Genomic DNA, 121,896 nt, shown 5'->3' on the forward strand with positions numbered 1-121,896 from the left:
ACCCGAGACACGTGTAGGTTCCATTTCTAACTCTCGCTACCTAAAAACAGAGTATACTGTGAATGAAACAAAGACACGTCCTTCTTTATTAAATCTTCAACTGTAACTGACATAATTTTCATTAGTGTTGATTCATCCATTTCACAGTTATACCACCCTGCGCATTATTTGTGAAATGATCCTCGCATTTTTAAATGACGTTAGGGTATAATATGAATGCTGTTATATGTATGTTTTCTACTATCATTGAATTTAATATTACATTTCACCTCTGAATATAGTTGCTCGGTTGATATATGAATGCATTTGCATTTATTTGTTTGTATTCCGATTTCGTGTCACAAGCTAATATTTTTCTCATGAAAATTTTCATGAGTTGTATAAGCATAAAGTTATACATATTTTAACAAGGTTACAATGCATATTTTAGAATAACTAACTGTTTTAGACCTGATATCTAACTGCGATGTTTCACGAATCATGCATTATTTATGACTACATAGGGTGGTTCAATAATAGAGTGCAAAAATTAATCAGGAAATAGGGGATGTCCTACAGTTCTACACAACATTTTGAAATAGGGAACTTGATGTCTACGAAGTCACATTAAGGAGGTATGAGCTTAAATGTGTATATCGCTGTCGCTTACTATGTTTTCCATATTATCTACGTTCATTATTTACATTTATTATTTATCTACAATTATTTACATTTTAAATTATTTTCATATCAATTTCAAATATGAGTTTACAACTTAATGTACATGTTGTAATTAACTCTTCGAATGGTATGAAAGGGTCTGTTGTTGGCTCTTACCGTGTTTTGTAATGTGAGAATATAAATACAATAGGCAATGGACGATAATTCAACAAACAAAATGTGATAGATCGCCCACATGTAAATAATAAGTATGAAATAGTATACCGGTATTTAAATTTAAATATAAATAGTAAATTATATAATGAGTGTAAATACTAAATTCAGGTGGTCGTCATTTCGAGCACATTTGGTGACTTACATGAATAAAAGAAATAAAAGGAAAAATAAAGCGGAATGGATGTCTGGAGTAGGATAAGACAGAATTCTGAAGTATAAACCAATTTATGTCAACATTGAAAAGAAATAAAGCTTTATGAGTCGACTTGAACCGTTCTATGCCCCTTCATTGTCGATACACAAACTCCTTTAAAAAATGCTCCAGTTTTCATTGAATTTAATTTAAAAACTATAATAGTAAATCTGACTTTCTGTGTAGATGTGTTCAGTAAACTTTATAAAATTGTAATCATGATGCAACGATCTGACAGTGGCAAATGTGGCGTACACATTATAACAGCGTATATACCCATATTGTGAAACATTTGTATCAAACAGTAATAATAATAATGATAATAATAATAATAATAACAATAATAATAATAATAATAATAATAATAATAATTTATTTAATCTGGCAGAGCTAAGGTCAGTAGGCCTTCTCTTCCGCCCAGCCAGACTCTAATGTTATCACCAGAGCTAGGAACCTCGTACCGATCTCGTTATTCAGGGTGCGAGCAGCCAGGAATTGGGCATACAAAACGGGCGACTTATGCGACCAATGGGCGCCTTGGACTGCATCATATTCATGTTAAGATCCCTTACTGCATACAACAGGGTCAAATCGGCAGTATGGAAGACGTTTGAGTAACAACATATTGTTCTACTGCAAATGTGAGCGAGATTCATTCCCTCTTAGTAAACGTTTCAAATGAAATGTATTCTTTTATTATTAACTACTAGCCGTACCCTTGCGCTCCGCTGCACCCGTTAGAAATAAATATAAAGTAATTATATAATTAAAATAGGACATTTGTTCCAGGGAACATTCGTGTTCGATAGAAGGATAAATCGTTTAATATGTTACTTAATTTAAATTGCATCCAAATAATTAAAATGCAATCATTTTGGTCCAGAGACACTCATTTGGTGCAATGACAATTCCTTTAACATGTTTCTTAATTGTTATTACAACCATAGTTTAATGAAGATTGACATCATTTAGATTTAATGTGTATATTTTATTTTACTTGTTATAGGTTTCCATTGAATTATGGTAATAACTTAATTTTAACCCTTTTTTTCTACGTATTCAGTAAATGGCGCTTGGCCCACTATGGTTCTGAACCATTCAAATAACTTAAATTATATTATATTATATTATATTATATTATATTATATTATATTATATTATATTATATTATATTATATTATATTATATTATATTATATTATATTATATTATATTATATTATATTATATTATATTATATTATATTATATTATATTATATTATATTATATTATATTATATCAGAAGTTGCTGTAATAACAATATAGCATTATGTCCATCTAGAGGAACTACACTTTCAAATGGTGAAATAATAATTAATTATACAAATCGGTTAATTTAGCTTCCGATATTACTTCATACAAACAAAGAAACATTCTCTGTAGGCTATCTTTCATACCTTTCGATTGTTGCTGTCCAAGGCCCCTTATAGATGAAGTCATTTGTTTTTTAATTCATTACACGGCCTTAGATGGCAGTTATTTTAATTTTAAAACTCATTTATCTCATTAAATATCAGTCCTATCAAAATTTTTTAAGGAATAAAACTTATCGCAAATTATTTTAAAGAAACTTTTGTTATGTAACATGTTTCACAAAAATCAATAATAAGCGAGATATTTCGATTTATTTAATTCAGACCCCCTTATAACCCCCCCCCTTTAAATAATGTATTTTGAATGCCATATAGCCTAAAATCTAAGTTACAACGAACTTAATTTATATTCCAATTTTCATCGAAATCCGTTCATCCATTATCGCGTGAAAAGGTAACAAACATACAGACAGACAGACATACAAACAAAAATTTCAAAAAAGCGATTTTCGGTTTCAGGGTGGTTAATTATATATGTTAGGACCAATTATTTTTGGAAAATCGAAAATTACCAGAAAAATTTCGGTTACAGATTTATTATTAGTATAGATTATTAACCTATTGTTTTGCATCATTTCTGTAAATGTTACACCCTGTGTTAAATATGTAAAGATTTATGTAGTTGTACATAAATATAATTATGTAATTTAGCTGTGCATTTACCACTGTCCCATAGATCTTTCTTTTCCGGAACGGGGAATATTGCCTTGACGACGAGTTTGTTTTCCTTTCCACTGTACATTCCTATTTCTATGATCAGCTATAGCTGTGTTTTTATGACGTTGCACCTGGCTAGATTTACTCTGCATAGGTCGATAGCGATCGGTACGATGTTCCTAGCTCTCGTTATCACCATGCGAGCTTCGAATATATAGAATGACTGACCAGGTCTGCAATAAACTGAGTGATTACTAAAGAAGTTCGAAAATACAGAGAGCCTACTGGATAACAAGAAGTGCATCGTCGTAAGAAGAGGTCAGTTCGGACGCCTGTTACTAAAGTTTCGACACAGAGTCCCTACAAGTCGAAACGTGTATCTCAGTAACTCAACTTGTCAAAATCAGTAACATACAGGAAGATTCGAAAAGATATGCAGCTTTTTAAGTGCGTTATTTAAGGACGTTCTAATATCTACTACCCTATGTTTCTATTTAGCGTCGATGGAATTGGTGATAACGCAATGGTAGTTAGTGAGATGAGGTCGAGGATTTACCATGGAATTATTGAAATTCATTTTATAGTTGGGGGGGGGGGGGGAAAGCTCGAAAAGAATCAAAGCAGGTATCAGCCCAAGTGGGAATAAAACCCACGGCCGAGCACAGCTCCGGATTAGCAGACAAACACGCTTGGGAGCTCTTTCCATACACAATTAAAACGCAGCAGATAAAGCTAGGACAGCTGATTTCTGCAATTAAAATGTTTGTGAAAACTAATCCTGAAGTACTACAGAATATGTGGGTCAGTGATGATGAGGTTAATTTCCATTTGAATGGGCACAAGCAGATATGCGTGTTTGGGCCACTGAACACGCGCGTACCATAATGAAGATGCCGTTACACGCCCTAAAATGCTAAGTATGGTATGCAGAAACAGCATATTACGGTATTTTTGGACGAAATAGTTTACAGATGCAGTGAATACCGTCAAGTGAGATATACTGCGTGATAATAGGTGTAGGCCTACATATCAGCCAGAACCTCAGTCAGAGGATATTTCTATATTAATCACAAGTAAGAGAAAAAGTCCAAGCTGCACTTCTGAATAATTCACCACTGTTTCCTCTTTCACCCAGAACATCCCTATTGTTGCACCACTTATTATCACTGCTTAACAAATTTTAACTTTTCTTGCGCTGGGCATGTGATACATGTTTTCTGTATACTTTGAGCCTCCTGAATACAAATATGACAATAAAAAACAGTTGTTGGTTACGGGTTTTGAGACATTTTCGAATTTATATCTATTCAAAATACTGCTTTATATAATGACAATAAGGTTAAATATTCACTGTTCAGAAGATTACAGCTTTCTTTTTCTGCATTTTCTTTTATATTGAGCATCAGGTAAATCACGAAATAAAGTTCAACAATAGTCTTTTAGCATATTGGTATTCCACTGTCCTTAGTATCTTTCTTCCATAGTTGAAATTTCTTTATGAAAACGCTTACCATACTCATCACTGAAATCGCCTCAATTCTCGGGGAAAAAGTCGAGATGGGAGTGAAGGAAGTGAATTTTCAGGGATATCGATATGTTACAACCCATAGTTTCATACGCCAACAGTAAATTTTGCGCTAGTTCTTCATAGTTCTCACTTCTACGGTTACCCAGAAAATTTAATACTACCTCCTTGAATGCAATCCAAGCAGCTTTCTCTTTTCCTTCCAACAAAGATTCAAAGTCATTGTCCTTCATTATTTCTGTAATTTGTGTTCAATTTGAAAACTCCCTCTTTTATTTTTGAGTCACTAATAGCAGGAAATATTTCCTGGATATGTTTAAATGCTTCAGTTTTATGATTCATCCCTTTAACTAAATTCTTCATTAACACTAACTTAATGTGTAAAGAGGATAAAATTACTTTACTTTGAGGTACAAGGGGTTGATGTATAACATCTTTCTTCTCTGGCTCTAGTGATGGACGTTTTATTTTATAATTCTTATCTCGAGCGCTGCTGTCCCATTCGCACAGAAAGTAGCAACATTTTGTGTAGCCTAATTGCATTCCAAGAAGCAATGCTACAACCTTCAAATCCGCACATATAAACCATTCGTACTTCGAATATTATCATTAAAACACACTTTAAAGAAATACACGTCTTACACAAAATATTAACACCACGGAATCTCCTGGTAAACTGAAGCGGTTTCATATGGCAAACCTGTTTCTCTCCCTCCAAATGGAACCTAAAAGGGCACTAAAACAATTTCCGCTTCTAGAAGTGGTTTTGACAGAGTGGTCTATTGCAAAATGTAAACTACAGTAATGTAATTAAAGCTCACAGTGAAAGAAATACACATCTCAAGTAAAGTCACGTAAACTCAAGCGAATTCATACCGCGAACTTGTTTCACCCCCTCCAAATCGACTCGTAAAAGGTCAATAAAATAATTTCCGTTTCTACGAGTGCTTCTAACATGGTGCCCTACTTGTACTAATATTGTTTTCACATAATGGGTCGTCACATTTGTAAAACAAAATAGTTACACATAGTTAAATAAAATGCATAGAAAATGAATTATATTGTGCATCTCGAAAACCCGAACTGATGGAACATTTTAATTGTTATTTTTAATTCAGGAAGTCTAAATTAGTAAGAATATTTAGTTTTATGTCTGGCGCAAAATGACTGTTGACCAGTGTTATTCGACGATGTGACCATTTTATTTTGCATCAGGTGTTAACTTACGAAAGCCTACTTCATAATGAGCCTACGATATGCCAAAATTTCTTTGTTAATTAGATTTGTAGGAATCTTATCCTAACTATTTCGGCAGACAAGACTCAACCATTCTCTTATACGCAAAATTAAAACCTACTAAAAGGCTCTGAATGCTTAATATTAATCTTATTTCCTCATTTTTACTGGATATCTTGTTTGTGCCCTAAATATTTCTCTAAATGTTTACCTTGGACGAATTTTCTTTTTCAGTAAAATCCAAAAGCAAAATTACATACATAATTTCTACATAACGGAAATTAAACCGGAAATACGTCACTATATAATACAGCCGCTTGTTCTGTGAAGTTAGAGTAGTCCAGAAAGCTGGCATAATGTTGTGCGGATAACGCAGCAATACGGGAAACCCCGGCCACTTCGCAGAAAGCGTGATATAAAGTGGAATACAACTCGCTAGGAGGGTGAGACTGTATAACATGACGCTCTGTGAACACTGTTTTCCACTTCCGAGAGTTGAATTTATCATCAGTTAGCACTATGTCGCAGAACGCTAAAGCCTTTGGCTTATATGTTCGAGATGAGAACAATACTACAAATGCAGTCTAGTAGTCATCGTACTATCGTACTACGAACGAAGAAGTTCATTGCCATGGCTGTAGACCAGTGTTCCGCAACCTTTTCCTACTCACGGCACACCCTAGACAGGCCTAGACTCAACACGGCACACCAAAATGTTAATCTCCTCAAAAATATATGATGTGACACTCCTAATATAATTACGTAATGTAATCAAATTTATTATTATTATTATTATTATTATTATTATTATTATTATTATTATTATTATTATTATTATTATTATTATTATTAAACAAAAATCGACTTTTGCATTTATTAACAATTTATGAACTTTAATTCACTGTAGAAAATACACATTTCTGTTACTAATATTAAAGTTAATATCTCTACTCATACTTTCAATGTGATAGGCCTGCTTACCTGCACACAGGTGGCTGATCCACGGTAGAATCGTTGACAGTGCAAGCCTAATTTCTTCATCGATGAATTTGTCTCTCTCTCTCTTTAACGTTTTAATTTCAGTTAACGTCGAGACGCCCAGTTCACACATATATTATGTAGTTGAAAATGACAATAACTTATTAATTGTTATCTCAGAGATACCCGGATATTCATTCCTTATTGACAACCAAAATGTTTCCAAAGGCACTTCGAGAAGTTCTAATTTCATAATTTCAGTATTCTGATGTAGGAGGAGTGTAGTGTGCTCTCATCCCATTTACTGACACAAAACAGCAAAGCAGTATACTTGGGACCGCGAATTGATGAAGTTCACTACTTTTTCTACTTCGTCCATCACAATTTTCAGAGGAGATGGCAAAACAACGGCTTCACGGTGAATGAGATCATAGTCACTCGTTTGTTATGATATAGGCCTACTTCACGCCATGAATTCTTTCACTCGGCCTGTCATAGAAGCGGCTCCATCTCCAAAATACTAATGCAATCCTCCCATGTTAATTCATTATGGAGTCTACACCTGTGGAGTAACGGCTAGCTCGTCTGGCCGCGAAACCAGGTGGCCAGGGTTCGATTCCCGGTTGGGGCAAGTTACCTCGTTGAGGTTTTTTCCGGGGTTTTCCCTCAACCCAATATGAGCAAATGCTGGGTAACTTTCGGTGCTGGACCCCGGACTCATTATCACCTTCATCTCATTCAGAGCTAAATAACCTAAGATGTTGATAAAGCGTCGTAAAATAACCTACTAAAAATTCATTTCGGACCACATATTCATTAGTTGTACGAAACATTTCTTTACCGGTTGCTCGCTCGGGCAGTTTGCACACAAAATATTACAATTACATCCCCATCAATGTACCGAATGTAGGAAAGAAGTTGTGCATGACCGCTAATATCGGTGGACTCGTCGATCTGAAGTGAGAACCTCTGATCATAATGTCTTGGATGTCATTGATCATGTCACTGACTGGGCCGTTAATTGCGTCAGCAGAGAGAAGAATTTAATTTTTATTAATTTTATTAATTTCTTACAATAATAGGTAAAAGTTCGCGTCACATCTTTCATTTTGTGGAGGCACACCAGTGTGTCGCGGCACACTGGTTGCGGAACACTGCTTTAGACAGCTGAACATGGTAATCTTGCAAGCAAGCCTGTTTGGGGCTTTCATTTCAACTTCATTCCAGTAATATAGTATTTCTAGCCTTAACTGTCTTATGATGCCTAAGTATATGTTTATTATTATTATTATTATTATTATTATTATTATTATTATTATTATTATTATTATTATTACTATCCTGAAGGGTAAGGGCAAACCCCAGCGCTACATCGTCTGAGAGATCTTTTACGCTGACCCATTTCCAACCCACACTCTGACTACGCTAAGGTTTACTGAGTACCCGAGACTGAAACCAGGACCTCTTGTCTGACATGCTAAACGCCTCGATTACTCAGTCACCTCAGGGAATTGTTTTATGTTTTCTTCTTGTGTTTTGTGCATTGGCCTTGTATCATGCCAACAATTGACTGAAGAGCTCTTCTAGAGAATGCCTAGTATTGATCAATAATTCCGATATAAATAAGGTCGGAGCGGAATTAATTACTGAAATGTTTAAAGAATTTATTATTTTCATTGTTGTTATTATTATCGTCAAATTATTATTAACTTATTACTATTAACTTACTATTATTCACTTACTATTATTACTAGACTAATATTATCATCACCATTAAAATTATTTATTTTTGTTAAGTTTATCTATACACAGTTTGAGATGGGCAGGACATGTAGCACGTATGGGCGAATCCAGAAATGCATATAGAGTGTTAGTTGGGAGGCCAGAGGGAAAAAGACCTTTGGGGAGGCCGAGACGTAGGTGGGAAGATAATATTAAAATGGATTTGAGGGAGGTGGGATATGATGGTAGAGACTGGATTAATCTTGCTCAGGATAGGGACCAATGGCGGGCTTATGTGAGGGCGGCAATGAACCTCCGAGTTCCTTAAAAGCCAGTAAGTAAGTAAGTTATCTATACACAACATCTATGGTCATATCGCGTGTTTAGGATGTGTGTATACCGGTAGGCCGTTGTTACTGTTGTTGAGTTCCTGTTTCTAGGTATGTGTCGTCGATATATATTACAGGTTCTAATTATATTTCTTCCATTACAGCCTTATTACATTTATGATTCCATTTGGTAAGAAGGTGATGATTTGTGTAAATATTTCTTGCAAATTTCAAAAATCCCCTTGCGCATCAGGTTTCTAAGAATTTACATAGAAATTTTATCTCTCAGATTTAATTCGTTCATAGTGTTCTGCCCAAGGGCAGGTCTTGCATTGAAAACCCAGCATTCTCCAGTCTTTCCTATGTTCTGCCTTACTCTTTGTCTCCTCATATGACCCATATATCTTAATGTCGTCTATCATCTGATATCTTCTTCTGCCTCGAACTTTTCTCCCGCTCACCATTTCTTCCAGTGCATTCTTCAGAAGGCATTTTCTTCTCAACCAGTGAAGTTTATGAAACCTAAAAACTAAAAATATAGGAGATTTCGCATGCCCTTTGTAATGCCAATCATATTCAAACATATTCATATTCAAACTCGTAGGGTACACTCCTGAATTTCTTTGTTCATCCAAATTTCGCACGCAAGGCAAATGACACTATAAAATGCCTGCACATTAAATAAATGAATTTCCCATGCTCAAACTATTCCTTATAGCCCCTTGGGAAATTCGTTTAGGCTACACGCTTAACGAAACTGTAGGAGAAGTTGCCGCACAAGCAAGGCGCTCTCTACTTTCAGAATTCGTTCCAGAAATTAATGGGTTTTTCTCTTTCACTTTCTCATTACCGGTACACAAAGTATAAGGACAGAAAACTGGGATGCTGCAAGAAATCTATTCCAGATTTCTACTGAAATACATACTTCAGCTTGCCGAAAAAGTGGCTTTCGTCAGGCCATCCGTTCATTGCGATTTCTCTTAAAATTGTAGACGGACTCGAATCATATTTCGTATCAAAGACAACTCGAGAATTATACGCATGAAAAAATCCCATCAATATGAGGTATCGTGCGACTACGTTGATTTCCTGGCCGCTGAAGCCGGTTTGCTGGGCGTGAAACCTGATATGCAATTAAAACTGGTTTTAAACTTCTCCCTCAGCATCTAAATTAACAAGTTTTTTGTTTAATAATTAATTTCAATTTAAATTATATAGTTATTTAGCCTGGGAAGTTTTGAAATGAAAGTCCTGTATAAATACGCTGTCGATGGAATTGATGGTTGCGAGATGGTATCTGGTGAGATCAGGCCGAAGAGTCATCATAGATTACCTGACATCCTCCTTACGGTTAGAGGAAAACCTCGGGAAAAACGCAGCCAGGTAATGAGCCCAAGCGAGAATCGAACTAACGCCCGAGCGCAGCTCTCCTCTATGTTGAATATTCCGAGTTCTTAACTGTTAATTCTGTTTTTGTTTTGTTTGTATAAATTGCACTGAACCAAAATACAAAATACATGTTTACTTCTGCTTCGTAAAAATTTAAACATGTACGGAATGGGTAGCCTTGGATGCAGTAACGCTGAAAATTGCTTTTAGATGGCTATAGATACTGAAGTTTTGTACGTGATACAAGGCTTTGTAATGGCTGCTGCCACAGCTATTCCAGGTGTTCTTTATACCTGTATATAAAAGAAAGATATCGCTCTATGCAAATGAAACATTGTGTCGTTCTCACGACAATAAATCTAGTGTTCGGAACTTTCCACATAAACAATTGTTCTAAGAATAAGCAATAAAAGTTTTATTCATAGCTCACTGCATACATTGACCTATATGGATAGGGATAAGCGTTTTCTGCAATTCCGGTACTTCGTTTTTGAAAACTCGGAATGCTATACACTTTGGATCCGCATAAGAGGACCGCAGTATAATGGCATACTTGATTGACTGAAAGTAATTAGATTAGATTAGATTAGATTAGATTAGATTAGATTAGATTAGATTAGATTAGATTAGATTAGATTAGATTAAAGTCATGAGTATTATACAAATACTATGGACATAGTCATAGTAAAAAGAAAACAGAGCGAATAAGATTACATTAGAAACGTAAGTTATTAACAGAGGACTCAAAGTATTCACTTACTTACGTACTTACTTACTTACTTACTTACTTACTTACTTACTTACTTACTTACTTACTTACTTACTTACTTACTTACTTACTTACTTACTTACTTACTTACTTACTTACTTACTTACTTACTTACTTACTTACTTACTGGTTTTTAAGGAACCCGGAGGTTCATTGGCGCCCTCACATAAGCCCGCCATTGGTCGCTATCCTGAGCAAGATTAATCCAATCTCTACCATCATATTCCACCTCCCTCAAATCCATTTTTATATTATCTTCACATCTACGTATCGGCCTCCCCAAAGGTATTTTTCCCTCCGGCCTCCCAACTAACACTCTATATGCATTTCTGGATTCGCCCATACGCGTTACATGCCCTGTCCATCTCAAACGTCTGGATTTAATGTTCCTAATTATGTCAGGTGAAGAATACAATGCGTGCAGTTCTGTGTTGTGTAACTTTCTCCATTCTCCTGTAACTTCATCCTTCTTAGCCCCGAATATTTTCCTAAGAACCTTATTCTCAAACACCATTAAACTATGTTCCTCTCTCAAAGTGAGAGTCCAAGTTTCACAACCATAAAGAACAACCGGTAATATAACTGTTTTATAAATTCTAACTTTCAGATTTTTTGACAGCAGACTGGATGATAAAAGCTTCTCAACCGAATAATAACACGCATTTCCCATATTTATTGTGCGTTTAATTTCCTCCCGAGTGTCATTTATATTTGTTACTGTTGCTCCCAGATATTTGAACTTCTCCACCTCTTCAAAAGATAAATTTCCAATTTTTATATTTCCATCTCGTACAATATTCTCGTCACGAGACATAATCATATACTTGGTATTTTCGGGATTTACTTCCAAACCTATCGCTTTACTTGCTTCAAGTAACATTCCCCTGTTTTCCCTAACGTTTGTGGATTTTCTCCTAATATATTCACGTCATCCGCATAGACAAGCAGCTGATGTAACCCGTTCAATTCCAAACCCTCTCTGTTATCCTGTACTTTCCTAATGGCATAGTCTAGAGCAAAGTTAAAAAGTAAAGGTGATAGTGCATCTCCTTGCTTTAGCCCACAGTGAATTGGAAACGCATCTGATAGAAACTGACTTATTCGGACTCTGCTGCACGTTTCACCAAAGTATTCACTAATACTATAAAAGGGGTGATTAATCATCCAGCGTTTTAAAACATTCTTAACAGTATGTGCAGACTTATGTAATCTATTAAACATAGATATTGCAATGGACATATATTTTTGTTAGTTGTTTCCAGTCTAACATTAGATTCAGTCAAGTGAAAATTGTATTTTGTGTTGTAATTATGATGATCAGATCTGTGATAATAATTTGCTAAATTTTTCTTTACCTTCAGCAAAGAAGTGAAGATGCGAAGATTAATAACAGTCAGAATAGCCTCATTTATGAACAATGGCTTACAGTGCGCATCATAAACAGAACCAGTTAAAATACGTAAGGCTTTTTTGTATAAGGAGAACATTAGATACACTAGAACTATTTCCCCATACAGAAATACCATAGGTTGTTATAAGCACTCCTCACACATCTTACACTGGATGGGAATATACAACTTGCATCTATCAAAATTTGAACTAACCTTTCTCATCTATTATTTTCTCCATAATATTATATGGAGAAAATACAAAACATGGGCAAAATCGATTTTCAAAATTGAAGGGAAATGGACTACATGATTCCAGTCCTAACAACACGTTGTAATTTTATTATTTTCATATTTATGTCAACGTGTAGATGATTGGTGGTGGTGGTGGTGGTGGTGGTGGTGGTGGTGGTGGTGGTGGTGGTGGTGGTGGTGGTGGTAGAACTGACGATGAAAAAAAAATTAGACAACAATTTTTCCATGCACCGAAGGCTTCACCTTGTTCTTAAGTTCCATGAAGTATAGCTCGTGAGTTAAAACATATTTATCCACTTTGATTATGTAATGTGGACTTTACATCACTAATAAAAATGTTGTAAACACATTCATTACGAAACCAGTTAGGTAATGACACTTCTATTACGCAACTAGTTAGGTAATGGTACTTATATTACGCAACTAGTTAGGTAATGATACTGTTATTACCTAACTGCTTTTTCATGCAACTTTCTCACTAAAGTATGCCAGCATTACCTTCTCCGACACACTTTCTACATTTTTCTTGCAACACCAACCTACAAATTTTTTATATTCCACTTCATATCTTACGCAGGATTTCGATGGTACTGCAGAATCTTCAATATCCCAATCCTCGTTTGAATTTATTTTAATAATATTTGTTTATTTCTCCTAGTATTGCTGTTCTGTTATAAACAAAAACTTATCGTGTTAAAAACTAATAAAACAAACATGGGCCTAAACTAATCGCCTTTCGCAGAAAGAAACTAATAATAATACAACCGTCTTTCCACAAAAGGCATGTTCAAAAATAATAAAAATAATACAGTTACTGTACTTTTATTTAAAAAAATTAATTATTTATCAAAATGGATAAAGCGTTGTATGATATACTTATCGTAACTTCATATTACAATACTCGACTGGTTATCAAACGAACTTTCCAATTTCGTATTATAATATGAAACGTTACGACGCTCTACTTAGATAGTAGACTGTATTATGTTATATAATGGATATTAATATGTAATTTTTTTTTCAAATATTCGTATAATGAAAAAGTTCTTTAGACCTGTTTAACGTGCCAAGAAACAGACTCGTCTAACAGCTACACAGGCCTATTTCACCAAAGACCAATGCTTTTTTACAATGAAAAACAAAGCAATTATGTTCCCATACCTCACTTTAGCACTCAACCTCCGGTGGAAAATGTCTAAATGCAACAGTGACCTCGCTAAGTAAGGGAGCAACACTTTGAGCCGTAGCTTAATTTGTAATTAAAAGTTTACGGGCGTTATGAGGGGGTCAGGCCCGGTTTTCAACGCAGTCTGAGAAACATTTTCACTTCAAATGTAGTAACAAATTATCAGAATAATTGCTTATGCCTGGAGAAAGGTTTCGCAAATATTTAAATCAGTTTATACTGTATTGTTTCCTGAATTTATGCTCTTCATGTTGTTAGTGATTGTAATATTAGTTTGTATTAAAATATTTTAATATCATATACATGCATTTTTGATGACTAAAATTATATTTCAAGCCTGAAAAGATATTTTAGAACCAATTTTAACGTTTTTGTGGCCTATTTTAGGTATCTAAAATCACGTTTCTTACAGCCTAAAAATTCGAGATGTAACTATAACAGAAATTACAAAATATCATATCAAATATCTTGAAAGCTATTACAGACAGGAACTTCGCTCAAAATCAGGTATATTTCTAATCGGACAACGTAGAACAAAAGCGGGACAATTTAAAATTTAAAAAATCACGTTAACTTTAATAGTTTCTTGTCATATTAATGGAATACATATGTCTATGTGTATCTCTTTACATCAGTAACTCGTGTCTATTTGTCTGTATGCCTGTATATACAGTATTTATTGAATCAGATAAATGTGGCTTTTTTATTATTTTAGCCCATCACTGCACATTCAAAAGACAAAACTAAAATTCTTTCATTCATTTATCATCATAATACACTGATCTTTTAAGTTGACTAAACATATTGGGAATTAAATCAATGGCTTTCCCAAAACACCCTGTGAAATGTTTCGTATAAAACAATTTTTTATCCCGAAAAGAAAGCAAAATGAGCAAAATTGCATTAAACTTTTCGTTTGATATATCTCAAAGTGAACAGGAGAAGTGTTCGGGGAAGACGAAATCAGATGACATATGACATTAAGATATATGGATCATATGCGCAGACTGAGAGGAAGGCAGAAAATAGGAAAGATTGGAGAATGCTGGGTTTGCAGTGAAAGACTTGCCCTTGGGCAGGAAACTATAAATGAATAAATATCTCAAGGAATAACCCTCTTAAATTAAAGACATCACTTACGGTTCATAGTGTATAACAGCGAGTGCTTATATTTCTCATGTACTTAAGAACTCTAGCCGGCAAGTTGAAAGGGATTCTGAGAGAATTTTTTCAAGTACTGTACCAAAATCCTTATTCTTCTAGATTGCACTGTTTAAAAAAGAGAGAGTGTACAAGAAAAATAGTGTAGAAGAAGGCGACATATTCAACTGAGAATATCCTGAAGTTTTCAACACTTGATGTAGAATATTTTAAAATAAATCTGATATTTAATTTGTATTTTTATTGTAATAGAAATTGCTGTTAATCATAAGCGAATGTCCAAGAAATTATTTGAGGTTATGTTCCGGGCTGCATGATGGAAGCCGGACAATGAAAGTGCAATTTAGCGGTAAGAAAATAAGACAGGCACGTTATATATTATCGTAATGGTATTATTTTACAATTTTCCCATATTTCTAAGCTGGTACTCGTAGTGTGGCAGTCACAATATACAATCTGTATTTCTTAATCAAGGCTTTTGTTACACGGCTTACATGTCTCTGACATTTCTCTGTTTATCATATGATATGATATAATTTAGAAGGGGAATTTTTGACCTTTCTTTCTTCGAATGAAATATGTTGGTATAGATCATAGATGGGACTACTACTTCTTGACTCCAATTTCTCGTGATTTCATATTTTTAGGTCGTTGTACGTTGTTTTTCAGCTTCTGTTTTTGATAGGTTATTTGTGTTGGAAATTGCTGTGCCTGTGACATATTTTCTTCTTAGCCCCTCTCTTGCTAAGATATTGTCTGGTTTGTTGCAGTTTATCGTCTTTTCAGTGTGTGTTTGATCCAATATAAAATATTATGTTCACTTTCTAATACGAAAGTTGTTCAACTCTCCAGTACGGAAGGAACGACTAAATAAACTGATATTTATTATTATTATTATTATTATTATTATTATTGTTATTATTATTATTATATATTTATTGGTATTGTATATCATTTTGTTCTTATTAATTTTAATTTATGTCTTTGTTAGTATTGTATTTATTTAATTATTATCTTTGTCATTTTTTAAAATACAAATACAAATATTTACATACGGAATACTAAATAAATTTTACAAGAGAAAGAGTTCATCCAAAGGGCTGGACTCAGGAAGAGTACCCAAAACGTACATTGCATTTCCGCGTTGAATTGCAATACTTAAACGTTGACGCAAATAAGTAGTGCAACGACGATTACCAGTAATGGAGATCAAAATTTGGCCTATTTGAGATACCAGAACTTTAGCGTCATGACTCCAAGGACCGAAGGTCTCCACAGCAAAGGGGACAAAGATATAATTGTTTAATAGATGAGCATATTTATTGACTTTATTTTTCACGCCTAATTCAGCAGCAGATGCTGCGCGTCTGGAGGTATTCGGCAAGTGAGATGGAGCTAGAGTGTCAACGCAAGTGGAGTCCCAAATTAAAGAAAGAATATCATTTATATTCATTGTATTTTATATTAACTTAATATTTTCTACTTTTTGCATTCTTGTCTTTTGTATTGTCTTGTATTGTGCTGAACTTTAATTGGCCTCTGTCTGTTGTTCAGGACATAAATATTAATCATAAATTATTATTATTATTATTATTATTATTATTATTATTATTAGTAGTAGTAGTAGTAGTAGTAGTAGTAGTAGTAGTAGTAGTAGTAGTATTATTAAGCCTATTCCATTCCAAAGATTTGGATTTATACCGTTCCGAATTATTATTATTATTATTATTATTATTATTATTATTATTATTATTATTATTATTATTATTATTATTATTATTAAACCTTTTTCATTCCAAAGATTTGGTTTTATACCGTTCCGAATTATTATTAATATTATTATTATTATTATTATTATTATTATTATTATTATTATTATAAGTTTATTTATACACGCTTAAACATTAGTGGTCATATCGTGTGTTTAGGATCTTTTTGTACATCAGTAGGCCGCTTTTGCTATTGTTGAGTTCCTGTTTATATTTTGTGTTATAGATGGCTTGTATTTATGTAACTGATTTTAGATTTTGAATAATATTGAAGATATTGTTAATTGAGGTGCTGATAAATCATGGTATACATATATCCAATCAGCCTTTGTAGCTGAGGGAAATCATGAAAACCCGTCAGATTGGCCGGCCATGGGGTTTGAACTCGGGGCTTTCCGAATGCGAGTCTCAAACGTTACCATCTCAGCCAACACGCAGAGTTATTATCATTATTATTATTATTATTATTATTATTATTATTATTATTATTATTATTAAGAGAACAAACTCTCTGAATCTTGACTATTATCATCGTTATAATGTCATGACGTTGACGATGGCATTCAGTGACATCCTTCTTCGATTTGGCCCTGGTTTTTATTATATAAGACATTCTTTGTATGTCATATCTCTGAAGAAAACTTTGTTGTCAGAAAATTAAAGTTTCGCGTTCCTCTTTTCCGATATTTTTTGTAGTTCTTATGTTCCCACTGGGTTATAAAACTGCGAGCGATCAATTCAGCTGTTTCAAATGGTCTACGTTCTCTTTTTCTATAGCTGCCTTCGTTCATTTGTTTCTTTATAAGTCAAACCAATTGATTTCAGTAGCGTAAATGCTTTTTTGTTGATTTAATGTATCGTTGAATTTTCTTACACGGTCGTGTTTATCATCATGAAGTTCGTTGAAATACGGGAAACTACTAACTCACATATCAAATGCCGTAAGAGAGGCATTTTCTAGTCTTTCTTGGTGTAGAAAAGCTACTAAGTTTTAGGTGTAAAAGTTGGAAGAAGTTTTTACTAATCCATTTAAGAAATACAAGTATATAACTCTTTGTTCGTTGTTTGTAAGGTAACCTACATAAATTAATTTTGACTTCGCTTTAATTCAAGCATAAGAAGTGGCTTATCATTTTTTACTCAGGAACAAAAATACAGCTATTTTCATAAAATTGAAATTGTATATTTTAAATAAATTATTCTGGATTCTCTCACGTGTCAGGGATATAGATCTTAAGGGTACACTTATGTGATTTTAAAATTTATACAATTTTGATCCAAACTTTATTAATTTTAAACTACATAAACATGTCTACAATAATATCACCTTTACAAAATTTGGTGTCATTAAGGCTAATAGTCTTGAAATTATATTTTTTTTTTAATATATTTTACATTGACATCACTAAAAGGACAAAGTTTTCAAAATTTTTGGTTCATATTGGCTCAAAAGTTCTAAAACAGTCATGGGAATATAAATTAATTAGCTTTTTAAGCTTCATCTAAACAGAGTCACAATAAATTTTGAGTGGATTTTCTTAATTTTTCATCACTATTTCACCATAGTGTCCCCTTAACAAAAAATAAGAAATTATATCTAAAGTAATTTGAGACAATGACGTTAAGAATATTACTTCTATAAAATATTCTATTAACCAAGAGTGGAGGATTAAAATATTAAGAAATTTTGAATTAGAACAACTGGACGTATTGTCTAGAATTGAATTTATAAGTTAAATGTGTTGAACACATGATGAAAACACCAAGAGAAAGTAAAATCTTCTTATTGGAGGAAAAAAAAATATGTTAATGCTGAGAATCTCTCAAATTTCTAGACATATACGACTAACTGTAATATCTTCTTATAGAATAGTTTGGCGTAACTTGTTTTACTCAGTGCAGAAAAACTTCCATGGCTTGCAGGGCTAATAATAACAAATAATAAGCACTGAAAAATACTTAGCCTATATTATTTAGTCACATATGGTTTATGCACAGTGATTCCTAATCTGTGGTCCGTGAATCTCTGGGTTTCGCGAGTGATTTGAAGGTAGTCCAGTATTTTAATTACGCTTAACTTTATCATATTCTTTAATTTATATTAGCCTGTTGGAATATTTTTTGTTAATCTGAGACTTTTGAGACATAGAGTTTAACAGTACTTCTCTTAGCTTGTAAGTCTTGGGTACCTATCCTATTTTTGTAGTTTTTTAAATTCTGATTTTCAAGGTCCAACTTAAACTCTTTTCGTCATTCGGAATAAAACTGAAACAACGATTTTAAAAAGTTAAACTTGCGATCTCACTGAGTTATTAATCGAGAATTCGATTCATTTCCCACTCTTTATGACATTTTTCAACACATGATGATGAACTCTCCCCGATGTATTTAAAAGTATAAAATATACAGTCTGATCCGTTTGGGTATGGATAATATTAATTTATTATTATAAAGCTATTATGATAGTAGAAAAAAGTTCTTGCTGGTTATATTATGATTAAAAGATAGAAGTTTCCATAATCTGAAAGGACAAATGAAAATCGTAGATGATTAAAATGGCTACTACAAATCAATAGTGGGCACAATGTGTTCTTTGGTATGCTAAATTTGAGAGTGTTAAAAGAGTTCAAAGGAAATTTCGATGTGAGTATGGTGTGCGTAATGTACATAAATACGATTCCATAATGTTATGGTATCGAACATTTGTAGAAACAGGTTGTGTTAAAAAAGAAAACATGCAGGAGGTCGCAGCCGAAACCCAGTTCTCTCTGCAGCTACCTCTTGGGTTGGTCCCTAAACTCCCCAGATCTATCCCCTCCTGACTTCTTCGTGTGGGGTTTTGTTAAAGACATTGTCTATTCACAGAAACCCAGGAACATTGATGGTCTGAGAGTAAAAATTACTGTAGCTTTTCAACAAATCACCGCTCTTATGTTACAACGGACATGGGCTGAATTGCATCACTGTTATGAGTTGTGCAGGGTGCGCAATGGGGGTCATGTTGAGCTCTGAGGAATCTCCCATCTTTCAGTGTTGTATGCACAAAGTTTCAACAAATAAAGTCCACTAGTAAATGTTTTACGGTGTTACGGTTTTATCCATACCCAAACGGATCACTCTGTATATTTAATTATTAACATTAGAATTAATTGAATATTATATTTTCTGCAATGGAAAAGACAATTGTACGAAAAATCTATTTTTTCTAACAAATTATAGTTTTGCCGTCAAAAAAGAAGAGGCTGTTACAATTATTGGAAGTATTTTCTGATTCGAGCTTAAACATAGTGTATCCTACAATGTTCCTGTTGCAGTCTTGCATCACCCATATATCTCTGTTTCCTAATGTCGTTTGAATCAGCATGCATGTGTAACAGCACATCTTTTGATCAGGTTTTCTTGAATAACAAATACAGAAGTAGGCCTATACTTAATGTTGATGTAGACTCGCGATTTAGAGTGAGTCAGACTTCACAGAGGAACATCAATCATCCCACTGATAGCCTTGTGATAAGTCTAGGAACTTGTAGCATTTTTTACAGCAAAGACATGATATAACGTAAAATAACTTTGTATTTATGTATTTTCAGATTATATGCAAAAGATAAAATTGAAATTTAATATCGCTGTCATTTTATTAAGGATGATTAACTCGTATATTATGCAAATATATCACTGGTTCTCAGTCAATAAATTAGTATTAAATTGTAACAAAACTAACATAATTCAATTTAAATCTTGTCCACATTCAACCTCGCAAGTTTCAAACGCAATAATTAACAATAGATCCCTATTAGAAACAACAACAACCAAATTTCTTGGCTTAAATATCGATAATGTGTTAAATTGGAAGAATCATATTAAAGAAATTACCCCCAAACTAAATTCAGCATGTTTTGCTATTAGATCTATGCATAAGATAGTAAGTTAAATATCAATACCTTACAAGCAATATACTTTGCATACTTCGGCTCGGTAATGAGTTTTGGAATAATATTCCGGGGAAATTCCACAGATAGTAACAGTACATTCCTACTACAAAAAAGAGTAATTAGAATAATAGTAGGGAATCGTGTAGGACTGTTTTCAAAAAACTAGAAATAATACCCATGGCTTGTCAGTATATTTTTTCATTAATAATCTTCCTCGTATGTAATCGTGAAAACTTTGTAACTAATTCAACAGTTCATAACATAAATACGCGTCAAAAAATTACTTTCATACTCCATCGGCAAGTCTATCATGCTATCAAAAAGGAGTGCGTTATATGGCAGTAAAAATTTTCAATAGCCTCTCTATCGATATAAAAAATGAATGAGATTATTTAGGGCCAAATTAAAAAATCATCTAATTTCTCACGCCTTCTATTCCGTAGGTGAATTCATGGCATTCAACAACGCTTCATGAAATTGATACTAAAACTCTGTGTTGTACTAGTAGACTATATTGTAAACCTTGTCTGTATATATTTCATCTAGACTGTGACTATAAATTAAGACTTTATAGTAGTATTAAGTTTTTTGACTTGTTCCATATTCTAGCTGTGAAGTAATGTATGAATACCATGGAATATTAATAAATACAATACAATAAAATATGTAGAACATGATTACCAGAATAACTTTACAAAAAATGTCTGAGGCCCGCCTAAATGAAACATGAGCTTCAAGAGGTCCGTGGCACTAAAACAAGCAGTTGAGAACCCCTGGGTTATGGCATTTCTGAATTAATATCTGAAATATTTTACAATTTCACATGATCAATTAAAATAGTAAATTATCACTAGCCTATACTGTTTAATTTAAGTTATATATGTTGTCATATTGAGCATTCTTACATTTTCTACGTTTTTTCTTCTTCTGTATTCTTGTGCACTACAAAATAATTTTAGTTATTTTAACACAAATCAAATGGCACTTAGATAAACTTTCGAAAAAACTTAAAACATCGTATTCTCTTTTTTTCTTGTAACTTTAAATTTAGGGCCTATATTTTACGGATGCTTCGTTCATGTTGTATATTCAGTAACATCTAAATCACTGTTATTATTTGATGTTTCATTAAGAGATATTTTGCCAAATGTTACTGTCTAAAAAAAAACATTTCTTTCATTTCTAAAATACTATGCTCATTTACTACTTGGTAGAGATTATACGTTCTTACATCTTCTAAAAGTCCGCTTTGAAGTAGTGGTGCGAAACTAACGGACCCGGGATCGAATCCTGGTGGGAATGTTTCCTGGTTGAGAATTTTCTGGTGCTTTCCCCTCAACCCATTTAGAGAAAATACTGGGTAACTTTCGGAACCAGACCCTGGGCTCACTTCGCTGCCATTATCTCAATCTTCATCTGTCCTGCCTGCGTCCATACTCATGTCATCTTACCATACGGAGCGAACAGAATTCGACCTAATGGGTGTCCCAACTTCAGGGCAGGATTCTTCATCATAATCAAAAAATAGGCAGAGGCGCAAATGGCTAGACGTTGATATACGCGCCATTAGTAAGAAAAATATATCTTATAAAATAGTATTCTTCGGTGTTAGACCCTTTGATTGAGAGATTTATCGTCAAATAAATATTCAGTATCATAAGTATTGAAGAAATTGGGCCTGCATATTTTTATAATAACTTAATATTGAAATTCCCATTTGTTATTTGATTGAGAAGTACTATACCGAATGTTCACTATTGTTAAAATAAAGTTCTGATTTTAATAGAGGTATAGATTGTGAAGTATTATCTTTGAAAACATTTTACTAAACCTTTTCGCACGATCGTGTTTTTGTTGTATTCACAGCTATTGTTGTCAGGCCTTGAAAGTTAGAATAAATTCCCACTCAGAAACTTGTTGCTAGGGAAACCATTCTTCATAACATAAAACTATACTAAAATAGACCCATTACAGTGCACTTATTGTTACTTAGTTACTATTACAGTATAGTTTTGCGAAGGCTTTTGAATAATATTGCTCTAAATTTTCAATGCAAAATATATTGCATTTCAAACTTTAAAAATATGATCATGTAAAAATTTTTGTACAATACACGTTTGTGAAGTGCATTACAAAATCTCGGAAATTGAAAAACGAGCAGAGCGAGTTTTTCAAACTTTTCCTCGATTTTATATAAAGCACTTGTATCGTAATATACTATTGCAATTTGTAAAACAGAGTCTTCATTTCTCGTTCAATTGAGAGAAAGACTACAGAAAGTTTTATTAATATCCTTCAAGTAGACCTAATTAAATATAATTATAATTTCAAAAGGAAATTCTCATTGTTTGTTATTCGTTTCAGAGGTAAACCATTATCTCTGAAGAAATTAAATGGTTTCAAAATTTCTGAAATACATTTTTCAGTTCATAACTTGTTAAAACATAGATTACCAAACGTGTATTATTATTCTTCGTGAAGTTAAACATTTTTATCTCTCCTAAAATAGATTCTAATTTGTTATTTTATCGAGATTTATCTTGCCAAACGTCTACTGTTATCGTTGAAGTTCATATATTTCCATAATTTCTAAAATATTGCTACAATTCAATATTCCACGGAGTTATCGACTTCCACATTTGTACTATTATCTTTGAAGAATTTTATGTTATGTGATTTCTTATATTACGTTCTCTGCATACAGTTGGCATAACCCTTCAGGATTAAAATTTAATAATTTAATAATTTTGAAACATGTACTCACCTCTTGTCTTTTCTCTGCTGTTTCTTTTTCTTGAACGCCTTTTTGACTCTAAGAAGCAAAAACGCTGCTCTGTCGATAGTAAGGACCCCTTCATGCTTCTTTTCTTCGCTACTCATGACTTTATCTTGTTTATATATATTTCTAATATTATTCACAGCCTGTAGTTCTTCACAATATTGCACGATCAACCATGTTGCATAATCTAAACATTTTAATGATTTATCACAATTTATTCACTCGATAATTTTCACACTTATCTCTGCCTTTTTCAGTCGAGTCGATCTGTGTATAGATTTTTCACTCCATTGCACTCTAATGAAAGTTGTCGATTAGTTGACAGTGATGATGACGGCAGAGGGGAAATTTATCGATATTTTCCCTGCCACATAAAGCTGTATAGATTGAATGAATCCACAGACAAGTAATTTACTTTTGACATTCAATTAGTGGAATTGAATCTCTAAACGATGTGGAAACAACGAAAAGGACGGTGTATGTGCATATAGATGACACTAACTGTTTTATCTTCATCATAGTACACGACAATATGTTTATTTGCAGTTTATATTACAGCTGGCTCTTTTTTTTTCACTAAAACTATAACAAAGCTTCCTACACACGCTAAATAAAAGTTTATTAAGCATTTATGAATATCAGTTTAAGGGAGGGACATGTATAATTTGTTGCGACGGAAATTACGTTTCTATTATCAGTTCTGAAGTCGATTAGTTTTACCACTAACAGACGGAATCTCAGCAAACATATACACCCAACATAATTATTAAATCTCTTTAACACGTCATATATATTTGTTTTTATTTAAGATGTTCATTTTTGTGAGGTACGACATCTGGCAATGGCACACAAATTAAAAAAAAATGACAATCTGGTTTTCGCTAAAGGGGACAGCAATATCACGCGCGCGATACGGGCACGGGGAACACAGACGAGCCCCCTGGTGTCGACACTACGAAGCACCCGATTACACTAACGGGAAAGCTGGATGCACGGAGAATTCACAGCCCCTTGGATTCTGTGCGCCTGTCCATTGGCAGGAACAGAATCGATACGAATGTAAGTCACCAATCACAGGTGATATCTGCTCCACCCGCGCCCAATCAGCTCGCTTCTCAACACAAGAACTGTGTGTCTGTGACAACAATACATAGTGAGCCCATGGGTTCTCGGTCGATGTCCTTTTTTCGTTTTTCGTTAGAAATCGATTTATTCAGCCGTAAAAGCTGCTGATCACGTTAATTGACGTTTGTGATGAATTCTGAGTGAGTAAACATTAGTAAGTCGTTTTGCGCCCCAATAACCATACGGCAATTTAAGCCAGCGCAACGTCAGTCCACAGTACGCAATAGAAGGCGGAGAGATGAGACTAGAAGAAGAAACAGGAGAAATATGAGAAGAAGAAAAAATACAGGAATAGTGAGAGAAGATTCTGATAAAGAACAAGTTACTCCGATAGAAAAGAAGAGAATGATTAGGACGAAGATTAAAAGAGATTAATTAGATTCTAATTAAGAAGAAAATTGCTTTTATCGAGAAAAAGTGAATGAGAGAAATTAAGTTGAAAAAGAAAATAAAAAGAAGAAAACGATTTAAAGCAAATAACTGTCACTCAGTTTCGATAAGTAAAATATAATCAAGTTCCTGACATACTGAGCTGCAGCTCACGCGTATAAAATGATGGAAAGTTAAAAAAAAATGGCTTAGCTCAGGCGGAGCTGCGCTCGGATATGGATTCGATTTCCGCTCTTTTTCTATTGTAACAAAAAAAAAGTTTTTGAAACAAATTAAAAGTACTAAATTTCTTGGTCTTTAGGGAATACGGAATACCCTATCCCCGTAATGCTAAATTTGCCTCACTGTATGGCCCATTATCTTAGTATTTACTGTGTGGAAAAAGTCAGAAATATTATCAGATGTTCTAACAGTATATTTCTAATAGCATGTAACTTTATTTAAGTTATGTGAAATAGCTGTAAATTTAATTAAATGCTGCAAATTAATAAGAGAATTACTCAGTTTACATTTTTTAAGCCCCTGTGTTCAAATTGAAAATAATGAGTAAGACTTATATGATAAAAATTGCATTATTCTGTATTTAGTAGAAGCTGAGAAAATAAAGTATAATTTGACATTGAAGAGATAGTGGGTTTCCAACACCATTAAAATTGATAATAACTTGAACATATTGGAAGGAACATAATATCTTACCCACAAATTTTATTCAGTCTGTTACGCTGTTAGGTCAGTGTAATATCTTGCTGCCATTAAAACACTAAAGTTAAGGTATTTTACTTATGTTTTAAGTCACAAGCTGTTAATGATTCTCACGCATTACAGAAACAAAGACAAATAGAGCATTAGATTCATACTTCGGTCATTCAATAATAGTGGCAGCATTTGAATTAACAACAAAGAAAACATTTTTGGAACAGTCACATTGTTGCAGTGCTCAGAAGTAATCTCTTCCAACATGAAGAACCCGCCTCCACACCTCAGGGAGACGACGGATGCCATCCACAGCGTCTTGTTGTACTAATCTTCGAACAGACTGCTCTACTGCTGCTATAATTGCCTGTCTGGTTCTAAAGCGAAATCCTCTAAGTGATAATTTCATTTTCGCGAAAAGGTCCAAATCACATGGGCTCATATCTGGGGAGTATGGAGGATGCTCCAGAATTTCCCAGTTCCATCTGCGAAGTAAATTAACAACGGGGCAGCTATGTGAGAGCGAGCACCATCTTGAAGCACAATAGGATGAGAATTCAGGAGATTTGGACGTTTACGGCGCACAGCTGGTCGTAAATGGTGTTGCAGAAAGTAGGCCTACACCCTACAGTAACTGTAATGTGCACCATTCACATGATTTCCAACAGGAACTGAATGAATGACAAGGACACCATCAAAACCATAAGCAACAATGAACATGACTTTAAGTGGATTCTGTTCTTGCCGATGCTTTTTTTCGTCTAGGGGAATCATTTTGCCGCCACTCATTTGATTGTCTCTTCAATTTTGGTTGATAGCATCGAACGCAGGTTTCATATAAAGTTATGTATGATACGTCGAAGAAAACGCTCGTCTTCACCCCATAGCTTTCTAAGTGCAATCTCGCTGTTTCCATTCTCTGCCACATGTTTTCCTCTTTAAGATTCTGTGGAACCCACCGAGCTCAGATTTTCCTCATCTTTAACTTCTTCTTAATCCCTTACCGCATTCTGGGACAGATATGACACATACCGGTTTTATATTCATATAACTTATGATATAAGTTATAATATTTAAAACTGCATACTGGGACAGATATGGCACACTGTCAATAACTGGATTTGACCATATGTGATATCAGTTGAGAAAGATAGAGCTACTTAAATTATTTGAATATAAAATCGGTGTGTGCAAAACTGTCCTATGCGGTAAGGGGTTAAGTATATGAAGAATCGTACCAGGAGCTATTCCAACTTCGCTTGCTAGTTCAATACAAGTCCAACAACAGTGTACTTCCAGCAGTGCTCTTACAGCGTTCACATGCACATCATCACTTGCCGATTGCGGTCTGCCAGCTCCACGTTTTTTATGAACATCTTCCCTCCCGTTCCGAAATGCATGTGTCCACCAAGCCACGGTACGATATGATGAAGTCTCTCTATCAGAAACTTTCAGTAATGCTGTATGGCATTGTCGAGCATTCTTGCTAGGTTCGCCAATTGTTCGTAGCAATCCAATTGCATCGCTTGTACCTTTTCCTTTCCTGAAGCCAAATTGCTCTTCTTCCAACTGTTCTTCCATCTTAGAGTATAAACGTTGATTCAATATTCGCAGAAGAATTTTCGCCGAGTGCGATATCAGGCTGATAGCCCTGAACTCCTTACATTTCTTGACTTTATTTTTTTTTTTTCAGTATTGGCAGCAACATCGCCTCCGTAAAATCTTCAGGCCATTCGCCTTTCTCATATATTTCATTGCATAGTGATAGAATTTCGTTCTTGTCTACCCCCAAGCATTTTAATAACTCAATGGGGATTCAATCAACTCCTGTTGCTTTCCCATTCTTCATTTTCCTAAGCGCTAATTCAACTTCTTCTCTTAAAATCAGGGATGTAATGGCGATGGCACGCTCCGGCACTGTGTTCGAATGTGGAGCGGAGCTCCGGCACTGATTTGGAATTTTAAAATCTGTTTTGACATCACAATACTTTCCCAGCTAACGATATCTTAGTTAATGTCAGAATATTTAGTGATTATATTTTCTGTACTTCCTTTAGAAAACCGGAACAAGTTCGGAAGTAGAGGGTCGCGAGACCACTAGGATCGTAGACTGTGTGTGTGGTGAGAAATGGGGGAAGAATCAGTGACAGGACAACCACCAAATTAAACTTTAGTGCGCCTGCGCGAAATGATCACATTCCTAATTCACTTTCGGTTTTTATTGTATTTCGTTAGTTTTCGCGGCTTTGTACGATACAGGAGATTGTCTATGGTGTTACTTGCCGAAATGTGTTGTGTTTGTTTCCCAGTTATTTTACGAAGTGAATTTCAAACAGTTAATTTGCTGCCTATAACGTGACTAAAAAGACTGTTTGAAACTTTTGTTTTTGTCTATTGTCCTACAGTAAATATGGAACAAAATAAACATAGACAAAAAAACATTAACTTCTTTCTTTTTTCGTGCCATTGCTGTTACTAGTGGAGTTACAAAAGCTTCCTCTCCTGATATTGTTGAGATCTCAAACCTATCGCTTCTATTTGATGAACCTAGTAATTGAACTAGAGATGCTGTTATAAAAGATACAGTTCCAGTATGACTGCGAAGAATATTCAACGTCATAATGTTCAAAATAGTGAAAGCCAAAATGTCTGCCTGCAAAGTGAGTGGCGGAATGTATGGAATGAAGAAAATATGTGGTCAAGAAAAAAAAAAAAAAAAAAAGCTTATCCGTGGTTTGATTGTGAGCAATGTAAGCTAGGCTGTAAAGTGTGTCATGAAGTAACTACATTAGGTGCATTAAAAAAGGATGTATTTTTGTATCTAATGAATGACGCTCATATTCAGTAAATTACTACAGATCGAACAGTTCAGATCAGATCAGATCAGCTTAAATCACTATGAAAAAAATCGTTGAACACAAGAAATCCAATGCTCAAAATACAGCACAAAAAATTATTGATACGTCTGAAAAGCAATCAATTGAAAATGTTGGCGAATAAACGAGTGCAGCCCACCGTGAAGCAACAGAAGCGAAATTTATATCAGCTTATTACATTACGCAGAATGACCACTCTTATAGTGGCCATTTCGGTTTACTTGAGCTTCAGAAGCTAAATGGAGTAGGTATTGATTGGTGTTGTCTTGCATTCTCTTTACAGTCTTACTTTATGGCATTTCTTTCTTTATCTTTTTTTTTTTGCATCCAAACCTTCCCCCTTGCCCAAAGGTTAAAAAACATAAAGAGCTCCGGCACTGTAAAGTTTGGGACTGCAACCCTGCTTAAAATAGAAAATCCTTTTTCATCTTCTGATACGGTTCTTCGTCTTCTATGGCCAATTTATCTGGACAATTCCCTGTCTCACATAACTCTTCTACATATTTTGTCCATGTGTTCAGTATTTGTTATTTCATATCCTATTTCGTCTTCTATCAGCCACATGGATTTTCTGTTATGGTTGTGTTAATGATTGTCATAATTTTGATTCTGATTATTATAAAAACAAAATTCTGCACTGCAATATAACTTAATTCCATATTTCATAATTTGGGGAAAGTACAATTTAATTCTAAGCGACTCAATTTTTCTTCCTCTGACACATATCGTCAAGTAAGATGTACTGCCTGATAATAGGTATACTGTACATATCAGTCAGGACCTCAATCGGAGGTAATCTTTATGATTATGGTGTTAAATTAGTTATTATGTTGATAGTTAACGCATTCGTGGTTATGATTATGATTACAATTATTGCTATCAGGGTGAAGCTTATGGTCATGTTGGCGATTAAAACAGCGATCTCTTCCCTATCTCAGCATTCTGTGCAGCACAAAGCCCATGACTTGGGTCCTGTCACGCCATGGCTTACTTAGATTTCGCTTCTTATATTTTGTGTTTCAAGCACTGGATTCGTATTCAGTGGAAATAGGTTAGAACCATGATGGTACGTGTTAGTCAATACAATCACGTTGCACAGGAACTGCCGACTGCTGCAATATAGCCATCTCGCATGACGGAAAAATGTTCATTTTCGTCACGATGTTGTCAAATGTCTTCTTTTCTGAAGCGGGAAGCTCCCACAGGAACGTCACGTCCTTCTAGATTTCATGAAGCAATTATTACTTCCATAGAAATTTTGTGTAGTATTTGAATAAAACTGCTACTGATTTCTAAAGTACCTTTTAATTGTTTCTCTGTCCTTATTTACATTCTATAATCTCCATCATTTCACATAATAGTTATGGGAATATTGGATATATCGGTTACGTATATACATGAATAACAAATAGGCTTGTCCATCGTCAGTGGTGGGACATTTTTAGTCATGTTGGAGAAAATAATTGTTAAAATGAAGCTTTGTTTCGTACCACTTATTACACTGCAGTAATTATGCTGTATTATACTTAATTTTCATGTTCTGCACAATTATTAATTAATTCATTCATTCATTCATTCATAGTGTTTTGCCCAAAGGTAGGTCTTTCACTGCAAACCCAGTCTTTCCTATTTTCTGTCTTCCTATTAATCTCCGCATATGATCCATATATCTTAATGTCGTCTATCATTTGATATCTTCTTCTACACCGAACTCTTCTCCCGTTCACCATTCCTTCCAGTGCATCCTTCAGGAGGTAGTTTCTTCTCAACCAGTAACCCCAGCAAATTCCTTTTGCTCTTGCTGATCAGTTCCAGCATCATTCCTTCTTCACCCACGCTTTCCAACACATCTTCGTTTCTTATTCTGTCTGTCCACTTCATACGCTCCAACCTTCTCCATATCCACATTTCAAATGCTTCTAGTCGCTTCTCTTCACTTCGTCCTAATGTTCATGTTTCTGTCTCATACAATACCACACTCCACACAAAGCACTTCACTAGTATCTTCCTTAGTTCTTGCTTCAGAAGTTCGCGGAAGGTGCTCCTTTTTCTAGAAGCTCCCTTTGCCATTGCTATTCTCCTTTTGACTTTTTGGCAGCAGTTGATGTTACTGCTTATAGTACACCCAAGTATTTGAAGCTGTCTACTTGCTCTACTGCTTCATTTAGAATTCGCAAGTTTTCTTTCTTTACTTTTCTTCCTATGAACATTGTCTTCGTCTTAATTTCATTTATCTTCATTCCATACTGCTCACAGCTGTTATTTAGCTCCAGTAGCATGTCCCTTAGTATTGTCTCTTCTTCTGATAACAACGCCATATCATCAGTAAATCTTATACACTTTATTCTTCCTGCTACTATCACTCCTCCCATGTTCTGAAAATAGTTCTTCACTAAGTCTTCCAAATAGATGTTGAACAGGACAGGTAATGAAGAACATCCTTGTCGTACCCCTCTCCCTATTTCGCTTCTTTTGACATTTCTTTTCCTATCCTGACTTTGACTCGTTGTATCATATAAAGGTTACTATAGTGCATTAAATATGGCTTTATATACATGTCAGTGGTGTGACAAAATCTGGAACATTTAAATATAGAACATGCTTGTATTGTATTTCGTTCTTAAACTAAAGGATTATAGTAAACTACTTACTTACTGGCTTTTAAGGAACCCGGAGGTTCATTGCCGCCCTCACATAAGCCCGCCATTGGTCCCTATCCTGAGCAAGATTAATCCAGTCTCTATCATCATATTCCACCTCCCTCAAATCCATTTTAATATTATCTTCCCATCTACGTCTCGGCCTCCCCAACGGTCTATTTCCCTCCGGCCGCCCAACTAACACACTATATACATTTCTGGATTCGCCCATACGTGCTACATGCCCTGCCCATCTCAAACGTGTGGATTTAATGTTCCTAATTATGTCAGGTGAAGAATACAATGCGTGCAGTTCTGCGTTGTGTAACTTTCTCCATTCTCCTGTAACTTCATCCCTCTTAGCCCCAAATATTTTCCTAAGCACCTTATTATCAAACACCCTTAACCTATGTTCCTCTCTCAAAGTGAGAGTCCAAATGTAAAATGAAACATTATTACTGTACTTATTCTACCTCACTGAATAATTACTTTGTGAAAATATACAAAAATTCGAACAAGATTACATACCAAAGTGTCAGTGGTGTGACGTGAGTGGTGTGACTTGTCTTTTTTTTTTCACAATATGGTTACAAACGTTATAAATAAATAGAAAATTTATTTGCAGTTATTGAATATGTACCACCACAATTAATATGATCTTATACTCTTCACTTTAAATAAAGTTTGATTACAAAAGCATTCTTAGGTTATGTGCAGATACTTTGAACGCTTTCTCATGGATAAGCTACAAGTGTTAAAGAAAGTACATATTGTATTGTGTTACTTTAATTCGAGTAAAATACGCAATCATGGGTATTTCCTTAAATCCCCTGTTAATTTTTTTGCTTCGATCATATTCCTATTAAAATTATCTATATGTAGGCCTACGTTATCTGAGTTTAAATAAATAATTAATATTAATATGTACCGGTTATATAATTAATACCTGTTTTAAAGTAATATTACATTTTAAAATTTTAGAAAGAATGTATTCTACTACTTAAAGCGTTAAGTAAAGTGGTTTCTTACATTAGTACAATGAAAATTTAATTGTGTACTTCCTGCGATTCCATCTAATTACCTATAGAGTACAAACAAATCGCATTTTTCTACAGATTTTTCCAGTAGATAACACTTTTAAATTTTCAGAAGTTGCCCGCCATTGAAAAGTTTCATTTTGCTATAATTGATGGTAATAGAATAACACAGATTTTTATTTAAGTAAATAAATTGGTGGCTTAATTTCATTTCTACATTTACGCTAATTACAAAAACAAATTTTACGTTAACAAATATCACGAGAGAGCACTGGCGTAACTGATTTCATTCTTCGGTGGAAGCGTAATAAAAACAAGAGACTGGAAGACAAAATAAACCCGAGTGATTCCAAAAGCGGGAAGATCGGTCATTCCATAACCTTCAAAGAGCTCTCGTACCTTGAGGAGAAAAAAAAGTAATGTATTAGATTGAATCTAAGTAACATCTTCTGCGTTGGTCCACAATCGATACGAATCACGAGTCATTCTCAGAAGGCCTAGGACGCCTAAGTTATTGCCGTTCTTTTCTAGAATTAGATGTCCTTCTGGATTTCTTGGTCACATCAGTTTTAACCAGGTCGCGTCTATCTATTGCCTTTAGTACACGTAATAGTCTGAAATGGCTTTGAGACAAGATGGGTTAATGCATTTTTGTTGCATTTTACGTGCACTATTTTATGTGAAAGTCCATTGCTCAACATAACTTTGTTATGGATGTCATTTCTTCTATAAAAGAAAAAAAATACTCGGTTCTGTCTGTCGTATAACTTCTTCCAATAATGTCTATGTAATATTTCTTAGAATTTATGTGTTTATTAATTACAACAAGCTATATCCTTTTGGACAACCTTAAATTTAAAGGAGCTTCATTGTTATTATAATTGTTACTATTTCCTTTATTATTATTATTATTATTACTATTATTACTATTATTATTATTATTATTATTATTATTAGTGTATTATTAGTCTATTATTATTACTATTATATACTTTTACACAATTAACTTTAAGGTTCGTTAAATTGATCTCACTGAAGCAAATGAATAGTATATTATTAAGCAAAGCACTCCTTATATGCATAGTCTAATCATAAATTAAATCTCCGCCTATACTAAAATGACGGATGTTCCAAACATAAGTAAATGAAGACATTAAGTAAATAAATATCTTAGTGTCATTTTCAAACTTTCTATAAAAATGAGTCATAATTCATAATTAGACTTCGGATTTTAGGTAAAAACCTATTTTAATTCCTAAAAAATAATTCATAAAATTCTCCTCAAATATTAATTAAATATTAATTCATAAAAACTTGCAAGTACATGATTCATATAAAACTTTGCCTAAAATTCTTATTTTAATAGCACCTAAAAATGCCTATTTTGACGATAAAGCCTGTCTTGACCTATTAAATATGTTTTATCTCTAATAGGTAAAACACCCATTCTTATTTCTAATATTTGTATTTCAAATTCCAAATGTATTTCTCTGGTTCTGTTGGAAATAAAGTACGGGATAAACTGGAGCAATTTCTGCAGAGAAATGTAGGACTGAAGGACCTGCGTACTGCTTCAGATATCCTAGCAGCGAACAACACGGATTTACAATGTAACATTCCTGAGCAATTAGTGTCAAAATTGAATTACGCTCCTGTTACTTCAGTGGACGTGAATCGTTCATTTTCAGCATACAAATTTGTGTTCAGTGACAAACGACATGGCTTTTTAATTGCAAGTTTATATACTGAATTTATGTCTAAAACTTATTTTTCACTTTTAATTGTTTATTTTATGTATAACTAGTTACATATTTGTTGTTCTTGTACTTTTAGTAGTAGTGGTGGTAACGGTGTATAAGCATTTAAAATTATTAAATTCTAGAAGTGAATTCCTAATGATTTGGAATATGCTTTAAAGAAAACATTATTTTTTGTTAGAGCCTATTTTCAATTCTTTAGAGACTATTTTAGGCACCTAAAATTACATTTTAACGACCTAAAAATCCGTACCCTACTCATAATATACTCTACGTTGAAGCTATTGACATAAAATGACCCACAAACTATCAAAATCTATTAAATGGATAAAGGAATAAGTCTGGACTGTGATTCTTATTTCATGCCCTCGCATTGAACCAAAATGTAACACCAAAGCAGTTGTAAATCATAGCTCAAATTTTGGCTTAAGATTGTATAATAATTTTATTTCCATTTCTGTCTATAGTGATTGCACACAACGTGTTTTTGACTTAGTTCAAAATATATATTACAAAAATATTATATACCGAGTGTTTTAGACCACTCGTATCAGCCTTTTTTTCTCGAAAACTATAATATGATATTGGTTATTTGTAAAAAAAATTTGATCACCAAAACCTGTGTAAAGAATCGATTAGTGGTAGTACCATTTCCCGTAACAAACCGGGAGTATGGGTAACTGTGGTCAACTTTGAAATTTCAAATGATAACATGGGTCATTGAAGGTATCATTGGAAACTACTTTTAAAAAGAAACAACTTTTACTAAACTTTTTTCTAACTTTTATTGGTATCTTCTGAGAAATACTGTACATTGTTTATGTACGGACGCTCTTCATAGTACTGGCCACCCTACTCCATTATCTCCTGGCCTAGTTGCCTCATAAATGGTGTCTTCGTGGTATCACTTGTGAGGTTCAGACCTGTCTTCGGACAGTTGACTAAACAATGTGTTCAAAATGTCCGCCACCCTGTGCTAAACAACGTTCTGATCTCCTCCTAATATCCGTGATTGCACAAAGCACTTCAGTACATCTGAGAGACCCAAAGACTTCTCTGATTATTTGTTTCATGTCTTCTCTAGTTGTTGGACGCACCTGGTAGAACATGTCTTTAATTCTCCCCCACAAGAAGTTATTTGGAGCGAAGTCAGGAGATCGGACCAGCCAAGCTACTGGTCTTCCACGTCCAAGTCACCGTGGGGGAAATAACCGGTTAATAATTCGCTGAGCTCTACTTGAAAAGTGAGCCGGACAGCCGTCCTTCTGAAGCCACATCATTAATCGAAGTGCAAGGGGAATATCATGAAGCAACTAGTGCAAAATGTTTCGGAGGAAGCGTACAGAAATTATTGATGATTCTCATAGTTTTCTTCTGCAGTTTAAACACTTTGTTAATGTGAGTACTGTTCCCCCACTAAGATAGAGAGAGACCGCTCGGCACGGCAATTTTATTTAAGCAACTTCTGCGTCATCATTCCCATAGCGAGTGAAAGGGGGGAGAGGAACACTGCGACCAGCGAATAGGGATTATAAAGAATGGACACTGAGCGAATTTTCCTGTGTTTTGTTTCTCTGTGCGCCGGCGTTTAGTTCCACTTTAAAGCGCTAGAAGTTAGTGTAATCGAGCATACGCTAAGATAATAATTGAGTATAGAGTTGAGACGCAGGATCCAAACATCGCCTACCTTACTGGATAATCCAGTAACGCTTTGCTTCAAATAAATTCAAGTTAACAGCTTTTCCTTATTTCTCAGTGACAAACTAGTTGTAATAATAATTTTTTATATTTCAGATATAATAAATTATATTATAAAATAATATAATACATTATAAACTTATGTATCAAATTCGTTTAATATTTGTATATAATATAATATAAGTATATGGTTTTACTTCTCATAAGAGTTTTGTTTTTCCATTTTCAGCGCTATCAAATCATTGCATATTTTAATTGTTGTTGGGGTCAACGTCTCAACTCTCATTATAAAGGAACTCTAGAGTCTAGACATTACAGTTAATGATGGATTTATTATTTTATGGATCCAATTTATTTTATTTGAGTGCATAATGTACCTAGATGTATTAATTATATGTGTTATATTTCCGCTGTATCGACTGCTAGCTGGTGTGATGTCAGCGCCAACTCTAGGGAGAAAGCAGAATCTCACGCTCTAGCTGGCTTGAAGGTCATTGAAATCAGTCCGTCTACATCAAAGGTACCGACGCGAAGTGTCCATACTTAGTTACCTATACGCTGCTGCGACCTATTGCGCTAACCATCAGGCTAGGCGCATTCCCAAAAACCTACATCGGCTGACTGCACTAAGGCTCGCTGTGTACTCAGGTTTCGAACAGGCAACCCCACTCGTCCCTAGGCTAATCCCCTCTGTGTTTCGCCAGCCGGCTTTCGGGAAATGCTATGGAAGATGACGAAATGAAGAAATGTTGACGGAATGACATAGATACAAATTGTACTTAGTTTGGAGAAACGAGAGAACCCCGAGAAAAATCCCGATTGCGAGCTTGTCCGCAACAAGTGTTACTTTGGATTTTTCAATGAAAAGTCCCAGGTTTAACCAGGACTCGAACCCGGGCCACCTGCGTGACAGGCTGAAGGTCTAACCATTCAGCCACAGTAAGAGTAAATAATTATGTATTAAACTCCTGAGTAAAAAGATTTAATCCACATGGAAGTTAGTACACTCGGCATGCGTTTTATGTGCTGAAGATTACCGCTCGTGGATGAAATCCACTTTTACTCACTTGCGTAATACATATTATTTTGCGAACTTATTTAATTTTGTTTTAGTAATTCGTATTCTCGTCTTGTAAAACGCATTCACGAATCTCCTTGCTCTCTCTGAACCCAGTTCGAGAAGCACTGTCCTGAAGTCTGGTATTTCTAAGATCTTCGCATTATTGTACGTTGTAAAGCAATTATTTGACCCCAGAGCGTAGTACTGAAGTTGCTTCACAGTTCCCCATTGCTATGGGAACGTTAATTCTAATGTGCGGCTGTAGTGGTCCGCACTAAATTCCGGGTTTATTACCCGATTCACTTGTTTCCCTCTCGCGTACAGGGTTCAACGTTGTCAGGAATCCACGCAAACAATAATCAATCGTAAGAAATTCACAAACAAAGTATACGCAACAAGTACAGTATATTATATAAATATTTTTGTAGACATACTTAGGACTATCTTTATTTCTAAAAAAAAAAAAAAAAAAAAAAAAAACTTAAATTGAGTTCAAAGATAGGCTCACCTATGTAGGCCTGTTACATAAGTTTCATGCAGTGCATCATTTACTCATATTTATTTACTTGATAACTCTTATTTATTTATTTATTTATTTATTTATTTATTTATTTATTTATTTATTTATTTATTTATTTATTTATTTGTTGGTGTAGTACCGCTATATTCACTTTTGTTCGTCATTGTTTCATATTTTTTTTAAAAACCAAGATAACTTAATGTTTATTTCTAGAAAATCTCCCCTTTTTTCGTTTTTCTAGGGGTTTTCAAGTAGATTACGTACCAATACTTTTTTTTACTAAAAATAAAAATCCATACAGAAATAATTACTGCGATTAATTTCTTAACCATATTATTCCTGAAAGCTAAAATTGTCTTCAAATACTGTACAGTGTTTAATTGAACTTTAATATGGACAGATGTTTGTTCGTCGAATACAACGCCTTAAACTGAAGATCTTTTTTTTTTAGGATTTAGATAGACATAGACTACGTGTGGAATTAATTATTGAATTTCCTCTCGGCATACCACCACAGTCTAGTATATACAGTCGCGAAGTTCAATACGTAGTAAATATGCAAACATTAGATAGTTGCTCACCACTAGGATCGCTAATATCGCCTCATTACAGGCAATGCAAAATAGTACCGTCACAGTCTATTGTTTCTAGCACCCTCAAAACTCAAGCTTCGTGACTGTATATAGTAGACTGTGATACCACCAAGTTTTCTGGTGGCGTAAGTTCACGAGTCACGATACGCTGCCATCTATGGAGTAAGTTCTAAACTTTTCAAACATGTTATGCAAAGCGAAGTGTACAGAATTACTGCAACTTCCCAACCCTATCAGAAGGTCAGAAATGTTTAACGTACAAACGGTCTCATTCTATGATGCGTACTATGTACGTACAATTAACACTCGTGTAAGTGCTTAAACATTGTATTTAATTCTTAAATACTTCGTTAAGACATTCTTATGACCATTTAATATTATTCTTTTCACTGTTGTTGTTTAGTCAACTGTCCGAAGACAGGTTTCAACCTCATAAGTAACACCAATAAGGCATCACTCATGACGCAACTAGGCCAGGAGATAATGGAGTAGGGTGGGCAGTTCCTTTCCCCCTCCAATGCATATATCGCCGATTAGCTATATATTCCATTAATCAGACTTCAGATGCATACAAACAATTGCTTTTCCTCTGACACATATCGTCAAGTGAGATGTACTGCCTGATAATAGATATACATATCAGCCAGAACCTCATTCAGAGGTACTTTTCACGGTGTATTTCTTAAATATATTACCAGATATGTATCAGTTATACAGGGTGATTCAGAAGGAATAGTAAATATTTTTATGGTTGGTAACATGGACTGTTCTGAGTAGAAAAAAAAGTGAATATACAACTAGTGCAAGCCTAAAAAATTGTATGAAGGAATGATAAATGATTGCATGCAAAGGAATAATAATAATAATAATAATAATAATAATAATAATAATAATGTTTTATTTTCGCTGGCAGAGTTATGGCCATAAGGCCTTCTCTTCCACTCAACCAGCCTTAATCAATACAATACATAAATTTAAATTACAAATATTTACACTACACTTAAAAGGTTCTCCAGCAATATTCTTCACTACACATTTATTTAAATTTAGATAAATCTATAAGGTAAAGTAGTAACTTAATTTATGAGCTAATTTAATTCAATGAATTATAATTAATTTAATATTTGAGATAGCTAGTAAAATGATGAAAATTAATTTAATATAAGCTTACTAAGACTATGTTACAGCGAGAATATATATATTTCTATTTCTATAATGAGAATATTAATGTAATTGCCATTAGAGGTTTTGTAAATCTATTTAGAGAAATTAATGATAATAATAATAATAAGAATGGACAGATGTTAGTTTCATTATAAGTAACAAATATTAATCAGCAGGGAACGGATTTATATGGACTAAAAATATATGAAATATGTAAATATATATGTAGTTATTTTTACCAAAATATGGAATTAAATATGGATTTTTACCAAAATATGGAATTAAATATGGACTTAAAATTATAAAAAAATGACTATGTACGTTAAATATTGGTACATTTTAATCAAACTAAACAAAAAATATAATGGACGTACCTTATCTTCCAATGTAGTTTCAACAAAACACAATTTTTATTGTCTGTTACCATAACAATAGGTTACAAACATTTCTTTCAAGTGCTGAAAAGTGAATCTTCTTCTATTGTCTCTGAGGATAGATTTATACTGACTAAAAGAGCGTTCGACGTCACAAGAAGTAACTGGTACATAATTCAATTTCACAATGTCTGCTGGGGATAAGTCCAAGTTAATCTTCACTGTTGATTCACCACTCATCACAGCAACAACCTTTTGTAGTTCTTCATATCCAGGGTTTTTTGAAAGTACAGTGTCCACCTTAGCTCTTACTGCATCTGCAACTTTACCTCTACCACGATTCAGTTGTTCCACAGTACTATTTATAATTTCAAAACTTTCAGATAGTGAAAGGTGCCTATTTTGGAAACTTTTGAGCGTTTTTATGATGCATGAAAATGTATGCTGAATGTGAGCTAAGTCATTCTTCACACTTATGTCACAGATAACTGTTTTCGCAGTATCAATTGAGACTGCATCTTCAGAGTCCAATGCAAGGAGAACATTGTTAATAGAGTCTATATGTTCGGCATAATATTCAACTGCTTCTAGCCATGTACCCCATCTAGTTAAAATTGGCTTTGGTGGCAATGGAATTTCAGGGTACATTTCTTTCAACACGTTAACTCTACTGGGAGCTTTGAGAAATACTTTTTTCACTGATGAAATCAACAAATCTACTTTAGGGAAATTGTCTCTGACCACTTTTGCCACACGATGAAATGCATGCGCCACACAAGTAAAATGAGTCAATTTAGGATATACAACAGATAATGCTTGTCCAGCTTTGACCATATAAGGGGCAGCATCGCTAATAAAGAATAACACATTATCGTACATAATACCCTTTGGCCACAGGATACCCATAGCTTCGTTGAACAGTTTAACTATAGTTTTGTTATTGCACTTTTCTAGAACATCACAATGTAAAAGAATTCGTTCAGAATATTGTTCACTTAACAAACCGATAACTACATTACCAACAAGTCTACCTTCTTTGTCGGGAGTCTCATCAATGGAAACCCAAATTGAACTATCTTTAATTTCATCTCTTATCTTCTGTATTGTCTCATCGTAGATGGATGGAGCATACGTCTTCCTAAGTGTTGACTCATCCGGGATTGTATGTTGAGTATATTTTTCAAGGAATTCCCTGAAGACCTTATTCTTTAGTTTGTAGAGAGGAATATCAGCAGAGATGAGAGAACGGCACAGGTCGATGTTAAACTCAGATCTTACATTCGATGTTGTTGGTTGTGTTAAAAACAATTGTCTCTGCTTGGAATTTAGTTGTTTGTTGGCCTGATGTTTACTAGTTGTAATGTGTTGTTGCACCAGGAACTTTTGTGTAGATGATACTGCACACTGACACAAATTACAAAATAATATTTTATTGTCAGTTGATAAACCATCTTCTTTAAATTCTGAAATGTAACTTGTTAGTTTTGATTTTAAATTGACTGAATGACGTACTTTTGGCATATTTACCGTCTTTATAGTATGATTTACAAAACTGAACCTATGTGTACTCTGACTGGCATTTAACTGTTGAGCTGCACAACTGAAGTCTGTTAAAAATTTTAAATTAAATTAATACAGTTTTGTAACTTACTTTCCCATTGTTGATAGGACTGCTAATTTTCAAATAACTCTGATGTTAAAGGGATTACTGAACATGTGTTTAAATCTCTATTGTTGAAATGTATTTTTAAAAGTTAATGGAATTTTGTTTTGTTTTATTGTTAAACCTAATATAATATGGACTGTTTTATATGAAATATGGAAAATATATGGAAATTAACGAAAATATGTACTAAACTCTAAAATATGGAAAAATATGGAAAATAAAAGTAGGATTTTTCAACCCTACACATTGTGAAACATAAAGATAATGCAAAATATAAATTATATTAGCTTTATAAGTAAATATGTATTTACATATAAATCCTTTCCCTGTTAATCAGTAATTCATCTGTTAAGTAAGAATTTATGTAATTTTGACCTAAATGAAGTTATTGTCCAACAACCCCTTATATCACTCGGAATAGCATCTGTAATAGTAAATATTCAGGTTGGGGTGAAATCTTGGGGGTAGTACATGTTCCCGATGTTGATACAGGTGGGACTTAGCGCTCCAGGCCCCTGGGGCTTATCAGGCTACTTGTGTGTGGATGGGACCTGGCTCTTTCAGGGACTGAGGCAGGATGGCCCGCCAGTCAGCGTCGGCTGGCCAGGAAAAGCTTGGAGCTCGGAGCTCCTGCGGCTTATCAGGCTACTTGTCCGCGAATGAGACCTGGCTCTATCAGTGGCTAAAGCAGGATGGCCCACTTGTCAGCACCGGATTCACGAATGCCACTTAGGCCACCTGTTGGACTTAGATAATTATCGTTTATACAGTCCAGGGTGCACAATGGGCCAAAGCATTCCCAAGTGTATGAATGCATCCTGGGTTCATCCCTCAAAAAGCCAAACCAAGATGGAAATGCTGTAGCTGCTCATAGAGATTATCGTGGATGGTTTCCTGATCACAGACTACCCGAATCTATTACCAGGCAGTACATCTCACTTGATGATATGTCAGAGGAAGAACGATTTATTGCTTGTATACATCTGAATTCTGATTAATGTAATACCAGTATATGAGCCTATCAAATGCAAAACTCGCCTTATCCAGATAAAGTGATTTGTCAGAAAACAGGAAAAAAAGTTATGGATATGGACAGTTTTGCATTTGATAGTAGTTTTCTGAGCTCTATGGAAGAGGAATTAGACAAGATTTGCACAAACAGACTATATCAGTAGATAGAGGGCTGCAAGAAGTACAACATCCCATATGTAACTCATTTTTTTTTAATTTTGGATAAGACGAGTTTTGCAATTGATAGTCTCAATGTTACTATACTTCATTCCATAATGTCTGATAGGAGATGTAAACATTGCCGGCAGAGGAGAAAAGAAGTATAATTGCTATTCAACCAATGACAGAGATCTCATTCAATGCTTGGCTTGAAGTTGAGCGGAGGTAGAACGCTTCAGATCGCTCAACTTCAGCTCCACCTTATTTCGAATTTGCACATTTACCTTCCTTACTTTTCTTCCAATAACCATGGTCTTCGTATTGTTTGCATTTATCTTCATACATCCAGCTGTCATTTAGCTCCAGTAGCATATCCCTTAGTATCATCTCCTCGTCTGTTAACAACACCATATCATCAGCAAATTGTATGCACTTTACCAAATACACTCTAACAATAATACTGGAAACTTTTCCTGTTAGCATTGCAATCAGCTGCAAAAAGTGACTGTGCTGTCATCTAGCAGCTTGAAGTGCTAATACAATCCTTGTGGCGTGCTGGGTTATGTGAGGAAATGCGGAGACATGTGCATTTGATGTTAATAAGAAAATGCAAAGCAATAGTATAATTCGGAGTTGCTTTGTTCACAACATTTTTAATTAATAACAAGTTACAAAGTTATTAGAATAGAAATTAATTGGCACAATTCTCATATTTTCAAACGTATATGATTTAGTTGTAAATGACTTAGCAGCTTTCATACGTCACTTACCGGTGTTTCTTTTCCTAACTATATAGTTATCCATTTTATTTTTGAAGTAACAGTTTATTAGTACATTGAAATTATTTATCATTGTAAACGGAAATGTGAACAAGGGGCACTGCCATTTTAAATAGCTCTTTTTTACACCAGTTCTAGTTTTACAATGAACATTAAACGGAAATGTGAACAAGGGGCACTGCCATTTTAAATAGCTCTTTTTTTACACCACTTCTAGTTTTACAATGAACATTAAACAGAAATGTGAACAAGGGGCACTGCCATTTTAAATAACTCCTTTTTTACACCAGTTCTAGTTTTACAATGAACATTAAACGGAAATGTTAACAAGGGGCACTGCCATTTTAAATAGCTCTTTTTTTACACCAGTTCTAGTTTTACAATGAACATTACGGAAATGTGAACAAGGGGCACTGCCATTTTAAAGAGCTCTTTTTATACACCAGTTCTAGTTTTACAATGAACATTAAACGGAAATGTGAACAAGGAGCACTGCCATTTTAAATAGCTCTTTTTTTACACCAGTTCTAGTTTTACAATGAACATTAAACGGAAATGTGAACAAGGGGCACTGCCATTTTAAATAGCTCTTTTTTTACACCAGTTCTAGTTTTACAATGAACATTAAACGGAAATGTGAACAAGGGGCACTGCCATTTTAAATAGCTCTTTTTTTACACCACTTCTAGTTTTACAATGAACATTAAACGGAAATGTGAACAAGGGGCACTGCCATTTTAAATAGCTCTTTTTTTACACCAGTTCTAGTTTTACAATGAACATTAAACGGAAATGTGAACAAGGGGCACTGCCATTTTAAATAGCTCTTTTTTTACACCACTTCTAGTTTTACAATGAACATTAAACAGAAATGTGAACAAGGGGCACTGCCATTTTAAATAACTCCTTTTTTACACCAGTTCTAGTTTTACAATGAACATTAAACGGAAATGTTAACAAGGGGCACTGCCATTTTAAATAGCTCTTTTTTTACACCAGTTCTAGTTTTACAATGAACATTACGGAAATGTGAACAAGGGGCACTGCCATTTTAAAGAGCTCTTTTTATACACCAGTTCTAGTTTTACAATGAACATTAAACGGAAATGTGAACAAGGAGCACTGCCATTTTAAATAGCTCTTTTTTTACACCAGTTCTAGTTTTACAATGAACATTAAACGGAAATGTGAACAAGGGGCACTGCCATTTTAAATAGCTCTTTTTTACACCAGTTCTAGTTTTACAATGAACATTATTCGGAAATGTGAACAAGGGGCTCTGCCATTTTAAATAGCTTTTTTTTTTTACACCAGTTCTAGTTTTACAATGAACATTAAACGGAAATGTGAACAAGGGGCACTGCCATTTTAAATAGCTCCTTTTTTTTACATCACTTCTAGTTTTATAATGAACATTATTAATTAAATAAACATCAAAGCACAATTTTGTCTTAGGAGATAAATATTCTTAGCGAAAATCATTTTTGAATCTTTACAATTTTTTTTTTTTTTTTTTTTTTTGCGATGTATGTGTGTTACTTCATCATTTGGACTATATGAAGAAAAATTTCTTCGACAAATTTCGTGTTTCACTCAGCTATACACCCAACCTGCAGCATAAGTTCTGGCATTCTCTTGCAATAAGTTTCTTTCTTTATTTGTATGCTGTACATTTTTGCCATCATTAACAGTTTCATCCAAATAGGACTACAAAAATTCAGTTTAACTGCCTTTATATCTCCTTTCTTGAGTAAGAAATAACAAATGTCAACTTCACAGTCGTTTATTTCAGGAAAGCTTAGGAAATTATTCGTCCAATTCAAAGTTATTAATCCACCAATAACAATTTCTATATGAGCTACAGAAGAATAAGCAATTAAAGATTTTAAATTAGTCTGACGTATACAGATTAAATTAACAATTACACCACCAACTAATTTAATAGAAATTCAAATATAATTAAATACAGAAAAATTATAGTTGCCTAATTTTAGCTCTTTGAGCAGCCTGAAGTCACGTTGTTTCCATTTTTAGATTAAAAATTATGTTTTAGTGATGTATCTGATTTTGCAACTAAACTCCTCAGATGTATTAAAATGAAATACACCAGTAATATAAAATTAATAAAATAATATCCCAAGAAAAAATAAAGATGTAATCAAGCAATTATTCTGATTTTAAAATTCTCTACATTTTTTTTTCTTTTTAACTGCAAACGTTGTCACTTACTTACTTACAAATGACTTTTAACGAACCCGGAGGTTCATTGCCGCCCTCACATAAGCCCGCCATCAGTCCTTATCCTGTGCAAGATTAATCCAGTCTCTATCATCATATCCCACCTCCCTCAAATCCATTTTAATATTATCCTCCCATCTACGTCTCGGCCTCCTCAAAGGTCTTTTTCCCTCCAGCCTCCCAACTAACACTCTATATGCATTTCTGGATTCGCCCAGACGTGCTGCATGCCCTGTCCATCTCAAACGTCTGGATTTAATGTTTCTAATAATGTCAGGTGAAGAATACAATGCATGCAGTTCTGTGCTGTGTAACTTTCTCCATTCTCCTGTAACTTCATCCCTTTTAGCCCCAAATATTTTCCTAAGAACCTTATTCTCAAACACCCTTAATATCTGTTCCTCTCTCAAAGTGAGAGTCCAAGTTCCACAACCATATAGAACAACCGGTAATATAACTGTTTTATAAATTCTAACTTTCAGATTTTTGACAGCAGACTAGATGACAAAAGCTTCTCAACCGAATAATAACAGTCATTTCCCATATTTATTTGCAAACGTTGTCACTACAGTATATAATTATTTTATTTGACTCTTTTAAGACTTTTATGATTTTCTGACTCTCTGCTATTATTGTATTCTTTGGGGTGTTGCTCATGAGCATGAATCTTTAAGAAGGTTAATAAAATGTAAGAAAAAATTCAGGAAAATTTTATGGTATAGACGCACTTCATTCATATTTATTCATGACCAAAGCTATCTTTTATATGCAGTTAGAATAATCTTTTACCTTTTGGTGAAACTTTCTTAATTTCAAGCGACTAATATTCTAGCTGTTTAGAATATTTCTGTATAATACTGTAATTGTATGGATATCAGCAGATGTAAAACCAGTCACTTACACCAAATTTAGAAGTAGTACAAAGGCTATAACAATCTCATAGAAAGTTATATGACTTTACTTCCTCTCTGATGAAAACCACCTAAACGTCTATCACAAGAAGCTGATTTGAGTTTGCAATACTTGGATCAAGTGGAAAAAATGGTAACTACTAGACAACCATAGATTATACAGATAATTCCAGTAAATATTTAGTAAATGAAAATACTTTATTAGTCTTATCACACAATCCACTCATTCTGCACACAACTCGGGTTTGCATATTATAACGAATATAACAATACATACTTTCATTTGTATGAAGGAACCTTAACATCATTAAACAAGTGTACATAAATAGAATATAAAAATTATTACTTTTTTAGTCATTTCGTAATTTAAATTCTAGTTAACAAGAAATGGAAAGAAAAATATATTAGCAAGTTATGTATGTATAAAACTGTAATACAAGATTGTAAAGAAATAAAGGTGTTGCAAAACATGTGCAGATATAATATATTAAATCACATGATTGTGTAATGCTATGCAACACCTTTTAAAGCTATCTCCATTTTACACTGTCTTCTTTAAGAGAATACTGTTCATTGGCTAGTTTTATGCACGTAGTGATGTCTGTGAGACGCCAGCTGATGGACTAAGACCCCCTAAATATTTGCTGAATGCAGAATATAACACACCAGCACGCTCCACTTCATCAGCCCTGAAACAAAAATAACAGATTGTTATTCAAATCCTTAATTTCTGATAAACAAAGAAGCTGTTGGGACAGGCTTACGCTCGCTCCCATATTTTCTTATATCTTCCACCTTGTTCAGCAAAGGCCTTCAGATCTCATGATGCATGTCATGAAAAGACAAAGTAGAGAACTTAGTGGCAATAGGAACAACCAGCAACTGGTATCTTTTCAATTTGAGACAAAGATCTTTTATGCACTACAAATCTATGAGAAAAGACTCCTGGCTTAATTTACCTTTGAAAGTTAGTTATTCTTATGACTTTTATCGTATCATAAATCCTTTAAAAGAGTTTTAAGTCACAAACTTTGGATTCAATGATAAGCATAATTTTATTACTGAACCAAGAACAACTTGTTTTGCCAACATTTTTATCGCAAAACATTTAAGCGGAACCCTATACAGATAAAATTATTCCATTTTCTTTTAATACTATGACGTCATTTACTGTACATGGAAACTGAACTATAAGTTGTTTTCCACGCAGTCGTCTATCTATTTAATGTGTGATGTTTTACACACAAATCGTGCAGATATTGGGTTATGTATATTATCAAAGAAAATATACTACAGTACAATGTTAAAAAATTATATATTCATATCTGCCAACTTCAGAAATTGAAAATCTAGAGACATTTTTTCGTAGTGTGTATGGAGTCTGAATTATCTACACACTGAAACAATATATTACTAATTTCCAGGCGACGATGGAAAACAAAACATGCAAAAAAAAATTAATAAGGTATATAAACAATTGAATGCTCTTTCATATTTAAGTATAAAAATATGTTGCTGTTGTTTTCTAATACCAGGCATTTGACAATAAAGTAATTTGACCTCTTGCACTCCAATATTTTTCAAAGATATTATCATGGTCAGCCACTGAAGCACAGATTTTGAGGTGTTCCGAATCCATTGCTTGGTTTGAATTGCACAATGGGCAGTTAGGGAACTGATATATTCCAATTCTATGCAGGTATCTGGCCAAACAATCATGGCCTGTTGCCAATCTAAATGCAGCTACAGACGATTTGCGTGGTAAATCGGGAATTAACTGTGGATTTTGATGCAGGGAGTTCCATTTTTTTTCCTTGAGATTGTATTATCAAATTTTGTTTGTTGAAGTCTAAGTATGTAGATTTAATAAATCTTTTCACAGAGGAATACGTAGATTTAGTAACAGGTCTGTAAGTAGCAGTGCTGCCCTTCTTTGCTAAAGCATCCGCACTCTTGTTTCCCAGCATTCCACAATGGGATGGTATCCATTGGAATACAATTCTTTTATTGAGTGATATTAATTGAGAGAGCATTTTAGTTATTTCTGCTGTTTGAGATGAAGGTGTGTGTTTAGAGACTATTGATAGACTAGCTACTTTGGAGTCTGACAATATAACTGCATTTTTAAATTTATTGATGTGGCATAGAAGATTCCTAAGACTTTCACTTATTGCAATGATTTCTCCATCAAAACTTGTTGTTCCATATCCAAGAGATCTATAAAGTGAGAAGAGACAGCATGTAACACCTGCACCGGCACCTTGTTTTCTGGAGATCAAGGATCCGTCAGTGTATAAATGAAGCCAGTTTTGTGGAGATTACCTAATATTAATTATCTCTAAAGACAATTGTTTCATTATTTCAGTGTTTACTTCTGATTTCAGTATTTCTTCTGTTAAATTTAGATTATACTCTATATTTAATAGAGTTAAAGAGTTTGGTTTAATTTGTAAGTTTTCTTTTAAATTCGAGATATTGATTTTCTGTTTTAATTCTTGAACCATGGATATGAAACTTTTTTGAGTTTTTGATCTACAGAGAGGACTGTATGAATGCCAATTGTTTCCTGGTAATCTGATAAGTTTTTCCTATTGAATCATAAAAATATAGGGGTGTCATTTGAAATTTCAAAGTGAGGGAAGCTGGGGGTGGGGGTGAAATCTAAAATTCAATTAAGCCTGGTTTTAGACTTCCCCCTCAATATGTAAATTGATGTGTTTTTTTCTTTAAATTGAATTCAATTTAAATAAGTAGTTATTCATACTGGGAAGTTTTGAAATGAAAGACCTGTATATATAATTCCTAAGAAAACTTTGCTCAGTTGACCAAAAACCTTGCAGGATTTGTCCTGGATTGAACCCGGTCCTATTAAATAGTTGATAAGGCCTGTCCTCGCAACTTGCATAATACCTGACATTCTGTATCTCTCGTTCTCTCTGTGCTAGCAATGTCTGGAGTTTGTCGACCTCCCTGGTGTGCTCCTTCTCTCTGCTCGTCTGCACTGCTGTCAACTCAGTCACTGTCTTCTGAAGATCTTCCAGTTGCCTCTGCAGCTTCTCTGACTCCTGCTTCTTGGCTTCCAGTCGACTAGCACTCTCTGACAATTCAGCTCGAAGACGTTGTGCTGCCACCCGCTCTGTAGACAATTCCTGTAAGTATTGAATAATAATTATGCCTGTTATTATTCGGTTGAGACGCTTTTGTCATCTAGTCTGCTGTCAAAAAATCTGAAAGTTAGAATTTATAAAACAGTTATATTACCAGTTGTTCTGTATGGCTGTGAAACTTGGACTCTCACTTTGAGAGAGGAACAGAGATTGAGGGTTTTTGAGAATAAGGTTCTGAGGAAAATATTTGGGGCTAAAACGGATGAAGTTACAGGAGAATGGAGAAAGTTACACAACGCAGAGCTGCACGCATTATATCCTTCACCTGACATAATTAGGAAGATTAAATCCAGACGTTTGAGATGGGTAGGGCATGTAGCACGTATGGGCGAATCCAGAAATGCATATAGAGTGTTAGTTGGGACGCCAGAGGGGAAAAGACCTTTGGGGAGGCCGAGACGTAGATGGGAAGATAATACAAAAATGGATTTGAGGGAGGTGGGATATGATGATAGAGACTGGATTAATCTTGCTCAGGATAGGGACCAATGGCGGGCTTATGTAAGGGCGGCAATGAACCTCCGGGTTCCTTAAAAGCCAGTAAGTAAGTATCCAACAATAATTCTTATTATTAGCATTTGTGGTTTCTAGCATTTATAATTTTAAAATTTAGCATTTTGTAGCATTTATGATATTCAAATTTAATATATGATAGGATATTGATAGGAAATGCTAAATCAACAATAAGAAGTTATGAAATAATAAATTAAACGAATTTTGAGATAAAATCAAACTATAATTTACACTCATGATCAATTATTTCAAGGAAAAATTGTTCGGGGGCCAGTTATCGTTCCTGGGACCCTTCACTTAGCACACAAATGCTCTCCCAAACAATTTTCCCTTGAAATTATTCAAACCTGCTTTACAGGGAGCTGCTATCTAAAAGCCAGATTTGCATAATATATTCGTTACTGGAGGTACATTAACATCAAGCCACAATTTAAGTCACACAAAATTTGTGTGCACTCAAAGTTGGGTTCTCACATCTTGTCAGCCCATTTGAGTTGTGTGGATATAAAGGAAAAATTGTGACGATGTCGTGTATAGTTCCTGGGATAGCTCAGTCGGGAGAGCATTTGTGCGCTAAGCGAAGGGTCCCAGGATCGATACCCGGCCCCAGAACAATTTTTCCTTGAAATTATTCAAACCTGCTTTACAGGGAGCTACTACCTGAAAGCCAGATTTGCACTCATGATCAATGTTACATTCAGTTCAGGCATTGGAATTAACATTGTGTCTGTTTCGAATGTAACTTTTTTTCACACTAGATCTGTCACAATCACCTTACAATCTTTCAGCATCAACACTATTTGTTGAAGCCCATATACACTTCAAGACTGCAGAGATAAAGGAAAATAGCGTCAGTTTCAGTGTCATTAACATTTGAACACTGTCAATGTTTTTATCATTCCTGATGTTTGCATGTGGAAGGATTCAATTCTCTCTACAAATCCATCTGTTGTTACACTATAAAAAATGGCAACTTATATTTTTCATGCCTAGGAGTGACTTTCGATCAACCACGCTATTCTGCACTGCAATTTCTGGATTAAAGAGTTTGTCCATTTCCTGGAAGAAAATGTTTGTGTTGTTCATAACCATATGTGAATCAAGTTTTGCTGAACACTTTTGCATGACTTAAACCGTAACACAGTCTCATTTAGTCGGCATTTATCATTTATTTGTGATGTAAATCATCCACTGGCACACCTATCCAAATCCGCATGTAATACTGACAGGTAATCCCACAATTTATGTGCGTATGGATAAGATGATCCCTCTAGCATAGTAATCAATTTACAAATTTTTACTAAAATATTTGACACAAACTTGTTTTTAAGTTTGACCAAAGCAAACGTGTTCCTATCTCTACACATACTCAGCGCTGTTTGACAACTGCTATTCAGAGAATTCTCGCCAATGAAGAAATTGAAAGCCATTTTTCCGGCAGAAAATCACAAATTTATTAAAATGAACAATTTCTTTACAATTTATCATTTTATGTCGCAAAAACAAAACTACTCGTATATTGTATTTTCAACATTTTGCAGTTTGTTTCAAATTAAAAAGTACAAAATTGTCAATCTAGAACTTGTGAAATATGAAAATACTAAATGGCATATGTATTGCCCTCAAAAAAGAAATTTATGTAGACCAATTTACCGACAGAGTCATTGCCTACGGTACACCATAGGAGGCTGATCCACACTACACCTGCGATGTGCTGATTATGGAGATATGTTTGGATACCACAGGGGAACCGGAGCTCCCAGAGAAAACATAATCATTATTATTATTATTTCTTGTAGGTAATTTTTATGTTGTCATTTTTGTTAATTTATTATTATCATTATCAGTGCTGTCATTATTGTGATCAATGGATTTAATATGCCAAGCACTTGGAAACAAAGCCATTTTTGACTGGTTTTGATTTAATTAATAATCATTTTCAGTTTACGGTATGCACTTCGTATCCCTTATTACACTAAGAACACTATGAGCCTGTGTGATTTTTAAGTGACAGGTTCCCACTATGTATGAACTATGCATGGAACTTATTTTCCATTCAAAGTGTATCTTTTACTGGGGTGACAGTAGCAGTGGCAATATTTAATTTAATGATGTTTACAACTGTAATAGTTATTGAGTTTCAAAATTCAACAGGGTCAAGAAGTGATGGAAAATTTTGTCTGAAGTTCTTTATTGGGGACAGAGTTCTTTTAGATATTATAAATCTACGACATTAATCTATAGCTTTACTTCCTCAAGGCTGCCATATTAAGGATATTACCGCCCTTTAAAATCAATCATCCTAAGCCAGATTTCAATCCACAAACTTCAGATCCTATAGGTAACAATTAAGAATTCGTTATTTATTTCTCCTTCAAGAACATAAGAGCTATTCCATCTCAAATCGACCGAAATATAGAGAAAATTGACCTTACAATTTCTAAATACAATAAAACTTTTTTTGTACGTAGAGAACTGTGATACAATGCTTTGTGCAAAGTATGAGGCATCAGAACTTCATAGTATTTAAATTAAAAATATTTAAATTTATCGTATTTTCATAAAATTTGCAATTTTAAACTGTTGTAGCTCCGAAACCCTTTCACCCAATGATCAAAATCATGGTTTATTTTGATGCTGAGAAATTAAAGTTTATATTGACATATAAACAGATTTTCTTTTTTTTTATGGAAATGGAGAAATTTAGATTTTTCCTCATTAAGACGCCTTGCCAAGGAAAAAATATTTTAAAAATATATAGTTAGATTCCGCATTGAGAGTGCAAATAAACACATATTTTTTACTGATGGCACGTTGATAAGAAAGTATTGAAAATATCAAATAAAGAAAATAAATAGTATGCGCGTGAACTAACCAGCTGACTGTGAGGCGAGAGCTAGACGAAGTAAGCAAGGCCAGGAGACATAAACACGTGATATGTCGTCTAGCAGTCATGGCTGTGCTAGCTTTATCACAGGTTTTCATAAACACAGGAGTAAAATGACGCCCAATGCTCGCTTATCTTCAGCTCTCGGCCAGTGCGTGCGGTACTGCACTGTTCAAGTCTAGGCGTGTGAAAATAATTTATTTAATACCCTCGAAACTTATTGCTGTACCACTTAGCAAACAATGCCGAATCCCTCTTAATAATGCAAGGTTTTTCTCAATATTTTTTTACATTTTTACAAATTGGCAAAAAGCCTAAAAGTAAGTAAAATCAGATTATCTGTCTCTCTGTATACAATAAAAATAAGATTACTTCTTAACATAACCTACCAAATGTCAGCTTCAAAATGAGCTCTCGTTCAATGTTCTGCAGTAAATGGTTCCAGAGTTCTAAGCGCTGAAAGAGGCTTGTTTTTATAAAATACGCTAAATTTGTCGCTCAATAATACGAAAACCGTTTGACTTTCGATAGTATATTTTTTAAAATGCACTCTCCTCAGCACCTTGTATAAATAGGGAAAAAATTAGAGTATAAAAAAATGCGAGGTTTTTTACTGATCGATTTCATAATAGAATAGCCCATAAGCATATCACATACATTGTAGCGTCTAGGAAGAGCAGCCTACTCTATTAGTCTATTATGTTGGGCCAGTTGTTAGGGCTAAATATGTAAAGAAACCTGCCTCGTGGAGTTGGGAAAGCTTCCTCTGAGGTTCTCCCAGCTCAGCCACCAAAGAGCTGTTCTGCTGCTGCAGTTGGGTCATGGTGGAATGAGATAAAGCCAGTTGCTTCTCCAGGGATGTCTTCTCCTCTCGCAATGAGTTAATTTTCTCTTCATACTGAGCCATTCTTGCAATCTGTATAACACATGAATTACGACTAAGTAAATAATTTTACTAATTTATAAAAGTTAACAAGTGAGTGAGTGCACCAGTCAGTTAGTTAATCAGAGTCATATGACTTGGTTACGAGAGACGTTTTATATAATATTCTTATTGAATTTGATATTCCCAAGAAACTAGTTCGATTAATTAAATGTGTCTCAGTGAAATGTACAGCAGAGTCTGTACAGGCTGGTTTCTGTCAGATGCTTTTCCAATTCACTGTGGGCTAAAGCAAAGAGATGCACGATCACCTTTACTTTTTAACTTCGCTCTCGAATATGTCATTAGGAAAGTTCAGGATAACACAGAAAGTTTGGAATTGAACGGGTTACATCAGGTCTTTGTTTATGCGGATGACGTGAATATGTTAGGAGAAAATCCACAAACTATTAGGGAAAACACGGGAATTTTACTTGAAGCAAGTAACGAGACAGGTTTGGAAGTAAATCCCGAAAAGACACTATTAGGCTGTCACTCTAGCTTGCTAAACATTGGGTTCTTGTATTTCCCGGCCAGTGGGAAGCGATAGCTTATCAGCCAAGTGGGACCCCATCTCAGCTGCAGTGCCGATATATATGGATGACCCAGTACCTCTAATTGAGGTTCTGGCTGATATGTACATTTGAATGTATGTTTATATTGTTACTGTCTATTACACACCTCCCTGGATTTGGCTTGCTGTTGTGCGGATGCCAGGTCATCCTGCCACTGGATGCGCTCTCGGCTCAGCTGTGAACGCAGGTCAGCCATATTGCGCTCCATCTCCTCCTTACTCTGCTCCAATGTCCGCACTTGATTCTGATACTTGGCACGCACTAAGGTCAACTCTACCTCATGCTGACTCAGCTTCTCCTCACACTTCTTCTCAATCTGCACTAACAGCTCCTGGTTTATTTTCCGCTCCTCTTCTAGAGAATCTAGCAGATCAAAAGTTGCAAGACTTAAAATGGTGAAACAACTGAGGAGCAAACTTTCAAAACCAAACGAGTCCATTATCAGAAAATGCTACAAATATGTGTCTCTGTAATAAACAAAAACTTTTCTATGGTAGAATTTTATATGAATCTATAGTAAAACAACAATAATCTTTAACATTTCACCACATAAAATATTTTGTTCATTGCAGAGTTGTAGTTTTTAGGCATCTAAAGTGTATTTTCTGAAAGTGGACATTTCAAGTTTTGAAAGTTTGCTCCTCAGCTTTACTAATAAATATTTTTCCTTGATTGCAATTGTCTCTACTGCAACAGAATTTTATCTCCAACATTTACTCCCCCCTTTCCTCCACAGTGACAGGGCCATTAACTTTGCCAGTATTTGCCTCAACTTCGAAATATAACTCACAGATGTCTCTAGTGCCGAGAAGCATAGAACACTTAGTTCACAGAAACTATCCAGAGTGCACCACTGGAGTACTGTACCTGGAGAACCCTGTATTGCCTGGACCACAGCCTTGCCCAACACAAATTATAAATTTGACTTGGATTTGAACCTGGGACTCTAGCTTATAAGCCCAATGCGCTAGCTTGAACTGTCATGGTGGTTACCTTCAACAACATTACAGGCTCTTTTGGAATATAGTGCCTACGCAGAGTTGAGGAGATTATTATGGGAAAATAAGGGAATGAAGATAAAGAAAAAATTCGGGGAAGGACGAAGTGGGACTAATTGCTTGGTTTAACGGTAACAAACGTGACTCATGCTCCAAAGCTGTGGCAGAGCATAGGTTCGAGTTCCACTTGGACTGATAATCAGGTTGTCAGTGCTAGCATGCTGGACTTATGAGCCAGGGAGCCAGGTTTCAAACCTGGTCGATCCACCCTTAATAGAAGACCTAACATTCTAAATGTGCAAAGTGCCAATTTTTCAAATTTCATTTTATTCAATCTAGAGAGGAACATTCATATGAGAATATCATACTAAACTGTGATTGTCGTAACTCAACTGTAAGTGACTCATTCCTGCGCTAAAAGACGGTGTTGGAGGATTTCAACATGTATTTTTCAGTGTGTTTCTCATCAATATCTCAGAAATTTGTTTTGGCACTTAGCACATTTTAGAATATTAGGTCCTCAAGGAAGGAGAAAGAGCAATTGGCTCTGATTTCTTGTATACATACATTAACGACTGCAAGAAGTAAAGAAATGTAGAATTGAAAGTTTTAAATATGGTAAGTCTCTTTTTAAACCTTGATGTTTCTTGCGAACAGTTTTCAGCGTTTCATTTAGTTGTAAATTCTCAGCTGCCAGTCTTTTCATTTCTTCGAGTTGTGTTGAGACTTCAGTTTCCACTTGTTTTCTGCTGTTGATTTCTGCTGCAAGTTTGAATTCGTATTCCATTATCATTGATCGTATCTCTTCTTCCTTCTCTGCTAATTTCTATAAAAGAAGGGACTTTGTTATTATTATATCCAAAAAATGAAATTCAGACAACTGAAACAAATTTCAAGAAAAAATTGTTCCAGGCCACGTATCGAACCCTAGCGTGCCAACGCTCTACCAACCGAGTTATCCAGCAACTGTACCAGATTCCAGCTCAATTATTTCCCTTATATCCACATACCTCAAGTGGGATAACAGAACATCAGAGCCCAGCATTGAGTGCACACTTTTTGTGTGACTTAAATATGTGCGCTCAGCCAAAGGTCGCGGGTTCGATACCCGGCCTTGAAACAATTTGTCCTTGAAATTATTCAAGTCAGCTTTACAGGGAGCTAGCTATACCTGAAAGCGAGATTTGTATAACTGAAACAAATAGTCGTTGTTCCTGCAATAACTCCTATGTGCAAAATATAACATTTTTCAGTAGGAAGAAAAAACATATTTATTCATCCTATGGCAGCCGTACTTAGGAGACTGTAAATTCTTACATTTTCGAAACAAAGAAATATAATTACATATAGGAGATTTTATAATTTGCTGTATCACCATTTAAGTTATTTAATAGAGCAAAAATCTGAAAATCGATAAATATGTCACATAGGAGTTATTGCAGGAACGATGACGAAATGTTCAATAATAAATAAGGAAAGATTCCAGTAGAGGTTTTATAAACACACAGTATAGATAATATACACACAGATTGCCTTCTTTAAAATTAATTATACAGGGTGGAAAGGGACCAATGCACCAACACTTAAGAAGTGATTCTACATGTTAAATATAACAAAACTTTTATTATGCTTTTCCTTCGATGAAGCACCGTTAAGCAGGAAAAAAATAGTCTTTGCTCAATGTTTACAGTGCTCTATTGTGGTAATGGCCCAAGAGAAATGACTGATTGCTATACAAGCAGATAGGTAAAAACGATCTGAACATTAATGTCTTGAATCTTTTTTTGCAAATTACGCCGTTTAGCCATGAATTTAAATTGAATAATTTCGAAAATCGTTAAAATAAATCTTGCAACGCAGAGCACTGTGATGCGTCGCCAACTGAGTACAGCAGAGAGAGAGGGGAAGATAAGGAGTGCACGCTGCGCTTGCTAGAGTAGCCGTGCTGTTGCCAAATGCTTCATAGAAACATAACGATTTCCTCTAAAACAGTGAATGTTAGAGAAAAAACTTATTTACATTTTTAAAATCTCTCCACATAATCTATTACCAGCTTCATTTTGGTGAAGAGATGATCATCTTTCCTGTATATTTATTTTGTGTTGCCACAAATATCTTCTTCATTCTCTTTTAATGATTTCAGTTTACGTGGCTGATCATGTCTGGAGAATCTAATATGTGTTGAAAGCTTAGTATTCATTTGGAAATAGTGTCTGGGAAGACTGGATTATATAACATGCAACTGCTTATAAACTGCTGGGATACACTGTATTGCAATTTCTCATAACCCACAACGAAATACTGTTGTGTGTCCAAATCTGCCTGTCAGTTTTTCTTGGCACCACATTGAATGAAATAAATTGTGGCAGCAGTCTGTACATACAGAATGTAAACATACTGTACTTAGTGGAAGAAACTAATTTTTGCAGAAGTATCAATCATTGAAGCAGTACATTAAACATATTTAACATTATAGGCTCAATAGGGCTTCAGATATTTTATTAGAATGATTACTACTTATTTTGAAATATTATTTCATATCACTAGAGGGAGGGGGAGGGGAAAGGAATTAGGTTTACCAGTTACAGCAAGATGGAAGTACCGAACATTGCTGTTGGAATGGTTTCGTAAAAAAAGTGGCATGTATATTTCTGTTAAAAATCCATTATTACGGCAAATTGTTCCGGAAATAGCTTTAACGCTAAATAATTGACTTTTAAGGTACCTATACTGAAAGGTTGGATTGATAAATTCAGAAAATGTCATGGACTGAGTTATAATTTATAAAACCGTAAGTGCAAAGGCAAAAAGTGTTTATGTTCACTGATGATTCTATTATTCAGGGGCATCTCGTCCTTTGGGGCTTTCGGAGCCCATCCCCGCATGAAAATTTGCGTAATATATTATTTCAGATATTTACGAACAACTCTCAAATATAGAGGAAGTCTCGTTCTCTTTATAGTCAAGGTTTGGACTTCATCCACGCAGAGGAGATGCTATAGTCTTCTGTTGTAGAAGCGACAGATAAATTCTAGCCCGGAGATGCTAGATCCCCAACACAGACCTTATGAGGAGAGTATGACGTAGTTCCTGGTTTAGCGTGCATGGAGATGCTAGATCCTATAACACAGATGTTGCGAGTGAAAGCGCTGGGAGAGGGACGACTGTTGGGGTTCATTCAGTTCTGCCGCAGTCGTGTTCGTATCGCGGTAAAATAGTGTAATACAAGTGAAGGTAATGTAATTTTATGAGCAATAGTGAAATGACTTTTTAGTTTTAGTACCACTCATGACAAACTATAATCAAATAGCCCTGGATATATTGTAGGCTACGAGATGCCACTGCTATTATTGAATAGTTATCATTTCAGGCATTCCCAAATTATCAATACATACTTTACTCCATTTCCATTATGATTATGTTATAATTCCATTACAAGTTTTGGATTGTCCTTTTAAGATGATTTCCCTCACAAAAAGTTTATGTATTATGCTGGTTCCTTGGAAAAACGTCTTAAGTGGGAATCACTGTAATTCATCTAGTACAGACCGATTTAGTCCTGACAGCTCAGTGACGCGAAAGAGGGGAAGTAATAGGAGTAGTGGGGAGAGTTTGAGAGTAGAGATAAGGGCGAGCAGTCGGTAAAGGAATGCAGTACAGCTTAACTGTACTGGAAACACAAAGCTATACCACATGCGTGACATCCGATTGCTTTGACTGCAGGTGACAGACTAACCTCAACATCCCTTGGCATAACTTAATGGACTCACCTGACCCAGGTGCACATTGTTGGTGACTGTCAGGACTAAATAATCGTACTGTAAAACCATATTATCTCAGAATAGCATATGCAATAGTTGGAAGGGTCTCTATAATTAAAGAACGAGAAGCTACTTGTACCTTTTGGAACTCTTGCTTCTGTTTGTTTCCCTCCTCGACCAGCTGCTCATACATTTTGTCTTTGTCGTCGATTATGTTCTGGAGATTTTCCTTCTTCTCTTGCTGTTCCCTGAGGGTCTTATCCATGGTAGTTAGGCGGTCTTGTAACATGTTGATTGTTGAGGCCCGTTCTGATAACACACTTTCCAGTTGATTGACACGAGATTCACTGTCCCTAGAAATGTGACATACAGTTCAATTTATCATTATTAGCGATCCTATTCTGAGGCAAACAAAAATCTTAAATTCCCATATAAAAATTTGCTTAATTTTTGTATTATTTCACATTTAAAAAATACAACTGACTCTAATGCAAAATAGATTAGTATATATTCCTACAAAGACTAGGCCTAGAGGTCTGTATCAAGAAGGGAATCTTAAGCATCTTTGTATACTTTAACAATACTTATATTTTCTATCGGCACTTGCATGTTGTGTACAGAAATTTGTGTAACAGTCTCCCATCCTGTGTGTAAATAATATAAACTAAGGAGAACCACAAAATATTCAGGCTATTTCTACTTTATATTAAAAATTTATCATTAAACACTGATTTCAGCTTTCAATCTTACCCTTTCTGGATAGGAACTATTTATTGTTACTGAAGAAGGTACAGTTAGTACATAGGTACCGGTATTCCATTACTGATGCTATTGATATTGTGACAGCCGGGAATTGATCACCCGTTCCACAGAACGCAGGGCGCGCGAGAGAACACAGGTGGAACAGCGAAAGGGTAAGGAGGCCGCATCCGCGCAAGTCTGAAGGGGACGGACGTAAGGGGAACGTCTGCATGCCGAGAGGGGAAAGAAACTGACTGCAACGAACGTAAAGGAAGATTGGCCGGCGCAAAGCAAGAGGGGGAAGCTAGAAGTTTCGAAAAGTTACACGAGCTGATTGGTAACGAAACGTCTAGAAATCGAAAAGACGAGAACGTGTAATTTAGTAATAAATACAGGACGCGAAGAGAAGCCAGTTCAGTATTGGACAGCGAGTTCAGCTTGTGAATCAGCAGCGCCCAGGAGTCTAGGATTCAACACGCGAGTGAACTTGAGCAGCGTCCAGGCGGAAGCAACGAGTTGGAAATCTTGAGTTCGAGCGTAGTGGACCGCAGTTGGGGGACCTGAGTTCGAAGTTCAGTGGACTGTCTCTGAAGGTCTGGGGTTCGATATACTGTGAACTTGAGTGACTGAGCTGGAAGAACTAGCCAAGGCAAACGAACTGTGAACTGAGAACTGACAGTTTTGTGTTGTAAATAGTGCTTTGTGAACATTAGCTGAGATTAGGAGTACATTGTTGTTCTCAATAATCCACGTGAATTGTCATTGTCGTCTGTGGAGTGCAATAACGAATACTGTGTTGTTGTGTGGAGTGAAATACCCATTGTTGACGGAAGTGTTTTAAATTCAGTTATAGAAAGTCATTATTGTTGTGTGAATTAATAAAAGTAACATTATTGTGTTTGAATTAAAAGTCACAATATGTTAAATAAAATATGAAGGCTGTATAAATAACAGTGTGTTAGAAATTAATAAAACTTTATTAAATTATTAAACACTGATTTCAGCTTTCAATCTTGCCGTTTCCCCCTATTTACTATGCACTATCGTATGCTTATACATTCTCGTAGAAGATGTAGCAACACATTAATTGAATTTAATATTTGATTGTGTGTTTGAAATCAGTTCCATAATTTTTAATTAATTCTACCTTATAATCCAAAGTGACTGAATTTAATTAGTGTACCTTATAACTTCTCTAATCCTCATTTCGTTGCTTCTTGATAATTCTTGGACCTCACTTGTCCTTTCTTCTTCCAATCTTCTGAGATGTCTTTTCAAAAAATCTGTTTTCATTTCACAATCTTTCCGTAACCTTTCCTTCGAACTATTATGTTCAGCACACTGTTCTATATGGAAGGGCAATAAACAAAACAGTTAATTAACTCATATTTTAAATACAAGAGTACTTTTAAACTTCAAAGACTACCAGTAGATACCATTAAAGACAATTATATCAGACCTACAGTACAGAAGGAACAACAGAATGAGAAGTAATAGAGTAGCCTAAACTAAAATATTCATAGATGACCTGGATCACAACAGTCTTCTCTGTCACAAATCCCTGAAGAATTATCAGTATTCAACACAATTTCTCACGTTATTTGTCATGAAAGAAGGGAAAAAAGAAAGCATTTAGAAACTTTCACGTGATGTTTGGTACTTGCCAATTTATTATAAATTGACTGAAGAGATAGATAATTAATCACTTTCAGTCATCTGAAGATCCTCTTATATACTTACTTATGGCTTTTAAGGAACCCTGACGTTCATTGCCCCCTCAAATAAGTCCGCCATCGGTCCCTATCCTGAGCAAGATTAATCCAGACCATCATATCCCACCTCCCTCAAATCCATTTTTATATTATTCTCTCATCTATGTCTCGGGCTCCCCAAAGGTCTTATTTCCTCCGGCCTCCCAACTAACACTCTATATGCATTTCTGGATTCGCCCATACATGCTACATACCCTGCCCATCTCAAACGTCTGGATTTAATGTTCCTAATTATGTCAGGTGAAGAATACAATGCGTGCAGTTCTGTGTTGTGTAACTTTCTCCATTCTCCTGTAACTTCATCCCTCTTAGCCCCAAACATTTTCCTAAGAACCTTATTCTCAAACACCTTTAATCTCTGTTCCTCTCTCAAAGTGAGAGTCTTCTTATATATGAAATTCAATTAATGAAATAATATGTTGGCATCCTTTCACTTACAATCAGTAACAATCTATAATTTGGCCCAAAAACTCCTGAGTATGATCTTTACAAATAATTTTTAAACTAAATAACTGTTAATAAAATTCTGATAAACTATAGTTGTACACAATATTATGCAAATTGTTATCACTTATTTTTTTAATCCGCATACATTTTATTTTTTTAATCGTAATAACTGCTTACATGTCACACCAAGAGCAAAACTTTCGTTACAAGAACAGTGTGAGGGTCTGTTACTGAAATGAAAAAAATTTCCAGAGAACTTATTAACTCTTAATATTATGTCAGTCAGATCACGAAAAAAAAAGTGAGTATGATATTTTGGAAATTTTTATTTCTCTTCCTGTTGCCACAAGGACTAAATCGATAGTTTTACCACAGGATATATTAAGACTATTACGTTGGTAGACGTACTTACCAATTGACCTCACCAATTCGTCAGACATGCAGTTTCCAGTCAATTTGATTTTTGTTACAGTTTCATTAATCTGCATCGCTTCATGTAAAAAATTCCCACCCTTCCACTGCAGATTGTTCCACCTGAGATCTGAAATATAAAATTTCAAATATCATCTAACATATAGTTCCTCATGTATTCAGTTTGTCGACAATTAGGCCTCTTCAAGACTTGATACATTATTGTAGTGAATTAAAACAAAATTACAAATAAATGTACAGAATAAATGTTCGCACATATAATATTAATTTTCGGGTTAAAATGCGCACATAAACCGGATGACTGAAGACATGGATTAACTATATATATATATATATATATATATATATATATATATATATATATATATATATACAGGGTGTTTCAAAAATACGGGGCATAATTTCAGTTATGTATTTCCCACATGTAGACAATCAAAATAGCTCATTACAACATGTGTCCGGAAATGCTTCATTTCCGAGTTATGGCCTTCACAACATTGAAATTCACCAGAATGTTTTTCTTTCCGCAGGTCGTTGTCATTACAGAAGATGTTCAAAATGTCCACCTCCTGCTTGAATATAGACCTCACATCGATGTCTCATTGACCTGCAAACACGATCCCAAACTCCAGGAGTATTGCGTATGTCCTCAGAACATGCCACAATTCTATTCCGAAGGGATTCCAAATCAGGCACCGGAGACGAATAAACCAATGATTTTAAATGGCCCCACAAGTAGAAATCGAGAGGGTTCAGATCAGGTGAGCGTGGAGGCCAAGCAATTGGGCCACCTCTACCTATCCATCGATCAGCAAACCTTTGATCCAAGTACCGGCGAGCCGTACGACTGAAGTGTGCAGGAGCGCCATCATGCAAGAAGTGAATGTGTTGACGATTGATCAGTGGAGTGTCTTCTAAAACATGAGGTATGATGTTTTCCAGGAAGTTTGTGTACGCCTGCCCCGTAAGTCTGTTTACAAGTACATGGAGTCCAACTAATCGATCACCAATGATACCGGCCCACATGTTGAGGGAGAACCGCACCTGGTGATGAGATGGAACAGTTGCACGTGGGTTTTCATACGCCCATACATGCTGATTGTGGAAATTTGTTATGCCATCTCGTGTGAACTGTGCTTCATCTGTAAATAATACTAAGGCAGGAAAGTTCGGATTTACACCACACTGCTGCAAGAACCACTGACAGAACCTAACTCGTGCAGAGTAATCTGCTGGTGACAGGGCCTGTACACGTTGCAAATGATAAGGATACAATTGATACTCTTTCAACAGTCTCCACACAGTCGTATGAGGAACATTGACTTGCAATGCTACCCTTCGTGTGCTGATAGAAGGAGTCATGTTCACAGCCTCCAGAATCTTCTCCTGTACTTCTGGAGTTGTAGATCTTGGTCGTTCCCGTCCCAAACCAAGAGAGTTAAATTTTCCATACTCGCACAGACGGTAATGGAGACATACAGATGTCTTCCGATCTGGACATTGTCACTGTGGGTACCTCTCCTGGTACAAACGACGAGCCAGCGCAGCATTGCCGTCCGCCTTACCTACATGAAATGTATCTCTGGCAACTCTTGATTTGAATACATGTCGCACAGTCTAACACCTACACAACACTGAATGTAACCTTCACCTCGGAATAAATTGTCAGAGTACCCTCTTAATGTCTCCTTTGACAGCAACGACCTGCGGAAAGAAAAACGTTCCTGTGAATTTCAATGTTGTGAAGGCCATAACTCGGAAATAAAGCATTTCCGGAGACATGTTGTAATGAACTATTTTGATTGTCTACATGTGGGAAATACATACCTGAAATTATGCCCCGTATTTTTTAAACACCCTGTGTGTATATATATATATATATATATATATATATATATATATATATATATATATATATATATATATAATATTTTCATATAGGAACCCTAGTGTTTTTTTTTCTAGAGGAAAAAGTGGTGCAATTCTGTGTAGAATTTATTGGAGCAAACGGAGAGATAATTACTGCCCAGTGTATGGGGAATTCAAGGCCTAAACGGTGTTAAATAAAACTCATATTAAAATATAAGTAACCCTTATTTATTTTCTTATTTTAATACACCTTTCAGAAGGAATACAAATTATATCCATGTCAGTATAAATTGACTCAGCTTGGGTTAACAAATTAATAAATTGGTTTTCAACAAAGGCATTTACCAAACTACATACCGAACCCAGAGTATTAGAAAATTTTTCAAAGCTTAGTCATTTCTTCAGTATTTTTATTTTTCCTGTTATCCTCTTCCCTTGTGACGTCTATTGCAGCATGACTGCCTTTTAGCAACCAAGATTTAACACAATTGTTCGGGTTGAAGTTGATCAAAGGAAACCCAACAATTACAATAAGAAGCAGGTTCCTCATGGTGTTGAGTAGCAGGAATAATCTCAGTGGAGAATCAATGAAATTGAGTTGGGAAAAGCCTCACAATATATTGGCGGCGTGAAATTCGAACATTTCTCGGTTCTCTGATGGAAAATATAACAAGAAAATGTGGATAGACTGCATCGGCGAGACAGCTCCAAGTTTTATGTTAAGTACGTCACTGATAAAATTGATGTTAAGATAAACATCAGCAGTGATATCTCTTCTTTCCAGATGCTCTGAAAACTCGATATATCTTCGTTGTGCTGGGACTTCTGGGAGTAGCCATCTTGTTTGCAATAAGAGTAAACATGCTCTATCATTTGCTGCTCATTGCTTAGGGTGCGGCAGTGGGATATGACGGTTTTTATAGCCCTGTTGTGGGACACTCAGGACGAATTAAAAGAAAACACATAAACTGGAAGTAATCTAATACCAGTGGCGGCTCGTGAACTTGTGGATTGGAGACACTGCAGTAGATTTTGGTAGGCCTATATATAAATTTCACTTCAATCTTCTCCACAAGGGAAAGTTGAGAAAAATTAATATTCTGTAATTCACACACACTCATGCTTGCACATTTGCACTGGTTAAGTTACGGTACGGTACTAAGATGTCACACCAAAGCAACACTCGGATATACTGATGGTCAACAATTTTCTAAAACTGGAAAGAGGTCTCTTTCGTATTTTACATGCTATATCAAAAGGATTCTACTCGCGCAAACATTTTGAGTTAAGGAGGCTGGATATATAATAAGGCAAAAGAGGATATTAATTTCGTTATATTAACTCGATAAGATTCTACAACAATAAGTATGTGTGAAGAGAAAATAAAAATGTTGTCATTAAGTTTCAAGGGAATAGAGAATCCATTTGACGCAGCATTACAATAGCTGTGTGGGAGGGGAGGAAAGATCTTCCCTTGTAGCCTGGCTCTGCAAGCCACTGCAGTGAAATATGGGTTTTAAACAGCGGCAGTTTCCCTCTGCTTCCCTTCACCTCTCTACCCCCTGACCTAGCAAGACACACTCTCTATGAGCTGTCCCACCCTGCAGATCCCAGGACAACTTTGAATGCAGTGTCAATTCCAATACAGTCAATGCGCAAAAATATAATGCATCAGATAATAGTACATATTCCCGGCCAGATGAAATATAAAGCAATTTACTCAAGAAAAGCTATAAAAAATTATTCTACAAATTAAAATTAAAATTATTTTTATTTTCTTGACAAAGCAGGGAGTGCTGCAGCTCCGCAGCTCTTATGGGCGAGCCGCCCCTGTCTAGTACAATGCAATTTATTAATGTCTGATTACTTTTTAAAAACTACATTTTGTGAGTAGCCTCTACAGCAACGAATACATTCCTGCAATCTGCTATGAAAGTTCTGCATAACTTGCCCCAACAAAACAGGTTCAATCAATCAATCATTCAATCTTCTTAGTGTATCCAGCTGTTTGCTGACAACATAAAGTCCACTATAGTCCACTGTAGTCTAGTCAGTTGTTGTTTTACACGAGAAATGAGGGGTATTTTGATCCGTCTTCATTATAGATGCTTGTTGCTAGTAGCCAAAGTTGGAAGGTTCGATGGCACTAATTTCGTTCCTTATGTTTTGTTTCAGCTGGATTACGGTGCGAGGCTTGTTGCTTTACACCCTACTTTTGAGATAACCCCAGAGGAAATAATCAGCTGCAGTCAGGTCAGGAGATCTTGGCGGCCAGCCAATGTCTCCAGATCGTGAAATTGTTCGTTCTGAAAATATGTTTGCAGACAGTTCACTGAACCATTAGCAGTGTGTGCTGATTGCTTCCTATGAGATTATCTCTAAAGTATTTATTTATTTATTCTGGTAGAGTTAAGGCCATAAGGCCTTCTCTTCCACACTACCAGAAGTACAATACATAATAAAACAATGACAAAAATACGAAATCATACTTAAAAATAAAAATAATTTTCATGAACATTAACAAGCTTACATGGGCTATAATGAAATATTAACTAAACATGATACATAATTAAGTTATTTATAATTCATATCCTAATTATACTTTATAATAGGCCTAAATGACAATTTATATACACACAGAGTAATCTATAAAAAATCGGCTAACACAAATCAATTTCATGTAAAAGTATGTAGTTCTTAATTCTTAATTTTAATTAATTAACCGTTCAGCAATCCCTGACATGACGAGGAAAGGAGTTCCATAGGTGACAAACTGACACTGTGAAAGAGGATGAATAGAAAGAGGTACGATGATGGGGAATGGATAATAAGGCCTGATGTTGATTCTGTAACGTTGTAAGATATTTAAAGCGAGTTCTCAGATATTTTGGAGTAGAAGTGAATAATATTATAAACAGAAGAGATAAAGAATGTGCTATTCTATGTTCCTTTAGGCGGACCCAAGAAAGAACTTCAAAAGATGGCGATATGTGGTCAAATTTACGAGTATTGCAGATGAAGCGGACATACACATTATGAACATGTTGTAGTCTTTCAACTAAATTGATGGTTATATTTGTCAAGAGAGAATCGCAGTAATCAAAATGGGGCATCACTAGCGATTGAATAATGTAGCGTGTGTATTGAAAAGTAAAAATAACAAAAAGAAAAATCTGACTTCTCAGTAGAAATGGCTGCCCTTACTGGTAGTTTGCAATATAACTATTTCATATATGAGAAAAATAGTGACATTACAGATGGTCAAGCTACCAAAATAAAAGATAAAATAATAAACTTACCGAGAGTCCTGAGACAAGTATTACGTTTTAAAGCACTGGAAAGACATTGGCCAGCTTCAGGAGGAAGCTGATTGTTCTTCATGTCTAGAACTTCTAATGTACTATTTGTTGCTAAGCCTTCACACAACTGTGAAAATGCGTCAATGAAGACACCTGTGCTATTCCATTCCAGTGATAACCTAAAACATATAATTCATATTTTTGAAGATTTTAAATCTTTAAGTGGCGGTGGCGGTGGCAGTGGTGTCTGGGATAAAAAAAATATTATATAGAGCTTCTTTGGCACATTACTCATACAAGGAGACACTTGTGTGGAGATGATCAATTATGTATCTATCACTAGATCAAAAAAAATAAAATACACTATATCATTTAATTATTATATACATGGTAATTCGCGAGATATGACTCACACTTTAGGTATTAATTCTGTAGGTAATTTTAAGCAAAAATTAGCATATGAACATGGGTCCAATTATTAGCTTTTTATTTATTTGTAAAAATCGATATTCTTGTTTGTGTCTTAATGCAGTGAAATCTGCACTTCTCTCGTGCAATAGCAGCTAACCTCTGTACCAAACAACAATTACAAACAGAAGAACAATAAAATTACATACCCATATTGTGAACGTTGCTGCACTCATCAACTCTACTAAGCTATGAAATCCTATGCATGATTCACGTTCGTGTGACGAAGTGTGTTAACGTGAAAGAAGGATTTGAAAATCTGCTTTCAAACTGCTTTAATTCTGCTTGCAACAGCTTCTACTTCCTTAGAATTCGAACAGCTGTAATTAGTTCCTTTTAATATTGACCATCATTAGACCTATGTTCATATGACAATTTTTGCTCAAAATGAGCATTAGAACTGATTCTAAAGCACGGGGTCATACTTCGTGAATCAGCCTGTATATTTATAGTATTTATAAAAGGTTTTTATTGCATTTATTTTCAGTTTTCTTGTAGGTTTGATAGTATTTATTTGTTTATACGTTGACCTATGTACGGATGGCTGTTTTCTATAAAAATGTAATTTCTAAACTTATAATTCCTTTTCATCTAGGCTTTTATTATCCAGGCTTTGCTTCTGTCTGGTTATAGGCAGTGAGGGAAGTGAGATGGTATGCGCCGGTATGGTATACCGTCACTGGTTTCTATGACCAGAAAACATACCGTTAGTGAAAAATGACATACCATCGTTGAAAAAAAATGTTTCACAAAAATTTGTTTATACATTTCTTCACAGCAAAGAGTATCATCTATTTGCTTCGTAGGAGGTCTAAACCACAGCCTTCTGGAACTGTATTCAATGGAATGCTTACAACAGTAGTATTTCAAGTATAGAAAGCTGTGGTCTGCAGCTTGTGGTGGTCATTGTTGCCAATTTAGTGACTGTGTCATTTTTGTATTGCACTTTTTATGAATAATTAAGTAAGGCATTTTGAAGCTTTAACATAATTTTAAATGATGTCTCAATAGACATTGCAAAATAATGTAGTAAATAACTGAAGTAACTTAAAATTATTTTATTAAGAAATTTAATGTGTTGTCCAAGTTTCAAAGATTCGTGTTATTGACTGCACGAAACAATTTATTGTGTACATCATGTATGTGTATGTTGCCTTTTTTAAATCGAGGTATGCCAGGAGAAAATCTTGGGGTAGCATACCGCCTCTGGTTTTTTTCCCACTTCCCTCACTGGTTATAGGTACTTGAAGTGTTATTTTCGAATGTTTTTTGCATAGCTGGATTTTTAAATGTTATTTATTATCCTTGTTTGAAAAATTGGTTAATGTGGATTTCATAATTTTATTGTCGTCATCCTCGTCGTCGTCGTCATCAACATCTATTACAGTGCATAAATTAAGATCATGCAAAAAAATTTGGTAATTGCTCTATTAATCAATAAAGATATCTTTCGAAAATATTACATTTTTCATGCTATGTTTTGATGTCCTCTGGCATTACAATACAGATAAATGTAGTTATTTTCTATTAGCAGTCGTGGACAGCCAATAAGGGGTGGTTCTCCAGCTTTGGGGTTGGGCGAAGGGTTAACAACCCATCACTGTAAAAAACAGCTTGTTACGAAATCTTACAATAAGCCTTTGTAAGTAAGCAAAGAGTAAACCCACAACAACAATTACATAAGAACCAATTAATATAACCCAGTAAGAAATCTGTTATATTTTAGTACAGTATCTGACAAAACAAACAATATAGGCCTACTGAAATTATCGCTCATCTGCTGTCCATGTTTCCCCAGCAATCAAGTATTTATTTACAGTATTTTATATGATAGTTTCACATATTTATTGTATATTCAGTATTGGGGTTAGTGCTGTAATTATGGTTCTCACAACAAATGTGAAGGTGTTTATCATCAAGCATTATTTCCGGTCATATGGAGTGGGGTGTCAGAATGGACCGAGCTTGCACCATGTTAAAGAGCAGTAACAGGAGCAATTTAACAATGTGGTACCAAACAACACAAAGTGTGAGCTGTCATCAAGAAGTTCCGTCGTATGAGATCAGTCTTATGTTACCTTGCACGTTATAATGACTTATCTTGATTTTCAGAGTATGTTTATAATTTCAATATTGTTTGTTTTGCCACAAACTGTATAATATACAAAATTAGTGACAATGTAGGACCTTTTCAGAACACAGTTCTGTCTCAGCAAGGCACCCAGGTTTGCAACATTGTTTGCCTGCATGGCATTTCCCCTCAGATCTAGTGACTCGATGCTGCAGTCATGACTGAGCGATGCAAGTAGTGATGTCATGCCCCGTGGTGGAATTAAGCAGTCGCTCAATTTCAATGTCTTGATGTTCATAGAAGAACTGATTATTCTGGCCAATGTCTCCCACGTCCATGATGACAAAGTTTTCCTTGACAGGTCCAGTTCTCCAGTCTCGCTGAAAAAGTAACTTTTGGTGAAATAACTCAACTTTCTAGAGCTTCAGTAAGGATCACTGCACATCGACTAATCTTTTTTGATTTCACTTGACCTTTAATGGTTTGTCGAAACTTACTAGTAGGCCTACAAAAAATATATCAGATATGAATTTTTTATCCTGTGTAGTTTTAAATTTATTTATAAAAGTTCGGACACAAAAAAGTGTGTAAACATAAAAAGCCAGTTTTGTCATATTACTATGATTCTGTTATACTGCTCTGTCTTTGTGGCAGCCTGTTAATATAGGGAGCTGTTATCGTTTAGATAAATAAATAAATAGTACAAAAAAAAAACACTTCGTTCAGACTTTTATTTATTTATTCATTCACACGTTTATATATATTAATCCACTAACAATAAATACACTCAGTCTTAATAAAACAGTAATAAGTAGGCCTTACCTACAGGAAAATTCAAGGATATTATTAGCCAAATAAATAAAGTTTATAATAAGATGACCTATCATCATTTATATTAAAGAATTTCAAAGGGAGCTTTACCTGAGAGCCAGATTTGCATAATCTGTGGCCGGGAGGAAAAAGGTCTTTTGTGAAAATGAGATTTTTATATATTCTGAAAGCGGAAACAATTCTACAATCTGGTAAAACAGTTAAAGTCAAATAAGACTCCTAACTGGATTTAGAGCATTATCAAATGTCCTAAGTACTTTTTGAGTCGAGCACACACAGAATAAAGGACTTAAGAATATTTAATACGGTACTTTATTCCTTACAAACATCATATATTTACTTTCCATGTTTCCCTATTAAAAAGTCTAACGTGTTTTTTATTTTTACTATCTGACCTTTCAAGGCTTGCCTATAGACACAGAATAACACACAATTTACAATACTGGTTGTACATGAATGAGCACATGAAAAAAAATATATATAGATAAAAATTTAATATAAAAATACAGATTTTCAATCACAAATATATAATTAAACAATTATGTGGAGTGTTTACCATATAGGTGATTTTTTAAGATGGCAACTGAGTATTTAATTATGTTTTGGACAATTAATATCGTTGCCTAGTTTATATTTCCCTTTCCACGTCACAAAAAATTTAGGGACTGTTCCTCAGGACTCCAACAGCAGACCTGTCACTGTGATACTCTGGACGTTGTATTTGTTACGGAAGTAAGGTATTCTTGACTCGTATATTTGTATTTTAGCTATTTTATCACATACTGATGCCCTTTTCCTTTTAAAACTTTAAGCACTAGGTAAACAGTCCTATATTGTTTAAGACCTATTTTGCATTCCTAATAATTTACATTTCTCATTTATTTTGACATGAAAAAGGTCTTATGTTTAAATAGTCCCTTCTGCTCAGTTTGGGTTCTAGTCTTGAAAGGGCTTAAGTGCGGCTATTTTTGGAAATAATCAAGAAAGTTGTTAAATGAGCAACTTTACCTATTTTAGAAGAAATATAAACAAATAATATCCAGGAAAAACCTCTTAATTAAAAATACTCTATAATTGACACCAATTTCAATCTTTCTACTGTTCTCCTGAAAAGTATAAAATTTTTACTTAAGACCTTTTTCCTCCCGGCCACAGAATGTACGTCACTGAAGGTACGTTAACAGAAAACCACAATTCAAGTCACACAGAATTTGTGTGAACTCAAGTTGGGTTTCTGGCGCATTGTCAGCCCATTTGAGTTGTGTGGATATAAAAGGAAAAATTGGGACGTGTCGGGTGTAGTTCCTGGGTAGCTCAATTGGTAGAGCATTCATGCACTAAGCAAAGGGTCCCAGGATCGATACCTGCCCCAGAATAATTTTTCCCTTGAAATTATTCAAGTCTTCTTCACAAGGAGCTTTATCTGAAAGCCAGATTTGCATTTATATTAAATGTTTTATTGGTCCTACAGTTCTTTGTTGGTACAAGTATTGTTACCTTGGACAACAGATAACTATTTATAAAGCTATTTAATGAATTGTGTAGATATTTTATATCAATTTTATTCCCTCTATTTTATAAATTTTCAAAATAAGAGACGAAAGAGAAGAGTAAGAAATATTATTTTCATTACCGGTACTCCAAGAGGGATAGTAAACGAATGATGTAGAAAGAGATATCTAATAAATTTTGTTTTGAATACTTTCAGTTTTGTTAATAGGCCTAAATATTCAAGTTCTAATCTAATGAAAAAATATAATTTTTAAACTATCTTGGGAAGTAAATTTTGTGGTATTACAACCTTCTTAGCCTCTCTACAAAGGACAACACATTCAGCCAGTTACAATACTTCCCGCTGGTCTGCCATGGAAGATGAGGGGGATGGCATGTAGAAATTATGTGATAATGGTTACAGAACTGGGGAAGGAAAAAAGTCGTGGTCACATGCCTATTATCTCAACATTCGTCTGGAGAGATCACGAAAAACCCACTTAAGGAACCACTGCCCTTACGAATACAAGATAAGCATGGTAACCACTACACCACTGTGCTCGATTTGTTCAGAATTTTACAGACATTAACTTAATACGTACCATAGTTACAACATGATATTGTCCGAGGAAGGTAAATTTTAATAAGAAAAACTGAAAATATTTTACCAACAATTTCAAAAATAGAAAAAGAAAAGAAAGAAAATTAAAAAAAAAAACAAAGAAAAGAAAGAAAATATGGAAAATAAAAATGAACATACATATAGGATAGCTTAGAAATAAAAAATAAATAGGCCCTATTTGTTATTTCATTTTTTAAGAAAGTTCTTATAGAATTTCAACCTGTGATCTCAATGAGACCTGGTATTTGTACATTTGTTTGTTTATATAGGCCTAAGTTATAGCCTTCTTACTGGTACAATGTAAATTGTTTGCATTTATACAAATATAAAACAAAAATAAAAAGGAGACTTTTTCAATTGTTGCTTTCATAATATAATTGTGGAAGTGGCTTTATTTTCAAATTGACTTAATTTATTGTGTTATCGTATCTTGGAGATACCGGTACTACTATTTAAAAGTGCATGAAACAAGTTCAGTTTTGCAAACTTCAAGATGTTATATAATTTATTAGGCTAATATTAGGTATAGGCTATTTACTTAAATGTGAGAACATGTTAAGAAAAGGGCATAATTTCTATTTAGGCCTACCTATTTCCTTTGGTTTTCAGTGAATGTGAATAATTGAATTAATTAGGTCACATAATAATGGAAAAGATGTTTAATTCTTCAAACAACAAAAATAGGCCTACTGATGAAATAAAAGCTGCATTATTGATCGATAAAGAGAGAAATGAAGAGAAATAAGCACCACATAATTGAAGGTGTTGCTTAATGTTTGTTTCGAGAAAGCCTGAATGCTCTTCCAATCTTACTTACTTACAAATGGCTTTTAAGGAATCCAGAAGATCATTGCCACCCTCATAAGCCCACCATCGGTCCCTGTCCTCAGCAAGATTAATCCAGTCTATACCATAATATCTCACCTAACTCAAATCCATTTTTATATTATCCTCCCCAAAGGTCTTTTTCCCTCCGGCCTCCCAACTAACACTCTATATGCATTTTTGGATTCGTCCATACGTGCTACATGCCCTGTTCATCTCAAACTTCTGGATTTAATATTCTTAATTATGTCAGGTGAAGAATACAATGTGTGCAGTTCTACATTGTGTAACTTTCTCCATTCTCCTGTAACTTCATCCCTTTTAGCCCCAAATATTTCCCTAAGCACCTTATTCTCGAACACCTTCTGTTCCTCTCTCAAAGTGAGAGTCAAAGTTTCACAACCAAACAGAACAACCGGTACCATAATAGAACTGTTTTATAAATTCTAACTTTCAGATTTTTTGAGAGCAGACTGGATGATAAAAGCTTCTCAACCGAATAATAACGGGAATTTCCCATATTTATTCTGCGTTTAATTTTTTCTAGAGTGTCATTTATATTTGTTACTGTTGCTCCAAGATATTTGAACTTTTCCACTCTTTTTCCAGTCTTAAGTTTGAAAAAAATATTTCACCAAGTAAAATAAAACCACATATGAATACCGGTATTTGTATAAAATAGAAAAATATCCGAGTACCGAGACAGGTGCAGTAGAATGCTGACTGGGATTCTATCTTAACAGTTTACTTTCCGGATGGTGTTCAATTTGAGTTTATTTTGAAAAAGTTATGAACCTTAATCTTAAAAAAGAAATAATAAATTATTAAAATGCCCGAAAGTTGCAACAAGTTATATATGGCGAAGTTTAATTTTTGTCTCAATATAGAAACATAAATTGCTTTCCCTAATTAACTGTCATACTGATGACTGATTATTGTTATTGGTCAGTGAAAGCCAACAGTTAGTGAATGACATACCCTGCTAATTTTAATGCTGCCACTACATCTTCATTTGGTTGAATATTGTTCTTTTGGCAAAGTTTTAAATACTCTTGTACTTCATTCGACATCTGAAGCTTCTAGTTTTATAAATTTGTGTAATTATTTATACAAAGTAACTGTTAGGTTATGTACTTGTTTACAAGTTGCGATATGAGCTAATCAAGTACAAAACTATATTAACCAATTCGCAAAATATGTTAACTTATTTAATATCTATTTTAACTTTACATTCCCTTTAATTATTTAAATTGTTATTTTTATATAAAAATGTAGTTTTACTCATATATAAATAGATTTAATTAAGAAATGGCGTAAAGTAGTAAGTTATCGATTATCCAGAATCGTGCGAATATCGATTTCCTTATGAATCGATTTCTGTCGATATATTCGCCTTTCCGGTTGCCCGTTCAGTTCCGTGTGTGTGGATGGGGTGTGAAATATATTTCAATATCTCTATTTTATAAAATTATTGCAATGTCTGACGAAGTGTATGCTTCCGAGGAAATTCCTCATTTTAATCCACCTGTTATTCAAGATAACACCACCGGTTGGGGCCCATGTGACATGCCTGATCAGTTTAAAGATATGCCATACCAGCCCTTCTCCAAAGGAGACCGCTTAGGCAAGGTACGCAACACACGTGAAAACTAACACAGACAACATATGTTCAAAGTTTGCTGTAACTGCACTGTTATGTGTTTCTATTTTGTAACTGGGGAAAGTTAATTATTGCGAAATATTTGTTCTCTATAATAATAAGGCCGTCTCAATTTCAGATATCAGATTGGACAGGAGCTACATTTCAGGATAAGAAGTACACAAGTAAGTGAAGCCACCGGTAACGTGATGTATTTCATCTCGTACATTAGTGAGAATCTTGCTTTCAGGTACTGATGTTCAAAAAATATGGTTTAGGTACTACTCAAGTTGACATTTTGTAATCATTAACATTATTAATTAGCCAGTAACCTCTAATGAATCTTCCACCTACGCACAACATACAGTATGTCTTATTTTCGTTGTGTATGTTGGATTTTGTGAAATGTCATCGGTATTCATCTATAGCACATGACACTGAAGGTTTTTTTGACGAAAAAAGTGAAAAATGGTCTAATTTTCAGAGGGAAGGTAGCTTGGAATGTGAAGAATTCATATTGGACGTCAATTGATTCGAAAACATATTAGAAAACTTGCCACAGATTCGTATATGCAAAGCACTAAAAGCAGATAAATAACAAATTAAGAGGAATTTACTTGTAGGCCTACACTACACCTTCAAGTTCAACTTCAGAAACATGAAAATTCTTTCCTATATTTTGGCCCTACCTTTTGTAATTATGATTATTTTTGGCAAGTATAAGGAAGCTGTTAAATCGCATGTGTGTTTCCAGACAAGTACCAATCTCAGTTCGGAGGTGGGAGTCAGTATGCATATTACCACGATGAAGATGAGAGCACCTTTCATCTTGTGGATACCACACGAGTACAGAAACCACCATATCAGCGTGGACGTTTCCGTCAGAACCAACGTAATCTTCGTGGGCGTGGAGGACAACGTGGTGCCCACCAGAACCAACTGCAGCTACTGGGCAAGGGCCTTAAAATGAGAGACAGGTGACATATATTAGTCGAAGTTCAGAAGTGAAAGAGAAGACAGACTAGCAAAGAAAGGAACGGCCACGAATCTCTGCACTGTTCTTCCACTCATTTAAATTAACACTTTCATCTATTTAATCAGGAATTGAAATCTGTGAAATGTAAGCTACCAATTCCGACCTTAATATGAAATATTTCAAGTACTTAATGCTGTTTCAATACTTCATCTTATTTTTACTCTAGTCAGCAATAACCATTAGACATATACTTAGGGTGACCAGACGCCCTCTTATATCCGGACATGACCTCTTTTTTAGGCTTTTGTCCGAGGTCTGGGCGGATTTTAAAAAAATCAAGAAATGTCCTCCTTTTCGTAACTTGCATGCCTGATATTTTGAAACTATCTGATTTGACGACTTTTTTTCAAGTAATTTCCCAGTAAGTGGCAGTAGCATCGATGGAATATACTCTTTGCCATCGTCCTTAACTCTCTTTGCTCCTCCTTTTGATAATACCACAGTTTAGTATATAAAGTCACGAAGCTTGAGTTGTAAGGGTGCTAGGAACACCCGACTGCAGTACATGTTTCTGGTTCAGGACTGGTTCGGATTGTGTTGGAACGCTTTTTCTGTAATGTGCATCCTCACGATAGTTACGGACGATTCCTGACTGTTGTTGGAACGAACCTTATATACTAGATTGTGATAATACTGTAACAATTATAGTTCCCTTGGCTTTCATATGTAAAATCATTTTATACAATATAGGCTTAAGCCTAAATATAAATAGATAGACTATTTTCTGTCCTCTTTAATAATTATAGTTCCCTTGACTTTCGTATGTAGCTAACTGTAAAATCTTTATTATTATTTTTATCATAATTATTTTTTAATAAAATAGATATTAACATACCGTACTTTTAAGTATGATATAAGTCTAAACCTGTACTGTATATTGACGTAATTTAAAGTATAATATAGGTCTAAGCCTAAATCAAAGTACATATTTTCTGTCCTCTTTTTTTCAAACAATACCCTCCCTTTTTAAGCTTTGTTTCCTATTTTTTATCGATGTGAATCTGGTCACCCTACATATATATATATATATATCCGATTCTTACTCGAAAATAAAACTCTCCGAATTTTTAAAGTATTGTTTAAAAAATACTTTGTATGCGAATATTAGACCCATAAGAAAATACCAGTAATAGAATTTTATTCTAGTGCCATATTCCAAGTGAGACAGAAACTGTAAATTTTTCAGAAAATTGTTGTCAAGAGAATACAATAGATCCCAAAGTCAATAGAGAACTGTACGTAGAATACCGTTAGGTTCAGCCCAAGGACAGACTTCACCCTCTTTCAGTAACTTTTAGCTGAAACAATGAGATCGCAGGAGTGTTGAAGCTGGCCGTTCCGTTAACCTTTTCTATCACTACAGAATTCGTCTTTCAGTTTTACAGCTCATAAAATCAATAACTACCGGTAGTCTTTTGCTTGAATGGTATAGTGCTTTTATGCCTTTCGTAATCTACTTTGTTTGCTAACTATACTTCAGAGTAGTTGTTCACTTGTTAGCTTCTAGAGACCGTGTAATATTTTCTAAGAGAAATTGAAAGGTCAACACGTTGCAGGGATTAAAGACAACAAAGAAAGTGGCCGCAACGTCAAGGTATGCGCAACAATAAGAACCAGCCACCAATCAAGAGTCGAGATGCATCTGTAACTGTGAGACCTGATTGGACTACTATTGAGGAAATGGATTTCCCTCGACTCACCAAATTGTCATTACCTAATATTAAAGAAGGAGAAGACATGTAAGTTTCGTTATAGCAAGATGTTTCTTCCTTATATTAACATAGGTATATCAGACACATAGAAAGATTTAACAAATCTAATTTATAAGCTATAGTGATCCACGGTAGTCCTATAAATCAGTGAATAAAAGACTAGTGTTTTCGTAAAAGGAAAATTGTTATCCATGGACCAAAAATACAATACAAATGGAGTAAAAATTAGTATTTTACCGTAAACCAACTTTGTGTTAAAGCAGTTTAAGTACACATTACTGTAGTTCACTATAGCTATATACATAGTGGAATTGAAGTAAGAGTTTTCAGAGCGAATAGTTCATGTTGTGTAGGACAAAAAAGTAATACCATATTGGTGGAAAGTTCATAATTTTCTTAGAAAAAAATGTTTTTTTCTGTACATTTAACATCCTCTTATTCAGTAACTGTTGTGAGTAGGATTGTGATGTCCACACCTGTGGAGTAACAGGTAGCACGTCTGGCCATGAAACCAGGTGGCCCGAGTTCGAATCCCGGTCGGGGAAAGTTACCTGGTTGAGGTTTTTTCCAAGGTTTTCCCTTAACCCAATATGAGCTAATGCTGGGTAATACTGGTGACAGACTACAGTACTAATCGCGATTAGCACTTATCGCGATCAGGTCCGATTGAGATTACCGAAAATGTGGTGACACACTAGGTCCCGTCTGGTCAACAGCTGAATTACCATAGAGGAAACAATTTTCTCTATGTACATACGTACGTATATGTTTGTTTCCCTCCTGGACAACTTTTTTTTTTTTTTGATAAGGAAATTGTTAAAATTGTTATATGCTTTACAATGTAAATTGATACAATTTATATCATTACTATTTATATTATTTTGAAAAGAGATTTTATAACCTATAAAATTTGTATCATCATGCCAGAAATTTATATTATTTTGTAATAAAACATATTTTTAAAATCAACCCTAACCTCAACGATAGCGTCATAATGGCGACTGAAATTGCAAATCCGAAAAAGAAACCAATTCCAGATAATTTATTGAAATGAAACATCTTTCAACAGTCTTCTATTGCTTTCTCTCTGTGTATGTGTGTGTGTGCGTGCGTGCGTGCGTGCGTGCGCGCGCGCACGTGTGCATAATTCGTCATTTGTTAATATATTTCTTTTTACTTTTCTCACATCTGCATTAAATTTCTCTGCTATGTCTAATAGTAGCCAAATTCATTTGCTAGCCATTCATTTTCGTTTCTGTTTCATGTAATACAATGGAAGGGGTAACAAAATTCCACAGCAGAAGCTATCACGACGTCCTAAATAATATAAATTGAGGACGAGTGATTCGAAACCAAAGTTTACTAAAATGTTACTTTCGTCCACTGGGCCGTGCCTCAGCGCGATTATCTTGTTCTGGAAACAGGATTTAGCTCCTGATCGCGATCGGGACAGTGACACACTACAAACCCGATCGCGATTAGTGCCTGTAGTCTGTCATCAGTATAATTATTGGTGCTGGACCCTGGACTCAGTTCACTGGCATTATCACCTTCACTTCATTCAGGTGCTAAACAACCTGAGATGTTGCTACAGCATCGTAAAATAACCCACTAAAAAAAAAAAGAAGGACGTGATTTGTGTCCATATCGATAGGACATCTAATAAATAATCATTTATTCCTCTGGCATATTTCAGTAGTGTGGACGGTTTTCGTGTGAATTTAATTTAAAAGTCATAATTGAAGCCACTGACCGATGCAACCAGCTTGCAACATTGTGGCTAGAAAGGGAGATGAGGTAGTTCACTAAGGCAGACAGACCTGGGCTCTATGATCTCTTACATCTGTACTACGAGAAGAATGAGTAGTGTGTTAGCGGTGATGTTGCCAGATTGCTGAAACTTCCAACTAAACTTTCTGATTAGCCGTGCATTTAATCATAAAACGTGATACAGGTTTTCTATTCATTTAAGTGTACCATACCATCACATTCAATTTGCAGGATTATTTCATTTCCACTCTGTATATTCCTATGTTCGAAGTGAGAGAAAAAGAAATGAAGTTACAGAAACAGGGTATCAATTGAATATGAGAACAAATTTACATACTGTATAAAGGAATTACATTCACATAATGAATTGATGACTGGTTGCTCTATTTTAATAAAGTGCCTGAATTTTGTTTTCTATTGCATCAGTATTTGCCATTTATTTAAAAATGCATCTTGACACATTTGCATTTGTTGTAGAATTGTAAACTTTGTCAGTAATACAGTATAAGCTTACCAGAAGCCAGTGGCGGTTGGTAACTTGAAATATAGGGGGTTGCATATTGTCGGTGACAGTACTTTTATACTCTTTAGCTGATGCGGCATTCTGCATGATCAGATTAAGCTGGTGCATAATAATGAGCATAAGCTGCGTCTGTGTAAGTTTGCTAGACCAATGCTTGAGCACCACATAATGAGCCACTCATGACTGAAGCACCATCATATGTGTGAGCGATCAGTTTCTTGGGACAAGTTCCTAAATGACGATCAAGCTCATGTGTTATGCTTTTAGCCAAAGATGTTGCATCATGACCAGTAGGAACAATGAAGTCCCAGAATCTTTCAACAGGTTTGTTGTTGTGGCTATGTCTGTAAATAACCACCATCTGAAATCTGTTGGAGACATCAGTTGTTTCATCTGCAGTAACAGCTAGAAAGTCCACAGTTTTTATCTGCCGTGAAATCTCTTCATGACAGACTTCTAGCATAAATGCCAAAAGCTTGTTTTGAATGATTTTTGACGTCCTCTTGAAAACTGTTGAATTTTCTAGGTGGGTCTTTAGAGCGTTGTCTAGCTCAGCACTGAAATTTATGAGACCACGAAATATGCCTAGATTAGAAGACGAAACCTTTTCATCATGACTTCTCAGTGCAAATTCAAAGGAGTCACAGAATCTAATACAATTAATGATGATATTTATCACGTCTAATGTTTCTTCTATAGGCACGGTCCAACTGAGCAACAATATTTACAATCCCCATGAAGGCTAAACTAAGGACATTTTTTATGTGGGTTGACGGTGCCTCGTGTTTCTTAACCCTTTCATTTAGAAGATGCACATCAATCATTCCTGTTTTAGTCCACATTTCTTCGCCACCAAATAACATACACGGAAAACAAAATAGAGCATTCTTGACATTGCAGATGCACAACCAATCATGTTTTTCGAACATATTAGCATTAAAAATTCTGTTAAAAGTCCTACCCTTCGTAGAAATTATTTGCGAAAGCTTAATAGCAGGTTGGTCTACCAAGCCTTTTTATTTATATTTTCGCCTCTAATGACCTAGATGAAAATGATTGGGATTGTAAACTATTAATGGAATTCATTTTTGTACACTATTAATTACTTACTCTCTTATAATCAACACTTTCATCTTATAATTAACACTTTCAACAAGACAACAAAAACTCACACAACACCTGAAGCATAAAACGCGGTATAACGTACTATACAGAAATGTGATCAAGAAGGCAATGATTTCAAGGCGCGAAGCCTTGCGTCAAACGACGTGTGTATACACGTCATAAACTGTCTGCTAGCGAAGGCCACGCCTCCAGAGTTTCTCCCCGTACCTGCCCCTCTAGCACCCAAAGTCCCTTAGCAGACATTGAGTTAACAAGGCTAGTACAGATGAACATACAAGTGCTCTACAGATAATAGGGGTATTTCTTATTATGTTTAGAAGAGTATATAGGACTACTTGTAAGTCATTAATGATTATTACACACATTATTTATTGATAAAATTTCTGGGGGTAGCGCTAACTTGCTACTCCCTTCTAGAGCCGCCCCTGCCAGAAGCTGTTGCCCTCCCATATGCCGTGTATACCCTGATGATATATTATCACTTACCCTGGTATTCGCTGTCAGTTTCGCTCTCACTTTCTATTGTTGATGCTCCTCCGCTGTATGATTTTGGTTTTAATCCCTGCTAATTTCTTAGAACCTATTGATGTTCAGTATGTTCAATAAGTCGTTTTTCAACAACTTAACCTAACTGGAAGTACCTTTTATTGCCTCTGTGTATTTAATTGGTTTTAATGCTGCCGTTTATTTTTATTATATGCCAGTATGGGTTTGGGGGTTTTAAGTCCAAGCGAGGGGTGTGGGTAAACCCCCCCAATAAACACAAAATTACATTATGAATAGGCTGAGATATGGCTATAACATAAAGAATTTTCCACTCATCTTAGTTATTTCAGGAAGTGGCTTTTAATCTAGTGCCATCTGTTTGTTATTCGTCAAATTATTTGAAAGTATGTAATAAATATTTTATGTTCAATGCTTACTTTAGTTCATTTTTTTCATAAATTGTCCTACTTTATTAACGTACAATATTATTCTTCTCTATGTTAATGTTATATTATATAATTTCATTGCAGCTGTAATTTTAATTGTAGTTCCTATTTCATTTTCTATATTCCTCTTTTATTAATATATTATATTATATAATTTCACTGTAGGTGTAATTTTAATTTTAGTTCCTGCTCATTCAGTTACTGTATCTTCTTTCTTATACTGATTGTATTATATTTATATTTCTGTTGTTGTAATTATATTCTGTATATTTAAATTTAAATAATAAATAAATTCTATAAACATTTAAAATGCGTTTTCTAAAAAACTGTGATTTTCGACATACGACAGTATTTTATTGGGAGTGTGATATTCAAATAGTGCATCACAAGTCTGCCAACATGAAGCTGTTACTTTCATTGTTAATAGGTAATATTGCACATGGTTTATTTTCAGTGTTTGTTGTGGCTCATTGGAGTTCTATGACAAAACATATGATCGTGTAAATGTAAAGAATGAGAAGCCTCTGCAGCGTATCGACCGCATCTTCCACACAGTAACCACCACAGATGATCCAGTCATACGTAAGCTGAGTAAGACAGAGGGCAACGTGTACGCCACTGATGCCATTCTGGCTACCCTCATGTGCTGCACTCGTTCAAACTACTCATGGGACATTGTCATAGAGAAGATTGGTGACAAGCTGTTCTTTGACAAGCGAGACAACACTGAATTTGGTAATTAATTTCTTTTATTATAGTGTATTGCCAGAAGGACAGCATGGATTAGTACTTCTGTACACTTTATTTTTCCATTTGCCAATAGAATGTATTTTTCACGCACCTGTTATATGGGCAAGGTTGTTTACAAAAATATTGACATGGAAGCTTGCCCCTAGCTATAGTCCAGGTCAGCTTACTTCATACCCTAAGGGTGAAACCTAACCATTTTTCCCCCCCATTACTACATATGCTAGTGGATTGTGGTAATTTTCTAGTTTGCAGGTTGAATTTTCTTTTGCCAACTTCGTTTCGAATTTCAATACTGACAAATACTACAAGTGGTAGTGATTTTATAACTGGTATGTCGGGAGCTGAGACAAATATCGACAATATTTGTCGGTACTGGAGTTCCATGAAATTAAAATTGTACTAGATTTCTGAGCCGGTTACTGTAAGCTAATGAAATTTGAACATACTAATAATTAATATCAGTATTAATATTGATACATAATAGTTATTTTATGTATTGCATTGTGGTTATAATTCAAGACTATAGTTAGGTAAGTTTTCGGAGTTAGTACTAATAAGTTTGTGGTCAAACAAAATACATTTTTAGGTTAGGTCTCTGAGTCAATTGTTTGGTCAAACCAATGAATTTCGTATTGCCAGACAAAATACTTGACATGTTGATCCCTTTCCCATATAGTTTGCCTACAAAAATATGTTACAAATTATTGAATTATTTAGAATAACTTTCCAACATAAAGTACGGTAAGTAAATAAGTCATTTAGTATGTAGGATCATGTGATATCTGGTAACAGTTGGCAACCCTGACAAGACGGCAATATTTGCTGTTTAGCAATGTTCTTATGTGACCCTCACTATATACGCAGAGAGAAGAATTGCGAAGATGAGCTTTGGCTTAATGCAGCACTAGTGAAAAAGAGCAATAAAGAGGGAAGAGAAAGTGGAATTACTTCTGTATTGTCATCTACTGCTCTGGCAAACTCTGCAATAAAAATTGAACCTATTGTGACAACTATTAGCAATATTCCAGACAAACTTCATTGTAATTAGAATTCTTATTGTCCTGAGACTTTTTACTTATTTAACGACGCTGTATCAACTATTAGGTTATTTAGCATTGACGGATTTTGTGATAGCAAGACGGTATTTGGCAAGATGAGGCCGAGGATTCTCCATAGATTACCTGACATTAGCCTTACAGTTAGGGAAAACCTCGGGAAAAATCCAAACAGGTAATTGGCCTAAGTGGGAATTGAACCCATGCCTGAGCACAACTCTGGATCAGCAGGCAAACGTGCTACTGCCTGAGCTACGCCAGTGGTTCCAGAGATGTTAACTGTAGGTCATATCAGGCTATTTGAGGTGAAAACAGATTAAGATATAATTTAGTTTACAGTTGGGTTGTTCCTACATTCCCGCAATTAACGTTTTTCCATCTACAACCTTTTTTCTCAGTCCATTCAGTTTCCCTTATTAGTACAGTTCGGCATCCTTGGTCCGTGTGTTTTGTTTACAAACATTAACTAGGGCTGTACTATCCATCCACTGATGTCTAGCTAACTTACTTTTGGAAAATATTTAATTTGTTTTGCGTCATATTTCCAAGTTTTTAAGTAATGTTTAAGGCATAAGTGCATGCATATTTCCATAGTTGTCATAGAAATCTAAGCCATAATCATCATAGCCATTGTAATTGCTGTAACATAATCTGGATTATGGTGAACAGAGCTGCTTTAAGTCAGTTTTCCCCCTCATTACTTCGTCTTTCCTTGTTATTCCACCATTACTCCTTCATTGCCATGTCATTTCATCATTTTTGAATAGCCTGTGAAATTGGTAAGAGATATTAACTTAAATAAAGAATTATCATTGCCATCATCATCCACGACAATAAATAATCCAGGATTAAATTGTGATTTGAGGTTCTAAACTTGATTTGATCCATTGTTGTAGTGACAGATTCTGAGATCAGCATCATACAATGAATTGCCCTTAAATTATTCACTGTTTTGATGCCCTTCACATTTATTGGTATTAACCTCAGCATTTGCTTGTAAAAGCTCAAGACTGCAGATAATAACTGGAGAAAAAGTAAGCTTGCTGGAAGCCCTTTGTGAGCATGACACCTGTGCGTGCATGCTTAGAGTTCTTTCAACAGTCTGTGACACATTACACTTCTCATTCATTCTCATAAAGTCGTTCATCTTTTTTATTGTACTATTGCATCAAGAACAGTTTGCTAAACATTTGGGATAATTTCCTTACTCGAGAAACTCTTTAAATACACACACGTAGACTTTCCAGTGATTGAGTGGTTATGTTGTCATTAAACTCAAATGTTGTGCTTTCCGATGTGGTTCACTTCTCGTTACATGTTTCCAGGTCAATCATCAGGGCAAATAAGTATAAGGTGACCTCTGGTCATAACTAGTTCTAAAATGTTGGGTATGTTAAGTTAAGTCACCGGCATGGCTCAGTCAGTTAAGGTGCTTGCCTGCTGGTTTGAAGTTGCGCTTGGGTGCGGGTTCGATCCCCACTTGGGCTGAGTACCTGGTTGGGTTTTTTCCGAGGTTTTCTCCAACCGTGAAGTGAATGCCAGGTAATCTATGGCGAATCCTCAACTTCATCTCACCAAATACCATCTCGCTATCACCAATCTCATCGACGCTAAATAACATCGTAGTTGATACAGCATCGTTAAATAACCAACTAAAAAAATATGTTAAGTTCCAGAGCACAGAATACCCAAAAATCTATTTCTGATCACATTTACTCTGAAAGCCTTAAAACTCATATAGGTAATATCTCACTTATGTTAAATGCACTTCTGCTAATAATCATTCTTACCTACAGTTCTGTTATCAGAGATAATAAATTCTGCTTTAGATGTGCCCTGCTTTAGAAATGAAATTAAAATTTGCTATGTTTGCATTATTATAGAAGGATTTGCCACGTATGCAGGCATAGGAAAGTGGCTTTTTCTGCGATACCCAGCTCAGTTGCATTTAATGGTAACATACTTGTTTCATTTTAGATTTGTTGACCGTCAATGAGACATCAGTGGAGCCACCACAGGATGATGGCAACAGCTTAAACTCTCCCCGTAATTTAGCCCTGGAGGCAACTTTTATTAACCATAATTTCTCTCAGCAAGTGCTCAAAACGGTAAGAGAATTTTTTTTTAATGTTTTAGTAAATCCTCCTTACTTTTGTCCATATAAACATCTTAATTGTGACACTGTAAATGGCTTTTAATTGCCATTGACTTTTGTGATAAAAAACTTCCTTTTGAATGCTGGGATCAGTTTACACTTCTAGCACAAGTTTTCTTGATTATTGATATTATAGTGTATTGTGAAACTTTTTGAGGATATTTTCATATCTTAAAACTACTTAAGGTTTACTGTGTATATATATAGAATTTTGTTTTGCGAATGTTAAAGAAAAGGTAAAGAGGAAGTGATACTATTTTCACAACAGATACCATTGTAAAAATAGTTCAAATGTGTTCAAGTTAGGTCTCTTATCCTTTCGTTCATGCTTCCTCTTTTAAGTATTCATAAGTAGACTTTTGAATTTTCCACTATGTCCAGGAACTTAACAACTGTGTCCAGTTGTTTGGAGAAGACAAGTGTAAAGGGCCCAACAGGCTAGGTGACCCTTCAGGTCGTACAAATTTTCTCTGATAATGGAACTGGTATGCAGTTTCGAAACACGAGATGCAAAGATCCAGCACACTGAATACTCAAAAATCTACTATTGAATTATTTTTTTCTCCTAATCAGTTCATAATCATCCATCTTGTTGATGCTGAGTATTCTTTACAATAGAATTTAATTGAATCGCTCTTTTTAGAAAGGAACAAAGTCAACATTTGTCATTTTTGTTTTTACTGATGAAATAATGATTAATACTTTCGGGAAGCGTTGATTGGCAAAGAAAGTAACTTAGTCAAACCTTTCCCTGTATTGCTAACATCAAATTGATGTTTATAGTACGGCACTGGCACACTCGTATTTATTCATGAAAATAAGTTTTTTTGATCTCCTGAAAAGTAGAGAAGTGCGATTCAATTATAGTTAAATTAGTAGAATGAAGTAAATAGATAATAGATGTAGTTGAAGGTTGGAGTTCAGTACTTACGTTTGTTGCTGTTCTGTCCCCCGTCCACTATTTAATCTACTTTACACAAATATGGATCTTAATGTTTGCATAGGGTGAACCTCGCTACAAGTTCGAGGAAGGCAACCCCTTCATCTCGGAGGAGGAGGCTGGTGAGGTGGCCTCCGTCGCTTATAGATACCGAAAATGGGATTTGGACAATAGTGTGGTGTTGATAGCACGATGTGAACATGATGCTGTGATGCACGGCCCCAATGGAGAACTTCAATTCGTCACTATCAAAGCTCTGAATGAGTGGGACTCAAAGGTACTTTAATATTCTGGCTTTATACTAGAGCAGTGGTCATCAGCATAGTGCACCCTCGGGCTAGCATCTTATCCGAGGATAACACATTGTACTTGCGTGCATCTGTGGCTGCTGGCGAGTATGCTTTCTATCTTCCCCTTCTACATGATGAAGCATATTACTATGCACTCGTTACACCTTACCCATTTCAGCAAGTGCTGACGATCACTGTATACTAGCACAGTCTAGTATAGGTATACAGTCACGAAGCTCAATACGTAGTAAATATGCATCCAAAGATAGTTGCTAACCACTAGGATCGCTAATATCACCTCATTACAGACAATGCGAAATAGTACTGGCACAGTCTATTGTTCCTAGCACCATCACAGCTCAAGCTTCGTGACTGTATATACTAAACTGTGGTACTAGACCTTTTGAGGCTGGTATTTTAAGTTTTGGAAGTTTCTTTTGAAAGAAATTTTTCCGTCCAAACTATACATTGTATGCAGCATATTAGTTATTGAAACCATATGAAAGAGATTTCCAAACCTCTTCAATTTCCATTTGGCAGAGGTCTTTTATCAAAACATAGTCCATCCTAAAGTCGCGACGCTGTTATTTCCGGCGTGACTCCGCCTCTTTGCTTACGTCTTAGGAAGTGAAGGCTCTATAAAGTCTAGGTAGGTAGTATCGTTCGCCATTTTTGTTCTTTCGTTCCCAAGCTACCATACGAGGAATATATTTGCCACACCGTTAAACATTATCATGTCGTAGCTCCTATGGTAATAAATCAAACACACTGTAATTCAGCAAATAATTGAGTGGCAAATAACGTGTTCGTGTGCTTTCTGCGAACGCCAACGAAAGAGCCAAAATGGCGGGCGATTATATTAAGTATTTATCGAGCCTTAAGAAATTAATAACGTCTTCATAAGCGAATCACAAGACGCACACATTTAAATGTAGCCGACCTGCAACGCGATTGGCTGCCGGAAATTAGAGCGATGGGACTATAAGTACCAACGTCTTTTGCTAAAACAAAGTGAAATTATTTCAGAATCTCTCTCATGGTTGTTGTCGCTTATCCAGACAAAGCACTGAACAAACGACATTTTCAAACTTTTGTGTTTGCATAAAATTGTCAACTATATTCTAGTAATGACAGATGGTGAAACAAAATTAGTTTTAAAAAAATCTTCAATCTAAATTAATGTCAAGACATAAATACACACAAAACACATTACATGATCTAACTCAATATGCACAAATAACATAATTATAATCATATGAAGAATCAGTTGACACCTCAAGGTGCGCATCATGATCACTGCAAGTGACATTTACACAAATCATAATATAATTTTAAAAATTGTATACTTTACTGAAAAAATGTGGAATTTTGCGGGAAGCTTATTCACGAATTTTTTTTCTGAATTTAGCAAACATAAAAAGTATTGGGGCAAGTTACCTGTTGAGGTTTTTTCTGGGGTTTTCCCTCAACCCAATATGAGGAAATACTGGGTAACTATTGGTGCTGGACCCCGGACTCATTTCACTGGCATTATCACCTTCATCTCATTCAGACGCTAAATAACCTAAGATATTGACAAGGCATTGTAAAATAACCTACTAAAAAATACTTTGTCCGTGGATCAACATACTGTAAATACAGAGTGCAATTGCTTTTAAATATAATTTAAAACTGGTAGCAAATAGTGTGGGATTTAAAAGAATGAACAGAATGCCTGCATTATATTTAGTCAAGTAGTGACTGTACTTTCAGTAGATAAAATAATGTGTGTGTTATCGATGACATCTGACACTGCACTAGTTACAAAGTTTGCTATCCCGCCCTCGCCCATGTCTGGCGATTAACTCGCATTTAGCTTCCATTACAAATTTCCATTCATCTGAAATAAATGCTATACCTGTAGCAATGCAATCAGAAAGTGAGCATACTCTGAACTATGGTCAGCAAAATGACTATGACTCTCTGCACAGTATATAGAGATCTTGTCCTAAAACATCACGTCCATTTTCAGATGCCTCGCAAAAGAACAATGAAAAAGTATTATTTCTTGCAATAAAAAGAGATTTTTTGATGAAATCATTTGCCTTTCGTTCTAATTAAGGAACGAATATATTCAAGAAAAATAAAATATAATCCATGAGGTTTATTCCACCTATTTGGAGTGAAAAAATAGGATATTTTAAAATAAGTTGCAGTTACTTTCAAATGTAATCATTTCTTAAATCAAACTTAATCTAAGGGTTGATTGCATTGTTTACTTCTTTATTGCAGCTCTCTGGTGGAGTTGAATGGCGTCAAAAATTAGACACCCAGCGAGGTGCTGTTCTTGCAAATGAATTGCGAAACAACGCCTGCAAGTTGGCAAAGTGGACTGTACAGGCTCTTTTGGCAGGCTCAGATCAAATTAAATTTGGGTAAGTATGACTCTAAACTGAATAATGAGAATAGCTGGTTTCCATTGCCTTCCAGTATGGTTAACAAAGACTTAGCTGGAATTCAGTTAGTCTGGCACTATTCATTTTCATTTGTATAGTAGGGTTGCTTGTAAAGTAGAATTTATTACCCTTAATGATAGAATTGGCTACCCCAACCCATTATCTCCTGCCTTGGTTGCCTCATGAGTGATATCTTATTGGTGTCACGAGGTTTAAACCTGTCTATGGACAGTTGACTAACAACAGCGACAGAATAATTGTGGTGATGATGATGATGATGACGACGATGCTGACTAGTACAGTATTGTAGTTTCCACATTTTTATTTTACTATCAGAAGACGCAGTTCAGTGGTTCAGTGAACAAAGTCTTCATCTGCTGAAGGACTTGAAAGTCATTGGCCAGAAGTTGTAAGTTCCTTTCATATGTCACTAATGTGTGATTTAAATTGGGATCTTATGGCACACTAAATTTGTGGTGCTGTCAGTGTTCTGCCAGGTGATCCCATGGCAAATTCTCGGCCTCATCTTGTCAAATACTCTTACTCTCACCAATCTCATAATCTAGTAGTTGATACATCGCTGTTGTTAAAGAATATATGAAAATTTCATCCTAAAATAAAACTAGTCGAACTTCAAGGGAAAACACGAAATAAGATGTAAAATAGAAAATCTGCACCCTTGTCATTTGCTGAACGGTTAACATTATATTGACATCATTGATGAAAGAGTCAATCAGAACCATTCACCTCATGTTATTTCAATAAGCAGAGAGGCTATCTCTAGGCGGATGATGTGGAAGTAAACGAAGTTTGCTGTAGGCTTAATTCTGTGTTAAAGTATGCCATCTCCTTTGAGATTTACCACTGTGGATGATATTCATCTACTTCGGACAGCTCAAGATGGATAAATATTCAGGCCAAAGTACAAGAAGGCTCAGGAAAGAAAGAATGTTGAAGGAACGTGTACCGATCCCTAATGATTCTTTCCGAAGTTTTATGGACGTGAACATGTTACTACTGATGTCAACATGGTGTCAACTGTTTAGCAAATGACGAGGTCCAAAAATTCTCTGTTAACTTGAAATAATACTCTAGTGAAACAAGTTACAAATGCTGGTTACTTGGATTCGAAATCCATTACTACCTAAAAGGAGATATAAATATCAATTAATCAAGTTTCAGGAATTCGTAGAACAACACATGGGTCTTGAAAAATACACACAGTTGGAAACTTATTCTGCTGACATTGCATTTGCTTACTTACGTAAATGAACATTGGAACTGTATATTGAAAAATGAAATAGTGTCAGCAAAGTCGAGTTTTTTGTGTATAGTGATAGATAAATATTATTAGATGAAAAAATGGGTCAAATGAATAAATAGAACTGAATATATCCAACATAATAAAGATAATAAAATGACAGGAATGGTGTTTTATCGAACTTTATTGAAAGAAATTGAAGTCCTTTTATTTTTTTTGCTTTAAATATGCCAATGTAAGAGACAGATGGATGTTAACTAATGCTTATTGTGCAAGTAAAAAGTAAGGCATTCCTGCAAATTGTTTTCTAAATGAATGATTGGATTTTAGAAATGCATGTCTATTAAGTTTAAACTTAATACAGTTGTGCTGTGACTTGACATATGTTGATATCAATTGCAGTTACGTGTCCCGTGCTCATGTTCGAGACTCATCAAAACACGTAATTCTGGGAACACAACAGTACAAACCCAACGAATTCGCAACACAGATCAACCTCAACATGGACAATGCATGGGGTATCCTTCGTTGCATTGTGGACATCTGCATGAAACAGAAGGATGGAAAGTACCTTATCATGAAGGACCCCAACAAGCCCATGATTCGTTTATATGACATCCCAGACAACACATTCGAATCTGACAATGAGGATGCAGATGATGAAGACGGAGATGCAGTGGGTGAGTGTGTCAGTCAGGTTTTTTTCTTACCTTCCCATATTGAGCATTTAAACCAGCATGATTTTTTCCCCGTAGTTTTTTTCTAAATAGAAAATAGTCACAGTGATGGTGGCTGCGGCGACGAAGGAAAATAGATGGATTGTGGTAGGGGAATGCATATTTTTTGAAAACAAGTCCCTACATTGTTCTTCTCCATTAAAAATTGCAGTTAAATTTAATCCGAATTTGAATCTGGGTTTTTAGCATTGAAAACAGATTCTTAACTGTTGACAGGACACCTTTTAATTGGCTAATTTGTTGAACACCAGTGTTTTAATTTGATCCTTACAAAAACAAATGAAACTTTAATCATCCTCGAATGAAAATGGTGATTGGTGCTTACTGAGCACTCCTTGCAAGTACCATATGATCAAGTACAGAGACTGTTACGTTATAATGGTGCCAAAAACATGGTGTTTAGAACTTTGGTTGTTAAAATAAACATACAATTAAGTATGAGGTAAACACACTTAAATGCAATAAATATTATTGTAGTAATGTATTATAAGTAAATTTATATATATGTTCATATTCTTTGTATGTCACTGGCATTAGTATTAAATCACTATTATATAAATAATATGATGTGTATACCTTGTACACATATGTCTCTAAGTAGAAATTTGTCATCAAAGACTGACATCATTCCCAATACAAATTAATATCCCAATTCAAAAGGAAAACAATTCAAAATTTAGAGTTTTGAGAACCGTGCATTTTAAAGCTCCATTGTTGCTGTGAAAAATCAAAGGATCTTTTAAATTCAAATTCTGTTAATGTTGTTTATATAAAAGTTTCAAATTAGAGCGTGTTAATTGAATTTTTCACACCAACATGAAGCTTTAAATTTCAGGTTTCTCAAAGCTTTAAATTTTTAGTTGTTTGAACTTGGCTTTCGAAATGTGTATTATGTTGTGCATCTGAGACGACACCCACCAATAATCATAACTAAATTAATTATTACATCTACAACCTTTCGAAATTTTCCAACAATCTATATTCAACTATAAATTGTAAATTGTTGTTGTTTAGTCAACTGTTCGAAGACAGGTCTGAACCTCACAAGTGATACCAACATGGCACCACTTATGAGGCAACTAGGCCAGGAGATAATGGGATAGAATGGACATTCCTTTCCCCCTCCATTGCATACATCACCAATTAGCTACATATTACACTAATCAGACTTCAGAATATATACAAACAATTGTTCTTCCTCTGACACATTTCGTGAAGTGAGATGTACTGCCTGATAATAGATCTACAGCCCAAGAAACAAAATTTGGGCCATCTGAATTTTCCAAGTTTCACTTACAACATACTGTGCATGTTCAGTTCTTACCTGGCCTGACGGTCTTATCTCAATAAATAAATAAATAGTAAAAAAAAAAATATTATTATTATTAATAATAATAATAATAATAATATCAGTATCTTGTCACTGGACAATGTTGAACTGAAAATTCGTATAAAGAAGATATTTTTGACGAATTTTTTTCTTAACTCTTTCAGGTGATAATACCTTTCAACCACTGTATCCATACTCGTCTGTCAAGAGGATCTGAAGGAACTAAGTGCAGAGGGCAGCAAAAAGCATTCCTCTTCGTTGTAAGTTGTGATTTAAGTTTGTGTCCATTACAGCATTAAACTCTGTTTCAAATATTGCATTTTGAATAAAATAAAAAGTATCTAGGCTAAGTGTATCTAAGGAAAAGGATCAAATAAAATTTTAAATAGTTGTTTTTCAATTATCTATTTTGTATATATTATTTCATTGGTCCAATGAACCTTCCTAAACTGGGGAAGTTAGAATTACCTAATCTCTGACATTCGCTGAGCAAGTGGCTTTAAAATATGTGCATGTCGTAAACAGCCAACCATTGCTCTTGCTCTTATTCATATTTTCATAATAACCATAACTTCTTTTAATTGGTTTTATTTATAATCCCTTCAACTGTGAATTCACTGCGCAACTATGAATATTGTTGATACAGTAGAACTCCGATCATCCGTCACCCTATTAACCGATTGGCGGATTATCCGACTTCATTTTCTCGCTTTTTTTTTTTTTTCTGCAGAAATATATTAAATACGTACTGTATATTGTATTAGCGCGTTTTCTTTTCTAGAGAGAATTATTACAAGACTTTACCCTTACACATTACGGTGTTCTATAAAATGTCTTCCACGGGTATCAAAAGAAATCTTGTCCATTCATTCGTAGTGTTCTATCCATGGGCAGTTCTTTCACTGCAAATCCAGCTTTTTCCACTCTTTATTATTTTCTGTTTTGCTAAGTATAAAAAACTGCAAATAACTGAGTGGTTTGTGGAAGGATAAACTGTGGTTCATTTCAGAACATGAGATTGGAGTGACAACTGTGTGAAATTTAATAAAAATCAAAGATAAAGTGTATGAAGTATGTAAATCTACAACACGAGACCTCCACTATTCTTATCTTTTCACAGACAGCCATTATAAGGGGTTTCCTTTCCCTTTAAAAAGCCATTGGTAATAACAGACTTAAATCAGTGAACTTCTGACCCACTACCTAGCGTGTCCACTACAAGACCATAGAGGAAATTACGAGGAAAGCATTATTCACTAAATTTACGACAATATATTATGGTACGGATTATCCGATTTTTTCAATTAACCGTTCAACTCAACCCCTTCATTATGACGGATAATAGAGGTTCTACTGTATATTGGGTTGCTGTCAACATGTTTGCAATCCACTATGCCATCTAGTGGACACATCTATACAATCAAACTGGAAGGAAAAGGATTTAATGTATTGCAAAACCTTGTCTGTACGTTTATAATAGAAATGGGAACGAAAATAATTAAATTCCTAGTTATTTTATGATAAAGGGAACTACTAAACCTCCCCCTCCCCCCCCCCGCCGATTAAATTAGCCAGTTATTATCATTATTATTCATTCAGCTTGTAAGATCACTATTTACACAAAGTTGGAACAGAACTTTCAGACTCCTTTTCAGACAGGAAGTTTCATTCTGCCTTCAAGATTAGTAATTGTTGACTTCATCAGAGACTAACTCTGATTGCTCCACTTTAACTCAAAATTTAAACATAGGAGTGTAGCAAACAATTTTCAGTTTCTCCCTCAGCTCTAGTAAGATGTTAATCAAAAAATGTATTCCAATTATTTATACTTAATGTAAAATTCATATTTTTAAGAGCTGGGGACACTTTGAGGAACAACGAGCAAGAACTGGAAGGAAAATGGTTTTCAGTGGCCAGGTGGTGCAGCAGTTTTCCTCTTTTCTGTTTATTTGGATCTGCAATGGAGTCCATTTTGTTTGATCATCACCATCTTGTCCAAGTTCAAGTTGTGAAGATTTGTCTTCCTCTTATGCTGTTCCATGGACAATTGTGACTGAAGTAAGCAGATAGCCTACTATTAAGACTCAGTTCAAAAAATAATGCATTATTATATTTTGCATAAAGGTAATGGAGATTTATATACATAGCACATGTCGCAATTCTGTAATGAGTACTTCATTCCTTATTCCATTTGCATTATATCTTAAGTTGGTTGCAAAAAAGAATTAGGAATAAAGTAACTGTTAAGCATATTGCAATTGTGCACGGTTTTGTTTTATATTCTGAGGAAAATAATTGCACAGTTTTATGCTGATAACAGAGCATAGAAGTTTGAGGTTGTGGTAATTGAAACTTAACCTCGTTTGCTATTTTCATTTGTATGTTCACCTACTGGTATCAGATTCATTGAACAAAAGAATATGTGTCATTTTTATTCCTTAATCTCCAATTAATTTTCACATTTTTTTCCTATAAAATACTGAAATTATTGTCCCTTTTATTACGTAATTCTAAAGATGTATGATTTTGCATCTCATTTCAGGAATATTCTTGGTCTTCTTGTCTCCTTTCCTTTCATACTTGTACAGCCATTTTGGTTATTTAAAAAGTGTCAGCTTTTGAGTTCATCTTAAATAAAAGGCAATTGACTATATGATGCAATATGAAATTTAAACTTAAAAAAATACAGATGGAGGGAGCATAATGAGTTATTAAATAATTTTGTAGTACTTGATTATATAAAAGTCTTTAGGTTGTAATACTGTTTACTTTTATATCGGATTTTGTCAGTATTCTAACTTCATATAAAAATTGTTGTATATTTAATATTACTACCATGGAGTAAGTTACAGATATGTATTATTAATTGAAGCAACAGTTAAATATTTTTAAATGAATGTGATATTAAACCTACAACAATCAAATTCACAAAACTATCTAAATCGATGTACTATTGATATTATACTGGAAAACAAAGTAAAATAAAAATGATTACATTCTCTAAATTTGGTACTTATTATTTTCAGAATTTTGTATTTTTGTTAATTTCATGAAACCATTGAACAGCTATCTGCATTTAAGTTAAGCCATTATGCTGGCTATAATACGGAAATTGATATAGGATTTAGATGAGAACTTGTTAACCAAATATTTTAGTTCTTTATGGTTCAGAAGAATAAAAGTGTACAACATCTTGGCAGTAATAATGCCAAGCAAATTCAATTTTTTGAGACTACTACATGTACAGAATTAAATTTAAAATGAAGAAAGAAAGATATCTATAGTCTGCAAGAATTAAAAACAGAAACAGTAATATGTGATATTCAATTGACAACTTGTCCTTTGTATGCTCAGAGCATATTTATTTTTATAACTTCTAAATTTCTAACCAATACGTGGAAAATGTTTGAGGACTCTTATTAGAATACTGCCATGAAACCATTACAGGTCACTAGCCCTAAACTGTGGGATAAGAAAGAAGTAGATTATGATTATATTTATTCGGGTGTCCTTGGGGATAATGGTAATACAGTGGAACTTCGATTTTGCACTCTCCATTTTTATATTTTCCATATTTTACATTATAAATTTCAAATCTCAACTTAATATCCATAACAATTATACAAAGTATTTGCGATTTCTGATTTTACATTTTCCTCGTGATAATTCTTGTGTCCTGTGGGCTGTGGCACATTAAAGCTCGACTTTGAACAAGATCTGGCAACAATGTAACATGCTGCTTCCCAGAAACTGTAGCATGATCACAAGTGGTGTGCTTGTGATGACTGCTGCTTTATTTGTTTGTTGGTGAACTGCTGTTGTAGATAGAGAATGGAGCTCTTGTACTGAACATTAAATACTGTTGTAGTCCTTGCAGTCAAGTGAAATTGAATTGTAATGGCTGCAAATCCAATGAATATGCACGAAGTATTCTCAGCAGCAGAGAAAAAGAATATTATCACCAGATTGATACACATGTTGATATATAGCAGCGAGACTTAATTTATCTGTGTCAATGTTAGACATTGTGACAAGATTGGATTATTGAAGATCAGTGAAGTAAACTTGAAAAAATTCTGTTCCATAATCAGTCCCGTGGTAAAAGAAACTCTGCCAACGTGTAAGTATAAAGGTTTAATCCTTTTGGGGATAAACATTGTCAATAAAATTGTAATTTCGCATACAAGGAATTAAAATGTGTGAATTATTAGGTGGACAGATTATTCTGTAGTATTCCAATCTTGATTTAAATGACAGATTATAATGCAAAATAAGGTTTTATTTTCATATGATATGTTCTGCATAGGTTGAATTGTTGTGTGGTTTGGTTAAATCCAGTTACAACTACAGCAACATAGACACTGACATGAAAATACTACACATCCAAACAAAAAACCACAAACTTAATACCCTAGAACAATATGAAGTTCATAAATATGCAAAAATACACCCACATCACATCCTGAACTCTCAACTGAATTTTAGAACACACACCCTTTTCGACAAAATCATGAACACACCTCACCACAACAGGAAACTAGAAGACAGCGTGGAATCTTCACTAGGTTTCGGACCATGAAGGATACCACTTCGAAACTGGTCAGCCAGGTAAACTGCAAAAGTTAACACAATAAAGATATCTTAAAGTTATTCAGTGATTATAAATGTCAAACAATGAATAAGAATGATAAAATACTTAAATGGCTTCTTTCAAAAGATAGATATAACTGGAAGTCATGTGTTGTAGATTTACAGCATGTGAAAGAAGCACATCCCTGTTAGTGGGCTCCAGGTAAAAGTTGCTGGCTATTCATTTCTCTCCCATGTCAAAATTTGAAGGTAGTATAATGATCCCTAAACATAATTTGTTACGGCATTTTTATTACCTAAATGGTACATTTTCCTTTTCAGTGATTCATGCAGACTCGTATTCCTTCATAACAAACAGAAGTTTACAGATTGTGGCTTCAACATCTGCATCAGTTATCTCGTAATAAGTGACGAGTCTTACAGTATTTTTTGTTACAGGACAGATTTTTACAATTGCTGCATCTTTTCCCAGCTTAGCAACTTCGTCCTCTGTCACCTGTAAATAAAATTTTAAAATTCAAAGAAACCATAAAACTGTTTGATCTTCTGTATGTTTATTAAATTATATTTTCCATAAAGTAAATTGAGTAATTTCTTAATTCTATAAATACAGTCAACTCTGGATATAGTGAACTCGGTTATAGTGAACATTCTGCTATAGTGAACCTAAATTGTTGGTCTCGACCCAAATACATTAACATTTCTGTTTATAGTGAACTCTCGCTTCGGTTATAGTGAACCTGTATCCTGACAAATTCTTATTTGAAGTCAGACCTTCTTGTATAAAATTGAAAGAATGTGTTGAGAATAACATTCTAAGTTTCTTACTCCTTTAGTCAAAGGACAAAGATAGGATTAGTGATTCCTAGACAATGAGCTGTACTGTAAATCCAGACAACGCTTGACTACCTTGCCTCACTCCACCGTCGAAGGATTGCCATTCTGTTGTCAGACACTCTAATCTACTGTTATTTCTAATCCTTCTCTGTCAAAGGGTTGCCTTTTGTTCTTAGAAACATTTCCATTATGATGCATAGCATCGAAACAACAGAAAATGAAATTGCCTTCTTGTATTAAAAGGGGACAGACATTATGTCCAGAGCGTAAATGAAGGTAAGATTTCCATGGCTTTCAAACACCATCAACCCCCTCCCAGTTTCCATTAAGTGAACCGGGAAATTCCGCGGCTGAGTACGTAGTAACACCATAACAGCATTTGTCATTTCTACCTGATCCAGTGTGTTCTAACAGTGAATGTCGAAGTGTAAAGTGTTCTCTTTAGAAGATAAGATGAATATTAAAGTGACATAAAATGTGGTCTTTCGCAAGCGGACATGGATCGACAGCATAGTTTAAGTAAATCAACTGTGAGTAAGAGTATACAGTGTAATCCATTCCACAGAAATGAAATATTTTATTTTCTTGTTCACAATTTCATTCATTTCTGTCAGTGAACGAAATATGCAAGTCCGCAGAGGTTTACTACATCTGGAATTGACTGTGTACATTTACTCTGTGAAAACATTTATTAAATCTACATACTTAGACTTCAACAAACAAAATTTAATAACACAATCCCAAGGGAAAAAATGGAACTCTCTGCATCAAAATCCACAGTTAATTCCCGATTTACCACGAAAATCGTCTGTAGCTGCATTTAGATTGGCAACAGGCCATGATTGTTTGGCCAAACACCTGCATAGAATTGGAATATATCAGTCCCCTAACTGTCCATTGTGCAACTCAAACCGAGAAATGGATTCGGAACATCTCAAAATCTGTGCTTCAGTGGCTGGTCATGATAATATCTTTGAAAAATATTGGAGTGCAAGAGGTCAAATGACTTCATTGTCAAATGCCTGGCATTAGAAAACAACAACAACAACATTTACTTTCGTTAAGAATTAAAAATTAAGGGTACCATAAGCCAAACAGTTAGGTACACACACCAAAGTTTAAATCTCGCTTAATTGAACGCAAAATTTTGGTTTTGAAGGAAGGGCAAATTTCGGCAGGGTACTCCTGTTTCCTCTGTTATCATTCTACCATTTCTTCTTTAGTCGTTATGATCTTAGTACAATGTAGAGCCAGCCACCTCTGTGTGTCGCAGGATGGATTCTGTCCTAAGACCACAATCTGGTCTCCAGGTTAAAAGCATGTTACCCCATGCGGGCGTTTGGATCAAGGTCTAGCAAAATATTTGTTACTTTATGTTAAGGATTCAAATCGCATTTAAATCTCTCTCTGTATCTGTAAAGTCGTAATGTTTCTTCTGAACTACTCAGAGACTGATTCCAATCGTGAAATGACAATGCAGAAGAAATCGAGTACTGTACAGAAGTGTATGCTATAGCCTCTTTATCATAATTCTCACACAATCTTCTTGATGGGAATGTGCTGGCTGGCTCAGTGATTTGCAGCAGTGGCGGTTCCTCGGGGGAGGGAAGGGAGGAATGTCCTCCTCACATTTTTCTTCTTTTGAAAGTAAATACCAAATGAAATATACTTCTTGAAATTCGAGGAAGATTCGATAACTTTTAAGTTCACAGCTATAAGAAAACCTCGGTTGATCGAGTTTTAAACGACGGTCACTCATGTGCTGCTAGAAAACTGTGAGAAGGATGCGAGATTGTTTGTGTGGAGGAAAGTCAATCCATTCCTCCTTTACTGCAGTTAACACACACAGACAACAGCGCGCTAGCGGCCAGAGAAAGAAGCAGAGTTTGAAGCCAGTAAATGAACGGATAGGGAGGAGATCCTCCTCTGAATCAGCACATGGGCTGGAAATAGGAACCGACTGGTCTTGCACCAAGTTCGCTAACGATGCTGCATTCAACTAGACTATAACACATCTAGGAGGAGGCACAATAAAAAGAGTTTTAATGCAAAGCTATGAAAGACACCATATGAACTTTTTTTTAAAATTATAAATCAAAATATATTATTATGGTTTGAAACTTTCGAGAATATCTGAAAGTTGAAGTTGGATGTATATAAAACAAAGAGGAAGTAGTTCTAAGTTAGTATCGCAGATCTTTTTGGCCTCTAAAATTCACTTCCATTCATTGTCTACTAGATAGGACAACAACCAAGTTGTCAGTGTTGTACAAATATATTTGAAATTGAAAGTACTGCAAACTACATTATCTTTAACATAAAAAATTAATCGGCCACCGGCAGCTTTGAACAATAATGGTAGTATGACTTTACAAGAACTGACATTCTTCAAAAGCATGTGATACTGAACTTGTAAAATGTACATGTGGCAACACAGACCACGTAGTGGGTGCAGTGTTCTCTCTTTCCTAAACAGATTATTTCTCATTCCTATTTCCATAAAACGGTTTCGGTTACATGTTAGTAGCTGGCCTCTTCCAACACGTGTGATGCTGTAGTGCGCGTAAAAAATGATGTGAGGTTGTGAATTTCCTTGTAATTGTTAATTTGTGCAGTTATTCAACAATGAATGGAAGTGAAAACATATTATATTTTGGACAATTTAGGAAAGTCAGTTTACGAAAACAGATTATTGCTATACAAAAGGAAAGGCCAACCCTAACACTACCTGGTCTTACATGTATGCATGTAGGCTAATTTGTAGCATGTTTCTCTCAAGGTGTCATTTTGTGCTGTTAACTTATTTCCTCCTCTTAAGAAATATGCAGGAGCCGCCACTGATTTGTAGCTACATTTTCTTTGACTTAAAAAGTGTTTAGAGAGTGATTAATTGATAATATATAATTATGTTTTTCTAATTTATTGATCATAGAGAAATTTTTGGTAATTCAGAGAAAATTCAAAATATGTTTACTACCTCATTCTTACCTTATCTAAACGTTCACAGAAGTCCTTTGAAGTGATATTTTTGCTGTTGATATTTATCATGAGGATGTTGGTGTGTAGATTTTCATAATCCACTTGAAAGATCTTACTTCCAGATTCAACAATAGCTATAAAAAGAGTTCAACCCATGAGCATTTTCAGTCACTGCTGTTAAAACAACAAACATGAAGTAACATTTATGTCTACCTTTTTTTCAATGCTGTTAAAACAACAAAAATGAAATAACACATTTACATCTATTTTTTTTTTTTTTAAGAAATACAAATAAAATATGATTCCTTCTTCCAAACTTCAGCATTCAGACAATAATAAAATACTTTCATGTAGTGTTCTTAGCTATCCATGGCCTGAAAATTTAGTGTTGTATAAAACAGTACATTCGTTAAATAATTTATGCACTTATTGTGTGACTTAAATTTGTGGTTTTCTGTTATCAAAATAGTAACATGTAAACACAGTAAGTGTGCACTCAATGCTGGTCTCTGACATTCTGTCAACCCACTTGAGGTATGTGGATATAAGGGGAAAATTGAGCCAGGGGTCTGGTATAGTTCCTGGGTAGCTCGGTTGGTAGAGCATTGGCGCGCTCAGCCAAAGGTCCGGGGAATAATTTTTCTCTTGAAATTATTCAAGTCAGCTTTACAGGGAGCTATACCTAAGAAGCCAGATTTGTAGAAGTCTTTGTTTGTTTAGTCTCCCATTAATGTTGAAACTGAAGCTGATTAAATTATATAATACAGAACTGGATGATTTAGAGCAATTTAAATCTCACTAAATTCACAAAAACTTTTTTCTTGTATTTTAGAAATGTGAAAATTAGACAGCAGTTATTTTATTTCATTTACCTTTGGCAATGGTATTGGCCCTTCTGTGGTCTTCCACCAGTCTGTCCACCATGTCGTCCAGAGCAACAATGCCTGCTGCAGCCACCACACCCACTTGCCTCATCCCTCCACCCAGTGCTTTGCGTAAACGTCGGCTCCTGCAACAGAATGTACATGTCTGAGACAGCTTGCTGACTGAAAAGGGGGCTATGAATTTATTTCAGAACAATTTGAATCGTAATCCTGGATGCGACAGCCCTTAGAGGACCAAGGCTGACAACCATGTTGGCCTTATGTCCACATGCATCAGCAGAGGTAAACAATCATTCAGCTACAGTTGAGCCATTTTTATTTCCGGCATGGCCACACCTTCGACTTTTGGCGCGACGAAGGTAGGCAATAGCGGTGTTGCTAAATCTCTGTCAAGCCAATAGTGAACGAATGCAGTTCTAATAGCAGGTTGTCGAACAATCAGTGGGTAGTGCAGTGTTATTGTTGTTAGTGCTGTGTTATTGCTGAGTTTTGAGCATCATAATGCCATGGAGGAGTCGGAAGACCATCAATTCGCAAAGCAGAGAAATGATTCCTAGCGTTATAGATTATTTCGAAAATGAACTTGAAAATAAGGGTAGTTTATTGCCTTTAATGCAAGTGGTGCAAAGAACAGCTGATGCGTGTGATGTGAACAAGTAAACGGTTTCTCAAATAACGACAGAGAAGTACGGACAATCAGCAAAGAAGAAAATAAAGTGAGAACTATGGTGGCGGCAGGTACTAACAATGATTGTAGCGATCTAGGCGTAGCACCTCTAAATTGAACAATACCGGTAGGCAAGGTTCTTCACGTAATTTTTTTATGTAGCAATAACTTATCATGACAAAATTTTTAATACTAATATATTTTACTGAATTTACAGGTTGTGTGGTTTTAGTTATTCATTCACATAAAAAATGTTTATTTATTATATTTTATAGCTTTCTCCCATTTTAGTAATTTCTAACATTGTTTCTGTATTTACGAAAATCGTTACTTCAAATGGTCGGAAAAACCAATTATAGCACAACATGGTAAGTCTTCTGTGTCCTGGGATGCTAGGATCAACAATAACAATAATATATAATATTATGTATTCATATATTACTAATTATTTATCGTAGGAAATAATTTTTGTTCGATGTTTAAGACTAGACATGTGCTAAAACTTCGTTAAGAGTACAAGGGTAGACTTGACAACACAGTAACATCCACCATGAGCGGGAAGCAGTATGTCGTCTGCATAACCTTGACGACAACCACTGCTAGTGAAGCAGCGTGTCAGCTGACCAGAAGCTGTCGTGTGATTTGCTGCCGGAAATAAGAACGGCTCGACTGTAGGATCAGGGTATTGGTGTGGTTAGCATGATGATTCCCCTAGCCATTATAGCTGGTTTGTGGAACTGGATTTTGCTACTTATTGTAGTTATTCAAATTCATCGCATTGCTGGGTGGACACTGATCCCATGCACTGACCAAAACTTAATTAGAAAATTTATTTGCTCGTGGTAACTCGAACCACTGCTCATTCCATAATGCAAATTCAGACATGATGAATGTTATCAATATAATTTTATTATCTACTAAATTTTGTAGAATGAGAGGTTCATTTAGTGAGAAAAAATTGTGATCTGGTGGTTGTGGAAAATCTGGTAGATTAGGAAAATAAAGAAGAATGTTACACAGCTCAGATACTTCCTACCCTTTTGGGCTCGTTATGTCAGGCAACTGAGTCAGGGCACAGTGGAATACTCAAGTCTATTTCTGATCAAATTCAAAAACGCGTAAAAGCATGTATCTTTAGATATGGTTGACAAAGGCCTTCCTGAACATTGCCTGGTCTGGCAGTGTGAAGCATTCGTTACTAGAAGAGTTTAATTTTGATGTAGGCGAGAAATGGCTGACTAATTATACTTTGAGCAATATTATTTAGGGATCATACAGCTTTGTTTCCCTTCCCTTCTCAAGAAAACGATGCTAAGGACTTCAAATCCACCATTCTTAGCTAGGCTTAAACCCGTGGTCCAATGATCTATTGGCAAGTACAATAATCACAACACTTAAGGATGGGACACTCAACATTTATTACGTGTGTTTTAGGAAATTTGAGACTGGTACTCACTTCCTGACGAATTCTTTGTCTCCTACCAATATTGCACCAATAGGAGCTCCTAGACCCTTGCTAATGCAGAAAGTGGCAGACGCAAAGTCTCTCACTATGCGTGATGCAGGCACTTTTAGGTAAACAGCAGCATTGAAGAGTCTGGCACCATCCAAATGTAGAGGAATACTATACTTCCTTGCACGTGTAACCAGCTGCAAAAATCATAAATTTCTTATTTAAACTGCATTTCAATGTACAATCACTGTGTTAGAAGAGGGTAAAATTCATACCATGGCCATGGTGATGTATGTATATAATGTAGTAAAAGATAATATTTTTATTCATTCTTGGCTACACTCTAGACTAGGATTCAGAGGACGACGAAAAACCATGTTGAAACTAGTCAGTCGGGTAATTTACCACCAGAATTTATATTAACACAGTGAAGTAGTCATTATTTGTTCGATAACATTCATCAGTGGTAATATTTTAGTCGGTACAATTTATAAACATACAAGTCATCAGTTATTCATAGATTTCAAAAAGGCATATGACTCGGTTAAGAGGGAAGTATATGATATGGTATTCCCAAGAAACTAGTTCGATTAATTAAAATGTGTCTCAGTCAAACATACAGCAGAGTCCGTATAGGTCAGTTTCTATCTGATGCTTTTCCAATTCACTGCGGGCTAAAGCAGGGAGATGCACTATCACCTTTACTTTTTAAGTTCGCTTTAGAATATGCCATTAGGAAAGTTCAGGATAACAGGCAGGGTTTGGAATTGAACGGATTACATCAGCTTCTTGTCTATGCGGATGACGTGAATATGTTAGGAGAAAATCCACAAACGATTAGGGAAAACACGGAAATTTTACTTGAAGCAAGTAAGCGATCGGTTTGGAAGTAAATCCCGAAAAGACAAAGTATAAAGTATATGATTATGTCTCGTGACCAGAATATTGTACAAAATGGAAATATAAAAATTGGAGATTTATCCTTCGAAGGGGTGGAAAAATTCAAATATCTTGGAGCAACAGTAACAAATATAAATGACACTCGGGAGGAAATTAAACGCAGAATAAATATGGGAAATGCGTGTTATTATTCGGTTGAGAAGCTTTTATCATCTAGTCTGCTGTCAAAAAATCTGAAAGTTAGAATTTATAAAATAGTTATATTACTGGTTGTTCTGTATGGTTGTGAAACTTTGACTCTCACTCTGAGAGAGGAACATAGGTTAAGGGTGTTTGAGAATAAGGTGCTTAGGAAAATATTTGGGGCTAAGGGGGATGAAGTTACAGGAGAATGGAGAAAGTTACACAATGCAGAACTGCACGCATTGTATTCTTCACCTGACATAATTAGGAACATTAAATCCAGACGTTTGAGATGGGCAGGGCATGTAGCACGTATGGGCGAATCCAGAAATGCATATAGTGTGTTAGTTGGGAGACCGGAGGGAAAAAGACCTTTGGGGAGGCTGAGACGTAGATGGGAGGATAATATTAAAATGGATTTGAGAGAGGTGGGATATGATGATAGAGATTGGATTAATCTTGTACAGGATAGGGACCGATGGCGGGCTTATGTGAGGGCGGCAGTGAACCTTCGGGTTCCTTAAAAGCCATTTGTAAGTAAGTAAGTAAGTAACAAGTCATGCCCCCCTTTGAAATGTCATTTTTGTCATTCAGTACTTCCATTTGGTATTGTTAAGGATCTTTGGTCCTCTTAACCACCACAGCATGGTTTACAGTATGCATTTTTAGTCCTTGTGACTAAGTTCTCTGTTATTGCATTTTGTAATCTTGTGAACCAGACTTAAAAACCCTCTTAACCAATACCACATCCACTTAACCGTACTCAGTGTAATTCTTAACTCTTACTACATATGAATCCAGCTCTAGTGATTTATTTATTCAGTTCTTTTTTATTACTGCATCAGAGAGCAACTGTATATCAAAGGCTTTGCCTGACCATTCTGTTTGACGAGAAGTTAAGTATTTGGTTTTGAAAGTTCATAACTACTAATTTATATATATATATATATATATATATATATATATATATACTGTTAAGTAATTTACAATTCATATACTGTATTTATGTTATGTTCCTGGAGTAGATTGGGTAGCATCGATAAGCTGTCACTTGGGCCTTGCAAACAATGCCCAGAGACAATATCTTTAAATTTACCACTTGAACGTGCCCGTTTCTAAGGGGTGTTGAATGAGTCTAAATGAGGACCGTTTTTGCAAAACTTGCTAACTGAAAAAAACTAAATTTTACAGGAGAGAAAAAAAACTGAATGGAGACAAGCAGATTATAGTTACAACCATCACACTTTGACACACTACAATGAAGAGAAATAATTCAATTTTACTAAGATAACTTTAACATCGTGTAGAGGCTTGTTTTATGTTAACGAATCCACCAAAATATCAATTTTGCAAATTTTGCAGTTAGCAAGTTTTGCAAAAACGGTCCTCAAATAGGAAAGTGTGAAATTCTCTGTTACGCTCTGGCGCGTAAAAGTTTCATTTGAGTAATAGATAGTATATATAAACAAGCAGACATTAGAGATATGTTAAAGAGGTTCAAATCATCGAGTGCTACATTGGCTACATTGCTCTTCATGTCACATGGCCACCATTTAAAATTGTCATAAGGTTACGAAAACTTTTAGTATCTTTTATGCTATTATGTATTACTGTAATTATGAACTGATGAATGTACATTACCGTATTCAGTACTAAAAATAAACATTGTACGTATTACAAAACTTTATTTTAAAATATCTATAAGAAAATTACTAATTTCAACATGGACAAAAATGTTTGTGCAGTACAGTATGTCTTTACATAACCTATAAACATATTTTCCAATTATCTGGCAAACTCAGTTATCCGGCATTGGCTTTGTCCCACAGTTGCCAGATATGACATGAGGAATTCTACTGTAATTGTAATGCTTACATCATCAAGCCATTCCAGTGGTAGCACTTTCCCTCCACACCAATTCTGAGTATTCTCAACACAGATGAGAGATGTTTTAGGTTCGTGATCATCTGAATGGTCTCTCACCCTCTCTTCCATTTCGTCTAAATCAAATGTTCCATCAGAGTTATTACGAAGTGGCCATATCTGCACTCCAGCTATCTGAAATTTTAAAAAATATCTTGTTCCTCAGATCATTATAGATTTATTTAACTCGACATCTACAGTTCTATGACTAGGAAGCTATTCAAGAAGTTGAAATTATAAAATCGTTTTATCAATAGGTAAACGCTCAGAAATATACCAAATTTTGAGGACAGTTATGTTATTTATTTACATGCTAACAGATAAAAATTTGATATAAAACACTGAAAAGAAGCATAAAAATAAAGTACACTTTCTTATAGGTGCCATACACTGTACTCTCTTCAAAACAACTTTAAAAAATACACAATGAAATTTATAAGGTTAAGGAATTTAGTAATTGATGGTGGTTCAAAATATTCTCTTTGAGCAGCAATACATTCCTTGACACTTAGTATGTGATTAGACAGCAGAAACAATGGAGTGAATAACACTTAGTATGTGATTAGACAGAAGCAATGGAGTGAATAACACTTAGTATGTGATTAGACAGAAGCAGTGGAGTGAATAACACTTAGTATGTGATTAGACAGCAGAAACAATGGAGTGAATAACACTTAGTATGTGATTAGACAGCAGAAACAATGGAGTGAATAACACTTAGTATGTGATTAGACAGAAGCAATGGAGTGAATAACACTTAGTATGTGATTAGACAGCAGAAACAATGGAGTGAATAACACTTAGTATGTGATTAGACAGAAGCAATGGAGTGAATAACACAGTATGTGATTAGACAGCAGAAGCAATGGAGTGAATACAAGAATGATATGTTTCTAAATTATATGAAAAGTGCACAAAATACCTTAATTATTTATATCTTAGAAGCAACGAAAATCAATCTGTTTAAAGATTTTACGGTTTTTTTTTCTTTTTTTTTTAGAACTTCCAAAGTGTCCCAGTATTTTTGTTACACCTTGCATATAAATATAAGTATAATTAAAACTGTCTAAACTGCAGATAGGTAATATATGTATAATATTACATAATACAGGGTTATTCATAAGTCTGTGAAACATTTTAAAGTTTAATAACAAATAAAGTACGCAACATATCATGGTAATTGACATGCTGATAGAGAGAGAGAGAGAGAACCTATCCAAGTTTTTTTTTTATATATATAATAAAAGTCCACTCTTAGTTATCATGATTTATCGCTAGGTGGCAATAGTTATCAATAATGGCAAAATAACGTTTACTAAACGTGAGCAATCGTTTTGTATGTTGGAATATGCAAGGACCTCGTCAAAGATTTGAAGTAGATGGTTTTGCTGACTTACTCATCGTGACAAAGCAACTTTTCATCTCTCCGGAAAAGTGAATCGGCACAATGTGCGTTTATGGGGAACTGAAATTTCCCGCGCAGTCATTGAGCATGTGCGAGACTCAACTAAGGTGAATGTCTTTTGTGTGATTTCGAAAGAAAAGTGTACTGGCCATTTTTTTAGAGCCCACTGCACTGGGATGATCTACTTGGACACGTTACAAAACTGGCTGATGCCTCAGCTGAATGAAGACAGCAACGATTACATCTCTCAGGAAGATGGATCTCCCTGTGACTATCACAATGTGCAAGAGTATCTTAATCAAAATTTGTCACAGAGATGGATCGGATGCACAGGACGAGAAGATGACATTAATGAAGTGGCTACCACAATCACTGGATTTAACTCTGTGTAACTTCATCTTGTGGGGGTTTGTGAAGGATATGGTCTATGTGCCCCCCACTCACTGCTGATTTCCAGGAACATCACTGCCGGATTACAGCTGCCATGGCTCTGGTCAACAGTGATATGCTGGAGCATGTATGGGGCGAGATGGATTACCGCATGAATGTATGCATTATTATCAAAGGTGGACACATTGAACATCTGTGAGGTATGTAACAAAACTTGGAGAGTTTGTCTTTATTTTAGTGTAAAATAATTTGTTATCCGTTGTGTAGTTTAGAAGTTATGAATTTTTTTAATGTTTCACGGACTTACAAATAGCCCTGTATGTGACAAAGTTAAATAGTAAGTACCTGTGCTGGACCAGCTTGTTCAAACAGGAATGTGTGACTCTTCTCTCCACATATCATTTCACTTCCTCTCTGGTCACAGTGAACCATAACTTAAACAAAATTATTATTATAATTATGTACAATCTTAGACAAAAAAAACGACCGGCTGCCATATGCTAAGTTAATTCTGTGAGAGCTTAGGTTTACACGTGAATTTCTTATGCACGCCTCTGCTCTATTTTTCCTTTGTTTTGTTTTTTGTTGCTTTTTCTGTCTGTTATAGGTCAAGTATTATGAATAATCGGTAACGAAGATATATTCAAGGAGTAAATTAGATGTAAAATAAACGTTCTTTCCCTAGTCATTTGAACCAGGCACAGTTCGAAGTGGACTTAGACAAATTCACGCTACAGGAGAGCAATCACTTTTTGTGTCTAAGGCTGTATACAGTCATAGAAAAAAGTTTTGTCACACAGATACTTTATAAGTCCCAGAAAGAAGGCAGTGTGCATGTCCAGGCATACAATGAAACAAAACTAATTTTATTTTCTCAACTATGGTCTGTCCAAAACTACTTCCGACCTGACAAATGGCGTCTTTAGCATGTTACCATGGCAACCATTCAAATCAACCAATCACGAGAGATGTGTAACCATGGTAACGGGACGGTGTTGCCGTGTCTATGTTTACAAGTTGCACGTGAATACCACGGCCTAGTGGTGAATGCAGCACCCGAACAACAAATAACAAATTCCACAATTTGGGACATCTGGCCGAAATCTACGGCTGACCACTAGGATCCAGAATACAAAGCAGAGGTTAAATGAAAAATACAATTTGATTGCAGAGAGAATACGGAACAATGATAAATTTAAAAATAAAGTACAATTTGAGTTCAGAGAAACATGAGATGAAAATACATTGAAGAGTAATGAGATGAAGTGGAAAAAAAAAAATTACATACTATTATACAAGTGATTGTGTAAAATAGATCATGAATCTCTCAATACCATTAGACAAATTTTGTTAATCTCCTCATTAGAAAATTTAAGAGAAAGGAGAATGGTTTTGGTTAACTTAAATGAAGTTCCCCTAGCGCCAAAAAGAAGTCCTTTCACTTCCTATGTATTAATATTCATTTTGTATCTCTCACTGAAGTGAGGAATACATGGTTTGTAAATAGACTTCTTTTCATTGTTAACGTTGACTTTGAGTAGGCTGGTTAGCACATGCTTGTGTGAATTAAAAATATTATTTAGTTGTATTATTGTTTTAGTGTATCGATAATTATTGTGTTTAAATTATATTAGACGTATTATCTTCGTTGTCATTGGTGGAGTGACTAGTGTGTGTTTTCTAGTTCCCACGAGATTTTCTAAACAGGTGACTTGTGCAATGTCGGAAGGAAGAAAAGGCAGGCAGAGAACAAAGAATATTGGACAAGGTGCCCCGTTAAAGAGTCAAGCACGAGAGATAGTGTGTTATGTTGTTGTTTTTTAATGCCAGGCGTTTGACATTAAAGTCATTTGACCTCTTGCACTCCAATATTTTTCAAAGATATTATCATGGTCAGCCACTGAAGCACAGATTTTGAGATGTGTGTTATGTAAGAGAGTATTTTGAGAGGGAAAAAAATAATGGCGGGCCTCTTTTACCTTTGGCGCAAGTCGTAATGAGAACTGTTGCTTGTGTCAAAATTATTAAGAGCACTGTTATCGAATTGGAAAAGAAAAAGGTCGTGTAGACTTTTAATCATAAATATTTTTACAGTTCAAAATTTTTTCAACGCCTTTCTAACAATATTGCATTGAAGAATACCAGCACTCATAAAAGTAAAGGCTTCATATTAAATTTAAACATGTTTTTACAGTCCTTTCGACGCTTTTCTAACTGTATTACATTGAAGACTACCAACACTATCACTACCACTACTACTTATAATAATAGACTAATAAAAATAATAATGTACATCAATTTAAATGCCTAGTGTTTAACAAATTGGTTAGAAATGTATGTGTTCATGTCACCTGTTCATTACTGCACTTTATCGGCAGCTTACACGAAAGATGGGCAACATGACAACATTGCTTCCCCTTCTCTGTAAGCTGTCAAGTCGGAAGTAATTTTAGTCAAGGTATAATCCTTCTCTTGTAACCCATGTCGCACATCCTCTGATTATGCGCACTGCCTCCTTTCTGGGGCTTATAAAGTATCTGTATGACAAAAACTTTTTCGTAAGACTGTACATATAGAATACAATGTAATGGATTAGAATTAATCTGAAAATTTCTGAAGCTTGTTTACTTCATTGTTATATGTTAACATTAACACTATTAATATACTGGAAGTTCGTTAAATGTATAATTTTCATACTTGCTAGTAAGTTTGCCATTGTTCCACTTGGTACAAACACGGCACTCTCTTTTCCGAGCATAGATGCTGCTTTTCTTTCCAGTTCTGTAGGAGTAAGCAATTACAATTTCAGTGGTAGTGATGGTTGGATGTAAGTATTATTATTAATAACCATAAGGTTGGTTTAAGAAAAAATCCGTACCATTGACTGTTGGATCTTCTCCATAAACATCATCACCCAACTCAGCCTCAAACATCGCTTTCCTCATCTTCTCTGTTGGTTTTGACACTGTATCACTCCTCAGATCTACAACTCTCATCTGAAAAGATGTTACTTTCTTACATCAGGAAAGGAAATGAGTGTGTGAAGTTCATTGAAGTGCTGTAAACTAGTAGGCCTGTAACTTTATTTTTTAATGAGAGATAATTTCTTGCGTTTTCTTTTATAATAAATTGTATTTTTAACTTGAACTTAGTACATTTTAAAAAATGGTCCATCTATACATGTGTAAAGAATGGAAAAAAATGGGTAATGGAAGCTGTGATTATGAATAACGTATGCATATACGAGGCGCGTCCATAAAATAACTTTCCCACTTGCTCCACAGCTAGCAAACCATATGTTGCATGAAGCGACTATGTGTACGTGATAGAGTAATATCCTGGCATGGCACATGCGCTAGCGAAACTTCCTGAGTACTCTCAGTAGCTTCGTTTCATTGGTTGAAGATAGACGCTCCTATTCCAGCTCCCACCGCGTGTGAAGTGCGATCAGTGATAAAGTTTTTGAATGCACAGGGCATAGCGCCGATTTAAATTTATCGTCAGCTGTGCCAGGTCTATGGACCTAATGTCATGAACAAGCAGATGGTGCATTGCTGCTGTAGACAATTTTCAGCAGGACGCCAAAATGTGCATGACGAGGAGCGCAGTGGGAAGCCAACTATCATCGCAGACGACCTTGTGGAGCAACGCACCATCTGCTTGCTCATGACGTTAGGCGCTTAGACCTAGCACAGCTGACGATAAATTTCAATCGGCACTATGCCCTGTGCATTCAAAAACTTTATCACTGATCGCACTTAACATGCAGCGGGAGCTGGAATAAGAGAGTCCATCTTCAACCAATGAAACGAAGCTACTGAGAGCACTCGGTAAGTTCCACTAGCGTATGCGCCATGCCAGGACATTACTCTGTCATGTACACGCAGTTGCTTCGCGCAACATATGGTTTGCTAGCTGTGGGACGAGTGGGAAAGTTACTTTATGGACGCGCCACGTAATACTTCGGGCAGACACATACTTGAGTTTTTTTCTTTAATCTCTGAATATCCTTCTTTACAGTCCTATTATCGTAATTTTTCTATACTATCATGTATTAACAAATTTAACCTTTGTTACTGTTACAACCATTGTACCAAGAAATTTAAATTTTTGTCTTTTAGGCAGTCTGCTATGGCAGAAAGAATGCTCAATTAATTTTATTTATTTTATTGGCATGTTTATATACATAAAAACATAGATTTCTGTATACTGCTCAAACTTTCTTTCTGTGAATACTGAATTCCCTCTTAAATTAATGTCAAGCAAAATCTAAATTGGTACCACAAACTTTTCAGACATTGAAAATCTATAACCAAAATAATCATGAATGTAAAAAATAAACTTACATTATTTCTGCTTCCCATTGTTTTAAACTGATAATTACTGTCTGCTGCCCTGTAAGAATCTCTGCTGATGTACAAGAGAGGTCTGATAATGTTGTACTGAAAGAGATACTTAATATTACACACTCTGATAAGGAGCATTTCAGAAAAACATACACGTCAGGATAAAATACGCTGATAATTATAGGAAGATATTTTACATGTTCAAGAGGAGAAATGCTTCTTGTATAACAGAGCAATTTTGCATTGTGCTGATCGATGACAATTTATTGACCCTAGTAGAACGTTTCATCTCTGATATACACTAGGAATTTTATTTCATAGCATCCGCAAAGCAGTCTGAACATGAAAAGAGAATATTTATCTGTTGAGATGTTTATGCAACGAGCAAAGTTCATGGACTCGCTCAATCACTTCATCAGCTTTAATCTCAAGGCAATAGAATGAAAAGATAATATGTATCATTAAACAGGTTCGTGCTTTTTGTAATGGTTTAATAAAATCTGATAACAATTCAATAAAATCTGATGCCACCAGCATAACTCAGTCGACTAAGGCGCTTGCCTGCCGATTCAGAGTTGCGGCGCTCGGGCGTGGGTTCGATTCCCGCTTGGGCTGATTACCAGGCTGGATTTTTTCCGAGGTTTTCCCCAACTATAAGGCGAATGTCAGGTAACCTATTGCGAATCCTCGGCCTCATCTCGTCAAATATCCTGCTATCACCAATGCCAACGATGTTAAATAACCTAGTAGTTGATTTAGCGTCGTTAAATAACCAAATAAAAAATAAAATCTGATACATTTCTATCACAATAAAATTACACCAGAATTCCAGTAAAGATACTATGTACGTATACATGAAAGCTGAAAGTTGTGCTAAGGGAAACAATGTACTATATAGAAGTCACAATGATAAGAGGATAGGATGAACGTAATAAATTACAATGAAAGCAGTAGTGATAGTGTAGTGGCAAAAATTTCTAACAGTAAAAATAAATGCACAGTCTAACATTTTATTAGATTTGGTGTTCGTGACTTATTGCGTTATAGGTCTATTTACACGAGTTCTGAGTGTAATTCTATAGGGTCTTCTCGTCCCATAAGTAAATTTAAACATTTTAACTTAAAAATTAAATTCAACAAAAATAATAAGAAACAGTCTATTCCTCGACCAACCATTCATTTCAGTCAACAATTAAAGGACTAATGATTATGCTACCTTTGCACGGTCAAAATACCGCGGCCCTTCAAAATTAATCAGTGGGCAGGTCATATTTCATATTAAAACACAAGAAAAGATGTTTTTAATAAACATGCGAGAATAATAATTTCTTTCCTAGTTCCTTTCAAAATTTTAACAAAAATTTCATAAATATAAATATATAAATTACTAATTTCATCATAATGCAAACAGATGATAATTTAATAAAAAAATTCCAATAAAATAATTAAATATTAATAAATCAAAAATTAAAAAAATTAACAAACTTAAATTGATAGTTATTATAAAACCAACTAATTAAAAACAATAAAAATTATAAAAATATAATAAAGAGCTTATCCCCCATAACATTTATGTTAATAAAATAAAAACTGAAAAGATAGAAATATAAATAATAATATATGAGTTAAATTCATTTCTTGAAAAACCAGAAACCATTAAAGCCAAATAACATATCACTACTAAATAATTATTTCTACTATCACGATGATTGGTAGGCGAGTATCAGGTGGGGGCTGCAGCTGGTTGGGAGCCAACATAGATGTTGGATAGTGACTCGCTTCTTTGTTTAACATTTAAAATTTCAGGAGTCAAAAGGATCTGCGATACTTATATCTTAATGCATTTACCATAAGCAGTAACTTACTGTAAGTAGACCCAGTGCAACTTTACGAAACACTTTTATTAAATCGACCTGGTATATCATAAGTCTATCACATTCCAATTAATAGCATATCAAAAAGCAAGAAACTTGTATTGAGATCTTTTATTTCCTTTATTAAACATCATCTGCACAGTATAACTTCATTAGAAAATTACCAGTAGAAATTAATTTGTAATTTATTTCCCCTGATTAATAGCATAGGGAAGTAGCTACAGTTAACTTCCTGCTTACTACACACAGCGCAGTTTGAGAGCTCATTGTACAGTACTTGGTGGAATTAGTGACAACGTGATAATCTGGCAAGCGAGTTCAAGGATTCGCATAGGGATTATACCTAACGTTCACCTTACAGTCGGGGAAACCTCGGGAAAACCCCAACTAGGTAATCAGTCTAAACGTGATTCAAACCCGCGCTCTATATTGCAGTTACTACATAATAGTATCACAGTCTAGTATATACAGTCACGAAGCTTGAATTGTAAGGATGCTAGGAACAATTGACTGTGCCGGTACTATTCTCCTGGTTGAGTGTTAGAGAAGGCCGTATGGCCTTAACTCTGCCAGGTTAAATAAATCATTATTATTATTATTATTATTATTTTTATTATTATTATTATTATTATTATTATTATTATTATTTTGCATTGTCTGTAATGAGGCGATATTAGCGATCCTAGTGGTTAGCAACTATCTATGGATGCATATTTACTATGTATTGAGCTTCGTGACTAATATACTAGACTGTGATAGTATCATAAACAGTAGCACCAACCCCTATTCTTATTACAGAATCATAAGACAACAACATTTTTCTTCAGCATGCCTTTTTATAAAGAAAGAGCCCACATTAAGTAGGCTATTTAACTTACCTTCCAGTATTTTAAGAAGACAATTTATGCCAGTAAGGTAATATAATTTCAATAATTGTTTCAAATGGTGATAAACTTCAGTGTTGGATTTAAACTATATTTTACTCATTCTGGTTTTTTGGCTAGTTTCAAACGAACTGAAGTACGATTTTGTATCATTTGGGAAATTGCATGCTCCATTGCTAATGACAGTCTTAACATTTTACGAATTATCGTAGGTTTGTCTCAAATCACAACCTTTCTCGTCCCACTTTCGAAGCCTTGACCTCATCGGCGCACCACCTAAGCCCTACCAACTGAAATCACTTTGAGTGCCACTAGTGGTACGCGTATCACATATACAAAATAAAAGGAAATAAATGAAGTAGGCCAATAGAGCGCTCGGAGTTATACGAAAATACCACTGGGAATATATGCGTCTTCTTAGCTGACATCCATCCGTTATTGTAATGTAACTAAAATGTTACGCATTTTCTAACATATATAAAATAACAGAAGTACTGTAAATCTAAATACTGTAATTAAGCATTGTTTCAAATATAGATGCTTTATGTTGCATATAAATAGATATAATATTAGTTTATTTGTATTTCCAATAAGCAAATAAAATTGAATATATACTTGCTGTTTTATACAGGCTGTAAAAAATATGTTACAAGACCCAGTGATAGGTAGATGGGTACCATGTGATCATATTTTGTTAATAAACCCATGTCCAGAAACGCTTTGTTTACGTGCTAGCGTCTCTGAAATGTGGAGGAGAACGTAGGCAGTATGGATCACAAAAGCTAGGAAAGAAGTAAAAAAATACAATTGAAATATTGTAAGTAAACAACATTTTAATCAACTACAGAAGGTGCTCCAAATGGCTACCACCAACTTCGATACATTTTGTGCATCGCACATGGTACCCATCTACTTACCACTAAGTCTTGTAACATATATCTTTTTTACACTCTGTTTAGGTATGTTAGCAAATACATACTTATTTAAGTTATATTACAAAGAGGGGAGGATGTCCGCTAAGAAGACATTTATATACCTGATGCGACCACACGTAGCTTGTCTCATTTAATCCCATACAGAACGTTCAAAATTCCATTTTACGGACTAGTAAAAAAAAGACCATTTTTTCATAATTTTAATTTCTTATTCCATAATAATTATTTTTATATGACATCACGTCAAATATTAAAAAACAACAAGAGTACGTATAACCATATTGTTCAGCATGTGCATTTTCATTACTTGTACTTTCACTACTATGCACGGTCTCGGTTGTACAGTTTCTTTCTGTGTTTATAGTGACAGAGGTAGATAAATAATAATTTGTAGCTACGTAAAAGTGCAAATACTGTAGCTTCATGAAACAAAAATACACAGGCCCTACACATGTATCATAATTACTTTAACGAAAGTAATATAGGCCTAACGTACGTAATGCTAATTATTAATGTTATATTGGAATGCTTCAGATATACACGATATGATAATGATGAGTCACGGTGCGCATGGGATTGCATAAAATTTATACACATTTTTCCTGAGTGAGATGAATGTCACTCTTCATTCTGTTCCTTATTGGTATCCTAAAAACAGGGTAAGCCCATCGTAATGATTTTAAAAATACACTATTCATGTATTTTTTTTATCACTGATGAACTATTACGTATTTAAATTAAATAACGATTTCACTGTGTTAACATTTTAATTCATGGTGTTATTTTACTATTTATGACAATAAAACGTTTTGAAATTAAATTCGACAATTGAACGCAAATACCTAAAGCATACAGTGTGCTTATAATTACGGTTGAGTTTACTCTTGTTCACTCTGCCGTGAAAAATTAAATCCGACATTTTCATTCGTCTGAAGTTATCACATGGGTAGGCCTATAGGGTTGCCAACCTTCCCGTATTTCCCGGGATCTCCCGTATTTGGCCCCAATTTTTAACAGTAGTCCAGCTCCCGAGTTTTTCTTCTCTTTGAACATTTTTTTCTCTTATCTTTGCATAATGTAAAAATTGTTATTTCAAACACCAATGTATTAATATTTATTTATTTATTTTATATTTTTGTAAATGAAGCTGCATTTTGTTGTTTTAGAGATGCATTGAAATGTGCAGTCTCTGTAAAAGGTGATGTTTACCAAAAACGAGTTTCAGTGATCAAGAGTTTAAATTCAAACAATGTTAGTTACAAATTCGGAGAAACGTGTGAGTTTTGTTCTAAGCATATTAGATATTAATGTCCATGCAGATAGAGTGTTTCCTCTCATGAAATGTAGCCAAGTGGACACATGTTTGAAACAGGAGCGCAACACATTTAATCAAATCAGAACTGCAAATTGCAGTTAACTTCACACAAAATGTCTCAAAATGCTCTTCATTTTAAGCCTAATTACCAAAGTGACCGGAACAAGCCACTATACTGAATTCCAGATAAGAAAAATATTGAGGTAAACAAGAGAGTTGAGTTTTACCATCTTCCATACCATCGTACCAAACCATTATCTTTCTGTTCTCCTACTGGCTTATACTGAACAGAAACACTTGCCACTGTAGGCATCGGAGTCTGTGCTGCACAGGCAGCAGCATTAGGACGACTTCGTAATACAATTTTCATACAATTACCAAATATTTACCTCCATATTGTTCTTGTATGGAAAAATCGGCCTAAACATCAACAAGGTATTATAAAAATGCGTTACTTAAAAGAATTCAATGCCTGTCTTCATAATAACGGAAACTAATTTCCATATTAAGTCATTGACAGACTGTATAGGTAGGTACAGAACGCACGTGGAGAGTTCGCGCGCTGCAATTAAATGACAAATCACGTTACATATCAAGCGACGTAATATTATTTGGCATCAAATATTTGTTTACCTCAATAATTTTATCTGGAATTAATTATAGGCCTAGATCCTTAACTGATGACGAATACCAAAATGTAGAGTATAGCTATTTTTAATAACTGATCAATTTGTTAATTTTCTATGTAATATTTTGTCAATTCCTTTGCCTCACGTATTTTCTTTTAAAAAGTTGGCAATCTACATGAGTATGACAGTACAAAGAGGTAAATACCTTAAGTATGACAGCACAAAGAGGTAAATACCTTACTATAATAAGGTATTTGGTACAAGTACAAACATAAAAAAAAAGAAAGAGAACCGGTACTATTTCACTATACAACAGGAGCAGATGTCGGCGCCGTTCAGAAAATTAATATGCTGTACCGTTATAGTATGAAGTAATCCATTCAGTGATTGGACTATGTCGAAAACCGAAATTATACAATGAAAATATTGGCGATATTTAATTAATGCCACGTCCGCAAAATATACAGGTATATTGTTTATACTAACCTCACTTATATACTCCACGACAGTGAGCTCTAACCACGTTATCTAGTACCAACTGTGAAAAATGTATTTTATGTAAATTATGAATCTTGTTATTCTATATCAGTAATAAGATCTACAGTATAATATAATTAGAGGAATATTTGCACGTAAATGATGAATCATGTTTTAAATAAATAGAAAACTGGTAATTATTTTACTTTTAAAGTACAAAAACAATGGTATCCCTGAAATTTCTATTCGTATATCCACGGTCGACCATGGTATATCCCAATTGAATTGTGGGTGATTTTGGTAGGCAATTGTTGAATTGTTTGCTTCGAAGAGGGAAATTAGAATATTTGACATCATTTTTATTTTACACGATGTATTTGTTTTTTAAATATGTTTCATAATTAAATGTAACTTAGTTTTAAAACAAGATGTCAAGTGAGAGTGATTTTAAAGTAGGATGGTACGGACGTGCAATATGTAGGAAATTTCGTATTACGTCTTTCAGTAAGTAATTTCAATATGTAAATTATGCGGTAATTGTTACAAGTTGTTCATTGATCACAATAAATAATGTATTACAGAGAGCCGATCGTTACATATTTCTACATCAATCATATGTGCTAGTCACGTCACAGTTGTCACGATCTCATGTAGGACAGCTCATATATGTGAAACTTGATCATTTCTCTTGTAACCTTTTACAGCAATCGAAATAACATTGCAGCAATGTAAAATGAATTTCTTCTAGCCAATACCTATAACCTAACTTTATCTGTACCAAATGATTTTTGAAATGGCGCCAACATGCCCTTCTGCTATTTGTGGTATGGTCTGATCATTATAATCACTCACCGGACACTGCCAATAGTAATTTATGACAGTCTTGTACATATGGTTACTATATATCTCCGAAATTATTAATATCTATAATCGACTTATTGTTATGAGAAGTTTTAGTGTACCAAGTTTTAGTATGATTAAAAATAATACTTGCTGTTATTGAAATTCAGGGCTTAAATTGAACATTTATGAACATAAGGTCCATAGCCCGCGGTCAGATAGGATTACGTGTTCGTAGCGAGTGACAAACTCACGAAGGGAAAGTTTTCTTACATATCCAGCCATTACACACGCTTGATACGAGCAGCAGCAATAAATTATTATAGAGGCGTCTACATCCTAACCCCAAGTTTATTCAATGCAATCCTTAGATTGAGGCCGCGATCAAAGATATGAGTCATAAACTTCGAGAACAGAGAATGTTAAATAAACTTAGAGTACTTTTAAATAAATGAGTAATGTATTGATTATTTAATTCAGTTGTGTGAACTAATAGTTTAAATTTGTTACAGTCCACACCCGTGGAGTAACGGTTAGCGCGTCTGGCCGCGCAACCAGGTGACTCGGGTTCGATTCCCGGTCGGGACAAGTTACCTGGTTCAGGTTTTTTCAGGGGTTTTCCTCAACCCAACATGAGCAACTATCGGATTCGGGACCCCGGACTCATTTCACTGGCATTATCTTATTCAGACGCTAGATAACCTAAGATGCTGATAGAGCGTCGTAAAATAACTACTAAAAATTGTTACATGCATTTTG

The 121,896-nt window shown here is 34.9% G+C and overlaps 3 protein-coding genes across 5 annotated transcripts; 1 reads left to right on the forward strand and 2 right to left on the reverse strand.

Moving 5' to 3' along the window:
• Window positions 1-46,118: 46,118 nt before the first annotated feature.
• On the reverse strand, window positions 46,119-75,146 carry LOC138701692 (leucine-rich repeat-containing protein 45-like). Its single transcript, XM_069828860.1, has 11 exons — window positions 74,915-75,146; window positions 70,284-70,547; window positions 67,629-67,807; window positions 62,441-62,569; window positions 60,993-61,155; window positions 59,208-59,421; window positions 55,944-56,133; window positions 54,416-54,672; window positions 53,555-53,728; window positions 49,156-49,394; window positions 46,119-46,934 (listed from the first exon to the last, which is right to left on the reverse strand). Exons 1-11 carry the CDS (start codon window positions 75,004-75,006, stop codon window positions 46,829-46,831), a joined length of 2,007 nt encoding a protein of 668 aa, XP_069684961.1. The 5' UTR covers window positions 75,007-75,146; the 3' UTR covers window positions 46,119-46,828.
• Window positions 75,147-75,315: 169 nt separating this feature from the next.
• eIF3d1 (eukaryotic translation initiation factor 3 subunit d1) lies at window positions 75,316-96,631 on the forward strand. The gene is made up of 11 exons (XM_069828861.1): window positions 75,316-75,565; window positions 75,715-75,760; window positions 76,330-76,552; window positions 78,177-78,350; window positions 83,128-83,408; window positions 86,456-86,586; window positions 87,638-87,850; window positions 90,135-90,277; window positions 91,962-92,239; window positions 93,791-93,886; window positions 95,481-96,631. Exons 1-10 carry the CDS (start codon window positions 75,413-75,415, stop codon window positions 93,841-93,843), a joined length of 1,695 nt encoding a protein of 564 aa, XP_069684962.1. The 5' UTR covers window positions 75,316-75,412; the 3' UTR covers window positions 93,844-93,886; window positions 95,481-96,631.
• A 1,114-nt stretch (window positions 96,632-97,745) lies between these two features.
• On the reverse strand, window positions 97,746-120,357 carry LOC138701694 (uncharacterized). Of its 3 annotated transcripts, none has more exons than XM_069828863.1 (11): window positions 120,307-120,357; window positions 114,184-114,279; window positions 112,716-112,833; window positions 112,535-112,618; window positions 110,183-110,271; window positions 107,995-108,177; window positions 105,040-105,233; window positions 102,905-103,041; window positions 102,042-102,166; window positions 98,513-98,712; window positions 97,746-98,239 (listed from the first exon to the last, which is right to left on the reverse strand). In XM_069828863.1, the coding sequence occupies exons 2-10, from the start codon at window positions 114,199-114,201 to the stop codon at window positions 98,542-98,544; spliced, it is 1,119 nt and encodes a 372-aa protein (XP_069684964.1). In that variant the 5' UTR covers window positions 114,202-114,279; window positions 120,307-120,357; the 3' UTR covers window positions 97,746-98,239; window positions 98,513-98,541. The 3 variants fall into 3 exon arrangements, with proteins under 3 accessions (XP_069684964.1, XP_069684965.1, XP_069684963.1); XM_069828864.1 differs by lacking the exon at window positions 120,307-120,357 and adding an exon at window positions 114,381-114,523; XM_069828862.1 differs by lacking the exon at window positions 120,307-120,357 and having other exon boundaries at window positions 114,184-114,506.
• Window positions 120,358-121,896: the final 1,539 nt, after the last annotated feature.

Source organism: Periplaneta americana, chromosome 6, assembly GCF_040183065.1.
Source record: "Periplaneta americana isolate PAMFEO1 chromosome 6, P.americana_PAMFEO1_priV1, whole genome shotgun sequence".
Taxonomy (NCBI): domain Eukaryota; kingdom Metazoa; phylum Arthropoda; class Insecta; order Blattodea; family Blattidae; genus Periplaneta; species Periplaneta americana.

What these genes read in the sequence shown, in the direction of transcription:
- LOC138701692 (XM_069828860.1), bottom strand. Translation starts at nt 75,006, where the DNA reads ATGTCGAATGAAGTACAAGAGTATTTAAAACTTTGCCAAAAGAACAAT. An exon ending in GCAGCATTAAAATTAGCAGG is followed by an intron (nt 70,548 to 74,914) that starts GTATGTCATTCA and finishes TTACTTTTTCAG; the next exon opens with CGAGACTGGAGAACTGGACC. An exon ending in CGAGAGATACAGAATGTCAG is followed by an intron (nt 46,935 to 49,155) that starts GTATTATGCAAG and finishes TTTTTGTTTCAG; the next exon opens with GGCTGATGAAGTGGAGCGTG.
- eIF3d1 (XM_069828861.1), top strand. Translation starts at nt 75,413, where the DNA reads ATGTCTGACGAAGTGTATGCTTCCGAGGAAATTCCTCATTTTAATCCA. An exon ending in GCGAGACAACACTGAATTTG is followed by an intron (nt 83,409 to 86,455) that starts GTAATTAATTTC and finishes GTTTCATTTTAG; the next exon opens with ATTTGTTGACCGTCAATGAG. An exon ending in TGAAGACGGAGATGCAGTGG is followed by an intron (nt 92,240 to 93,790) that starts GTGAGTGTGTCA and finishes TAACTCTTTCAG; the next exon opens with GTGATAATACCTTTCAACCA.
- LOC138701694 (XM_069828862.1), bottom strand. Translation starts at nt 114,321, where the DNA reads ATGCTCCTTATCAGAGTGTGTAATATTAAGTATCTCTTTCAGTACAAC. An exon ending in AGAAGATCCAACAGTCAATG is followed by an intron (nt 112,619 to 112,715) that starts GTACGGATTTTT and finishes TTACTCCTACAG; the next exon opens with AACTGGAAAGAAAAGCAGCA. An exon ending in AACAAGCTGGTCCAGCACAG is followed by an intron (nt 108,178 to 110,182) that starts GTACTTACTATT and finishes TTAAAATTTCAG; the next exon opens with ATAGCTGGAGTGCAGATATG.